This window comes from Leopardus geoffroyi, chromosome A1, assembly GCF_018350155.1.
Source record: "Leopardus geoffroyi isolate Oge1 chromosome A1, O.geoffroyi_Oge1_pat1.0, whole genome shotgun sequence".
Taxonomy (NCBI): Eukaryota; Metazoa; Chordata; class Mammalia; order Carnivora; family Felidae; genus Leopardus; species Leopardus geoffroyi.
Genome location: NC_059326.1, coordinates 112468486 through 112577388, shown reverse-complemented (window position 1 = coordinate 112577388; position 108903 = coordinate 112468486). Strand labels below are relative to the sequence as shown.

General features: G+C 43.2%; 2 protein-coding genes, 2 long non-coding RNA genes and 1 pseudogene across 5 annotated transcripts; 3 read left to right on the top strand and 2 right to left on the bottom strand.

The window, feature by feature from the left end:
• The first annotated feature begins 1156 nt into the window (after positions 1-1156).
• SMIM32 (small integral membrane protein 32) lies at positions 1157-3197 on the top strand. The gene has a single exon (XM_045483933.1). It carries the CDS (start codon positions 2139-2141, stop codon positions 2448-2450), a length of 312 nt encoding a protein of 103 aa, XP_045339889.1. The 5' UTR covers positions 1157-2138; the 3' UTR covers positions 2451-3197.
• A 9135-nt stretch (positions 3198-12332) lies between these two features.
• Positions 12333-63398, bottom strand: SMAD5 (SMAD family member 5). Of its 2 annotated transcripts, none has more exons than XM_045489757.1 (7): positions 63135-63398; positions 41601-42172; positions 36402-36653; positions 30668-30787; positions 20809-21030; positions 18634-18890; positions 12333-17237 (listed from the first exon to the last, which is right to left on the bottom strand). In XM_045489757.1, exons 2-7 carry the CDS (start codon positions 42001-42003, stop codon positions 17094-17096), a joined length of 1398 nt encoding a protein of 465 aa, XP_045345713.1. In that variant the 5' UTR covers positions 42004-42172; positions 63135-63398; the 3' UTR covers positions 12333-17093. The 2 variants fall into 2 exon arrangements, with proteins under 2 accessions (XP_045345713.1, XP_045345724.1); XM_045489768.1 differs by lacking the exon at positions 63135-63398 and adding an exon at positions 62084-62701.
• LOC123604093 lies at positions 24861-27603 on the bottom strand. The gene is made up of 3 exons (XR_006715217.1): positions 26690-27603; positions 25641-25644; positions 24861-24873 (listed from the first exon to the last, which is right to left on the bottom strand). It is a non-coding gene; the product is annotated as an uncharacterized LOC123604093 (long non-coding RNA).
• Positions 28820-29561, top strand: LOC123580065 (annotated as a pseudogene).
• A 152-nt stretch (positions 63399-63550) lies between the features above and the next one.
• LOC123604087 lies at positions 63551-67171 on the top strand. Its single transcript, XR_006715216.1, has 2 exons — positions 63551-63852; positions 66705-67171. It is a non-coding gene; the product is annotated as an uncharacterized LOC123604087 (long non-coding RNA).
• The last annotated feature ends 41732 nt before the right edge of the window (positions 67172-108903 follow it).

Genomic DNA, 108903 nt, shown 5'->3' with positions numbered 1-108903 from the left:
CTACTGCCTCACTTTCTTGTGGTGGCCGTCCTGTGCTGACGTGGGTAAACCCCGCTCCCCTCAGAACCAACTTTCCCATCTGGAGAATGAGGGTTTGACCCAAGAAGCATCAGTCGGGCATCAGGGCTCAGCGTCTACACCCTAGGAGGACACTGGGCAGCTCCTCAGAACACTGGGCAGATGAGGCGGTGCTGCATCCTTCCAGGTCCTGCTGTCCCCTCCATCCCACACACATCCACCTCCTGGCCCTGGGGGGCCCCCAGGCGACTAAGAGGGAAGCACTCGGAGCCGGAGGCCTCGCTCAGCAAGCAGTTAAACACCGTGTAGAGTCGGGACTTGGGACCACAGTTTCGATGTCAGACAAAGAGGTTGCGGAGGTGTTTCTCCGGGGCTGAGACGGGATTTATGGGAATGAGCTCTGGCCAAGATTGGCCTGGCACACCCTGGTTTCTCGTATTGTGGCTGCGGCCAGGTGGGAGGGGCGGTGAGGGCGAGGGGGACTAACGCACTCATCTTTCCCCCTGTTCACTCAGCCAGTGCTCACCAAACTCCCCCATGCACTGCACCCCTTGATGGGATGAGAGACATAGCTATGAACTTGGCTGAGCCTGTGGGAACCTCGGGAGAGTGACCAGGCAACAGAGCTGAGACTACGGCGAGGGGTGAGGTCTCTAGGGTGCAGAACTTCACAGCTTCATGCCCCAGCCCTCTCACCCGCCTCCCGGTAATTCTGGTCCTGTCGGACGATGACAGTCCAGGCTGACCAGTGCTTCTAGAGAAGTGCAGGGGCTACCGTAGCCAGGGCAACACCTCCCATTCTAGTCTGGGGTGGGGGTGGGGGGCGGGGGCTTGAACAGTTTCTCAAAGGAAGAGAGGAATTTGGACCAGGAGAACCCCTCAGTCCCCCTGACTGCTCACTTCTGTTCTGGCCACCAAGCCTTTGCCTGGAATGGCAAGGGCAGGTGGGCCATCGCCACTATCACAGCCTCCTCTGCCCCCCTGTGCCAGAGCAGAGCTGGCTCACAGTTCCGGAGGGGGGGGGGGCACATGTGCGCCCAGGGCACAGCTAGAGAGGCGCCTGGGCCCATGCAATCAGTCCCAACTAGTCTCGGAGTGCCTCTGCCACCGCCCGGGGCCTCCCCCAGAGGCAGTGTGCCCTGCCTGCGCTACCCAGCAGCCAGTGGGGCTCCGCGCCCACCCGGCCTCACCGGGAGGGAGGATATCGAGGAGAACGAAAGCAGGTGTCCACGTCCAGCCGCGCCCTGCCTCTGAGTCGGTCTGCTGTCCACAAGTCTGTTTTGCGCGTGTCTCTGTTCACAGGTCTGTAACCGTTTCTTTGCCCGTCAGTCTTTCTGTGACCCTGTTTTTCCTCCCTCCCTCTCTCTGTGTGTCCCTCTGGCCGTAAGTGATGTGAGGCCGGGCCGGGGCAGTCGCAGCGTGTCCCCTCTCGCCCTCATTGGTTGGCAGCCGCTCCCCGGGGGCAGCCGCTGTCAGTCCCGCCCCCCCCCCCTCCCGTCCCCCGCCCGGGACCTGAGCGCGCTCAGAGCCGCCTCGGAGCGCAGTCTCCTGCTGAAGACAGGAGCGAAGCAGCCAAAGCGAGTGGGGACAGACTCGCCGCACACCGGGCATCTGAACAGGGACTCGCGGCTGCAGGACCGCCTGCTCCGAGACTCAGCAGCCGCGGCGGCGCCGGAGGACTCCCCGCCACCCGCCCTCGGTGCACCTGGCGTCCCGGCTCCAAGCAGGCACCCGAGCTGTGGCCGCACTCCCCGGGCGCCTCCCGCCGCCGCTGCAGCCTGGGGGAGCCCAGAGCCCGGAGCTCAGCAGAGCTGGGGGCCGGAGCCGAGAGCGCGGCTGCAAAACCTCAAGCCGGGTGACTGGGCACCGCGGGTGGCGACGTCAGGACACAGGGAAAGCCTGAGGGTCGCGCACTTGGGGCCGCCCGGCTGCGACCCGCAGGGACGGCAGCTGAGCGCGGAGGCGAGGGAGCGGCGCGGCCCCGGCTGACCCGAAGGCACCGGCTCCCGGTCAGGTGCGCGCAGCAGGGCGGGAGGGGCGCGCTATGGAGGCGCCCGGAGGCGCTGGTCCGCGCGACACCAAGTGAGGCGGCCCGGCCGGGGTCGGCGGCCTCGCGGGTCATGTACGGCGACGTGTTCAACGCCACGGCCGGCCCGGAGGCGGCTGGAGGCGGCGCGCTGGCCCTGGCGGCCACGGTCAAGGCAGAGGGCGCTTTGCCGCTGGAGCTGGCCACGGCGCGCGGCATGCGGGACGGCGCGGCCACAAAGCCCGACCTGCCCACCTACCTGCTGCTCTTCTTCTTGCTGCTGCTGTCTGTGGCGCTCGTCGTCCTCTTCATAGGCTGCCAGCTGCGCCACTCGGCCTTCGCCGCGCTGCCCCACGACCGTTCGCTGCGCGACGCCCGCGCGCCCTGGAAGTCGCGGCCGGTGTAGCTGCGGGGTGAGCCAGAGCCGGCCGGCGCAGTGTCCCAGTCTCACCCCCGGCCGCTGGTAGGAGCGGGGCAGGGCGAGCCCGACGCCGGGGGTCGCTGGCCCCTGGGCACGCCGCGCCCTGATCCAAAGACCCTTTACGACCTCGAGCGGCAAGGCGGGCGTAAAGGGAGTCGGAGGCTTCGCGGGCTGCGTAGGGTCCCGATCCCAGCAGCCGCGGGCTTCCAAGGTTCTGATCCCCTGGAGGAGTCTCTTCCCCCTCCCCGGACAGCGGGTCTAGCCGGGGTGCCTTCCTGGAAGACGGCGCGCCAGCCCAGACGCAGGAGCCTTCCCCACCGCCTGCTGACTCCCTTACTTTGCACAACGGAGGGGCAGGCATGGCTCGGCAAGAGCGTAACTAGCCAGGGGGGCTGCCTAATCCAGACTCCCTGGCCGGGTGGCTGTCTTCCCGCGGCTGCTACCGCCTCTTCCACCCCTCGCCACCGAGGACCCCAGTCCCCCGAGAATCCGAGAGTGAACCGAGCCGGACTTGCAAATGATGGCCTTTGGGGGCTGCGTCCCCTCGGGGAAGTGAGGGGATGCTGACTTTAAGTAGGTCTCGCTCAGGGCCAAGGCTTGTTTTCTTTGTGGGCACGGGAGGGGAAGCTAGTCTAGAGGCACAGGGTCGCACCTGCAGCACCCTGTGGTCAGAGATCCGCGTCCCGCATCTCTAGGGACCACATTTGTACAATAAAACCTCACCGAATTGGACCCAGTGCTGAGTACGCTCTGGTCATTGGTCGCACCACTTTGGAAAGGGGGTAAGGGCAGAGCTAGCGGGCAACACTCAAGCTCAATCTGCCTCCTACTTCGCGGTGAGCCAGATCAGTTTAAATGATACTTTCTCCTCTCTAGCTTTTACTCAGCGTCAATCAGGTAGTTGTTCTGCGAAGTGTTTTCTCAGAGCCCCTCTCAAAAAAAAAAAAAAAAAAAAAGGAATTGCTGCCTTATCTGCAGAAAAAATTCCCTGTAAAGGCTCCATGGAGACCTTCTCCACAGGGCAGTTGCTTCCACCTGGCCCTCTCTTTTGCTCTCAGAGGCTTTTGGACCTGAACCCTTCTAAGAGCCAGTTGTAGACCAGCACCATGTGGTGATGGAAGGGCCTGAGGGTCCAGCAATGGAATCAGCTGCTCACGGCTTCTTCCCACAGTAGGCAGGGGCCTGCGCTGGAGAACATGGGGTTGGGGGGGGGGGGGGGCAGTGCGAGGAGCAGTGGATGAATAGAGCCAGCTGTGAGGAGCTGATTAGAAAGACCCTGAGAGGGAACAGAAAGATTTGTGATAACCTTGGCCATTTTCAAAGTTAACCTAATTCTAGGGAGTCTACTTTATGGGGGTTTAAAATAGTTTCAGGAGTTACCTGGCTCAGTAGGGGCACTAGAGCTTAGACAATGTTTCACTAAAAATAGATTTGGTAGGTTATCTGATTCAGTAGGGCTAAACCATTGGGCGGGGGGGTCACTCGGGTTTTGAGAACCTGAAGAACGCTAGGATGTTGCATCAGGCAAAATGCAGACAGGCACACAATTCTGCACACCGTTTGTGGCTGATGTCTAAGGACACAAGCTGGGGGGGATGAGGGGGTAGGGGAGATTTGCGAGGGCCAGAGTCCTAGGCCAGTGAGCGCCCAAGATTCCCTCCTGGCCCCTATCCAGGAAGCAGGACACACGAGCTGTAGACAGGGTCTCACCTGGATTAACCACGTCTTGGAATGCTAACCCCAACCACCCCCTGATGGTGCTAATTCTGTGAAAACCTCACAGAACATTTTAGTGAGGTCTTTGGAAATGTAGCCAAACCTCTCCAGCCTACAGTAATGGTAACCCAGCTAATCTGCATGACCCTTGGTTGCAGAGAAGATTAAATGGAATAAATGTAAGGAAATATGAGGGCCCCTGACTGGCATTCTGAAGTGGTGCCCAGCTGATAAGAGGAACCCCTTTTTTAGCTGTGATGTGGGGGACTGGGAGGGGGAGGAGACTGTAAAGAGACAGAGTACTCCTTCTCCACATCTCCCAATGGGTACATCGAAAGGCAGTATGCAAAGTAGTCAGGGCACAAGCTCTGGAGTCTGAGCGTCTTGAAATCCCAGCTCCTCTGTTCGCTGGCCGTGGGACTCCACGCACATCATTTAATCTATTTCGGCCTGTTTCCTCATGTGTGAAATGGGTGCTCTTTCACCTAGCTCTGCAGGGTTGAAAATGAAATGTGCTAACAAACGTGAACACGCCAGCTAGCATCCAGACGTTAGCTCGTCCTCTGAGCCTCAGGCTTGAGGCGGCAGTGCCGAAAAATGAAGCTGAACCCAAAACAGGATGTGCTCTCACTAGGGCTCACTGTCTACTGTGACCACACCAGTGCAAAGGCTGGTCCCTGCAAGGGAAAATAGGAGTGGATGACTGGCTTAGAGGCTGCCTCAGCTTCCTGGGCCAGCATCGGCTACAGCCAGAGAGATCCCACGAGGCGCTTGGGATCCCTTGATACAATACAGGCCCAAGGCCTCCAGAGGTTAAAGCTGAGAAGTGCTAATGAAGACGGAGACAGCTGGCGAAGTATCTCTGTCTGCTGCCTTGCACTGGGTTCGCCACCTAAATCAATGGCCTGGCCACTTCAACTACACAGGCATTTTTTTTTTTAACGTTTATTTATTTTTGAGAGAGAGAGAGAGAGAGAGAGCGAGCACAATTAGGGGAGGGGCAGAGAGACAGGGAGACTCAGAACCTGAGACAGGCTCCAGGCTCTGAGCTGTCAGCAGAGGCCCACGCGGGGCTCAAACCCACAGATTGAGCCCCACAGAGTTCACGACCCGAGTCAAAGTCAGGCACTTGATGGACTGAGCCACCCCGGCGCCCCTACAAAGATACTTTTGAAATAAACTCTTAGGTAACTGGGCCTACGTAGAGATCGAATCTAGAAACCAGGCAGGGTTGGTGAGAGGGACTGGACTGGGGCTCTGCTTTTGCCAGCACTGTGACCCTGAATAATTTCATTCGCTTCTCTAGGCTAGAGATAGACTGGTTGAGCAGTAATGGGCCTAGCCCCACATTCTCCCCTGGAAAGCAGGGATGTGGCTGAGTTCATGTCTGCCCTCTATTGATACGCAGGGTAAGTGCACTACAATGCGGCAATTGGACATTTAGATGGATAGCAGGGCGGTAAGTCTGTACGCACACATCCTTCTGCCCTTTGCTCTTCCATCAGTCCCGTGAAGTCTTGGAGCCACCTCTGGAGAGCTGGACCTGGCAGGCTAGAAATATGAACGGGACCCATGGCATAGGCATTTGGGCCGCTCTGCCCATAACCAGCCACTGGGAGCAGACAAGAGGGCTGAGCACAGGTTTCTGATGGGGGCTTAGGGGGAGGTAGGGTGGAAATTAGGGAAGGTGCCTGCAGATGCCAGGGACCAGGGAGAAGCAGCATAGGGCAGTGACTAAGAGCTTTAGCCCTGGCACTAGGTAACCTGACTGTGGCCATCCATGCTACGCCTGGATCGTGCTTCTGGATTTCCGGGAGCCTCGCTTTCCTCACCTGTAAGATGGAGATAATAACAGGACCTGCTGCACAGGATTTTCAACATCGCGTGAGACATCCCGAGCTCGTGTTTGACATGCAGGAAGTGCTCTGAAGGCGAGCTGTTCTGATCATTAACCAGGATGACCATTTCAGAAGTGTTCGCAGCAGCACTAACAGCAACTGCTCTTCCTCGGTGACTTGAAGTTCTTCAAATGGGACATGCTATTGCCAACTGGTAAAGGAGCCTGCCCCTTTCCGGCAGGTGTGCCCAGAGCCGGAAGGCAGCTGTCCCTGGTCTTTTCTCTCTCTGCACATTCTCACTAAACTAGCTCCTCCACTCTGATGGCTTCAGGTGCTTTTCAAATGACTCGCTCCAGACCTGTCCCTGAGCCCATTCGATTATCTTCATTTGGACAGCTCACAGGGAACCTCAAGCTCTGAAACTCGCCATCTTTCTATAAACATTAGATCTTCCTTCAGTCTTCTCCATCTCAGTAAATTGCACCAGCACCTGGTTGCCCAAAGCGAAAGCCACAGTGGTCCTTCTTGACCCCAAACTCTTCATCTTCCCACATGCAGTCTACCACCTTCCACAAACCAGCCCACTCCATCTATCCCCTCCATCTCCACCATCGCCACCCAAATTTGAAGCCCAACATTCATTTTTTTCCCCTCTCCGATCAGAGCAACATCTGAGCCCAATGTCTGCCTCGGGCCCCAGCTTATACTCCAGTGGCTTCTCTTTGCCTTCAGGATTTGCCACAAAGCCCTAATCTTGGCCTACAAGACCCAGCACCATCTGCCCTTCCCCCCACCCCCCCTGCCCAACCACTGCAGCCTCATTTCCTCATACTCTTTTGTACTTTTAACCCCTAGGGTCTCCCTGCCTGAGCTATTTGTCTCCCCTCCCTCATCTGGAGAATGCCTTCTTATCCTCCAGGAGTAACTTAAACATCTCTCCTTCAAAAGGACTTGCCTGAGTTCTCAGAGAAGATCAGTTCCCTTCATTCATAGGCCCCAGTCAGCTCCCTCATCAGTCAGCTCCCTTATCATAGCTATTAAATAACTGTGTAATTTGGAGCCTAATGCCTCTCTCCCTGCTACCAAGTAAGTTGTATGAGGTCGGGGACAACATCCACCGTGTTCACTGCTGCCTTCCCAATGCCCAGCATAGTGTTAAACACAAAATGGACCATGAGTCTTTGTTGAATGAATTACAGTGGAAAGACAGAGCTAGCAGGTAAATTTGCCTGTGGGCTCTTCACCTGAACCCTTTGCCTTTCATTTTCAGCCTTAAACTAAACTTGTACTAGATACAATATTGAGTTGAACTCTCCTTATTGATTGGCCCTTCAAGTGGCCAGTTTCCTGGAGGTGGTAATCCACAAAATTGTGAGCAACTGACATCTCCTGTCTCCATCTATGGAACACCACAGTTATTACTGGGTCTCCCGCAGAGACTAAAGAACATGCAATTTAAGTTTGTACCCTTAGCTATTTCTGCTTGAATCACTCCTTTGCCTGCAGGGAAGTGGAGAGCTACTTTGTAGGATCATTCATGCTTTCTGGATTGTCTTGACTAAGAATCAATTAAATCGCTGCTTCACACATTGAGTTCCTCACCTCTTTGTGAACTTTATCAAAGATTTCCTTCTCAATGAGACCATCCCCGGATCCTTGATCTGAAACCTGAGCTACCTTGCCCAACCCTAGATGTTTCAAAGCTCCCTTTCCTCCATTTTCTCCTTAGAACTTCCCACTGCTCTATATATTTCATTGTTCTTGTTTTATGTCTCCATCGGCCAGAATGAAGATCCTTGAAGGAAAGAACTTTGGTTTTATTCAGTTTACCCTACACCTGACATCTAATGTTACTCAAATGAATGAGCAAGCCACCTGGTTAAATGCTCAAAACCAGAACAAAAATAGAGACATTAAAAAAAAAAAGGAGCAGTCTTTTTCGTAAAGTCTCCTTCATTCTTCGTTTCTGCTTCTTCTCCACCTTCCAAACTGATCCGATAACCCTAACCAGATAGGGGTCAAAAACACTCAACTATGTTATAGCTTTGCCTCCCATGCGACAGCGGACTCTCTTGCCACAGCTCTACCGCACTGCCTGGCGTAAAGCTCGACTTGTAGTAAGCACTCGGGGAGGATCTGGTGAGAGTAAGTGAATGAGCAAGCAGTATGTACCGTCTGAACTGTCATTAACAAAGGACAATCCCCACCCCTAAGTTTTTCACGTAACTTTCCAGGAGAACAATTGTGTCATCCTCACCCCTTGGCTTCAGTGTCCATCTCAAGGTGGCTTCTCTAGCTCCTGCCACCATATCTGCATCCTAGCCATTGGGAACAGGAAAGGGCCAAGGAGAACATTCCCCTTGGGAGCACGGCACTGAATGGCACCTATTTCTGCACCTATCCTTAGTCACGTGACCATCAGCTAGCTGAAAGGGAGGCTGGGAAGTGTGGTTTGCAGTTGGACACAGTGCTCCATAATTGAGGATGGGGAGGATGGGTATTGGTTAACTTCCGGCAGTTTATTAAACAGACAATAAAAGGAAAATACCTTTGTTTTCGTATGAAGATCTTTGCAGTCTGCAGATCTTTACGTATACCATTTATACGTAACTACCTGGTTTGTATTCACCATCTTCCCCCTCACTGCTCTACTTTGGCTGAAGCCAACTCTGTAAAATTTAAAGAATTTTATGTGAAGAAAATGCAATTGGGGAGTGTTTATCATTAATCTTACTAACGGATGCTGGGACAGCCCTTTGAACTCCTCTGTGCTTTTTTACCGCCTACAATCCCACATACACTCTTCAGCAAAATTAATCTTGTATTCGGAAGTACAAATATGGTCACTATTTGTGTTCTATCTCTCAAACACTATTGTGTTCTGTCTCTCAAAGGTGTTACTTGTGGTACCCGACCCAAATGCAGTTAAAGGCCTGTCCCTCATGCACAACAACTGGGGGTGCTATTATGAGATCTAAACGAGGGTGCTAAAATCAAGCTACAGGGTTCGTAACACTGCCACCCTCACAAGCCACGAAACATAAAAGCACTTCTTGGTTATTTCTCTGGTCAAACACATCCAGTAAACTGTGCCCTTCGACTTTCTGTGGGAAATATTAAGTGCCGACAGGGTAAAGCTCCAATTAACAGTGTTAGTTTTGTAGTTTCTCTAACCAACGATTCTGGGAACCTGATAACTTTGGGACAAAGATCTCAAAGTTCAAGGAGAAAGAAGAGATATTGGTCTTAAAATTTCTGAGTCTCCAATGAGGCCTGCAAATAAGAGATCTGATATTTAGAGGCACCTGGGTGGCTCGGTTAATAGTTTGACTTAAGCTCAGGTCATGATCTCCCAGTTTTTGAGTCTGAGCCCCCATGAGGCTCTCTGCTGTCAGCACAGAGCCCATTTCAGATCCTCTGTCCCCTTCTCACTGCCCCTCCCCCACTTGGGCGTTCTCTCTCCCTGCCCTCAAAAATAAAACACTTAAAAATGTTTAATTACAATTAAAATACTTAGTGCTGAGCTATAAACCATTCAACTGAGATCACATTACATAACTGAAAAGATGAATTCTACTATGAGAAATCATAGCTTACTCTGTATTCTCATTCATTCCACAAATACTGGAGGCTTAGAATTTGTCAAGAACTGCCCTAATGGTGGGGACACAGGCCTGGCCTCAGACAGCTTCTATTTCCATGAGATGAGACAGTCTCTAAACAGGGTAAAGAGATGAAATCGGCAGTATGTTAGATGGTGACAAATGCAATGAATGAAAAACTTGTTCTTTCTCCCAAACTCCCAAGGTCTTATCTTTCTTCTTTCTGACAGGCTGTTTCGAATCCCAATTGGCTTGGTCACTTCAGCAATCTCATTAAAATACCTGGATAGCTAGGCTTGATGTTGTACATTTTGCAAAAAGTCTGCCATTCAACAAAAGAAGACAGTTAAGAGAGGACAATATTCTCTCGGGCATATCAAATCCAAGAAACGCTCTCGAACCAACTTCTGAGAATTCTTTCAAAAAAGGAAGTACAGCTCTGTTCACAATCAGTTCAATTTTTGCCAAAGAAAGGAGAAGACGAAATGGAGGGTGTCTACCCCAACAGGTTAGAAGGGTACACGTGCTACAACACGTATTTGTGTACCAATTAGCTACTGGTTTGTGGTTTTTTTAGTTTATCCTTTTCTGTACTGTTAAAACCCTCGGCATGGAGCACAGACAAAAATAGTATTTAAAATGAAGTAACATTTGAGGCGCCTGGGTGGCTCAGTTGGTTAGGCGTCCGACTTCAGCTCAGGTCATTATCTCACGGTCAGGGAGTTCAAGGCCTGCATTGGATTCCGTGCTGACAGCTCAGAGCCTGGAGCCTGCTTCGGATTCTGTGTCTTCCTCTCTCTCTGCCTCTCCACCCCGCTCACACCCTCTCTCTCTCAAAAATAAACATTAAAAATTTTTTAAAAATGAAATGAAATAAAATAAAATAAAATGAAGAAACATTAGGTGAGATTTTTATTGGATAGGGAAAGGGGTAAGAGATAAAAACAAAAGTATGAGGAGCTTTCAAAATAGATCCCCGAATATCCAAAAACTGGCTCAGGAACTGCCTCTCACAGAAATTTTACACACATCCAGGTGACACCATACAGATAATGAGCCTTGGCCACCAACCTGCATGCCCCCTCCACCTCCTGTCCCACATACCCTAATACGGAGATGGTTACAAAAGCGACCAACGACTCTCCCTTTTGATACCTTCCCTGTAGTCCCACCCTCCTTTCTTTAAACTACAACCACAGAGTGACTTAGATCAAGGGAACACACAACCTTTTAAAAAAATCAAATCTTTATTAATAGGCTTACCAATTCAACAAATATACAGCAGTAGTTAACATGTTAAATTGAGGAACTTTAAAAAAAAATGCTTCCTTCTTTGAACCATATATACTCCAGAGCTCTAAGTACTTTCTTATAAGCTTGCCCTAGCCTACTGACAGCCTCCTTATAAATATGTATAAAATCGGAACTGCATCGCAACTGCTGTAAATGTGGAACAGCATTAGCTATTGAGTGTCATATCTGAAAGAAAAATGAAGCAGTTGTCACAGCTGATCCCCTCATCACCTGAACTGTTTGGGCTGCAGCAATTTGAAAACTAATTATCTTAAATCAGAGAGAAGCCAACACCTCTCACTGTTCAGTGAAAGAGTATGCCAGAACAAATGCTTTTGAAAATGCTTTAAAAAAATGTTTCCAACACAGCCACTGAAGTCACTACTAAATACCTTATACTTAAAGTAAAAGGGCATAGGGAAATGATTTGCAGAAATGGATTTTGATGAAGGCTTTTCTCCAAAAAGAAAAATAAGAGCTTTTGGATTTATTCTTTTGGGTTGAAATATTTAGTGTGAGTTTTTCTCCTGTTCTAGTGGGGAGCACAAAGATTTACACCATCCTCTTCTAATTAGAATGAGGTTGCACTTCTCCTATATACAACACAGTGGTGGTAAAAGTATGTACTCGGTGGGGCTAATAAAACCTGTGATTTAAAAAAAAAATGTTTTAAAGGAGAAAATAATAACAAAGTCACCTGGCAAGGTGGCTAATCAAGGGTTGATCTACTGAAGTCAAGCAGCATCAGAAATAATTCCTGTCAATTAAAGAAGAAGAAATACAAGAGATAATAAGAATCAAAATATGAGTTCTTATGTGCCAGGCACTGCTCTAAGTACTTTATTTGTATTTTCTTTAATCTTTCCCAAAATACTATAGACTTTCACTTTACAGATCAGGAAACTGAGGTACAGAGTGGTTAATCAACTTGCCTAAAGGCACAAAGCGAACAGAACTATGAGGCCCAGGACTCCCACGGAGGCAGGCAGAACCCATAGCTACTACTCTACCTCCCAATCATGCAGTCAAGACCGCTCATTTACAGATAGATCTACAGAAGGGAAATTGGCGGTTAAATGAAAATACCCCAGACTCTAGATCTAAATACTTTTTCAAAATCCAACTAAGCTACACTAAGCTAAACAAAGAAAAACACATCAACTCTCTTACAAACAGAATGAAGAAACACTACATTCTGAGCCAATCTCCCACCAAGGAAGGAGGCATGGTATATCCATTTCCTATTGTTAGCGCACACAAACAGATAACACAGCCAGTCACAGCGACTGGTCAACTCACCCTTTTTACAAGTCCATTCAGTCAAAGACGTTAGGTCAAAAGAAAGTACCGAAAGAAACCCCCTTCCCCCCCAACACACACACACACACACACATAAAAAGACCCAACAGACACATAAGCAGGTTTTGAGATTTATTAAAATAAAGTATTAGCAAACAATATGCAAAAACAAAGTTCTTAAGAGTTATGGCTTTGAAAAAGCACAGTATAGTAAAACCTAATACATTTTTATAAGTATCAAAAAGGTAACAGAATTGAAGCATATTGCTAGAATTTCATTTTCTACCACATAAACAGAAGCAGAACAAGAAGCGGACCTATACTGCAGCCACTGGTTTGGTCTTTATCATCTGCATATGAGTATCTTTTTAAGAGAAGATGGGCAGGTACACACATACATCCAGTTCTCATGATTACAATCCGATCCAATTTTAAAATAAGTGATCCTTAAAATGCAATTTTAACCAAACAGATTAAGAAGACAATAGCTTGCCCAACTATTATCTTCAAGAGTCCCTACATATAAAATACTTCGTGAATAAATCAAAGCAACATTATCTCCAATGATATTAGAAAGGAATATCTGACTCTAAAAATGTCTTCTTTATAAGGAAAGTGGGATTGTTTGGCCTCACTGTACTTTTATTATAGTTAATACCAGCTAGTATCAAGAAGGCACTACTTATTAATGGGGGGCAAGAATCTACCTGTACACAAAATTCTGAACTTTTTAATAACAGTATCTTCAAATAAATCCTTAGAGGACAATGGTTTATAATGATTGCTAACAATTTCAAGAATTGAATTATTTGGATGAAAACCATGCACACCTTTTTCACTCTGCCATGAATGACAGAAGAAACCTACTCTATGGCTGGATGTTTTCACCCAAACATCCCATCATTTGTTTAACAGCAATTGCTACCAGCAAATATTGTATCACACGCTCTTACTTTAAAAAAAAAAATTGCTATGTAAAATACCTCTCACTGGTTTTTACAAACCATCCAATTTTAGGGTAACACTTCAGTTGTAACACAGTTGTATTTTAGAAGTTAAGTTTCTATTGTGAATAATCCAATAAAACAAAGGCTTGATAAACACTGTTACCTCTCATAATTAGGAAATGCTGAACTATAACCCAGTGAATTCTAAAGAACTGTCCAAGCTTCTGTCCAGCAGGCAAAAGTCTTTATGCAGAAGAAATGCCTTGAATTCTCACTTTCCATACATGCATCTTCTGTGCGAAGAAAACCTCTCCCAAATCCCATCTCTATCAAAGAGGAAAATGCTGCTGCTCTGGAGGAAATGGGTCTCAAATAAGAGCCTGCCCCCCAGAAAGCTGCCCTAGTTAGTATCTCAAGAGACCACCCACAAACCAATGTATAGGAAAACTACCTCCCAGAAAAATCACCAAACATGCCTGAAACCACCATGCTAACTACTATCTTAGAAGATCCTTGCTTATCTAGCTGATGGGTATGAAGAGAACACATATTTATATTCCTACCTGAGAGAGTGAACAAGGATTTAAGTAATACAACAAAGAAGGGCTCTGATCCTCTTAAAGGTTAACAGATCCAAAACTGAAGTCATCATCGGAAGCTCAATTATCAAGAGTCTTCCTTCTTCAGTAAGTATAAAAGACATTAACACATTTTAAGTGGGGAAGTGATAACGATTCAAAGGAACACTGAGCAAACAACCATAAAGAGAATAAAGAAATGGATCCAAGCTGGCATATCAGATGTTTTCTAGAACAGAAATAGAGTACTTAAACAGATACCATCAGACTTTCTGGAGGTTCTCTGCTACTGGCAGGAGTTCATATTCTCTACAAATCTTCTTCAACAGAACACTGTGACAGAACTGTTTCCCACAGGTTCCCTGTGAGCTCCAGTTCTCATCTTGACAAGAGATTTCAGATGGGACCACGTCTTGATCATTTTACATCTTAAAAGGATATCTTACTCTCAAATGTTATGAAAAGTATCAAGTAGCTACATCCTCTTTCTATACTATTAGGTATAGCTCACTGAACTACCTAGGAATCTTACTGTGGATTTCAACTAAGAAACCCAGCCAATTCTATTACCATAGGTTCCTTACATAATAATAAAATGTGAAAAATGATTTATATTCTGATGTATATACTTGACATTTTGATTGATGTCTTAATCTCTAAAGAAAAAGTGTTAGCTTCAGAAGATCAATAACATGCCTAATAGTTTACATTCTAAAATATAAGCCAGGCAATACCAAACAGACCATAATACTTCATTATACAAACACGCTGGTCCAAATGCAACTCTTAAATTGTTTTTCCAAATATTTTTTTCTTGGGTTAATTCATTACTCAGATGAATTTTCATTCTATTTCTCTTTTTGCATTTACCAACCTGGTTGTAATTTTATTATTCCCAGGCTCTACTCTTTTCAGCTTGCAAATATTAATATGAAATGTCTGATTGTTCTAGTGGTGATGTTTTCATAAATTTGACCATGAAACATTCCAAAGTCTAAATAAAAATTTAAAACTGTAATTTTCTGAAATGGTTTCTTTCAGAAGTGTCTTCATTGGTCAGAATTTTAGTTTTTAAGATCTCACTGGCAATTTTTACTTCCCATCCATAGATTTTGGACACACCCTGGAATTACAGAAGCAACGGTCAATAGCTTCAGTAATGACCTTCATGAGACACAACTCCTTAAGGAAAAGACAGAAAAGACCAATCGCATAAAATCTCAACAACTCTAAAGACCATAACATGAATAAAAACAATTTTTAATTAAATCAATTGAAAACATCAATAAAACAATTCAACAGTTTCCACCAGTTCAAGTCCATGGAAGTTGATTACACGTATCCGTCATTCAACCTGGGTGGTTTCTTCCTACACATTTGTTCCAAAGATAATGCCATAAGCCTGGTAAGTAAAAGAACGACATAAATAGCTAGGTTCTAACACTAGGCAAATAATTCTCTTTCATGTGGCTGACACAAATGTGGAAGATTAAGAATGCAGGTCACATAAAACTTACTTATGTTGAAGGCTCAGGTGACTGTCAGAAAGTATCCTTTGACCCAGCAAAGGACTGTGAGCTGAAACATATATGGCACTTCATCTGACAGAACTAAAGCCATCCACTGGCTGCACTTTGTAAAAGCAATAAATAATGTCACAGAAAAAAAGAACTGTATTCTCCTTTCCTCAAAAAATGCAGAAAGGGCAAAGGAGAGAAAGTCAAACCAAACTAGCACTTTAAATAGAAGACTGACATGGCTCCATATACTTTCAAAAGGCACCAGAAAATAGCTTTCTCTGAGAGGTAAATTAGGTCACTTTTTTTCAAAATAACATCTTTGTTCTCATGCCATAACCAAGTGTCCATTTGGCTGCTCTCTAGAAAGAGAGGTTAAAAGTCCTTCCTTCAAGCATGACTGAACGAACAGGTATTTTAGAGTTTTCGTGTCTTTCCTCTCGGAGGACTAGTGTTCTGGGACATTAGCATCCATGGAAGTGCTAATAAATGGGAAAAAACAGAGCATACGTGGGAACTGAGAGAATAGTCTGCATTCTCTGATACGTGACTATTTCAAAATCAACTATCTCAACAACCACTGCTTACTCGTTTAAGTACCAGACCAGCAGCCCCAACCCAGGGTCAGACCGAAGAGGTTCTTACGGCTACCGCACACAGGTCCTTTCCTTACTAGGGGCAACTGACGCCAGTAAGAGCAATGGGAGGAGTGTGTGACTTTCCAACACGAGTGACACCCAGAGAGTGGTAGGCAATTAGAAAGGCACCTTACATTGGAGCTACAGAATAACAGTCTTATAAACTAGGTCGAAAATACAAAAAAGGTAGAAAAAGTCTAACTTCCTACAACTGTAATCTATAAACCGCAGTGTTTGTTAATACAAAAGGGGTACCAAGTGAGTAAGGATGAGCATCGAAGTCCAAGTCACTTGAGTGTGTTACACAAAAGGTTACACTAAAAACTGTCACCCATCAAAGTGCAAAACAGAAGATTAATGCATGTCAAAGTTAGAGTTCTTGCAACAGTGGCCAAAAGTAGCCAAGCTGAACAAGGCCGTGCATGCACTAGCTATAAAGTAGTACTCGGGACAGACTCGGAGTAAATGACATATACTGGAGATCTGGTGTTTACAATAATTTTTCTTAAAAAAAGGAAATGTTTTACAAAAGATATACTGAATGAAGCCACAACAGACTGACAAACACTTAGCTGTAGTAAATGTACATTTTTATGACATCATCTAGAAAACTATCACTTTGCTTTTACTGAACACTACTTGTGAGAGCAGTGCATAGTGTTCCTTCAAATAGAAGATTTTTTTTTTTATAGTTTCTTTTCAGCTCCTACCACATGCTTTCAGAAAACAACGAACTACACTTTCTTAACACTGGTAGGACAAAGAAACTGGAAAAAGTACATTTCCCGTAGGGTTAAAAGTAGAAGGGAAGAATTTTCACCACATACTTTCTTTTTCTATTATAATTTTTCATCATGTGACGCATTATAATTTTCCAAGAAACTGAACAAGTAACAGGTTGTTGGGACAATAAGGCAAAATTATGTTCCAGTTTAAGATCAACGCCAAACCTGTGAATTTGGGGTACAATACTTCTACTTTACATTTTTCACAACACTTTTGAGAGTTAATCACATGAACACGAATAACAAACAAATGTAGATTCGTCACAAAATACAAATGTATTGGTCACAATTATGTAGAAAAAAAAAAAAGCTGTAATATCTGTTTTCCATGTAAGCTCACAGTATCTGTACTGAAAAGTTTCCCTAAAATTAAAATGAGTCCACGAATAATATAATTGAAAAGACTACTTCTGCACTATGAGACGGAAGATATGGGGTTCAGAGGGGAACCCATCTGAGTAAGGACTTTATCCAGCCACTGAAGAGGCCCATGAAGATGAATCTCAATCCAACACGGGGTGCTGGTAACATCCTGCCGGTGATATTCTGCTCCCCAGCCCTAAGAAAATGAAAAGATATCACAGCAAAGCCTTCTTTAAACTGTAAACCAGTCTAAACCAATTTTAACATACTAACAAAAAGATACTTTAACAATAGAGATCACCAAACCAATCTTAGGATTCACCATGGAATTCAAAGCAACAGAGTTGCAGAACTTTTGGAAAGAGATAGGAGTCCCTTAATAGAAATCCTTGGAACAAGATAGGTTTTAGAATTCTTTTTTTTTTTAAGTTTAGAAAGTTAATACAGTACAGTATCTCATAATTAAAACATAAGTATTTCTGCAGTGAGATACATTCTCACTTAATGAGATAAACAAAACTTACAGTCTCATGTACATTCACATCAGATTTTGTTAGGAAAAAGCTTTTAGTTTTTAGGTTTGGGGTTTTTTTTTTTTGTTTTGTTTTGTTTTTTAACTATCAGTTAAGGAAGGCACTGTAGATCTCATCAATGCATGCAAATGTAATTAATGTAGCTGGGATGAAAGAAGCTGGAATATTTTAACCTAAAACTCTAGATAAAGATTAAAATATATTTTTTCACTTTTATTTGCCTGGATTTACCAAATCCTCTGCTTTACTGCTTAAAGTAGTGCTGGCATGGATAAATTAGGCTTAGGGGTGGTGGAGTAGAAATTAAATACACAAAAGTTAGGTTTCTATGGAGAGGGGCATGCCTTCGGGGCTGCTGATAAAGTGATGCATAAAACAGACCTATAGCAAAACAGTAAGGAAACACTGGACTATTCTTCTGAATGTCAAAAAAAAAAGTCCACATGCAGCATTTCACAGATGCTCTTCTTTGGCTAAATCCGTAAGGATCAAGTGGATGTAGTACAGGATGTTTAAATGTATCAACTAAAACTCTTCCCTAATTTTACTCATGAACCATCATCTTTGGAATGCCAATGAAATCAGGCCAAGAGCAAATGATAAATTTGAAACATTCAACTTTGCAAATCCTTAATAACAGAGGTTAAATACCTGGAAGATAATATTAGTATTCTGAAGAATTTTTTAAGTCACTCCAGTGGGATCTAATAACAATTGAAATTGCAGAGGTTAAAGAACTTGAAAAGCAATTTTAATGTGAAATGCTTTCTAGCAATTTAGTCTTTAATTGAAATTCTTTATAAATTCAGCCCCTATTCATATCAAAATCATTGTCAGTACTATGCATTTTATAATGTCTGGATTATAAAATTACTACTTAGACCTATTGAGTGGTTAAAGCCTTAAATTCAACAACATCATTTAAAAACCTATTAAGTCAAGTCAAAAGTAAATCCCACCTGGCATTTTAAGAATTACTTTTTAGAATCATAACCTATAGAAATATGAACTACATATTTACAGTGACTCAAATTAAGCTACAGCTTACAACCCACTCACCTTGACAAAACTCATTCGAATGGTACACATTTTGGTGAGCTCATACACCGCCTCAAACCCATGGTTGACAGACTGAGCCAGAAGCTGAGCGAACTCTTGATTGTTAAAAATTTTGAGGCTGCAACTGCTGGGAATCTTACAGACAGTGGTAGGATGAAAGCCGTGATGAAAGTTGCAGTTCCTACTCTGTACAAATATGCTGCTGTCACTGAGGCACTCCGCGTACACCTCGCCACCAACGTAGTACAGATGAACACCTTAAAAAGACGAGCATTCCGAGACTCACCTTAATAAATCAGTATAATGAAATCAAAGAGGCTGTCTGCGGTGCAACCAAGAACACCCACTAATCCACAGCAACCGCGCAAAGTCTGGAGGTAGAAGCTACCACTAGAGGGCCTATGGTGCCGAAGATAAGGAAGAGGTTAATGTCTGCCTAAATTCTACAGTGGTCCTCAAGTAACCAAGACTTAACCCTCAGGCTGGCAGATTATTACGTTTATCAGTTCTTAGGTTGTCTTCTCTTTGCCAACAATCACTTGTTAGCTCTATGAGAGAAAGCGAAGGCAAAAAGACAAAAAAGGCACCTATGATGAGTCCTTTCAAAGGAAAGCTGGCGCTCTTAACTATCATAGAGTCAGTTGGCAGAGTGTTTTGCACTCTTTTTACTAATGGAGGGTACAGCAGCATTCAAAGACCCTAAATCCTCTCTGCTGTCAGCACAGAACCCCCCTGGGATCCTCTGTCCCCCCTCGGGATCCTCTGTCCCCCTTCTCTCTTGGCCCCGCCCTTGTTCGTTCTCTCCCTTTCAAAATAAATATATAAACTTAAAAAAAAAAAAAAAAAAAAAAGAGACCCTAAACCACATATGTAATTTCAGTTCACAGGAAGGGGTTCTAAACAGATTTATTTCACTTGCCCTAAAAAGAATGTTTTTTCTATTTAAAAAATATATATGTAAATAATATATAAATGTAATTTCAATATTAAAACTTCAAATTATGTAGTTAAAGTTTAGGTTATTTCCAACTTTTCACTACCCAAACAGTGCTAATAAGACCATCTTTATAACACATACCCCATACACATGTGAGTCACAGACTTGTATCAGGCTGTGATATGAAAAGCTGTGTTTTGTTTCTGAGCAAATAAAAATGGCACACAGAAGAAGGGATCCTAGAACTGGGTACTAGAAAAAAAGGGAAAACAGATTCCAGAACTAAGAATTCACCAAGTAGATTTCTCTTAAATTACCCTACTGTAGTGCGAAAATCAATGCATAGAAGTGAGGCATTTCACCTATAAAATTGCACCAAGATGGCAAGAGTCAAAAAAGAATGGAAACTTTCTTTTCAACTTATTTTTGGCCATAGTATTTTGCTGAATCTCTTCTACAAGAAATCACTTTACAACGATAATTATGTACATCTTCTCCTAACTTGGACTAAGACTTTCTCAAATCAAAGAAGCCAAAAACAGCAAGTGGTAAAAACTACACTTCTTAGGAGACAGGTAATACACTCCACCTGGGATAGGTTTCCTTCCTGGCCACTTGATGCATGGGACTCTGCCCTTTCACTGAGGTGTGGAAAGTTCCTTGTTTGTTGTGGCAACTGTCTTGCAGGATGAAATATAAACAAAACCTTGTTACCTGAATTTAAAAGGCAGGAGGAATAGTGGTGAAGCCACTGGAAACTTGTATAATTCAAATTGGATTCCCTACCTGTAACCCGGCTCCTCCAACATAAGAGAAATTCTTACAAGGCACTTCAACTCAAAATACTCCACAAATACCTCAATTAATAAATTCTACTCTTCCACCAGCACTCCTATATTTCACAAATATTTGCTGTGTATTTACTATGAGCCAGGCACTGCTGAAAATACTGTTATGGACAATGCGTATTTCTGTAAAGCTTACATTCCAATCAGGAAGATACTCAAAAAATAAACACAGAAATAATATAATTTCAGATCCTAAGTACTAAGAAGAAAAACTAAGCAGGATAAGGAAAAGAGGACTGATTAGGTCTTAATACATTCACCAGCAGAACTGGAGAGCAGCACCCATGCTCTAGGCTCATCTTCTGCACCAGCACCTTCCATGATACATGGTAAATGGCAAGTACAGCAAAGGACTCATTTCAACTGAACGCAGGGAAATGACAAAATTACCTTTTCCAATATGTCGTCTAGTGTTTTCAATTGTTGAATTACGATTAACGTTTGACAACAGCCCCAAGCAGAATCTACTTTTGTTATTTGAAGGGTCTGTGAATCCATCCACTAACACGCTAGTAGAAGATGCATGAAAAGCCTCCCCAACACGATTGTTTAATTCATAGTAGACAATTGAACACCAATGTTTGGGCTCCTCATAGGCAACAGGCTGAACATCTGTAAACAAACCAGACAAAAATACAAAAAACAAAACATTTAATGAGTGAATTAGAAACCCCAGATTCTTTGTTTCCCTTTAACCAAACCCAAGCACTCTATGAAAAATACTTTCAGATATTCCACTTAAATCTCATTGTTCCTCCCTGGCTTTGAGTCTGTATCAAAAAAAAAAAAATGCCTTGAATATGATGATTTGAAAAATTATCAAATACAAATACAAGGATAGGCAACATCACATTAATTTTTTTTTCTTTAAAATTTTTATTACTGATGTATAGTTGACATACAATATCACTTTAGTTCCAGGCATACAACGCAGTGATTAGATAATCCCTATACATCACTCACCGCTCACCACAATACGAGCAGTTACCACCAGTCACCACACCACATTATACAACACATGTGTAAAATCATATGGTATTTGTCTTTGTGACAAATTTGTATTTGTGACTTATGTCACTTAGCAGAGTAGCCAGCCTCTAGATCCATCTATGTTGATGCAAAATGGCAAGATCTCATTTTTATGGCTGAGTAATATTCCACTGTGTATAAATCTCCTTTATCCACTTATGTACCAATGGACACTTAGGTTGCTCCCGTATCTTGGCTATTGTAAATAATGCTGCAACAAACACAGAGGTGCAGATATCTTTTCAAATTAGTGTTTTCAAAAAAAAAAAAAAATAGTGTTTTCACTTTCTTTGGATAAATAACCAGAAGTGGGATTACTAGAAAATACAGTGTTTCTATTTTTAAATTTTTGAGGAATCTGAGTATTGTTTTCCACAGTGGCTGCCCCAATCTACACTCCCACAAATAGTGTACCAGGTTCTCTTTTCTCCACATCCTCGTCAATCCTTATTTCTTGTCTTTTTGATACTAGCTGCTCAGCCTGGTGTGGGGTGTGTCTCACTGTGATTTGATTTGCATTTCCCTGATGATTAATGACACTGAGCATCTTTTCGTATGTCTGTTGCCATCTTTATGCCTTCTTTGGAAAAATGTCTATTCAGATCCTCTGTCCATACATGCAGAAGACATATCTGGTACAGGACTATTATCCAAAATATACAAAGAACTCTTAAAATCCAACAAGAAAATAAATAACCGAATTAAACAAAATGGATTAAATACATAAACAGCCACCTCATTCAAAGAAGATAGACACATAACAAATAAGCATATGAAAAGAGGCCCCACATTGTATGCCATCAGTAAATGCAAATTAAAATAGCAGTAAAATACCACTATAGATGGCAGTGACATTATAGGGACATATAGGGACATTAGAATGGCCAAAATCCACAAGAGGGCCAACACCAAATGCTGGTGAGTATGTGGAGCCGTAAGAATTCTGATTCACTGCTAGTGGGAATGTAAAATGGTACAGCCACTTTGGAAGACAGTTTGGCAGTTTCTTACAAAACTTAACATACTCTTACCATATAACCATATACCAGCAAACACGCTCAGTATTTACCCAAAGGAGCTAAAAATTTATTCCACATAAAAACCTACACATAGATGTGTACAGCAGCCTTATTCATATTTGCCAAAACTTAAAAGCAAGCAAGATGTCCTTCGGTAGGTGAGTGGATAACAAACTCTGGTACACCCAGATGACAGAATATTATTCAGCTCAACAGAGACATGAGCTATCAAACCATGAAAAGAGATGAAACTTAAATGCATGTTACTCTGTGAAAGAAACCAATGTGACGAGGCTGCATACTAGATGATTCTAATTAGATGACATTTTGGAAAAGGCAAAACTATGGAGACAGAAAAATTACCAGGAGTCAGAGGGAATGAAGGATGAATGAGGGATGAGCAGGCAAAGCATAGAGGATTTTTAGGGCTGTGAAACTATTCTGTATACCATAGGTATACTTCCATATACTTCGCTACTATTCATTTGTTACAATCCACAAAACACACACCAAAAACGGCCTCTAATGTAAATTATCAATTTGGGATGATAATGATGGTAAAGACAGGTTCATCAATTGTAAGAAATGGACCACTCCAGTGTAGGGTTTTGGTAGCTGGCCAGGCTGTGCATGTGTGGAGGCGGGGGTGGGGGTGGGAGGTGAGAATGACCTGTACTTTTATACTCTTATTTGCTGTGAACCTAAAACTCATATAAAAAATAAAGTCTGTTGAAAACACACACACACACGCTCACACACACACAACTAAGTGAGCATTAACTTTGGTAAAAGGTGGTATACATACTAATGTTAAAGGCCAGAACTGCCTACGGAAAAAGATTTATACATCAACTATCGGCCAAAATCTTATTGTTGTGAAAGTCAACAATTCCTAATGGATGCAATGGACGGGAGGGACACATGAAACTCTTCTTCCAATGCTCACAGGGTTTCTTTCTTGAGGCTGAAATGAGGAAGATAAGTGATGAACCCTCAAGTTTTCTTTCAAAAAAGACAGACATAAAAAAATGTCCAAAAACCCTTAAGAGTGGCTATGTGGCCGAGGCAGGCCATGCAAAAGAATTGGTTAACTTTTATAAACTCAGCACTGGTTATTCAACTGCAAAGAATTCAGATAAGCAGGACCAGAGAAAAATAAACCAATGTGGACCCATAAAGAGAAGTCCTAAGAGGTCAGAATTTAAAGAAGTTTATACAAAAGATGGAACAGGGAGGGGCCCATAACCAGACACAGACAAATGAGTTTCAGGCAGTTTTAAGAATAGTATCAGGAAAGCCAGAGCCAAGCAGAAGCTTGCAGAGAAAAAATGCTAAGCACAACTAAAAAGACAATTTTGGTTTGGAAAAAAAGAAGAGAATGAAGAGCTTTGTCTCTGCTCAAGGCAAGGGACACACTGTCAACTGGCAATTCAAGGTGCTACAGTTTAACTCTGAGTTCCCTTCTGTCACCTATCTGTCAAAGAAAACAGAGAGAAAAAACACAAAATAGGACTGAAATGACAGGAAACTTCGGTGAAAAAAGACATCTAAGGAGGGCAAGAAGACTTGAGTGCCAAGTTCCTCTAAAGGGACTAAGCTGTTAGGCCGAGACAAACAGTACAGCAAGGAGTGTCTCACACACAACAGCAGGAAACTGCACTCTGCCCTCTGCACAGTCAGGAGAAAGAGGAAAAGGAAAATGACAGGTGAAGTAAATCCTCTCCGTATTTTCAAGGAGGATGAGAACACCATTCACTGGGTATTTCCTGACGCGGTATGCCATGGTCATTACACAGAGCATCTAATCCAATCAACAACTAACAATTCCTGTGCAGACATTCTCTCTGTTTAATTTACAAATGGAGAAAGGGAAGCTGAGAGATTTAAAAAGCCATCTTAGGCTGCAAAGCGAATAAGTGGAGGTGCAAGAATTCACATCCAGAAATTCATGCCTGAGACATTTTGATCCAAATGAAGGGAGATTCTATGAATTACAAGAAAATTAGTATGACAAAATTCCTAGATAAATTCTAGACTTGAAAAAGCAAAGATATTATTCACACATTAACAAAACTACTAGGGAGGCCTGAAATTTAACTATTTTGAGAAATGCGGGGGTCCTGGGAAAACACATGTGACATACACTCATATGGTATCATCACAAACACACGCAAAGTACACATAAACACCATCCTTTTAAGAAATGTGTAAAATGGCAGTACCTTACTTCTTCTAACTGGTCATATACTAAGGAGTTTAAGGTCTCAAAACACAGTGACTTTAGACAGACAATGAGATACCACTTCACACCCATTAGGATAGCCATTACATAAAAAAACAAAAATGAAACAAAACAAGAAACATGGAAAATAACAAGAGTTGGCAAGAATGTAGAGAAATGAGAACTCTAATGCCCTGCTAGGGGAAATGTAAATGGTACAGCCGCTGTGGAAAAAAAGTTTGGCAGTTCCTCAAAAAGTTAAACAGAATCACCACAAAATCCAGTCATTCTACTCCCAGGAATAGGATCCAAATGAATTAAAAGCAGAGAGTCGAATAAATACCTAGACAACAATATTCATAGTGGCATTATTCACTATTCTACCAAAAGGTAGAAACAACCCAAATGTCCATCAACCGATAAATGGATTAACAAAATGTGGCACAGAAGTGCATATAATAACGTGCATACGAGAGAACACATTCAGTCTTTAAAGACATGAGATTCTGACACATGCTATAACATGGATAAACCTTGAAAAGATTAGGCTAAGTGAAAGAAGTCAGCCACAAAAAGACAAATATTGTATGATTCCACTTAGATAGGCAAATTCAGAGACAGAAAGTAGAATGGCAGCTACCAAGGAGCTAAGTGGAGGGGGGATGGGCAGTTACTGTTTAATGGGAAGAGTTCTGTTTGAGACAATGGAAAGTTCTGGAAATGGATAGTAGTGATGGTTGCACAACACTGTGCATATACTTAAGGATACCAAATTGCTCACTTTACCAACAGAGCCCTCAAAGTATATGAAGCAAAAACCAACAGGAATGGAAGTAGAAATAAAGGATTCAACAGCAATAGTTGGAGATGCCCCAACCTGCAATCTCACACTCTCAATCACTGATAGAACAATTAGAAAGAAAATAAGCAAGGATACAGAGGACCTGAACAACACTACTAACTTGATGTAACTAAAATCCACAGATCTTAAGACATCCTATGGTATCAAAATAAACAGTTTTTTTCCCACAAACACATGGAATTAGTCTCTAAAATAGACCACTGCTCTGCCAGAAGCTGGCAAACCTTCTCTGCCCGCTAAATCCAGCAAGACACAAGAAGGATTAAATTCCATGACCAAGTGAGATGCAAATATTTTAGATTTTGAAAGCTACAGACTATCTTTGTCACGTATTCATCTTTAACAACTTTTTTTTTCATTTTTTTTAATGTTTATTTATTTTTGAGAGAGAGACAGAGTACAAGCTAGGTAGGGGCAGAGAGAGAGGGAGACACAGAATCTGAAGCAGGCTCCAGGCTCTGAGCTGTCAGCACAGAGCCCGACGCAGGGCTTGAACTCACGAACCGTGAGATCATGACCTGAGCAGAAATCGGACGCTTAACCAACTGAGCCACCCAGGCACCTCAACGACTCTTTAATAATCTAAAAACCATTCTTAGGTCACAGGCTGTACAAAAACATGCATAAAACAATTCTCAGTAAGTTTTAAAAAGAACGAAACTCATACAATTTAGGTTCAATGCTTTATATTCCCACAACGGAATTAAATTAGGAACCAACAGAAAATACTGGGGAAATCCTGAAATATATGGAAACTGATGAACATGTTGCTAAATAAACAAAGGGTCAAAGTAAGAAATCACAAGGGAAATTTAAAAATATTGTGAACTGAATAAATCTGAAAACAAAACGTATCAGAAGTTAAGGGTTTGAACTCCTATGCTAAAAAAGAAACAACTCAAACCAATAACCTAAGATTTCACCTTAAGAAACTATAGAAAGAGAAGCAAACTAAGGCTAGAGTAAGCAGAATAAAGAAAATAAGACAGACTGGACTGGAAATCCGTGAAAAAGAGAAAAGCTGGTTCTTTCAAAAGATCAACAAAATTAACAACCCTTTAACTAAAAACCAACCAAGAAAAAAAGAGCAAGACACAAATTACCAAAATCAGAAATGAAGACATCACCACTAACCCCCACAGAAGTACCACAAAAAACTTTATGTCAACAATTAGACAATCTAGACAAAGTGAACAAACTCCTAGCAAGATACAAATTACCAAAACTGACTCAAACAAACAAACAAACAAAAAACCCAGAGACTCTGAATAGAATGACAGAATCAAGGAAATTGAACAGGAATTAAATTTCCCCACAAAGAAAAGTCCAAGCCCAAATATCTTCACTGGTAAATTCTATCAAATATTTAAAGAAGAAATAATACAAACAAACTCTTCCAAAAATAGGAGGGAACAGTTACCAACTCATTCCATGATGTCATTATTACCCTGATATCAATGCTGAATAAAGACAACCGAACAAAACTGCATACCACTATCCCTTCCTCATGAATACACAAGTAAAAACACTCAACAAAATTATCAGTAAATCTAATCTAGAAACATGTAAAAAAAAAGATTATACACCATACGGAAATATCCCAGGAATAAAAGATTGGTTTCAAGTTCATGTAATACACCTTACTGTTAGAAAAAAGAACAAAACCTCATCTGATCATCTCGACAGATGCGGAAAAAGCTTCTAACAAAATCCACCATCCATTCATGGTAAAAATTCTCAGAAAACTAGGAATAGAAGAGACCTAGTAGTTTACGGCCAGAACAGTGGTAAGTACAAGTGGTGAGAGCAGGCATCCTTGTCTTTTTTTTTCTTTTTTAATTTTAGTTAGATAACATGCAGTGCAATATTGATTTCAGAAGTAGAATTCAGTGACTCACCACTTACATACAACACCCAGGGCTCATCACAAGTGCCGTTCTTAATACCTGTCACCCACCCAGACCATCTCCCACCCACCTCCCTCCATCAACCCTGTTTGTTCTCTATCGTTGAGTCTCTTGTGCTTTGTTTTCCTTTTTTCTCCTCCCCCCCACCTTCCCATATGTTCATCTGTTTTGTTTCTTAAATTCCACATGAGTGACCTCATATGATACTCGTCTCTGCTTATTTCGCTTAGCATAATACATTCTAGTTTCATACACGTTATTGGAAACGGCAAATTTTCATTCTTTTTGATGGCTGAGTAATATATTCATAAACATAAATGTGTGTGTGTGTGTGTGTGTGTGTGCGCGTGCGCGCGTGCCACACACACACCCCACATCTTCAATTGTATGGGGAAAGTAATCTAGTGTTTTACCATTAAAGATGGTGACAGCTGTAGGTTTTCATATATGCCCTCTAATAATACTAATGAGAGAGAGAGAGAGGTTAAAAGGCATCCACACTGGATAGGATAAGTATAATGCTGTTTTTTATTTACCTGTTCCTGTATTCATAAGACCCTAAGGAATTTGCATACACACACAAAAAAACCCTACTAGAATAAATGAGGTCAGCAAGGTTGCAGGTTAGGGGATTAATATACGAAAATCAATTGTATTTCAATGTATTTAATTAAGAAGAAACCAAATATGAAGTTCTAAAGAAATTCTATTCCCTCAGGAATGCATCTATAAAGAAAAGCAAAAGTAAAACAATACTGAAAACTGGAAGATGTAAATAAATGGGAAGACATATCACATCTGTGCACTGGAAGACGATGGCAAACCTCTCAAACTGATTCAGAGATCCAACATGATCTCTATCAAAATCCAAGGAAGGAATTTTTGGGAGGCAGAAATTTACACACTGATACCAAAATGATACAGAAATGCAAAGAATGCAGAAGTGCTAAACGATTTTGAAAAAGAAAACATTCTTCTCGCTTTCAAATTTCAAAAAAACACTTCTCGCTTTCAAAATTTACTATGAAGCTTTAGTAAGTATCCTAGACTATGAGGTATAGATACACAAATCAATGAATGAGTTGAGAGTCCTGTAACAAACTCTTACATATATGGTCAATTGGTTTCTGAAAAACATGCCAAGGCAATTTGTTGGAGAAATCGTAGATACCTTTCAACAAAATAGTGCTAGACCCAACTGGATATCTACATGCACAGAGAGGAATTTAGATCTTTACCATACAAAAAGTTTACCTCAAAATGAATCACAGACCTAAATGTAAAAGTTAAGGCTATAAAATTTCTAGAAAAAGACGAAACAGAAACTATTTTCACAACTTTGGGATAGACAAAGATTTTCTAAATGCAGCACCACAAGCATGATCAAGAAAGAAAGAACTGGGGCGCCTGGGTGGCGCAGTCGGTTAAGCGTCCAACTTCAGCCAGGTCACGATCTCGCGGTCCGTGAGTTCGAGCCCCGCGTCGGGCTCTGGGCTGATGGCTCAGAGCCTGGAGCCTCTTTCCGATTCTGTGTCTCCCTCTCTCTCTGCCCCTCCCCCGTTCATGCTCTGTCTCTCTCTGTCCCCCAAAAAATAAATAAACGTTGAAAAAAAAATTAAAAAAAAAAAAAAAAAAAAGAAAGAAAGAACTGACCAACTGGACTGCGTCAAAATTAAAAACTTGCAGCTCCTTCTGCCATCTTGCAGCCTGTGGAGGCCTGGTGGGAGCAGGACTCCTAAAATGACAAATATGTCTGAAGGCTGTGGTCCAAGGCCATTTGTGCTGGCTCTAAGCGGGGTCTCCAGGACCAGAGGGAGCACAAAGCTCTTCTTAAAACTGAAAGTGTTTATGCTCGAGATGAAACTGAACTCTACCCTGGAGAGAGATGTGTTGATGTGTACAAGGCATAGAACACAGTGACTCCTGGTGGCAAACTGAACAAAACCAGAGTAATCTGGGGAAAAGTAACTCATGCTCATGGAAACAACGGCATGGTTTGCGCCAAATTCCAAAGCAACCTTCCTGCTAAAGCCACTGGTCACAGAATCCATGTGATACTGTACCCCTCAAGGATTCAAACTTACTGAAAAGTAAATAAATAAAGGTATAGAAAAAAAATAAAAAATGTTCATGCCTCAAAAGAAAATCCAAAAACAAGCATTAAGAAAATGCAAAAATAACCCACAGACTGACAGAAAATGCCTCCAAATCATACATCTAACAAAGGAATTCTATCCAGAATATATAAAGAACTCTTACAAGTGAACAGTAAAACAAACAACCCAAATAAAAAATGGGCAAAAGATTTAAGTATTTCATGAAAAAAGATGTATGAATGGCTAATAAGGACATAAAGAATGTTCAATAATCATTACTCATTATGGAAATGCAAATTAAAACGAGACACCACTTCACGTGCACTAAAATCGATAGAGTGGTGATAAAAAGATAGAAAGACTGACAATAACAAGTATCAAGAGCATGTGGAGAAACTGGAACCTCCTATGTTACTGGTAGGAATATGAAACAATACTGCCACTTTGGAGAAATTGGCAGTTTTCTTAAATAGTTAAATTTATCATATTGAGTCAGAAATTCCATTCTTAGGCATTTATCCAAGAAAACTAAAAACAAAGCCCATACAAAGACTTACATGCAAACGTTCCAAAAAGTATTGTTCATATGAGCCAAAAACTAGAAATAATTCAAATGTCCATCAACTGATGAATGGATAAAAAAAATGTGGTGCATCCGTACCATGGAATATCATTCAGCAATAAAAAGGAACAAACTACTGATACGTGGTTCAACGTGAAAGAACCTTGAAAACATTATGCTAAATCAAAGAAGCCAAGATGCACAAGACTACACATTATGTGATTCAACATACACGAAATGTTCAGAAAAGGTAAATCTATATAGACAGAAAACAGTCTAGAGGGTCTCTGGAGCTGACGAAAGGAACAGGGATAGACTGCAAATAGGCACAGGGGATCTTCTAAAAAGCTTATGAATACGTTCTACAAGCAGATTGTGATGATGGTGCCAAACTTTATGCATATTACTAAAAATCACTGCATCGTACACTTCTAATGGATAAATGTTAGGGTATATAAATTATGCTTCAATAAAGTTGGTTTCTTAAAAGTGGCTAAAAAATTAAAAACAAACAAAATAGCAACAACAATAAAACATGGTATTTTTCTCTTACCTCTGCTGGAGATACTGGGCATAATCTGAGGAATCATGTTATTGCTTGTATCCATGGGCTGGGAATTATCTTGACCCATTTGATCATCTGGTGGCATATAGGCAGGAGGAGGAGTATCAGCTAAGAAGAAGAAAATGAGCCAAGTTAAAATCCCAAAAGAATAGTTAAAACCTTCATCCTGCTTACATGTATTCTTCAAGCATTGGGAAGTTCCTAAGATCACCAGCAGAATTTTTAGTGAACATTACAGACAAACAAAAATGTAGGACTCTATCTTAGGGCATGAGAAAATGAGAAAAGACAATACACCCATTAGCTACTGAAAACTTACAAGTTCACATGTATTTGGTCCAATCCAAGAGAGTAAGATCAGTGCTAAAATTCCCTAAAATAGAATTCAAGATCAAGAATTTTGTCCTTAGCAGTGCTATTGCGGGGTCACAGGGTAGGTCTATTTTTAATTTTCTGAGGAACCTCCACACTGCTTTCCAGAGCGGCTGCACCAATTTGCATTCCCACCAACAGTGCAAGAGGGTTCCCGTTTCTCCACATCCTCTCTAGCATCTATAGTCTCCTGATTTGTTCATTTTGGCCACTCTGACTGGCGTGAGGTGATACCTGAGTGTGGTTTTGATTTGTATTTCCCTGATAAGGAGCGACGTTGAACATCTTTTCATGTGCCTATTGGCCATCCGGATGTCTTCTTTAGAGAAGTGTCTTTTCATGTTTTCTGCCCATTTCTTCACTGGGTTATTTGTTTTTCGGGTGTGGAGTTTGGTGATGCATAGGGGCACTTGTACCCCAATGTTTATAGCAGCACTCTCAACAATAGCCAAATTGTGGAAAGAGCCTAAATGTCCATCAACTGATGAATGGATAAAGAAATTGTGGCTTATGTACACAATGGAATACTACGTGGCAATGAGAAAGAATGAAGTATGGCCTTTTGTAGCAACGTGGATGGAACTGGAGAGTGTGATGCTAAGTGAAATAAGCCATACAGAGAAAGACAGATACCATATGGTTTCACTCTTATGTGGATCCTAAGAAACTTAACAGAAACCCATGGGGGAAGGGAAGGAAAAAAAAAAAAAAAAGAGGCTAGAATGGGAGAGAGCCAAAACATAAAAGACTGTTAAAAACTGAGAACAAACTGAGGGTTGATGGGGGGTGGGAGGGAGGGGGGGGTGGGAGATGGGTATTGAGGAGGGCACCTTTTGGGATGAGCATTGGGTATTGTATGGAAACCAATTGGACAATAAATTTCATATATTTAAAAAAAAAAAAAAAGAATTTTGTCCTTATGTGCTCAGAATTGTATGCTTGGAGAAACTACAACTATTACAAACCAATCTGAAGGATGCAGATTATCCTAGTTTGAGTACATACCCACAGAGACACTTTTATTTTTTATTTTTCTTAAAATGTTTATTTATTTTGAGAGTGTAAGAGAGAGTGTGTGCGAGCAGGGAAGGGCCGGGAGGGAGGGGAAGAGAGAAAGAGAGAGACAGAGACAGAGAGAGAGAGAGAGAGGGAGAGAGAGAGAGAGAGAGAGAGAGAGAGAGAGAGAGGCAGAGAGAGAGAGAGAGAGAGAGAGAGAGAGAGAGAGAGAGAGAGAATCCCAAGCAGGATCCACGTTCAGCATAGAGCCTGACACGGGGCTCCATCTCACAATTGTGACATCATGACCTGAGCCTGAATCAAGAGTCAGACACTTACCCAACTCAGCCACCCAAGCACCCCTAGAGAGACACTTTTAAATTATCAAGATCATCACAAACTGTGTATTGTTAATGAACACTGGAAAATACAGTGGTCATACAAAATGTACCAACACGAACAGCAGCAAAACACCTAATTCTTTTGCAACATCCTAGAATGGCTGTCATGTCTTACTAAATGACTAGGTAATTCTCTTAGGAAACTGAATGTTAACTAGAAAATCTTTTGAGTTCCAGCACTCACAGTTGACAATCATTGCAAAAACTAGTTATATCTTTGTCTCGGTAGCTATAAATACTGAACATAATTTGTCTCTCACCTGAAGGTTTGTACAAAATATATTTTGTACAAAATATATTTTGAGCAAGAACTGCAATCAGACTGAATTTAGGACAAAGTACGAAAATTAGTTTTTAAACAAATACCTAAAGGCAAGTTAAACAGCTGACACTTAATTCCTTTTAGAAAGACAAAAAATAAATAACTGCATCAACTGATATTTCACTGCAGTAGAGAAACCAGAAATAATATACTTCCCTATGGCTCCATCTGCAAGAGTAGGCATTCAAAGTGAGAAAACAATGCGTCCATATGGGACACGCCGTTAACAAAATTTGGGAACTTTATAAAATCTACTTATGATCTTTCTCCAGGCAAACCAGTTCATCAGACCTAATTAAAGATAACTGGAGTGCATTTTAACCTTCCAAAGTCTATGATGACGTGACAATCAATAAAGTTAAAAAAGCAAAGACTTCAGAGTCAGAGAAACCTAGGTCTTAAACCTTAGGCAAGGTCCTTAAACTCTTAGAGCGAATATCAACTTCTTTCTCCACCTATAATAACAGGAACACTATCTCACATTGTTGTTCTGAATTAAATGTAATACACTATCTTTCATCATAGTACCAGTTACACAAAAGGCACTCAATAAATGGCACTTCATATCATAAATTACATGAAAATATTTAAGTCAAATATGGCTACTTCCATATTTTGGTAGAACTTTTATTATTTTTTAATGTTTCTTTCAGACAGACAGACAGAGAGAGAGAGAGAGAGAGAGAGAGAGAGAGAGAACAAGCATGCACACACAGGGGAAAGGCAGAGAGAGAGGGAGACACAGAACTCGAAGCAGGATCCAGGCTCTGAGCTGTCAGCACAGAGCCCAATCTGGGGCTCGAACTCATGAACCGCAAGATCACGACCTGAGCCAAAGCAAAGCTGGCCACTTAACCACCTGAGCCACCCAGGTGCCCCTAGAACTTCTATTTTTAATTCCTGGTAATACAGAATTTAGTTGTTTGGTCCAATAAATGATCCAGTGATAATTAAACAACATTTCTATTTTTCCAGATTACCTACTTTACTTCACAGTCATCGAACACAGTCTTTGTCTGTCTTCAGAACATTGATAACCTATTAGAATACTCTGCCTTTTGGGGCGCCTGGGTGGCGCAGTCGGTTAAGCGTCCGACTTCAGCCAGGTCACGATCTCGCGGTCTGTGAGTTCGAGCCCCGCGTCGGGCTCTGGGCTGATGGCTCAGAGCCTGGAGCCTGTTTCTGATTCTGTGTCTCCCTCTCTCTCTGCCCCTCCCTCGTTCATGCTCTGTCTCTGTCCCAAAAATAAATAAACGTTGAAAAAAAAAATTAAAAAAATAAAATAAAATAAAAAAATAAAAAAAAGAATACTCTGCCTTTAACGTGTATAGGACCCCCTATGAAACCTTTCAACTTAGCAGCATTTGGCTTCACTCTGAAGTCACAGTGGCAGCCACTCAGTGTAGTTAGTTGTACATATATATTTCTATAATCTCATCCATTCATTTAATAAATATTTACTGAGGGTCTATCATATACCAGGCTCTGATGCAGGCTCTGGGGATGAAGCAGTAAACAAAAGAGGCTAATTACCCCCTTTTCATGGAGTTTGTAGTCAAGATAGGGAGAGGAGGGAAGGGCAGAATATAAGATCATCTATATTATGTTGGACTATGATACATACTATATACAAAAATCAAGCAGTGAGAGACAGAATGTAGGATGAAAAGAGAAAGTGATTTTTGTTTCATTATTCTTTTTTTTTTTTAATTTTTTTTTTAATGTTTTATTCATTTTTGAGACAGAGAGAGACAGAGCATGAGCAGGGGAGGGGCAGAGAGAGAGGGAGACACAGAATCTGAAGCAATTCCAGGCTCCGAGCTGTCAGCACAGAGCCAGACGCGGGGCTCAAACTCAAGAACCGTGAGATCATGACCCGAGCCGAAGCCGGACGCTTAACCGACTGAGCCACCCAGGTGCCCCTTGTTTCATTATTCTTAAAGGATCATCTCCCCAAAACTGTGTTTGCTTTTTTAAAAACATTCAATTTATTCAAACTAAAAAAAACAAAACCAGTTCATCCATTTCTCCTACCCCTTGTCTCTGGCAACTACCAACCTGTTCTTAGTATCTATGATCTTGGTGTTTTGTTATTGTTGTTGTTTTTCAGATTGCACATGTAAGAAAAATCTTATGATATTTGTCTTTCCCTAACTTACTTTACTTAGCGTAATAGCCTCAAAGTCCAGCCATGTTGTCATAAATGACAAGATTTCATTCTTTTATGGCTGAATACACCACCATTTCTTTATCCACTCATCCCTCAGTGGACACGCAGGTTGCTTTCATGTCTCGACTATCATAAATAATGCTACAATGAACACAGGGGTGCGTGTTTTCAAGCTGGTGCTTTTGTTTCCTGCAGGTAAGTACTGAGAAATGGAATTAACAGATTATCTGGCACTTCTGTTTTTAATTTTTTGAGGAAACTCCATACTGTTTCTCACAGTGACTGCACCAATCTGCACCAACAGTGCATGAGGATTCCCTTTCCTCCACATCCTCGCCAACACTTGTTATTTCTAGTCTTTTTGATAGTAGCCACTCTAACAGGTATAAGGTGATAGATGACACATTTTGGTTTTGTATTTCCCTGAAGATTAATGATGTAGAGCATATGTGGTGGTGGTCACGTACATGTCTTCTCGGGAAGAATGTCTATTCAGGTCCACTGCCCATTTACTAATTGGAATGTTTGTTTCTGTGCTATTGATTTCTAGGAATTCTTTATATATTTTGGAGATTAGTTCCTCATCAGACAGATGATTTGCAAATATTTTCTCTCACTCGGTTGGCTGCCTTTTCATTTTACTAATGGTTTGCTTTGCTGTGCAGAAGCTTTTTTGTTTGATGTCATCCCACTGTTTCTTTTTGCTTTTATTGCCTTTGCTTTTGGTGTCAATCCAAAAGCCAGCACTAACCACTGTCAAGGAGCTTCCTGCCTATGTTTTCTTCTAGGAGTTTTATGGCTTAAGGTCTTAGGTTCAAGTCTTTAGTCCATTTTGAGTTAGTTTTGTGTATGGTATCAGTTAGTGGTTCAGCTTCATTCTTGCGCATGTGGCTGTCCAGTTTTCCCAACATCATTAGTTGAAGAGACTGTCTTTTCCCCACTGTACATTCTTAGCTTCTTTGTCGTAAACTAACCCTCCACCTAAATGTGGGTTTATGTCCAGGCTCTCTTTCCTGCTCCAGTAATCTATGTGTCTGTTTTTATACCAACACCACACTGCTTTAATTATGATATCTTTAAAACTGTATGTTAATTATACTTCAATTTTTCCAAAATTGTTTAAAATATTACTGTAGCTCTTTGAAATCAGGGAGTGTGATGCCTCCAACTTTAGTCTTTCTCAAGATTGCATTGGTTATTCTAGGGTCTTTTATGGTTCTATACCAATTCTAAATTTGTTCTATTACTATGAAAAATACAGCAACTCTCCTTTTTAAAAAACATATGGTCCATGGCAAAATAAAATCTAAAACTCTTCTGGATATCAAACAATTACCAAAGGATATAGTCAAAAATAGCTACCTCTTAGCATGTAACAGTTCACCCAGAGGGCCAGTAGTATAAAAACAACTGCTGATTCTCGAGGAGTAATTTTTTTGTATTAATAAAATAAATTCTTACCTGGGAGCTGAAATGGACTTCCTGGTCCAGAACTTGCTGGGGAATTGGGATATGTGCTGCTAGCGGGGGAAGGCGGATAAGGGCTATTTGGAGATAAGGGGAAAGGAGTGTTGTTGGGCTGGTGGAAAGAATCTGGAAACGTTGCATTTTGTGGCATGTGCGGCTCGTTGTGGCTCAGGTTTCTAAACTGAACCAAAAGGCTGTGTTGTGGATTGAATTCATTGTGACGAGGCACTAATACTGGAGGTAAGACTGAAAGACAAAAATCAAAAGTCATCTGTCAGCAATAACTAAAGCAAACATCCCATACACATTAAAGGGTAGATAGAAAGGATTCAGTACAATTATAAGCCTATTAAAACAATTCACTTTCAGGAAGGGCTGCTCTGTAGAACCTTGAATGTGTATTTACATAATAACTAAACCAAAAACTCTTTAAGGATTTAGGCCTGTATAAAGAACTCTGGAAAACAGAAAATACAGAGAAGACACCACTCCTGTTCAATAGGAGAGAAGGCATGTTTAAAAACAATAATAATACAGAGAATTTAATGCAGTGAGAATTCAAAGAGGTGAGCACTTCCAGCTAGCAAGGGATCAAACAACACACTATGGGAAAGACAATACCTGATGGGACCTTACAGAATGAGGGGTGTCAGGGGCAGAGATAGTAGAGGAGGAGATGGGGAGACTCCAAGAGGGAGACAGGAAGGCACAGACAGGTGCGCCAAACACTGAACTAGGAGCTGAGATTAGAGAAAGACGTTGAGGTCAACTATGAAGATGCCTTGAAAGGCTCTATGTTTTCAATTTTGAACATTTCATTTTTCTTAGTTTGAGAGATAACACATTTTAGGTTCTTCAGTAAAGTTTTCCCTAGTGAAAACAGTAACATTTCCTAGGCAGAAATCTTCCATTCAAAGTCAGTTTTCTAAACATGATCATAATGAAAATACATCCAACAAAGCCTAAGTATTTTAAGAGACGTATTTTTAAAGAGATGAATTTTATTCAAACATTCACTTTCTTTAGAGACCCAAATGACCAATCACAGAGAAATGTCTACCTTTCCCTATAGGAAATCAAAACAAACCTCATTTCTTTAAACTCCTACTGGAAGTACCAGTTTATCTCTTTTACAACTTTCCCGTATTTGTCAGTGCAATTTTACTTCCAACAATCTCACTTTGACTCTGACATTATTCAGCAGCAATAAAATCAATCTGTTTTTAAGTTAACTAGGTCATAGTAGGGATGTACCTGAGGAATCAGAGGCGATATAAGTCAGCATTTGTACTGTTTTTTTTGTCTCTTTTCTTTGTACTGAATCAGTGTTGTAATTACATAGTTAACATCTGATTACAACTGTTTTGCTCCACAGTGTATTACCAACTGCTGTTCCCTCACAGAATGATGGGACAGCTGCCATGGGAGAGCAGGGCATTAGACAGTAAGAATTTCTATGTTTAGCTGGCTAGCAGTCTGAAAGATTTAGTGAAATAACTATTTAAGAATTCAATCTAGTAAGGATTCCTTTCCTTCTTTTTTTTAGAGGCAGAGCTAAAATCAGTGACTTCTCTCTTTATATTATTTTTACACACTACTTATTTAGAAATTATTTTATTTTCATGCAAAATACATGGATAGTTTAAAAAGAAGCTACAAGAGATAAACACAGCAATTTCTAAGCCTTCTATACTGCTTTCAGAGACAACAAATTTAAACTCTTACCCATTTCTTCTAACATTTACTTTGTGTATTGCTAAATAGTATGCTTATATTGCTCTTATTAATTTGTGAAGACACTGCAGATTTGCTCTTGTGGCAAAGGAAGTAGCTTTCTTGTATCATTCTACCCCACTCCCATTCCCCTTCCCCACAATAAAGTTCCAAAAAAACTTTTGGTTAAATATACAAATATTCAATCCTGAACCAGATATGTACTATGATTGTATGTTTTCTTGAACAGTGCTTTTAATAAAGCTGATTATTGACCTGTTCCTTCATTTGTTTAATCTTAAGTACGTACCACTGATATTTCCAGGGTCTAAGAGTTTTGTCAAATTCCAGTCAATACTATTTTCCAGATGCTACAAATAAACAATCTACTAACTCATTTCTTTCCCTGGACCCTTCGCCCTTCATTCTTCTACAATCTACACTGGTTGCTGTGTTAAGTCTCCTAGAGCTCCCAAGTCCTTAGATGCCCCTTCTCTTTTCCCTTGCTGGATCCCATTTCCTAGATCTCATCCTCTATTAGTTTCCTAAAGAAGGGTAAAAGGAAGGTGAATTTTCAGTCCTTGCATACATGAAAATATCTTGTCTTTTGTTCATCGGCTGACAGATTCCAGAATAAACAACTTTTTCTCTCTTAATTTTGGGGGCACTGCTTCACTGCCTTCCAGAATCCAGAAGTGCTTTGAGAAACCTAACAGTCTCACTTCCAGTCCTTTGTATATGTCCTTTCTTTTCTCTGTGGGAGCTTTTAGAATCTTCTTTTTTAACCATGATATACCAGAATTTCACGTGTGGGTCTTTTTTTTTTTTTTTTTTTTTTTTTTTTTACCATTCTGGGCTTATATTATCTCCATGTGAAATCCAGACAGCCTCTAAGGTGGCCACCGTGGTTCCCAACTCTCAGTATTCACCCCTGCAGAATCCTCTCCCTTTGAGTGTGAGTATTGTTATCTGTGACTTGCCACTAATAGAATGTGGCAAAGGTGACAGGATGTAGGTGATGACACAGTGTAAGAATGTAATGCCCTTCCATCAAGAAGACCCTCTCTGTCTTCTTGTCTCTGAAGTGGGCTGCCATGAATGTGAGCCACCTATGAAAAAGTGGCAAGCACATGAAGGCAGCCTCTAGTCAACAACCAGCAAGAAGAGCCCAAGAGCCCACAAGGAACTAAACCCTGCCAATAATCACACGAGCTAGGAAGCAGGTCCTTCCCCAGCTGAGCCTCACATGAAACCCACGCCCTGACAAAAACACTTTAAATACAGTCTTGCAAAGGACCCAAATTAAGCCATGCCTGGACTCCTGGCTCATAGAAACCGAGACAGTAAACGTGTAGTAAGCCCCTTAGCTTGTGTTAATTTGTTATACAGCAAAAGATAACAAATGTACCAAACTAGTATCTCAATTTATACAATTCATTCATTAAAACAAAACAAAACACAAAACTTACTGTGCATCATCTACTGAGTGTAAGGTAATACTACTATTCTAAGCACTGCTGATGCAGTATAGAATGAGACAGAGGAAGTTCCTGCTTACATCAGTCAATAAATAAAAGAAAAAGCTAATTCGGCATCAAGTAGTGATGGGGGTATTTGAGCAAGGGCTGAATGAAGTAAGAAAATGTTGGGGCGCCTGGGTGGCGCAGTCGGTTGAGAATCCGATTTCGGCCAGGTCACGATCTCGCGGTTCGTGAGTTCGAGCCCCGCGTCAGGCTCTGGGCTGATGGCTCAGAGCCTGGAGCCTGTTTCCGATTCTGTGTCTCCCTCTCTCTCTGCCCCTCCCCCGTTCATGCTCTGTCTCTCTCTGTCCCAAAAATAAATAAACGTTGAAAAAAAAAAATTTAAAAAAAAAAAAAAAAAAAAAAAAAGAAAATGTGCCATGAAAAGATGGTAGGGGAGAAGAAGTAGAAGAAATAGGAAAAAAAAAAAAAAAAAAAAGTCTAGCTGCAGGGGTAGGGCAAGTCCATGGAAGAGAGGAAGTCTGAAGAGAGGTTATGCAGAAATCTGTTCTAAGTGTGATAAAAGTCTCTTAAGTGTTTTGAGCAGGCACTGACATGATTTGGCATCCTCTAAAGATCACTCTGGCTGCTGTGCAGAAAACAGAATGGGTTGGAGGGAAAGAAAAGAGGCAGAGAGACCTATCAGGCACTACTTAAGATGAAAGACGAATGTGGTCTATACTAGAAGAGTGGTATGAGAGATGGTAAGAAGGGACATTATCAAGATATATTCTGAAGGCAGGCAAAGAGCATTTGCTCATGGCTCAAATTCAGGACTTCGGAGAGGTAAGTAAAAGAAGACGTCAGTAGTGATTACATGAATGCTTGGTGCCATTTGCTTCAGTAGGGAAAAATGGAGGAAGAAAGCACTTGGTGAGGGAAAAAATCAAAAGTCCTACTGAGATATAGTAAATAGGATATGTTTATGAGAGGGATCAAGTGGAGGTGTCAAGTGGGCAACTGGATACAAAAGTCTAGAACTCAAAGGAGAAGTTCACTCTGGAGTTCAAAATGTAAGCACGAGCTTTCAGACAGCTTTATGACAAGTGAGAGCTAACAGAGCCCATAGAGGAAAAATATGGATGTAGAAAATGTCTAGGAACTGAGTCATGTGAAAACAGGAAAATGAGCCAATGAAGAGACTAAACAAAATCAGCCAGTGAGGTAGGAGAATGAGAAAAGGGTAGGGTTCCAGAAGCCAAGAAAGAAACAGTTGTGAGCGGGAAGGAAGGAGATCAACCATCAAATGATGTTGAGAAGGAAAGGAAGAGGAGGACTGGGAATGAGCCCTCTATCCAGAAGAAGGCATCACAAGCGATCTTCACAAGTCAAATGGTAGGGAAGAGAGACCAACTAGGGAGGGGTGTCCAGAAAGAAGGGGAGGGCTAAAGTCCTGTGGAGGTAATAAAAATAGAGACTCCTATAAGAGGACTAGGGGAAAGAGTGCAGGAGACTGGGGGTGAGGCGATGTAAATGAGGTCAAGACCAGCATTCTTTCTGAACTTTTATTTTAGGATGGGCAGTATCAGGACATGCTTGTGTGCTGACAGAAATAGTCTAGTAGGGAGGGGAAATATAATGCTGGGGAGAGGGGGGTACCTGGAGGAACAAAGTTCTTGAATACACAAAAAGGAGTGGAATGCAGTACACACACGGAGCTCAGGTTTTAGATAAAATAGAAACATGTCACCCACAGGAAAGGCAGAGCACATATACAACTACCTCTGCCTGATTCACACACACATGACTGACTGCTTAAGGTGGACATGAATTAGAATTAGCCACTTGGGAGCTATATTATCTATATATAAAAAGCTAAATTCAAAAGCCACTATTCCTTCCGAGATTCAAATCTTTAAGAAGGAAACACAAGGCTAATATAGTCTTTTAACTACTAAATCACTGAAATGTAAATCAGCAAGAGACACGTTTGTTTAATTCTTCTTAGAGTAAAACCTACCTGGACTCTCCACTCTTTTATAGTGGTATGGGTTGATACAAACTTCCTTTTGCTTAGATCCAAAAGGAAATTCACAAATATCCAACGGCTTTAGCTCGTGATGACTCTGCAAATCAGGCCAGCGCCAAACACGACAATATATAACATGGGGTAAGCCTTTTCTGTGAGAAACCTGCAGGCGTCCATCTAAAGATCTGGGAATAGTGACACATTTGCTTGGCTGTCCTGGACTGCTCAAGGCTTTCTCCAGTTCTTCCATGGCACCCTTTTTCTTTTTTAGCTTTTTCACCAAAGCATCGACTGCCTTTTCTGCCCATTTCTCCTCTTCATCACCTTGCTTCCAGCCCAACAATCGCTTTACTGCTGGACTAGTAAAGGAGAACAAGCTGGCCATTGACGTCATTTGATATAAATCTTCAGAGACCTTCCTGCAACTCAAAGTCAGTGGCTACTCAAAGAACAGCTCACAGATGAAAAGTCATATACAGGTTCTAAGCAGAAGTTCCCATTAAAAAGGGAGGAGTGACATTTATCTTCATAAGTGCCATAAGATTCTTTCATTGGTTCAAGTCCTGAAAGAGAGAGAGGAAAAAGGGTAAGATCCCTAACTTAAATGAACACAATTAACACACATCTAAATCGATATAAGCGAAAGGTATATTGTTTTTAAATGAGAACAGAAAACCATTACAAAGCAAACAAACAAACAAACAAACAAACAAAAACCTAAGTCTAGAGAAAGAAATTTTCTCTAAAGTCCTGTGACCACTCACTTCCTTTCTTCATACGTGAACAAATAATTCACTGGCAATGCCAAACGATAACCAAAAGCAAAAACAGACTGCTTGCTCTACTTCCTATGTATTATCCAAAAAATAGCCTCTAAACGTTTCCTTTCCTCAGGCCAGTAAGCCCCCAAATGCCCTTCAAAACTTTTGATTCTGAAGTACTTCTCTTCACTGAAAGTCATGTCACGTTATGTCAATTTTGAACATGACATGTCCTAATCTGAACAAAAGTCTTCACATAAATCTAGCTTTTCCCTAAGGTCATTATTGTCCATAAAATGTCTCACAGACTTTTAAGGTTTGGGCAAAAGCCATAGTACTACTTAAGTCCCATTATTAGAAACAAATTTTATCAAATTCTAGCTTAGTTTTTTTCTTAAGAGATAACAAGTCCTCAAACAAATCATAACACACATAATTGCCAGAAAAGTGGGAAGTATCTATTTTTAAAGCTAAGAATGCTGAGCAGATTTAAAGGGAATAAATGCAAAGTTTAACCCAGAAAAGGGCAGTTTATAATTTTATAATGCCCATTGCCTTCTGTGATTATTTTCAGCATATTAAGTTAAAGAACCTGCGCTAGGCAGACCACCCCTCTGCACCCTTAAGAAGCTCTTGGCAATGATGACAAGAGGAAGTGATGTGCAGTGATAAGAAGAATGGGTATAATTCCCTGTGGTCAATACACAGCCAAGTGCAGACAATGAGTAGCTGGTGAAACAGCACGAGTAATGTTTGGAAAAAGGAAAAAGGATGTCAGTAACCAAAGATGCTTCCTTTCTTGTGCCCAACATTGCAAATAATGCCGCAGCTCTGCCTTTGACAAATTCTAGTCAACCCTACTGTCGAGACCATCCTGGATCGTGATACATCTTCCCAGAAAAGAATATGTGCGTTCAGTTAAAACCCAGGTAAATATAAATTAAAACGGAGTTAAATTCAACAAATAATTACTGACTGCTTGTTACGTGCCATGTACGGTGAACTGCCATGATGGTGCTTAAAGAAGTCACTTCAAGTATGGCTTCATCTTAAGAGCCAACATGTACTTACTGAGAACCTACTAAGTGCCAAGCATTGTTCTGGATGCTGATCAACCAGCAGTGGCTATCCAGACTCCTATGAACCAAGGTTAGGACCTGGAACCATGCGGGGAAAGGTGTACAGAAGTAGAGGGAAACTCCTGTGTGGATGAACTTCCCCAGCCCAACACAGGATCATTTTAGCCAGGTTAGCAAAACTGGCTATATTAAACTAAAGAAATAAAACGAGAGACTGAAAGTGTATTTGTCGGTAACAGTTCACAGACTATAAAGTGTTATGTGCTAAACATAAAGAAGGGCTGAGCTCAGGTGTAGCTACCTCAAGGAAATAGGATAAAAGCCATTTGGGCCAGAGAGTAAACGTAAGAAAGTAAACCAAAATATGGTTTGCTTGTCAAGACAAGAGAAATTTCAAAGGCATAGGGGACACAAACAACAAACAAAAATACGTGGGCAGACAAGAATAGAGCATTTCCTAAAATAGAGTAGACAGGTCTGGCTGGATTGAGATCTTTATTGAGTAACAGTGGAACATAATGATGAAGGCTAGACAGGGTAGTGCATGCGTGTAGAAGACAGAATAGATGAGCAATGGAGAGGTTAAGCTGAGAAGGGGAAGACAAATGGAGAGAAACTTAAAGACCAGATACCAGATTAGTAGTGAACCACCAGAAAATGCCTAATAAATTTTAACTACTCATCTAATAGCACTATCATCATCATCATCATCAAGTACTAACCATATTGCATATTTTAAAAAAGAAAAGTTATTTATGCATGTAAACACAGAACAAAGTCTACAAGGCCACATAATTAATCACTGCATGGAATGAAGGAAAGGAAATAGAAAGGGGTCCAGTGTGATTTATTTTATATACTTCTGCATTGTTTTAACCTTTTAACAAAGGGAATCTATTGACGCATTACTTGCATGATATTAAAATAAAAACAGTAAACTAAAATTATGGTGAACAGAACTGAGTTACGAGTGCTGGCACTACAAGGAGGTAAAACTAATGCATGCTGTGCTACAAGTCAGGAAAGGACGGTGGTTTCCCTTTCAAAGGAAGGATATTAATTAGAAGGGAATCAGAGTTTCTGCCATCCTGGTGAAGTTTTACTTCTCACTATGGGTGATTATATGGGAGAGCTCAGTTTGTGAAAATACAGCTGGTGAGATACTTAAGATGTGTACTGTGCACTCTTCTGTATGATTTAAAAATATTTTCTGAACAGACAAAAAGGATTGAGTGCTTAGTTTCCTTCCCATTTTTCTTCCCATCATCAATCAATTTCCCTTCTCAGAGATCATCCTTTTATTTTGTCCTTCATGGCCTTCCAGAGAAAATTAACACAAACACACACACACACACACACACACACACACACACACACACACCTTCATTGACATGAACTGTGGTATTCTAAAAAGAAAAAAGGTACAGAAAAACATATGAACGATATATCCTCCAGATCTTCCCAGAGCAATACAGAAAGAGCTCCCACATTCTTTCTTTTGTCAGTAACAGTTCACAGACTATAAAGTGTCTACAGAATTCTACACAGAATTCTAATATAAAAGTAACCTTCAAAGTATGTCAAACTCTGTCATACCTCTGCTCAAAAATTATTCTGTGGCTTCCCATCACACTTGGTATCCAAATTCCTTAACATCTCTTTAAAAGGCCTACATGAGCTAGCTTTTGGCTTCTCCTCCAAATTCATTTCTTTTTTTTTGTTGTTGTTGTTATTTTTAATTTTTTTTATTTTACACCCAAATTAGTTAGCATATACTGTAACAATGATTTCAGGAGTCGATTCCTTAGTAACCTTTACCTATTTAGCCCATCCCCCCTCCCACAACCCCGCCAGTTGCAGATTCATTTCTTACCATTGTTCTAGCTAACTTAATCACCCTTGACTTCTTTCCATTTCTCAAGTGTTCCAAGATCATTTCTACCTCAGGGCCTTTGCACTTGATATTTTCTCCCCTGGAATTCTCTCTGATCTTATTTAACACGCTTACTCTTTCAATTAATTCAGCTACTCAAATGTCATCTCGTGAAAAAGGACTTCCCTGGCCACTTTATCTAAAATAGTATACATCACACTCCCACATCATTCCCTAGTCCCTGATTCTGCTAAATTTTCATGGTATTTATTATAACCTGACCAAGATATCAATTTTATTACTTTTTAGATATTTTCCCCACTGAAATGTTACTAGGCAGGTAGCTTTATCTTCCTTATCCACCATCATAGTCCCCTGGACCTAGAACAGTACCTGTTTATTCAGTGAGTGAGCAAGCAAGTAGTGAGTGAGTGAACTAAAGAAAAGCAACTTGGAAAAAAATACATTCCTTTATAAGAGCAACTATATAAAAGTTAAAACATGGTATTTATGGATATGCACACATATGATAAGAGAATATAAGTATGAATAAAAATGATACATAACCAATCTCAGGACACTGAGTACTGGGTACCACCGGTGAAAGAAGGATGAAGAATGGAAAAGCTTCAGCTGTGTTCTTTTAAAATCAGATTTAAAAAAACCTGGCAAGTAACCAGATATGTTATTTTCTCTCCTGTTTTCTATGTTTAAATATGTCATAACTCAAAACATGATTTTTTTTTTTTTCAACGTTTATTTTTGGGACAGAGAGAGACAGAGCATGAACGGGGGAGGGGCAGAGAGAGAGGGAGACACAGAATCGGAAACAGGCTCCAGGCTCTGAGCCATCAGCCCAGAGCCTGACGCGGGGCTCGAACTCACGGACCGCGAGATCGTGACCTGGCTGAAGCCGGACGCTCAACCGACTGCGCCACCCAGGCGCCCCTATTTTTAATTTTTAAAAAGTAGTATGATGAAAACAGAAAATGACCAGATTCAATCCTTTATAAGACAGAAGACCATGAGCAAGTATCATTCTTTCCAAGTCTACTAACTTATCTGTACAAAAAGGTAGATGGTTCCTAAGTCACTGAAATGTTTAAGTAAAAAAATATGTGTGCACATATGTGTACACAACAGCACACATACAATAAATGCTTTATAAACTCCAAAGTGCTATTTAAACATGAATTATGGTCATTAGTATTCAAAGGAAGAGTCAAGACTTAAAAAAACCTAATGTACCCACCACTGTACCACTATACACACTTTCTGATCCAGCACAAATTCCTGTACTTTTGCCCATCAGTGTCCAAGAGAAATCTCTGTCATCCTTAGTGATAAGCTCAAGTCCGCCCCCCTTTGTGAAGAATTCCTTCACCACCCTATTCTAAAAAGGCTATGGTCATTGATTATTTATCATAAAAACTAATTAATAAGACAGTGACAAGGGGGCTCCTGGGTGGCTGAGTCGGGTGAGCGTGTTGATCTCAAGTTTCTTGAGTTTGAGCCCCGTGTCAGGCTCTGAGCTGAAGGTGAGGACCCTGCCTACTTGGGATTCTCTCTCTCCCTCTCTATCTGCCTCTCTCCAACTTGCACCCACCCTCTCAAGATCAGTAAGTTAAAAAAAAAAAAAAAGTGACAAGAACTATCTTAACTTCCCAAATGGAGTACAAAATCCTTCCAGGAGGAAGTCTTCAGGACCTGGCACCATTCTGTGCATCGTATCACATACTAAGGGAGTATTTAATGAATGATCATTGATTTTTCTATCAACTATACCTTGAAATCAAAGATAACTTCAAATTTTGAACCAAGTGACTAAGATAATGATAACCCCATTAGCAGAATCAAGGACACTCAGAAGGTAGTTTAGTCAGTAGAGAAGAACGCGAACTCTATCAGAAAAAAGTCGTAACTGGACATATAGGTTGAGCAAGGAAAAGATGAGAAAGAGATTTAAGATTTTCTACAAAGAACTGAAACAGTAATATAAAATAGGTTTTCGACAGAGTGAAAAGAGCAACACATTAACACGGGCATATTAGGGAACATTCACTGGTAGGGAAGAGGAAAAAGTTACCGATGAAGTATTGTTAAAAGGAGGAGATTAAAATTACATACAACAGTACTGCAGAATATCAAACACAAGGCAAAGTTTAAAGAGAATGTGAACAAAGAAAAGGCCAATGATTGGTGAACGAGGATATCATTAGTTCAACTTCAAGAGACTGATTTCAGGAAAAAAAAAAAAAGGGTGTCAGATTCCAAAAACTTAAGACTCAGTGTTTTCTTAAAACGAGAAATGGGAAAGGAGTAGGGACAAATCATGTATTCAACTCTAAAAATGGAATGACTAAAAATTTCAGAAACCTTTCGTGCTATTCTTTCTAAAAATATTTTGTAACTTTGCAACCTGCAGAAGTGATATGTGCAACTAATTCAAGTACTCATTATCTAAGTCTCACCTTACAAAGTCATCATAAGAATTTACTGGTGTTTAAACAAAAGAACTGATCAGGCATTTCACATGATACCACAATGGCCATTAGATGGTAAAATGGACTCAACATTGTTATCAGAAACAAATTTTTTTTAAAGAAAACAGTGAAATATCACTCCACATTACACATAAATCCCGATGACCCAGCAATTCCATCCCTAGGTATATATAACTAACAGAAACAAGTGCTAGCGCCACCAAAAGGCAAATACATGTTCACAACAACTTTATCTGTAATAGTCCCAAATTGGAAATAACCCAAATATCCATCAACAGTGGACTGGGTCAATAAACCATAGTAACAAATTCATAAAACAGAATACTTTACAGCAACGACAAAGAGCTAACACATGAAAAACATGGATAAGTCACTCAGATAAAATATTGAAGAAGTCAGATACAAGAGATTACACATTTTATCATTCCTTCTCAGAAAAAGGCAAAACTAACCTACGTCACCAGAGGCAAGAAGGGTTAACTAAGTGGGGACAAGACAGTCTTCTGGGGAGACAGAAATATTCTACATCTTGATGTGGGTGATGATGACACAGATGTACACATATGTAAATGTTCAGTAAGTTACATACCTGAGATTTATAAAATAATCTTTAAAAAAATTTGTTTGTGAACTGATCACTTACAAAATTAGTTCCCATTCACTAACATTTCCCTCACCATAATGGCTTACAAGCCACCAGTGAAAGTACAAAGTTTGCAAAATACTCTAAAATTTTACAAAGTTTATTAAAATGACGGCCAACAATGTAGGGTCGGGGATTTAATTTTACCCTACCATTCCCCACCCCCAAGCAAGTAAGTCAGTCTGTTAACTCTTTCACGGATGCTGACGAAGGACATGGGACTCCAGATTCAGAGACAAATGACTTTAACACTCATGGACAGACAGCAAGCAGCGTAAGCATCGTATCTGCAGTTCCCTTCGCCTCCAAGAGACCCGCAGGAGTGATGTGATATTGCCAAGATGGATGGTACTTCTGCAGTGGGTTTACACTGATAGGGAACAATGAGCTGAAAGAATTCACCATGTTTACACTTACAGTAAGCAAGCCTATCTTAGTGGAGAGAGAACAGCTTCACTGACAAAGGATTAAGAGTGATCCTTAGTAAAATCAGTATGTATTTTTTATGGATATTTTCACAAAAAACACAAAAAAGCTCTTCATGTTAGTAGCACGCATGACAAACATAAGGGATGCCCTATCATGCTAAATTATCTTGTGAGAAAAATTAGGCCTATCCATCAAACTTGATCCATTCTTTGTTCATCATAAGAATACATGTTTACAACTGTAACTTAATGTTTTTCCCAAGTTTTAATTTTTGAAGATGAAGTCCCAATCAGACCTTTTATTCACGATTTAGTATAAAATACAGATCGAATTTTAAATGGTTTCATTTTAAATGGGTTTCTTTAGAGCCAATTATCGTTAGTTCAGGAAGACCTAAATGTAGCATGAGCTTTTCTTAATGACTTAGTTATCCTTACGAAGCTCTCCGTTGCTGTGCTGTGCTGGAAATTCTCTGTACAAAGCATGGAACATGGGCTGCAATGTTAATGACTGAAGAGACAACAGGGCATGAATGATCTTAAGAAGTTACCTACAGAGGTAGACTTTTGCGGGACATTCGGCTTTCTTAAAAAGAATATAGCTATTTCAAGGAATCCAACAGCTTCCTTTCTACAAAATCAATTGCTAAAGCAAAAACATTAATATTCCTTTGATGATGATGATGATGATGATGATAATAAAAAACCATTAACATTTATCGAACACTATGTTAACACTGTAAAGGACCTTACTCTGAGAGACAAAAAAATCATTAAAATCTCGCAACAGCCATATCCGGTAAATTCCACTATTCTCGTTTTACAGATGAGAGAACAAGGAGAGAGAAATTAAAAGTAACTTGCTTATTTATATAGATTAGAAATAGAGCCAAGAATTGAAACTTGGAAGGCTGGCTCCAGAACTCACACTCCTAAACACTGTACACACGGTACCCTAAAAAGAAAAGTCTCCCACCAAAGAATATTCTTTCCTTAAAGACCTTCTCTACTGTTCTCCCTATCTCTGACTTCTCCAAAATACTCAAAGTGTTGTTATCACAACATTATATAGTTTCAGAGACCAAGGATAATCCTGTTCAATATGCTCACTTTCAAAGTGATTCTTTATACCACTTAACATACTTCATTAACCTCTTTATCTACTTCAACCCATTCTTCTCTCAATTGAACAAAATGACTCAATATGTATGAAAGACTAGTGTTTATTACTATTATACTAAAATTATAAAAATAAAATTTATATTTTATTAAAATTTAATTAAAAATTTATATTCATTATGGTAGCCTTACTCCAAAGCCTTTTTATTTCATTAGGACATTTTTGCCACACTAATCACTAGAACACACAATTTTAACAGCCTAAATCTCACTCATTCACTTCATTAATATTTAACATTTAGGTTTCTAAATGAAATTGTTTTACTGGGATCAAAATTGCTGTACTGTACCCGTATGATAAATTTTCTCCTGTAAACTATTCTGTAAAATCTATCAGATTCGAGACAATACCTTGATCCACACAAATAAAACTATCACAGTGCTTTGGATACAGCAATAGATTTATTTTACTATCTAAAGTCCTTGGTCATGAAAAGAATTTCTCACTACATACACAAAAAACAAAATAAGATATTATACTTTTTTCTAGTACGCATATATTAGCATCTGTAATATGAACCCCAAGTAAACATTCAATCCTTTGAAAATCAGGGTATGACTAGGTTTTCTAGTAATCAAAATGTAGAATTTTGAATCTGTTCATGAAAAGTTGGTTCAATATTTCACACCTCTTTTGCTTTTCACTAAGTGAAATGAATTCACAAACACTGAGAACACCAATTTTCAGCTCAGTCAGCTGTGTGAATAACCATCCATAATAACCTTCCTATAGTATCTCTAAACTTACCCTAGTAATAGAGGAAAGTCCCCAAAGCTATACTGAATAACTTCAGTCTTCAGAGGTTACATATTGCTGGGCAATTAATCTGGTTCTCTGTGCTCCCATTCTACAATGCCTTCAGAGTCTACTGAGGCACAAACAGACATAACCAGTGCTAATCTTAATCTCAGACTCACAGTCTTATTTATACAACACACATTCACTGAGAGCACCTAAAAAGGGCAAACCACTAAGCAAGAAACTAAAAGGCTAAAAAAGATAAATCAAGTCCAGACTAAAACTTTAAAGAATTACAAATTGATAAGCTATGAAAATATGCCCATACCTCTCTGCAATACACAATGGAGAATGGCAGATGCCCTAAGGGTGTAGAAGGTGCTACAATAAATTAAGGGGATGGCCCTTTGGGGGCGGGGGAAGGGAGACAAGAACCACCAAGTAGCTTTATCAGAGGCATAAAAATAATTGTGAGTAAAGACACAAAATCTGAGTTTTCATCCACCAGGATGAGAAAATAATTCAGTCTGCTAGAACTGAGGTGGTAGAACTAAAGAACTGGCTAGAAATATACAATAATATAAGGCTAATCTACACACGGATAACGATATATGCATTTTAACACATAAAAACACCAGATCTAAAAAGTCTAATAAACTTGGGTTCAAATTCTGGATTTAACATTTATACCTAAACCTCTATTTTTTCCTATTTTGTATAATAAATATCAGTTCTGAGAATTAAATGAGATACCCACTTAACTCAGTGCCTGGCATGGCACATTCTCAGTAAAGGAGAAGTGCAGTTACTACTGTTGCAATAATCATGAACATTTCTGAGATCAGGCTGAGGATTTTAAATATATAGCTGAGCTACTTTATTTCAATGAATATACAAAGCCATCTACTTAAGATGTACCATTATTTTATTAACCTTGAAGGAAGAACAGGTTGCAAATTAAACTATCACACAGTGCTTTCTTATCACTTAAAATTTTTTTTCACAGTATCAATCTCTGCCCTCAGACTGCAGGTCTGAAGAGTGTTCCCGTATTACCCCAGTATTGTCATTCAAGCCATGGACATACCTCCTGCAAGTTCTGATACTTGCCTGATCTTCCCAAAGGGTGTAAATGAAAGAAATGACAGCAACATAAACAGAAAGGCAGAGTTTCTGCACCTGCAAGGACAACTGCAACACAAATGTCACCTAGCTAAAACCAATACTCAAATGCCATTGATTATAAGACACCTCCCAATTTCGGAGATGTTACAAGGTGAAAAAAATGTAAGTACACCTTATAAGAAATGAGGAAATAATGCAGCTTTTTCTTTTTTCCTCCCTCAAAGTCCCTTCTCCTGCTACCCACCCCCCCCCATCACTTCCCACCAGTATCTGCTGTTCTCCTTTCTTTTGTTCTCATCCCTTTGACTCTTCTTTCCTGCCTACTCTTTATTCATTCCTCATAGCGTCTCTCTCCCACATTCCTCCTTGCTTACCTCTGTGCTCTCCTCTAAGTAAAAAGGAAAATGCATTTCACAGCCCAGATATAGGAGACAGTGTTCTACACGAAAACCTGGCTTCTAAGCAGATTCTATTTGTGCCCCTGCCATCTTCATCCTGGGCCAGTGATCACATTAAAGCTATCCTAATGTACACCAGTGGGAATAATACATATTTGCTACTATTTTTTAAAGGTGATATAATTAATTTCTAGGAAAACAAGGAGACTTCAAGGAACTGAAATCATGGAATTATTTTCTTTTGCAATAAACATTCATAAGAAGCTATTTCAAATTTGTAACATTTAATGTCTAACATCTTTTACATTTTAACATTTATAAATATCAAAGCCTTATTTCAATAGCCTAATCAGGGAGAGAAGACAAATTCTGTTTTCTCTTTTTTGCTCTGAGGTTGTACTATACCAAACTTTTACAATTTTAAGTGTCAAAATGAGCCTTTTCCTTAGAAGTCAAGTCTTATGACAGTAATGCATAGTGGGCTAACCAAGTAAAACAAACCAAAAAATACAAATTAAACTGAACAGTACCCAAAATATTCCTTTCAGGGATTTTCTATTTCTAGCTTTAAAGCCAGAGAATGTCCCCAAATCTAAAATCCTGTTAGGTGGGGCACCTGGGTGGCGCAGTCGGTTAAGCGTCCGACTTCAGCCAGGTCACGATCTCGCGGTCCGTGGGTTCGAGCCCCGCGTCAGGCTCTGGGCTGATGTCAGAGCCTGGAGCCTGTTTCCGATTCTGTGTCTCCCTCTCTTTCTGCCCCTCCCCCGTTCATGCTCTGTCTCTCTCTGTCCCAAAAATAAATAAACGTTGAAAAAAAAAAAAATTTAAAATCCTGTTAGGAAATACCTGTGACAACCTGTGTAAGTTGAGCCGGTTAATTCCCATCAATATTGCGGTTTGAGTAAATGTAACTAAATCTGGTGATCAAACACTGTGAAACTTAGATCTATTTAGGGGGATCATAAATAAAACAGAAAGAAAGAGGAATTATTCCAACATAACTGGAAAACAGGAGAGAAAGAAAGTAAAAAGATATATTTGTAAATAAGAATGCTGAAGAAAAAATTAACTAGGCTGCAAATGGCTAGTGACAAAAAGTGGAAGGCTTCGCCAGTATATAAAACATCTTAGCTCTGCCTAGCTCTGGGTCCTTCCCCCACCACATACATTGCAGGGAAGTGGATAAAAGTCTTAAGGATGAGGTGAGGATAACAGCACATCATTTCTGCACATATTTTGGGAATGCTTATCACAAGCTCAAAAGAGGAAGATGACAGTCTATAAATCACAATACAGTTGTTAATAAAGAACAAGAATAAGAAAAACCAAGTATTATTAAGCCAAATGAGGCAGGAAGAGGACAATTAGTTTGTGAAGCAAAAGAGAAAGGCCCCAGAATGAATGCCAAACAGGGAAAGAATGAATACAGGGCTACAGCCCGGCTGCTAGAAGGAACCCTATGTGCAGTGTAGAGTTCTAAGCAGAAAGACACGTCCAAAGAGGAATTTCGAGAAGTCAAAAATGGCAACAGCACATGACTAAGTAAGAGACTTAATTCAGGAGGCAGACGGTAGATGGAATATATAGTAGAAATCCAACTATGACAGGAAGACACTCCAGCACAGTGGTACACAGACCAGGACAGGGATGGCAGTAGAGACAAAAATGAAGTGATGTGATGGGCATTACAAATAAAACATCAACAGGATTTGGTAACTACCCAGAAGAGACCAAGGCCAAACAAGAAAGGTAACGGTTTAAAAGCTGAAAAATAAAGACATCACTTACCTAAAAAGGACAATTCTAGGTCTAGCCAAGAGGAGGCTGTGGAGGGCTGGGAGGAAGTAAGCACAGATGCACGTCCCGGCAATAGTGAAACTAAAGCTCAAGACAAGAGGGATGTGTAGATTTGGAGGACCATAGCAACAGAAGGGAGAGCTGACTCTGAGAGGGCAGGTTTCCTTTACTCAAAACCGGCTGAGTATCTAATAAGCCAAAAAGTCAGGCTGAAAAGACACTATCTGTAGTATCAAAGATCTTAAAAAGTAATGGAAAGAAGAGAAGGTGTTGTGAACAGCTTCATATACTGGTTAGTAGACTGCTTCATTTTCTTCTAGATTTACTTTCGTATGATAACCAAGAAAGATGAGCCATTAAAGTAAAGTTAAAAATATGTACAGCAAGCAGAGAAGGCCAGTAACTGAGCAGGCAGGAATGTGTGCTACTTCTTATATCAGAACTTGGTGGGACTTGAGAAAATAACTATGACCTATTACCTGCCATACCTTGGAAGTTTATCGTCTACCTCTGTTTATGAAGACCTGACTGGATGACTTTTTCATTACAGTGGGTTTTTTTTTCTTTCTTAGAGAAATGACTGCTCCCCAGAGCTAAAGAACAAAAACAAAAACAAACAGGTAACAGTAAGATTGAGAAATCCTTGTGTGTTAAGTTCCCTGAAATTCTTCTGCAAACTTTCAATTAATAATGCAGAGTACCTTGGAAATACAAAGAAAAAGCAGTGGTACCTCAGAGATATACTGAGAACATTATACACATTATAAAATTAAGAAATATCATGCATTACAGAAGAATCTAGCATATTGCAAAACACACACACACACACACACACACATATTAATTCTATTTCAGCTCAAGCATCCCTTCTTCAGGAAGCCTTCCCAGATGGCGATGCACAGACAAAACCCCCCTCTTAAACACTCTTACTGCATCACATAACTCTACTTTGTAGCACTTAACACACTATATTTTTACATTTATCTGTCCAACTCCATAAGAGTACAAATTCTGCATGAATGTATATTAGAGGAACCATACCTATTTTCACTCATCACTGTAAGCCTGGTGATACACATGCTCAAGAAATATTTGTTTAATAAATGAAAGAGAATGAGCACAAAAAGCTTTTGAAAGGGCCTTAGCTGAAGAGGTAGGGTACTTCTCACTTTCTGCTTCATACAATTCTTTACTTCTTAAAACAAACATACTTCCAATATAGTCAGGGGAAAAAACAAATTTTAAAACCAAAGTGCAGCTATACCTCAGCCATATTAAAATCCTTACTAAAGAGAGGACTTGTATGTCAAAAGACATTCATATTTCAAAAAAATTATCTCCAACAGATCTATCTAGGACTATTCAAATTTGGAAGCTGAAATTTAAGAAACACCAATGAGAAACTAGGGGCAAACACTTTCTGCTCTCAAAAAATATTAGTAAGAATTCATCTTTCAAAGGAATTTATCTTCCTATACTGGAATGTCTTTTGTACCTCCGAGATTTTACAAAAGCCATTCTCTGCCCAAACCACTCTCCTCAAGCCCCAACCACTAATTTCCAAGCTCTCTTGGCATTCAGACTTCAGCTTCAGTGTCATCCCAGAGACCTTCCCTGATTACCTCATAATCCTATATAAAGTAGGTTTTCCCCAATCCCTCATCTAATACCATGTTCATTTCCTTCAGTGTATAAATCAATTTGTAAGTGTTTGCTGACTTACATGATTTTTATCTCTCTCACCAGAGAATAATCTTTAAGAAACAATACTAAGCATATTCAGAGCACCTTTGAAATTTATTCAAGTAATTCATTCAGAAGGATATGTTCTGAGGTAGCATTCCAGGAGCTGGGAATATACACATGAATAAAGAGACCCAAAACGCTTGTCCTCGGTAGATTACACTCCAGAGGACAGAGACAGACAAAGGCAATAAATAAGCAATACTGTAGTTTGTTCGGGGAAAAGTGCTAGGGAGAAAAACAGAGCAGAGGAAGGTGAATGGGAAGTGTGGTGGGAGAGGTGTGATTTTAAATAGGGCAGCTGAGGTGGGCCTCACTTAAGCAGACACCAAGGGAATCAAAACATGAAGGAAACAGGAGCAAGACAGGCAGACATCTGGGGGAAATCATGGCAGGCAAATGCAACAGGCACTGCAAAGATCTCAAGGAGGGAGCACGTCCGGCACATTCTGAGAACTGCCAAGACCAAGGTAGCATGAGAATAAAGTGAATGAGGAAGGGAAAATAATGAATGGGGTTCAGTAGGTGAGAGACCCAGATTGGACATCCTGCATATAAGGGCAATGGCTTTTACTGTAACTCAAATGAGGACCCATTTGAGAGCTCTGAGTGGAGACAGGACATTTTCTGACAAACATTAAAGAACTAACTACTCTGGCTGTGTTGAGAATAAACAGCAAGGGTAAAAGTGGGAGACCAGTTCAGAGTTGCAGTAAGCTAGGTGAGAGATGATAATGGCCTAGATCAGAGTGATGGCAGTTCAGTGGGGAGTAGACAACTTCACATGCATTTTAGGGAATAGTAAGTTTCCTGATAGAAGAGATACGGGGAATGTGAGAACACAGGCGTCAACAATGATTCCAAGGTGTCAGCCCTGACAACTGGAAGAACAGGATTTGTCATCAACTGATTTGGGGGAAAACTGATAACAAAGCTAAAGGAAGATCGAGTTACATTTTACATACATTAAATGTATAAATAAAATGTTATTAAGCTTCACCAGGCTTCCATTTCAAATGAAATCATATTAATACGAAAACCCAAAGATCCTGTTCTTACCTCAAGATACCTAAGTAGGACCTCCTGACCAACTCCCAGAAGATATACACAAACCACCCTCCAAACTCATCCCTAGACACACACACACACACACACACACACACACACACGCACGGTTCGTGCCCAGACTTGACAAAACAATTCACAGAAACAGCTCCTTCACTTTCTGCTCCAACACCTCTCCAACTGCTTCAATCCAAAGTAAAAGGCAAGCAACCAATCCAAAAATTTCATCCAACACTGTTAGCCAAAACAAAATCTGAGCACATCAACCCATGCAAATAAATGCCCATACAGTTGGGTCACAACCCACCATGATCTCAGCCAAACCTGTACAAAAGAATTACAGATGGGGGTCCTAAGGAAACGCATTTCTCATAACCATCCCACAAAATTCAAATTCGTTTGAGATTAGAACCCTACCTCCCACCATTTCAACAAGAGTCTTAGGGTTTACAGCAGGTCTGAGAAACAAGGTCCTTAGAAACATGTAAAGAAGTCACTTGCAAAGGTAACTGTTTCTGTGGCTGGTGGGGGTAAAGCTCTAAAAATATCTTACCCTTATGGCTCTAACATCAATAGTAGTCACCATGTATCAGCACCACCAGTGTCAAACCAATCCTAGATCCAGACATACAATTACTAAAACACGTAAGCCACATCCCTGGCTGCAGGCAGAGAAGAGAAACAAACCAGGACCAAGTGTGCCCACAAGCTTGCTTTCTTTCTTTCTTTTTAAAAATTTTTTTTAATGTTTATTTATTTTTGAGAGAGAGAGAGGGAGACAGAGCATGAGCGGGGGAGGAGCAGAGAGAGAGGGAGACACAGAATCCGAAGCAGACTCCAGGCTCCCAGCTGTCAGCACAGAGACTGACGTGGGGCTCAAACTCACGGACCGTGAGATCATGACCCAAGCCAAAGTTGGACGCTTAAACGACTGAGCCACCCAGGCACCCCTCCCACAAGCTTTCTTGATTCAGAAATCCTACTATTCTTTATGGGAACATCTATGAGGAAGAGGGGATACAACCACATGGGCACCAAAATAACTTTCCTAGAGAAACATTTAAATCACTACTTTTCCAAATCGTGGCTCTCAAATTCCAAAGATATCAAAAATTCTCACAGTGGATTTCAAAGCCAGTCAGGAGCTGAACTCATGTTCCCTGACACTTCTCACAGATTATCTTGCATAGTCTCTCTTTGTGCCCACACAAGTCTCTACGTTTTTATCTCCCACATCCAGACTTTTGTTTCCCAGTTTTTAATCACTCTTTAAACTTCACCTGCTCCTCTAAGTCCTCTAATTAAGCAGAGCCTAATCTAGATGTATACTCACCCCCACAGAGCCTGCAAGATTTCCTCTATTACTACCAGATGTGTTTGAGTATACTTGTACAGGCCTGTAGGCACAGGAATAGACACAGAGCTGGTCAATCATTATGGCGCTTTCCTTTAAATTATAAAATCGTCAAGGGATACCAAATCATTACATTACCAAATGTGTCTCTGGAGCACCAAGCACTAATCTGAATACACAACGCTTTAGGAAGATGGTCTCCACATACCTCATGTGCACCCCAGAGTTCAAGTCACCTACTCAGAAGAAAAGGGAGCAAATATGGCTCTGGATACCTTTTCAGCTGTTGTCATCATTCGTTTAATGTACACTCAGCTCCAAAGAGTGGAAATGGAAATGGTCAGTGAGTTAAGTAGGTACTCACTTAAGTGGGCAGAAAGAGGTGAGTAAGGGGGAAAAAAACAAAAGACTAGCTTTGAAATATTTCCACAGTACCCCCTTTTCCTGGGAACACAGAAACCAGAATAACTAGATCTCAAGTTATACAGCCCACCAGATAGGATGCAAGGCAGATGCTGACACATCATGAAAACAAAACTGAACAAAACAAAACTTGCCTTGAAAGCACCAGCCATATTCTGAGATCATAGTTAAATGGGCAAAGCGTAAGGCACTTCTCAGGACTCCAGGTGCTAAGCTCAGAGAAAAGTGCGATGGTGACACTAGCTTCTTTTCTTACTGTTATTTTCAGCAGTAACAAAGTAACACACATAGGGAAATCAAAAGGGGAAATCCAGTTCAAATCAGACAACAGATCAAACCATTGTCAGATTTTCAGAGTATACTCCTCTGTAAATTGGATGAACATTACAGAGACTAGTACACCAGAGAATTCAAAAGCAAAATCTGTTCACAACATGTACTTTAACAACTAGCTTCCAAAAGTGAATTTCAATTTTAGTCTTGCCCATACAGAACTGTCTGATAAGTAATTCTTTCTTCTAAAATACTGTCACAACCAAGTCAGGAATATCACAGTAAAAGCAGGAAGAAAAGGCACTGAAACCACCTCCCTCCTAAGATGGGGCCAAAAATGTCTCCAGCTAGCTGCCCAAGACAAACACAAACAAACAAACAAACAAACAAAAAACATTGAAGAGCTGGAAACTAGGTGATTATTTATGAAAAACCTACTAACTCTGTAATTACCCCCTCATGATGTACGAAAATGGGACATTAGCTGGTCCTAACAACAATCAATTCTTCAAAACGAACTGTGTATCTTAACCTTCCAACTAGTACACATACTTCTCGGATTCAGAGTTCTAGATAACGACAATAAACTAGATAATCTAACACTAAAAATTTCAATTACTGTTATTCTATTAGGTTTGGAAGTGGAAAAACAAGGCGTGAAAAGACATGGATAGGCTTCCTGGGGTCGTGCACCACCTTCTTTGGTGGGAAAGCACCCTATCCCCCTGCAGCCTTCCTGGGTCGTAGCCTTCCAGATAACTCTCCTCTCCAGAATAATCAGACTGGTGGAGTTACAAATCATCTCTCGGGCTGCAACTGTCCTTTATAAAAGGAAATCTTCAATGTCTTTGACCTTGAGTCAAGTGGCACACCCATCAGATATAAGGCACTGGTAACATGTGAAGAAATAAACTATTTTGGCTTCTTCTTTGTGATTAGTATGGAACATACACACACAAAGAGAGAGACACGTGGGGCGCCTGGGTGGCTCAGAAGCTTAGGCATCCGACTTGGGCTCAGGTTATGATCTCGTGCTTTGCGGGTTTGAGCCCCATGTCGGGCTCTGTGCTGACAGCTCAGAGCCTGGAGTCCACTTCGGATTCTGTGTCTCCCTCTCTCTCTGCCCCTCCCCAACTCACTCTCTTCTCTCTCTAAATAAACATTAAAAAAAAAAAAAAGAAAAATTTAAAAAAAGAGAAATGAACACAGACCCTCCAGAAGTAAAGAGAACAGGGAAAAATGATAAACCAAAGGAATAAAGGCGGCTATATCCTAAAGTACACTCAAGCAGACTCTGAAATTTATCCAAATGTGTGGCTCACTGCCTAAACCAACATATACATCTGGTAATAATAAACAGTGATAAGTCATAAACAAAAAGGGCTTTCTTAATTCACACACTCTACAAACTACTGGTAACATTAAAATTTACATAAAGCACTATCAAACAATATGTGTAAAATAGATTTTTTAAGATAGCATTAGTATTTCAATTTACATTACTAATAAGTGAAAAACTGGTATTTTACTGTTTGGTCTTCAAAAACAGAGAATCCAGTATCTTTGATTTGACCAAGTTACAAATCTGTTTTCAGTAGACACAGAAAACATATTGCCTCTGTTTAACGCAAAGGACAAAAAAGATCATCACTGCAAATCATAATGTTTGGGTTCATGATGAAAACAGGAAACAGACAGGCTGCCCAGGTATAATTATGGTTATAGTGTAATGTGCCTTCAGGTTCAGCCAAGAATTAAAGCTCAGTGAAGAGTAAGCAGAATTTACTTGCCTCTACCTTGCTACAGAAGGCAACTTTTAATAATACTTCCAGCAACATGTTACATAACTAACAGTAAACAACATCTGATTCAAACCTCATTAGTAACAACATTCTGCCACTGTCTCTCACTGAAATTAAGAGCTGACTTTGCCAGAGGGGAAAGAAATGCAGCACATATCAATCTACCCATTTCTGTGGCGCCTACCGAGGTGAACCAGACGAGTAGATAATACCAGCAAATCTGCACGTATTCTACAAAAATATTTTATTCTTTTTTCAGTCCACTGCTGACTTTCCTTTTTACCACACTGTATCATATGGATGCATTTAAAATCTAAAAGAAAAGTCAGTTGAGAATGTTCACCTAACTTTTGTTGCCGATCTCAGCTATTTCAAACCTGAAAGGAATGGAAGGATAAATAATGAATGAAATTTTATAACAAAGATACAGGGTAACAGTCATGCGATAAAAACACCCATGTGAAAAAGAAAGGCACACTGACCAAGGGATCTGCAATAGAGAGGGAATATAGATCTACAAACAAACAAAACAAAAATTACAATTTAAAACTCTAAAACGTATTATGCACCACTTTTGTGAAGGTTATATTTTGGTAAATTGTCTCTTATGACGTGTGCATTCTTGTCATTTTGGGGTTCCCCACAGAGGGAAAAAATAGTTACCAAAGAAGGAGTAAAAGAAAAAAAAGAAAGTTGTACAAATCTGTAAAATAATCCCTTACTTACTGACTCTGGAACACACTAATTTCACAACAGTATCCTGATCAATACCAAACTGTCGCACTGTGTCTAAGAACTGTTTTGCCTACAACGGCCACTTCCATATTGACACCTTGCAGAAATCTTAGAACTCCTTTCAATTAAAATTGAAAACTAACTCGCTCCGGGCAATTCGAGTCCTCTTAAGGAAATTCAAGCGCTCTATTTAAAAAGAACTTAAATAATTTTTAAAACAACAACCCAAGCATCCTTTACTCTCAACTTCTGTGAGGCCAAGCCACGACCTCCACCTACCCAGCCTGTTGCTAGATAAGAGCACTTTAGGCAGTGCTAGGCAACAGGCATGATGTGACAAACCCAACCAGACTTCAAAACTTTTTCCACAGAAAGATAAGGTAAACAAGATATACTTAGCACCACACCCATTTAAACGCACAAGCAGCCAGGAATGTTCCCCCCCCCCTCGCCCCCCCACCACCCCAACAACTCTAGACCTCCAGCTGGTCAGGAAACAATGTCTCTGCAATCAAGATAGCGATCTGGCCCAGGGTGTTCAGGCATTCCTCACCTCCAGGCTGGCCTACAGCTCCATTCTCCAATGCCATCAAAACCAGAATTGGAACATTTTGTTAGGAATCGGGCAAACGTCCAAATACCCGGACTATCCTCGCCCCAGTTCTTTTTTGCAACCAAAATCTGTTTTGGCTACTGAGCATGCTCCGACTTAAGACAGGCGCCACATGGGAGTTTTCAAAGCTTAGGCTCCAAACTCCACGTAATAACAGCAGCTGAAAGGGGAAGAGAGGAAAACGGGCGGGGGAGGGGGAGAGCCCGGAATATGAATTTGAGTACTGATATTAAAGTGAAAGACCGGGCAGAGGCTGAATGTGCAAACAGGCACGGCTTGGCGTTCTCCTTGCAGCAATGCAGAAGTTAACACGAAGGTGAAGGAATCTTTGCAATGGTGAAAACTGGCACAGCAACGGGCAGAAACCAAGTCTAACCACCAGCTGAGTGCAGTAGCAGGACACAAGTGCCCAGAGTGTAATTCCCACCGATAAGCGTGGATCCTTATCTTTGAAACACAAAGCGACGGCGGCACGGATTCATCAAGCCATTGGACAGCTTTGCAGTGTAGCAAGCAGACCGGACGGCTCGACCGAGCACGGCGATCCTACCAGGGGTGTGACTGAGGGTGGTGCTTAGATGAGGTAGAACAAACCGCTCCTCTGGACACAAGCAGCGCCGGGATTTCCCCCCCCCGCCCCCCCCCCGCTCCTCCTCCGCCTCGAGGGCGTCCCGAGCGCCTCCCTCCACAGTCCGGGCGGCTACGGCGGCGCAGGAACAAGGCCAGCCACGGGACGCCCCCGGCCGCTGCACGGCCTCCGCAGCGGGGCGGGCCGCCCCATCCCCGGCCGCCCGAACCTCTGCAGGCCGGGAGTCGGCCTACCTCTCCCGCCCCGCAGGCCCGGACGGTTTCCGTTCCGCCCGCGGCCCAGCGCCCCCACCTCGGCCGGAGTCCAGCCACTCGGGCCTGAGGGCGAGCTGCGTCGCGGAAGAAGCTGCAGCCCCCGGTCCGGCTCGCCCGCTCGCCCGCCCTGGGCCCCACACTCACTCACCCGCCGGCTGGACGCACTCCCCCGGCGCCGTCGCTGCGCTTTCCCTCAGTGCAACTTTATTAGCAGCTCGGCCGCGAGACACGCGCACGGCGCCCGCTCGCCCAGGACCCGGATGAGGGAGGGAAGGAGCCGGGGAGGACGCCGCTGGGGTCTGCGCATGCGCGTCAGGGGTCGAATGACCGCTGCGGTGCCCGAGGGAAGGAAGCCTCCGCGCCTGGCTCCGCTCGGCCAACTCCAGCTTCCGATCCGCCGGAGGCTCTTGCGGCAATGGCCAGCCCCCGAGTGGGAGTCGGTCAGCTCCCACCGCCACAACGGCCACTAGTAGTCTCCACTCACCAAAGCAGCCCAGAAGATAACAAAATAAAACTATTGCCCTCGATAGGGACAATTGCGGATTTTCTCAACTGCAAAAACTGTTAAAAAAAAAAAAATCTTCCGACACAAGTTTGCTGCTTTCATTGATTTTTAAAGTAACTATATAAATCTAGGTGAAGAGAGTCCTCTTGACTTAGATCTTTCTATGAAAACTAGCTTCAAAACAAACTTGAGAACAGTTTCTTACTCAAGGCAGCCCTGAATCACCTCCCATTTGGAAATCTTGGAGCCTCTACTTTCCCAACCCCTTTTGAGTGGCTGAACTTGGAGTTCCCCGAAGTAGGACCGTCCATGTTGGGAGATCAACCCCAGTAGTTCGGGATACACACGCCCTTCTGGACAGGTGAGGCCAGTGAGGTGCACAGAAGTCACCAGTAGGCTGGCATCTCTCCAATCCGCCTCCTGGGACAAGAATCTAAGTCTCTTTCTTAGTCATTGGGGCTCTTCTCATTGTTCTTTCCCTCAAAATTCCCCAAAGCGGCAGCATTTACCAGACTATGATGATGGCACTACCTAGGGCACCCATGTGGAAGAGTACTAGTGAAGAAAGACTTTTAAATGTTCTTATTTTAAGAGGTCAATACTGGTTTTCCAATACTCCACCATAGGTTACTTTTTAAAGAATTAATCTAAGTAAAAATCAAAATTGGAGTCCTTTCCAAATCCTCTCCCTCATAGCCTAATCCAATCCATCATGAAATCTTATTGACTCTACCTTCAAAATATATGCCAAATCTGACCATTTCTCACTGCCTCTATTATCACCTCTGTGGCCTGAGCCAGCGTCATCTCACACAAATGAGCAGCTGCTATTTTGCTCAGGGCCCAGCAGTTTGTTTCCACGGTGAGAAGACAAAGTAAATGTTGCCGAAGTCTCTGCATGAGGGGTGGCCAATCTCGAATGGGACAGAGGCCTGGTGAGGAAGTGTAGTGGGCCAGGGTGGGGACCCAGAGAGTGCCTGTTCTGATCAAAGGGACAGCTGCTGTTCCACTCCAGCCGACCACCACTGTAGGGAAACAGAATAAGGGCCAGTGTTGGCAGATCGTCGGATTTTTCAAAAACAGTTGGAAATCTGGATTTTAATGCAAAAAAAAAAAATCTCTGTTATCTAAAAGCTTAGCCACTTCTCTCATTCTTTCTCACTTCTTCTCCCTTTCTTAGACACGCTGGAGGCCAATTCTCTCCAAGCCAAGCAAAACAAATCCATGGTCCTGATTTAGTCCTATTGACCATTGGTTTGCAGTCTCGGGTCTACATCTTAAACCTCTTTACTACACCATAAATTTTGTGAAAGTAACGTCTGTGTACTTTAACTCTTTGTCACACTCACTGATTATTTGTTGGCAATTCAGAAGTTTCCAGCCCTTGGAAGGCACATATTTCTGGAGCCTGCATGGGTTTACAACTCCCAGAAGTGCCTATAACCCTGCCTTGGAGGGTGCCTTTTTTTTCCCTCAGAACTGATGTTTGCAGAGTGTTTTGTTGAACATTGTAAGACATAACAATTTGGTTTAAACATTTTGTACACTAGAGCCATTCCTCACTTCAAACAGCTAGTAAAATCTTCCCCCAAACTGTTGGCCATCTTACAGTCACTGCACATTATATAAGGAACAATTTGTGATTGCAGGATTCCTATTAATGCTCACATTTGTAACCTTAAAGCCAACAGTTGTGTTTCCTGAACCATGTACACACCTACTGATCACAGCAACCAGACTCCAACGTCTCCAAGTTGCTATGTGAGCCCAGCTTAGGTCTGAAGTGGAAAGAGATGATACCATAGAAGAAGGAATGGATGGGGCGCCTGGGTGGCTCAGTCGGCTAAGTGTCCGACTTCAGCTCAGGTCACGATCTCGCGGTCTGCGAGTTCGAGCCCCACGTCAGGCTCTGGGCTGATGGCTCAGAGCCTGGAGCCTGCTTCCGATTCTGTGCCTCCCTCTCTCTCTCCCCGTCCCCCGTTCATGCTCTGTCTCTCTCTGTCTCAAAAATAAATAAATGTTAAAAAAAATTAAAAAAAAAAAAAGAAGGAATGGAAACTTGAACGGCACAAAAATGCCTCCCAAAGGACTGAGAAATTACCTAGGCTCAAAGGGTATAGAAAATCAGACAGATCGCTAAATATCTAGATAGTTGAAAAGATTATCAAACGGGGAATGAACAGGCACACCAGAGCCATAGGAATGGAATAAGGAAGTTCCTGTTTTTAACTATCAAATGGATTCTAAAAACAAATGTAGAATGGGATGATCTGAACAAATAGACGTAGTCTCAATGGGGCATCACAATAGATAAACTGATTTAGCATTCCCCCATGAGAGCAGATAAAAGCAGCTTCAAACTTCAATCTTACTATACTTGCAGAGAAAGCTATTTGTGGATAATTTAGACCAGTGCTTCTCAACCAGAGGCGACTGTCCCATCCCAGGGGAATATTTGACAATATTTGAAAACAACCATGACTGTCACCTACAGGAGGGTGGTGCTAATGGCATCTACAGGGTAGAGGCCAGGGAAGCTGCTAATTTCTCTGCGATATACAGGACAGCCTCCTTCTACCAAGAGTTATCCCTCCAAAATGTCACTACATACAAAAAGGTTTTGTGTGTTATTTTTTTTAATGTTTTAAAGTTTATTTATTTATTTACTTTGAGAGAGAAAGAGAGAGCACACGAGTTAGGTAGGGTCAGAGAGAGAGACAGAGGGAGAGAGAATTCCAAGCAGTCTCCACTCTATCAGCACAGAGCCTAACAGGGGCTTCAACTCACAAACCGTGAGACGATGACCTAAGCCAAGAGTCTGATGCATAACCGACTGAGCTACCCAGGCGCGGCTATATGTATTGTTTTAAGCCCCAGATAGGTTTTCTTTAATTGGGGTTGATGTTTAGGGAGAAAATGGGCCCTTTGCTTGAATTTTTCTAATAAATAAATAAAAATAATTGCTTTAATTATTCATTAGGTGAAAACAATCAGCCAGAATGTTTAGTTCATGACCTATTCCCACCTTGAATTTTCCAGAACCAAAAGGGAAGTAATGTTCAGGAAATAGGGGACCACATATGGAACATGAAGAACTGGAATCATTAATTCAGTGTTTCCCTATTTTTAATTTTTAACTGAAGGGTAATTGAGGCCAACTGATTTTGGTGCCAATATCCTTAATAAATATGTCATTTCCATGCTTTGCTACAGCTCAGAAGATTCTCCCTAAATGCCCAACGCACACCCACTAGAATTGGAAGAACGTGATAGTGTTTCGAGGAGTCACCCGGCATAAAAGGATCAGTGAATGACCACAGAGATGCAAAGGGTCCCACCTCATAGCCACCTCCGAGACACTCACTTCCTCCGACAGTCATGGCAAGTGGACCTCAGAGGAAGAAATGCCTGAGTTTCAGTGACTCCTCTGGACAGTGTCCTGGAAATGATAAAGCTTCCTCTCCAAGTTCTGTATGTTCTTCAACGGACAGACTAGCCCCACCCCCAAGCCTTCATACTGGAAACGGTGCAGGAGGCAGAGCTAAGTGGAGAAAAGTGCCGAGAAGCATGAGATCTCGAAGAAACAGTGTGCAAAATTCCGAGAGAGAAGAAAAAAATCATCACACAAAGTTTCCCAAATAAACTTCATGTTACAGAGCTAAGGTTCTGTGTGAACCAGAGAATACACTAAAGTGATTTTATTCAACATTTGAAAGGATTTTTTCCAGGGGTGCCAGGGTGGCTCAGTCAGTTAAGCAACTAGCTCTTGATTTCGGCTCAGGTCATGATCCACAGTCTTGAGATCAAGCCCCACATCTGTCTCTGTGTTGAGAAGGGATCCTGCTTGAAATTCTCTCTCTCTCTCTCTCTCTCTCTCTGTGTGTGTGTCCCTCCCCTGTTTGTGCTCGTGCTCTTTCTCTCGCTCTCAAAATAAACCAATATTTTTTAAAAAGGACTTTTTTCCAGTAAAATTTGAGTGTTGTGTGGTGAAATGATCCCTTAATAGTCCACAGACCCTTCATTTTCACAACTCAGATGTTGAGAGTCTTCATATACTGAAAAAAAGAAAAGTAAAATTAAAAAAAAAAAAATGACAACTGCCTCACGGAAAGCCCAGGAATCTCCAGGTCATAGACCCCTTGAAGCTTCAGGGACCGGATGTGAGAAACTCTGTGACTCCCCCAGCCCCTGGAATGAATATGCACATTTTTGTGTATATACCTACCTACACATTTTCTGCAGAAAAAGTCCATAGTTTTCATCAGCTTCTCAGAAGCTTGCCTGATCCCCAAATGCTTGCAGATGCTTAAAGCACCGGTGACTTTATGTGCGGTGCAAATTTAATGTGTCCATTTTAAGTTCTCTTCTCTTCTTTTTTTCAGAGCAACATAATTGGGAGATTCCTCTCTAGGGAAGACCGCTTGATGCAGAGTGTAGGAACCTGGCTTGCCTGTCTCCAGCCATCTGCTACATTAAAGAAGGCCTCCTATGGCTGGAATCCAAAACACAAAATTAAAAGGGTTGCTTGCACCCAGCGTCGTAAAACAAAGAGGCTTTCTAAAGCAGGGCTTGGAGGGAACACTCATTTCTTCCTGACTTAAACAGCATCTGTTCCTCCTGACGGCAAACGCCCTCCAAGTTAACCCGATGGAACGCCACAGTTCTACGTTCTCAATTTTCATCCTCAGAGACATAGTCTCAGATGAGCTAAACCACACGTGCATTCTGCCACAAATGCAAAGCAGCAGGTGAAAATCTGGGAATGCTATGAAATTGCAGGGACGGAAAGGAGACAGAAATTCACATTCCCTCCGATGCCTTTTAACTGCATAAAATCTTAGGAGAACTCTGAAGCCACACTTCCGGGTTTGAACACCAGCTGTCTCCCTTACTCCCTATGTGACTCTGCACAGGTTCCTGAACCAATCTGTGCCTTAGTCTCCTCGTCTGTAATTCCCTAATGGGAATTGCAGTAGTATCAAGTTAATAGAATTATTATGAAGATTCAATAAATAGAAACTCCATAGGCACTTAGAACAGTAGTGCAATGGAAGGCATGTATTTTCACAGATACACCAGCAACCTCTAAAACAGTCCTAAATTCATTTGTTACATAAAATGTGCCTTCATCTTACCCAACAGTAGACCCTCTTCTCTTCTCACCATAGTAGGTGATCTCATTCACCCTCAAGCCTACGGTACTCTCTTTTGCAGACTATTCCCAAATTTCTGTTTCCATCTTGGACTTGGCTAATGAACTCCAGACCCTTGAACTCCCTTCTAATGTCTCTACTGCACTGCAGTAATTGTGGATTTTGTCTGCCCGCCATACTTCCCAAACCCCTTTCTCCTGCTTCCTTTGTGATACCATTCCTCTTCGATATTAAGCATGGTCCCAAACTCCCCACCCCAGAGATGGGCATATGACCTAGGAGGGTTATCCTAGTTTCCCACTAGCCAGTCCATCATGAATGGTTCATAGGTGGACATATGACCCAAGCAAAGCAACACGTATTAGCTCTCAGACTGATGTATGGATGTTGGGAGAGAGAAATCTTCCTTACTGTTGCTGCTAAGCTAAGGCTGAGTCTGAGGCTGCCAGAGGCCATCTAACCACCAAGTAGAGGGAATTCGCTTGGCGATGAATCCCAAAGAGTGAAGCACAGCTGAAATACAGAGGAGAAGCCATGACAAAAATCCCTTGATCTGGCTATGCCTGAAGCTCTAAAGATCTTTCTTTGACTTCCCATTACATTAGCCTATATATTCTGCTTTTGTTTAGCTGGGTAGGCTTGTACTGCTTGTAACTTCTGCCCTTGGTAGTCTCACTGGATTTATCAGGTACACATTTGAACTCCTGATATTTGTCATCCTTCCTTCCCAGTCTGGTCCTGCTCCTATCTCCCCCACATCAATAAATGGCAACTCCATTTACACAGTTGCTAATATCAGGCAGCCTTCTGTAGTAGATTTGATTATTGTCCTAAATCTTCACCCCTTCCCTGTTGTGGAATTATATATCCTCACCTTTTCCCACAGAACTTTGCACTAACTTTCTCTAGAGAAGGTGGAGTATACTTCTTTGTGCCTTTGATGTTGACTTTGGCCAGTAGAGATGACATGAACATAATCTTTAGATGTGCTTGACAGTTTGACTTGGCATTCGGCACTTTTTCCATCTACCATCGGAAAAATAGGCCCCAGGTAGCCATTGGTCCAAGGATGATGAAAATACAGATAAACAAGAGCTGATCCCAAACCGTAGCCCAGAGCCTACCTCACCAGACCTGCATCCTGATACACAGCCATCCATGATGATTCAGGGACCCAAGAGTGAAAAGTTAGCGTTTGCTCTTGATCACCACTGAGATTCTGGGGTTGTTTCTTATGCAGCAATAGCCAGCTAAAACATTCTTCACTTACCCCTACTTCTCATCCTCATTTATTTGTTCATTTATTACCTCTCTCATTCAACGATATGACAAATATTTATGGACCACGTAGTACATATCAAGTGTATTTTGGGCACCAGGGAAAAGACATTAAACAACATAGACAAAAATCCCAGCCTTAATAGAATAAACAGGTAATTTTTTTAAAAATGAAAAGTACAATTTAGCATGTCATCTGGTAAAAAGTACCTGATAGAAAATTAAAATCATAAATGGGGGACAGAGTGGGTACCTGGATGAGGAAGGACAATGGCTGCTGTGTTGATGAAATAGTCAGGGTTAAATAGGATTGCCTCCCACTTCCAATCCAGTATAAAGTCGTATCATTCCTACCTTCAAACCAGATCCAAAACCTCTCCATGTCTCTCTGTGTCTACTATCTACAGACAGTCAGGTCCAGTCGCTACCATTTCTCCCTGGACTCTCTTCTGCTCCCACCCAGCCTTGCTCCAGTCCCTTGACCAACAGCTATTACATGGTGAAAATGTAAATCAGATTATGATCCCTGTGGAATTAAAGCTCTTCAAGGTCTTCAAAGTCTTCCCATTGCAACTAGGATAAAATTCAAGCTCTCTACCCTTCCCTGATCAATATGGTCCCCGCCATCGCCAATATTCTTGCACATGCCTTGCACACACTGGCCTCATTTGTGTTCCTCACATGCCACAAGCTGTTCCCCAACTTAGGGCTTTGTATATATGGCTCCTTCTGCAAGCAGGAAGCCATTGCTCTTCACCTTGGAAAGTTCAGAAATGCTTTGCCAACCACGCCTCATCTGTCTCACTCCTTCTCATCAACCTTGGGTCTCAGCCTAAAGGTCAATTTCTTTTTTTTTTTTTTAAATGTTTTATTTATTTTTGAGACAGAGAGAGACAGAGCATGAATGGGGGAGGGTCAGAGAGAGAGGGAGACACAGAATCTGAAGCAGGCTCCAGGCTCTGAGCTGTCAGCACAGAGCCCGATGCGGGGCTCGAACCCATGGACCGTGAGATCATGACCTGAGCCGAAGTCGGATGCTTAACCAACTGAGCCACCCAGGCACCCCCTAAAGGTTAATTTCTTATCAAAGCCTTCCCTGCCACCTCTGCCCCACTCAACCCCTCTACCCTGTCAAGATTGGTTCCCCCCATTACGTACTTTCAGACCATCCAGATCAAAGTCTATATTCCCCGCTGGAGTTAAGCTCCTCTTCACAACAAAATCCTCAATACTTAGATCAGTGCCTGGACTGCTATAGGCCCTCCATACAGAGCCATTGAATTTTCTGCTTCACTTTTGGTTTTAGTAAAAATCACTTTTATTTCCATTTAATTTTTTAAAGTTCTTAATCAAATTTCAATATGGAATAGGGTGTGACCCCCCCTTGTCTCCCAAGCAGAAATTCAGCCCTTAGATGTAACATTTGTTCATTCTCTTATTCATTCAACTTAGATATTTGCGTGATACCTACCACGTGCCTGCCAGTGTGCCAAGTACTGGGCTACCAAGGTGACTTCACTGTTGAAGCTCACAGTCTCCTGGGGGATGTTCACGTGTTTTCTGTCTTCAAGATCCTTGAACACTTGATAAAAGAGTCAGAAACTAGAAAATCAAAATCGTCATTTCAAAGGTGTCAGCCAAAATATACTCAGGAGACGGGACTCTTTATATCTTTGAGGAGCCCTTTGTTTTATAAAAAGCTCTCACAGGTAAGAGACCATTTGATTATGCAAATGTGAAACACCTTTTCTGAAAAGGTGTGTTTAGCACTAAAGGGTTAAACTATGCAGTACATTCATTGGAAAGGTTGGTACAGGAAGAGCTACATCCCTTGAGACTGTATTTCCTGAGATGTTTCATTCCTAAATATGAATTTTTTAAAAAATAGCCTTACAATTTTATAAAAATAATGCAGGTTTATTGGAAAAACTCAAATTACAGAGAAAAAGCAAAAAACAGAGTAAAAGTTACTTGAAATCACACAAAGAGAGATAGCCGTGATAAATAAGTTGATAAGACATCTTGCCAGACACCTTTCCATGTGTATAATAAAGCTACTATTGATCAAGTGTGTACTTTGTCCTAAGTACAGAGCAATGTGCTTTACATTTTTTCATTAAATGTCACAGTAACCTCACAATGGAGGTGCCATATAAAACAAATGATCTTTTTTTAAATGGAGAAACTAAGACACAAGCTTTTAAGGATCTGGATGCTGTGAATGCATGTATTTCTACAGCCTGCTTGGGCTGTAGAACACCCAGAAATGTTTCTAACCTTGGAGGGTGTCTTTTTTTTAAGAACTGGTGTTTGCAACTGTTTCGCTAATCATGGAAGGCTATCACAGAATTTGATTGAAATATTCTGTGCACTAGGTCCATTCCTCACTTTGCGCATCCTGTAAAATCTCACATTCTCTGTTTTCTATCCCCAGTCTCTTCCATCTTCTCACACCACCCCCGATACGGCCCTCCTTTCCCCTGTCATTGAACTGGCCTCTTCGCTGTTCCTTTCTGCTCCCAACCCGCCATCACACTCCATCAATACACCTTTGCTCTTGCAGAACGTCCGTAGGAATGTCCCCTTGTGCAGCCTGTCCCATCTTTCCTGATCCAGCCTGCCTGGACCTCAAGGATCTTTCTTGGATGCATGGCACCATGGGAGGAGCACCAGAAGGACAAGAGATACGCTAGGCAGAGATGGTGAGGGGTGAGGGGTTTCAAGGGCATTTGACAGATAAGGAAGTGGAGACTCCAGAGAAGTGAAATAGGCTCCTGAGTGTATACAAACAGTGGGTGATAGAACTAGAATTCAAATCCAGTAAGTCTGATCTGATGCCCAACCTCCTGCTCTAACCAACTATGCACACTGCCTTCTCTCTTGACTCACTCTTACTGAGATATTCTAAATGTCTGCACCCCAACAAAATGGTTCCTTTGAATCCTATGATAACAGTCGGGGAACCACAATACTAGGCAAACTGAGCTGGAAAAACAGTAGTTAGTAAGAGAACAAATGAGTGAACGAATGTTTCAGCGCGTACGGTTGCCATTTCTGAACTGAACTGAATGCGTGTGATTTGGTGATGGTGAAGTCACACAGAACAAGCAGGCCATAAAACTTTATATTTATTCTAACAGTCAGGTAAGGACCCTGAGCAAGCTCAAAAGGCCCTGGATGAATGGAGTTACTGTTCCAACATGTTGATCTTGAAGTGCAGTGAAACCTATTAATTCTATTTGTGTAATGACTAATACCTCTGTGGATGTATCGTTTACAATATGATGGCATTATTAAGGTGCCACATTAAAGGTGATTTGAACTGATGAATCAAATCAGGTAAGTTCCTCTAAGTCGATCCTGGCTGCTCGAGTCATGTGGTGTACCGTTCCCCCAGCAGAGACCCACCAGGGGTGCTGTTCTTATCTGTGTTGCTTCCACAAACCTGTTCCTGAAACAGCACTATCACACTATACAGTAGAAACCAGAGTTCAAACATTTCAAAAACGAAGAAGTCAACAAAGTCGCCCGCGTCAAATGTGTCACAGACGGAGTGGGAGGAACCTCCAGCCAGACCATGCTGTCAGAAATGAGAATTTATATGAGGTCTGACCTCCAGTGGGCTTCTGGCTGAGATGTCCCTGAGGTGGTAGCAAAAGCCATCTGGGGACTCCCACTGGTTTTCAGGACCACGGGAAAGAACCTTATATAGGTTAAAATATTTGTTTGGCTGTCTTATGATGGCTGGGTGAGTCTCTACTGTCAGCCCTGCACAAGAATGATAAGGAGACATTATTTATTTATTATCCTATTTATCCGTTCACACTTTACATTCCTCCATTCATTCACGAAGATCAGGGCTAAAGAGACACATGTCAGTGGAAAAGAACACCCACCTCTTTCCTTGAAACTCTGCCCCCATCTGTTTCTTCAGTCAGATCTCTATTCCAATCTCTGGCTTTGTGACTGGAATCGGATTCATTTATTCACTCAACACACATTTATCGAGTGCTTGCTCTGTGTCAGGCCTTGGGCTAGACACTGGGAATGCCTTACAACGCAAACCAGGCAGGGCCTCTGCTCACGTGGAAGGTAGTCAAGTCAGGAAGACAGACGTAAATCCTCTATCTCGAGTCTGCATAATTAAGATGATCCCCAAACATCCCCTTTCTTCTTTTGATCAGCACTGGCTGAGGTCAACTTTTTTTCTAACTTGTTTTATTTTTTATTTTTTAAAATTTACATCCAAATTAGTTGGCATACAGTGCAACAATGATTTCAAGAGTAGATTCCTTAGTGCCCCTTACCCATTTAGCCCATCCCCCCTCCCACACCCCCTCCACTAACCCTCAGTTTGTTCTCCATATTTATGAATCTCTTCTGTTTTGTCCCCCTCCCTGTTTTTATATTATTTCTGTTTCCCTTCCCTTATGTTCATCTGTTTTGTCTCTTAAAGTCCTCATATGAGAGAAGTCATATGATCTTTGTCTTTCTCTGACTAATTTCACTTAGTATAATACCCTCCAGTTCCATCCATGTAGTTGCAAATGGCAAGATGTCATTCTTTTTTTTTTTTTTTATTTAAAAAAAAATTTTTTTTAACATTTATTTATTTTTGAGACTGAGAGAGAGAGAGCATGAACAGGGGAGGGTCAGAAGAAGAGGGAGGCATAGAATCTGAAACAGGCTCCAGGCTCTGAGCTGTCAGCACAGAGCCCAACATGGGACTCGAACCCACAGACCGCGAGATCATGACCTGAGCCGAAGCCAGATGCTTAACTGACTGAGCCACCCAGGTGCCCCAAGATGTCATTCTTTTTGATTGCCGAGTAATACTCCATTGTATAGATATACCACATCTTCTTTATCCATTCACCCATCGATGGACATTTGGGCTCCTTCCATACTTTGGCTATTGTGGATAGTGCTGCTATAAACATGGGGGTGCATGTGTCCCTTCAAAATAGCACACCTGTATCCCGTGGATAAATGCCTAGTAGTGCAATTGCTGGGTCATAGGGTAGTTCTATTTTTAGTTTTTTGAGGAACCTCCATACTGTTTTCCAGAGTGGCTGCACCAGCTTGCATTCCCACCAACAACGCAAAAGAGATCCTCTTTCGGCTGAAGTCAACTTTTTAAACTGCACAGCTTTTTTCCTTTCTCCATTCACCTCATCAGCACATGACGGGAAATTATTTTGGAGGTGTATAAGCAACCTCATGGAAAGAGATCTACTCAGGCCTGGCTCGTCTTTGTTTGCAACGTGGACAGAGCCAAAACCGAACTGGAGTAAATAAAGGCACGCAGACAGCCAAGCAGCCATGCCTGCATTGGTTCGTAAAGGAGTTAGCGCCTGGGGCTCCAAGTGACTACCGATTCACCAACAGGCTAGGTCTTCACCTGGAACTGCTAGGAGGCCAGAGACAACTAAAGTCCCACAGCCACATGGGGCATTTGTGTGTGTGTGTGCCGAGTGGTTTCTAGCAGCTACCTTTAGGGACTCAGCAGCCTTAAGGAGGAACCAAAAAGGTCTCTTTTTTTTTTTTTTTTTTTTTAGCACAATACACAATGAGAACAAAAACACAGTGACAAACCCATTCCTCATTCTCACGCTTGGGCTCTTCTTCCTCTCTGAAATTGGAAGAAACAGATGAACATGAGCTACCTAATGGCAGAGGATGCCTATTGCAAGGATATCTGGCAAGGTGGGGTGGTAAAAACATGCTTTTGTTGGCTGGGAAGTCATTCTGTTCCCAGGGCTACCAAGAAGGAGTTGTCCAGCAGGCTTCTAGAACAATACTCGGGGCGTGATTGGGGACTCAGCCAACCCTAGGGTGACCCTCCTCCTCTTTTCTCACTTGCCCGGAATTCCTGGTAGTTCAACTTCTCAAGAGAGACTTCCAAGTTTGCCACCACCTGAAATGAATTCTATTGGACAGATTTCATACCGAGCCTCCTCACAACGTATTGGCTTCTCTCATGGCAGCTCATTTGCAATTTGGCAGGGACGTCAGTAATCATCTTGGGGACTGTGAGTCCAGAGCTGTAGGGGCTGCTTCTTTTCAAACCACACGGCACAAGTCAAACCCATTTCTCCAGGAATGACGTGGCTCAGGTCACTTTCCTGACAAGTTTGCTGTGGGCATGGCAGACCCCCTGTGCTTTCTGGGCTCTGCCGCTCCCAGCCCAGCATACAAAGTGAGGGCCAGGAGATCTGCTCAGTACAGTAGCATCCCCCACGCAAGGCATTCATTGATTCGTTTATCCATCCAAGCATTTGTCATACTTCTACTAATGGTCTGCTCTGTGCAGGCTCCGTGACAGATGCCAGACACAAGGCTGAGCAGAAACAGACCTAGTCCCTGCCCATGCCACTGAGAGAACCTAGTAGGAGGGACAAGTGACCGCACTGTAGAAAAAGGAGGACGGGCCAGTAAGCGTACAGACCCAGGGGGCAGGGATCGCTGCCCTGACAGAGGTGCTTAAGCTTCTATCTGAGGATGAGCAGGAGTCAGCTGAGCAAAGGTGAAGTTTGGGTGGGGCTGAGGGTGGGGAAAGCCTTCAAGGCAGTGGAGGAAATAGCAAGTGTGAAGGCCCCAGGGCGGGAAGACCAGTGCTGGACAGAGAAAGTAAACACAGATGGGCCTGGAGAGGTGGACAGGACAACCCAGGGCTTGGTAGGCCATGACTAGTGTTTGGCATTATCCTAACAGCATCATGTGTCAGAGCCGGGCCTCAAGCAGTTGCCTCCCTAGTGAGGAGGAAGGCTGGTGGTGGCAGGGAAGACGAAGGGGTGCAGAGGAAGAGGGGGTTACTCAAAGGACAAGCTCTCTGCCAGCATTTCAGCAGCACTATCACGGTGTCACCTGTGACCTTCATCCAGGGCCGGCCCAGGACCTTGGCCGCCTCAGTCCCGTCCCAGCTGGCTTTCCCGTTGCGCTGTGGCCCTGTGCCTGGAGGGACCAGGGTCACCCAGCTGCCTAACTGCTGCCGGAAAGGGAAGGGCAGGAGTGAGCTGGAAAGTCAGAGGAGCTGGGAAGGCGTGTCTGGGGCAAACAGGCTCCACGGAAGACTGAGTCCACATGCTATCCCCACCCTTGCAGGATGTGGGAAATGACGCTTCCTCCTGGGGAAGGGGGGGATCGGGGCGGGGGGGATACTTCCATGAGTCCTAGGTGACACAATATCCTGTATGGAGTATCTGTGGGAAGACTCATCCCCCCAGGATTTATCTCTGTGATGTAGGGAAGTGGTAGGGACACATCTATCAAGTTCTTTGCTGTGGTGGATGGTACATAGTGCTACATGGTAGGCCCACATTAAAATGTTTGCTGACTGAATTCTAGAGCAAAACATATGTAATGTAATTTTATTTTTCCCTGATTACCTTAAGGGAGAAATCTGGGACACCCCAAATTAAGAGGGAAAACAGTCCCATTTCTTATTCTCTTGAGTTGGACGGGCTCATTAGAAATGTTTTAAATGGGTAGAGAAGTCTTAGGCTAAACCAGGGCTCCTGCAGACTTTGCTCTCATCATCTTATAAGCCAGTGATTGTGTTCATTTGTTTAATTGTGGAGACTTTATTTTTTCCCAGGCCAGTGTTCCAGCTAAGGTTGGAGCCCAGATAAGTCTTCACTCTAGAGACAGGTCTCCTGGCCTGTGTGTGCACGTGTGTGTGTGTATGTGTGTGTGTGTGTCTGTGTAGGCGTCCTCTCTTCTCCTGGCCTGTGTGTGTGTGTGTGTGTGTGTGTGTGTGTGTGCATGTGTGTAGGGGTCCTCTCCTCTGCAGTGACCTAGGAAGAAAGGCCCTGCATCTGGCTAGCCAGCCAGGAGGCAGCAGATTATCTCAAGACCACAGGGTGAATTCAGTAGACATTACCCTGATGAAAGCACTGGGCATAGCATTTTGCTCACCTCGGGATCTGGAAAATTCTTGCTCAGGAGCCCTACTTTCCTTGACAGTAGAGAGGAGGGACCCTATGTAACAGGGATATCCCAAAAAGAGCAAAATGAGGTGTTCATTCACTTGCTCTTTCCGCGCAGCCAGGTCCTAGGAACTGGACCTAGGATGAGGCCCATGGGTTGTGCCCTCTGGCACACTGGAGGGGGGCTTGGGTGCCCTGCCTGTGGACTGGGTGCTAGTTCACTGAAGCCCAGGCTCTCTCCAGGACCTTTGCAGGGTGGAGCCCTGGGGCTGTTTACAGAGCTTCGGGCACTTTTCATGTGTAAATTTTTCTGGGGAGAGGCCCTTTTGCTTATTCTAAGGGTTTGGGATCTCTAAGAAGCTTAGAACCTCTTGTCTGGATAAAGACAATTCTTTACACTTTACCTCATCTTCCAGAAATCCAGATGACCGTGGCCTCACTCCTGCCTGATCATCTCAGAACCCTTCCAAGGAGAGGTGGCACACAGTGGCTCACTGAATCCATGAATGAATGTGACAGAGTAGGAAACTTCCTGCGGGGTTGGAAGGTGGATCTCCGTGGGAGATACTTGCTCCTTTGAAGCGGAACTCCCAAGTGAGGTGCTTTCTACCCTGCGGGACAGGACTTCTGCCCTGTGCTTCTCCTCAAGCCAAAGAGTTCGACGATTCTAGTTCCAAGAGGGCATTTTCAGATCCTCACAGCACCCCTGCTTGCCCCAGGGGGCCCTTCAGACCTCAGTTCTGATGGGAGCTTGGTAACAGAGGAAGAGGGGAAGAGAAAGGGGGAACAGTGTGGGTGGGTAGTGGAGAGTCCAGGATCTTGAGACAGTCCTTCCCTTTGGCCTCCATTTACTCCCAGCTTCCAACCTCGGGAGTCTGGTCAGAAGGGCCTTTGAGTTTGATCTGGGACAGAGAAAATAAAACAGAGTGAAGCATCAGGCCAGGAAGGAGGGTGAGGGGAGAGGAGGTTGGGATTCATGAGATGGGTGTGAGGAGGACTGTGTGTGGCACAGAGGCAGCTGGAGGTCGGGAGGGAGTGTCGTCGGCCACTTCCCTGGCATGGACAGAAGTCTCCATGCTTTGGGTTGGGAGCTCTTTGGGTTCAAGAAGGAAGTGGCCCAGGAGTCTGAGCCTGCGGGCAACGGCCTAGGTTTCCTGAGGAAGGAAGAAGGTCTAGGAGTCCGGACAAGGAGGGCATGGCATTGAACCAGATGGTCTGACATTTTAGATTCCTGCCCAGTTAAAAAAAAAAAAAAGACAATTGAAATTAGACAGTCAAGTGTATACTTTTATCCTGCTCGTTTTAGATCCTCTCTGTCTTCATTTCATTATTCCTTAATTAACAGTCCTTGACTCAAATCAGTTCTTCCTTTCTCAGCAGAGGAATGGACAGTTAGTAAACAGAGGGATCCAGTCCTGGGAGGAATCCTTTGGTCTTGGCAAGCTCAGCCTCCATCTGTTTCCAAGCAAGCTATTCCGAGGCCGTGTGTGTGTGTGTGTGTGTGTGTGTGCATGTAGGGGGGAGTTGTGGTGGTAGTCATGTCTATGTCCATAAAAACCATCACTCCTTTTCTCTTCCTCACTGCCCCCTTTTCATCCCTGTCCACTTCTCTCCATCTTCCCTGCTGCCCCCCCTCCCCCAACTCTCGGCTCTCCTCTGTGTGGAGGGTCTACCAGAGTGTCCTCTCCCCATCCCCTCCACTCCTGTCCACACCTCACTTCTCAGATCTCAGTATTTTTTCCCTTAAGACAGCCTTCCCTGAGCCCAGCCTAGACTGGTTCCTTTCTAGGTTTTCTTGGAACCTGTTGGATCTTTCAGAGTGCCATGTCCCTTTGCTATCATGTACTAGGATGGTGATTATCTGATTGAAGCTCCTCTCCCTCACTAGACTGTGAGCTCCATGAAGTTAGACATGCCTGTTCATGTCCCCCCGTGTATTCCCGGAGGCTCGCATTGGTCCACAGCAGGTGTCCCCTCCTTCTCTTCCTCTGTAACTCTCTCCCATTACTGATAGAGTAAATGCTCTGGAAATCCACAGAAGGGGTCAGATGTATTTTTCCATTGGGGGATTTTGTAAATATTCAATGGTAGTTCACATGACCCCCTGTAAACCTTCTCAAGGTCAAAAAGGCTCAAATGAGGGTTCTGGCCTTTCTGCAGGAATAACACTAAAATGGCGGAAGCTCTCAGTTGAGGCAAAAAAGGGGACCAAAGACTTCCCATCCTACATCAGCTTTTCAATGGGTCCTGCTGATTTTACAGAGTCAGTAGAGGCACGTGTTCTGTTGCTCCCACCCAGGAAGCTGTGGTTCTAGAGTGGGTGGTGGTGTCTTGCTGGGGGAACGGGCCCCTCACTGATTAGAATAAGCAGATCCTGTGAAATTACACGTACAGGCTGCCCAGCTGTCTGCCGCCCATAACTGATAGTCCCCTGTGCCCGGCCAGATTTTTCTTGCCCAGCTCACGTGGAATGAAAATTTTAAGACTTAGAGGGTCATACAGGGAAACAGGAAAGTTTTTCTGGGCCTCCCGGAGGAAGGGAAGAAAGGAAGTCCTGTGTGGAGTTCCCAGGCCTGCGAGATGGACAGAGGCCCTGAGGAAGCCCCTTCTCCCCGAGCTGGCTCAGAACTGGGTCTGCTCCCGGGTTGGGGGGGGGGGGGGGAGGCGGCTCCAGCCATAGTCCCTCTGCGCCCCAGCTCGACAGGAGCATCTGGGCAGCCAGGTCAACTTCCTCTGCTCTGAAGCTGGTCGACGTTTGCCGCTGTCAGTAGGGGAACACATCCTTGAGCGGACCTGTGCTCCAAGTCCAGCAAAACTTGACCGCTGCCTCCCAAAGAGCCCACAAAAGAGCCCACATCAAACCATCTCTCTGGATCCTTGAAAGTGAGCTCCAACCTAGCTGAATGCCCTGAAGGCCAAGCTTGTAGCTCAGCCCCTTCGGTTCCCTCAGTTTTGTTTATGAGCATTTTCTTAATCATCTTTACTGTTTATTTTTTTTACATTCAAACTTGATACATCTTCATCCTGAAGAAGCCAAATGTTACAGAAATACATAATACAGAAAGTGCAAGTATCCTGTTCTCTCTCTCACCCCCGTCAAGGTAACAACTAGGTCAGCAGTTTGGTCTAATCATCTGGATCTTGTTTCTGTACACATACTAACAAGGCCCTCACTACATTTAATATTTTGCAATCTACCTTTTCTACTTAAATATTTGGAACCTTTCCATGTCACTGGAGTCTATGTACTAAACACTTCAATGTTTTCAACACCTCCTATAAACAGATTTTTCATGGTCGTTCTTCTTTTCCCTGTGATTACAAGCCTGGTGTAGTGAGCATCTTTGCATCTTTGCACATTTGGATGGCCACCTGTGTTGCTTCTGGTCCTTTCTATTACTGGCATGCTGCAGTAAACAGGTTTGTGCCTTTGCTTCTGTGTATGTGTGTGCACGTTTCTGTGGGACAGAATTCTCGAAGCTGCGTTCAAAGGTAGGTGCATCTTTTGTTTTGAGAAATACTGCTAAAATGTGCTCTAAAAAGGTTGTGCCAATTTTCACTCTTAGTGGCAATGTGTGAATCACTTGGTTGTGCCTTAAGGCTGTCCTTGGCTTTAATGAGGAGCATGTCAAGATACAGCTACATGGATTGTGTTCCTGCACTTGCTGTGGGATTCAGGCTCAACATAGAACGGGCAATACCACTCAGCACCTGCCATAAAGTCCCACTCAAGGTTGCACATGAGTAATAAGGTGGTCCAAACTTCTGGGAAGGTCTGAGAGCCAGCCAGAGGCAGAATGGAGGTGGACAGATACCTGGGGAGACGCCTGTGTCTTCGTTCTTATCTAAGGAACACAATCATTTTTTCTTACAGGATTTTCTGCAGCTCCCCCCACCCAATGTCATGCCACAGACACACACAATCATGTTTCGTAGTTTCCTGTACCCTGGACTCCATCAGTTGTCTAGATAAATGGTCCAAGGCTCACTGAAGATTCCATTACATCCCTGCTTGGGCCTGCAGGTGGACGGGCATGCAGTGAGCTCACGGTGCAATGTGAATGTCAGGTTCTGGGAAGAAATGGCATTTCAATCAGTTAGATCTCAGGTGTGTTGTGAATCATTTTGTCTTTCAAATTTCCCATTGCTCTGTCTAATCAGCCTGCCCCTCCTTGTTAGATACAGGACTGCTGTGGGAGGAATGGATGTTTGATCTATGTGACTAGAGATGGTTGAAAAAAAAAAGCAAAGTAGAACCCTCCGTAGGACTCCTGGCCAAAGCTTGGATTAGTCACTATAAGACAAGGCCACCCTGAAGATAATAACTCACCAGAAGTAAGAGTTAACATTTATTCAGTGCTTACCATATATCAGCTCCCACTCCAAATACTATCTAGCATTATATATAATAAACATTTAATTCTTTCATCAATCTTAGGAGGTATGAATTCTTATTATCTGAGCCTCACTCGAGTTAACTAGGTAATCTGACCCCTCAGCTTGATGTAAGCTTTCCTCCTCAGATGTCTTCTTTTATAGAGCATTCCAGACACATCTCATTTGATGCTCAAACAAAATAGTGCTGAGAGGCTGTGGGGAAATGTATTAATGTACTCATTTGACAGGTGGGAAAACTGAGGCCCAGATATATGCTTTGTGTGAGACCCCATCTCCTTGCTGGAATGCGAACCAAGTCCCTTGACGGTGATTTTTCACATGATACCCCAGCTGAGCGTCTGTCCTTGGGTCTCAGGTATTTCTTCAAAGCACAGGGTGTTCTCAGGGCTTGAAGCACTGGGCATGGAGCCAGCACAGGTGGCTCCCAGCCAGGTGACAGGATCTATAGACAAACTCTGTCCCCGCCCGTAGCCCGGCATGCCTTGGGCAATTATTTTCAGAAGCCATTGACATCTCGGTTGGCTAGAAAGCCTGGCTCTCACCCGCTGCCCAGGAATTGAACTGCTCATTGGCCCATGGGTTTATGAGTGTCAGCTGCTTTTTCTCATTACCACTTTCAATTAACTCATTGTTCTGAGTCCAAGCTAACGGCCCCCCTTGGGATTCATTTACATTAATGTTGGGGCCCTGGTTTCTTTCTTTCTTTCTTTTTTTTTTTTTTAGAAGAAAAATTCAGGTTTTGTGAAGTGAACAATTAGAAACATCAGGGGTAGAGGCCCTGGTTGTGGGTCCAGGACAGAAGGGGCACACATTTCCCACAGTGGCTCTGCCAGGACTAGGTGCCATGGCCACTTAGACAAATTGAACACATCCTTCAAGGCCCAGACCAATCCTTTTTCTTGGAGGCAGCCGGGACTGCAGGACAAAGACGCTGGTGGGTGAGGAAGCAATGTGCTGTGGAGCTTCAAGAAGGCACCTTCCTATCCTGCTGGGACCCACTGCCTAAGGGAAGTGTTCACAGGCTTCCACCAGAGAAGGAAGAAAATTGGAAGAGAACAAATGTTTATTATAACCACCTACTGCATGCAAAGTGCCATAGCTTTCACTTCACATAATCGCCAAATAAGAACTAATATCCCCCTTTTATAGGTGAGGAAACTAAGGCACAGAGAGGGACAGTGACTGGACCAAAGTCACACATCCAGCAATGGTGGCATGGGGATTTGTACCAGCAGACACGGGTGAATGTGGGGAAAGTGAGTGTGAGGGACAGGAGGAGTGCAACTGAGAATTCCTTACAATCCGTTTTTAAAAGTTTCTTGTGACAACGCGCCCATTTTCATGCATTTCTTTGGGAATCTCTTGTTCCTTATTGCCTTATAGATAAGCCAAGAGCGCTGGTTTGAAAACGTTTCCTCTTATTTAAAAAAAAAAAAAAAGGTTTCTGCCTCTTCTCCCCTTTCATGTGATTGTTGGTCCAGCTGCTGCTGCTGCTGCATGGCTGGGACTTGCGGATCAGAGTGAACCGTAAGGAGACCCAGCTGACCGTTTGGAGAACGGAAAGACAGGAGGCAGAGACAGCAGGGCAGGCAAAGCCCAGACCTGGGACTGCCACCTTGCTTTTCCAGAGATGTCTCAGGGGAGGTATAACGACACCCAAGAGTGGGCCCTTGTGCTGGGAAGCCCCCTGTGCCATCAATCAAGGGACCTGGGGTAAGTCCCTCCCCCCTGGGCAGAGCCTCGGTTTCTCTGCCTGGAAAGGGAAGGAACGGCAAGAGCGGCCGTCTGAGGACTCTCCCAGTTCCAAAGTCCTCTGCCGTGGGTCGGAGAAGATCTGGGTCTCATTATTCCAGAAGCTGAGAAAGCTGCCTTACCTATTATTTTTTTCACACCCACTCTGATGGTAACAGATTTTGCATTTCTTTCCCTTTGGGTGTCGTTTTAAGTTGTGAGTTTGTTGATCTCTGTCTCTGACTGAGGACACCTAGTCTGAATGTATTGGATCTGAATCTAACCAGACAGCAAATGAACCCAGGGGCTGAACTGCTACCCTCCCCACCCCCACCTGCCGCGGCATCCCCCGACCCTCCACCAACTGAACGGAGTGTATGAAATCCTCAACACGGCTGCGGCAGTTTGCATGCTACCTTTTGTTTCTCCTCTGGAGGGTGTTCACGTGTATGAGCTAAAGGAGATGGAGCGTGAAGAAGCTGAGAGATCTAACGGAGAGGAAAGGCCGGAAGTTTACAGGGAAGATGGCTAATCCTTGCCAAGGGGGTGAAAAAGTCAGACATCTGGTTGCTGGTTATGTTTCCTGCTGAAATTCAGGGCAAAAGGTCCCCTCCAAGTTTGGATCTGGGTGGGAGGAGAAGAAAAGGAGTAGGAGGATAGATGTGAGACAGAAACCGTGCAGCCGGGGGAGATGGAAAGGGCAGGCGAAAACAACTGTTTCTGTATTCCTGCGGCTCAAATCTTCTTCCAAGAGTGGGAAGGAGATTTGGCAAAATATTCAAAGCAATCCTGCTTCCGGGGAGTGAGCACTATCTCAGGGGCCCTTACAAGTTTGCCCTCGGTTCAACTACGTTTCCAGGAGGAGCCGCCCGGCTCGGAGCCAAAGTCCTGCCAGAGGACCGAAGCCGGGAGGTAACCGGGAATTCTTCATTAACAGCGCAAATTAGCGAGAAGGAAAATAAACAGATCCCCGGTTGCTTTGTGTGTGCTGCCGCCTGCCATAACCCCTTACGTTTAAACGGCACTTTGTGCTTTGTATTTCCTACATCTGATTCCCATCATCCCATCTCAGTGAGCAATGAGGAGGTCAGGCCTGGCATATTAATCCCCATTTCACAGAAGAAGCTGGGTGGGAAAGGAGAACCAATTCGACCTGCACCACAGAGCCTCGTGTGGTCTCGATTAGACCCTCCAGGCCCAGATGTGTTCCATCCCCCCAACACCCAGTGTCACCAGGAACTGAGAGGAAGCCTTAATTCTGTGTGTGGGTACCTGCAGCTTTCTGTCCAAGGTACTGCCTCTGGGCCACCTTGTGTAGAACCAGTGCTTTGTAACTGAGAACTCCCAAAGCACTTGGCAGTGAGCGCTGGTCCAATGCCTAGTGTGCCGCAACCAGCCGACCCAACTTTAAATTCAGTCTTCCTGAACATGAACTTCAATTGGTAGCTCTTAATTTAACAACCTTCGTTGAAGCCATACTACACAATTCTTTCCACTGCCTGTATGCCTTAACGTTTTCGTAATATAACGTCAGGGAAAACAGTTTTAATTTTATCTTTGACCCTTCAAAGACAAGTGATCCGTCAGCCTGCCTGCCTTCCCTCCTTCCACTCGCTTTTCCACAATTATTAATAAGCACCGTGCCCGGGGCTGAGAACACAGCAGTGAACTGAACAGGCATAGACGTCGACTTCATGAGGGGAGGATTAACAATATACCAAATCACGTGTTCGAAAGTATGTAGATCTCTCTTCATACATGCCTGGAAGGAAAGGAAGTGCTACGGTAGAGAAAAATGAGCAGGAAAATCTGTATTTAAGATGGGGAAGGAGGCAGAAGACCAGGAGGGAGAGCAGGATGGACTAAGAGAGGGCAATAGCAAAGACCCCTAGATGGATGGGCAGAGTGCGAAGGGCCTAGAAGCCCGAGAAGAAACCCAGTATGGCCTGAGCTCCTGGGGGAATCCGAAGGCAGCCGCTAAGCCAAGAAATACCTTCAGCGACACACTGGGGAGGATGTTTTCACCATGGACCTCAGTTTTCTCATCCGTACAGTATGAGATACCAGCCTCACTGGATGTTTGAGGCAATAATGAAAATCCTAATGATGGACATCCTAAGCCGAGGTATACAAATGTGTCTTTATCACATTACCAGATTTGCTTCATCGTCACGTCTCACGGGGCTTCCTTGGTGGCGGTTCGAGCACTTTGAGTCTCTCCTACCATTAAAATATTCTGTGATCTGTAAGCAAACATTTAGAGTTTGGGGTTGCCAAAGGACACTGCATAGCTTTGGTCTAGCACCGCTTCACCCCCCCCAATCTATCGTTCCAGTGCTAATGGCAGGGTCTAGCCTAAGTAATAAGCAAGGATTGCCTTTGTATGTAGAAAAAAAATCTTCCCATCCTCTTATCCCTGCCACTTATTTGGGAGACTTTGAAAACTTAGGGAAAATATTGAAATAAATACAGACAACTGTTTTATTTACTGGAAAGCAGCGTTTCTCCACCTTTGGCCCTCCGGATGTCCTCTCTCCTTTGAGACACCTTTTCTTTGAGAATCACAGAATCTTGGGTGGTTGGTATTACAAATATATGGGTACTTTGTTGTTTTCTGAGAATTATATTTCATATCACGTAGTATCGTTTACGAAACCCTTTGATGCAACTCATTTGAAGCCCCAGCAACCCTGGGAGACAGGCGACCTGTCAGGTTTAACCATATCACCCCACCTGATTGTCTTCGGGGCACCTGCTGGTAGCACTGATATCCAATGGTGGGTATTAACTGGTGAGTGTATTTTGCTTATCACCTCTTTCCCTACTTCTGTAATGTAAATTTGAGGATATCTTTCTTGCTTACTGCTATGTTCAAAGCACCTAGAAATATGTCTGGTGCGCAGGAAGCACTCAGTAACTAAGAGTTTGATGAATTAATTAATGAATCTCATTTTATAGATGGGGCAACTGAGGCTTAGCAAGGTTCAGTGACTTTTCCGGGTCCATGCAGGTATTAAATGGTAGGGCCAGGACCAGGAATCAGGTCTTTGGATTTCTCTCTGAGATGCTACCCCTTTTTCTATGCTATAACCATAAGTTCAGAAATAAATGAAATATATTATCATGGATCTTAAATATCTGAGATAACAGTCCTAATAGCCCACTCTTATAATCAACTTGGTGTTTTGTTTCCTCAACAAAGGAGATTAGAAACCCCTAACTAACGTGGGAAGGAGCAGGAGGGAAGGCCACCATCTGACATCAAGGGAGAGGTAGAAAGACTAAGGAGGAGGCCTGGGGCTCCTAGAGGTTGGCTGGCTGGGGCCATTTAGTGTAAGGGTAGAATGCTCCCTACATTGTCATAGCTCTAGATGAGAGCATCTCAGCATCACACCATTTGATGCAATGTTCAGGAAAATTCCAAGTTGCGAAGGGCACAGACTATAAGAGTGAATTGCAGCAGACTGGGCAGACTTCCAGTTTCGACTTTATAGACTCCTACATTATTTATGTGTATATACTGAGGTATATCAAGTATAACAAAAGCAAAGGCATTCGCTGTATTTAGTATATTCTATTTAATAAGCCTGGAGAATATGTACTTCATTGTAGAAGGTTTCCATAAAACCATTTAAAGTCTAAAGAAAAATAATTAAGATATAAAGGAAAAGGTCATTTTGACTGATAGGTCGAGACGCAGCTATGAAATAATGCTTAACATATATTGAATGCCTGTAACATGCCAGGCTCTATGCTAAGCATTTTGTGTATTTATCTCATGTAACTCTGATTACAACTCTTTCATGACCCCAAATTTACGGGAGAGTTGGGCTCATAAGATTAAGAAATTTGCACACAGGCAAGCTATAGAACTCAGACTCACACGCAGACCCTTCTAACACCAAAGCTCAGGTTCTTAACCCAGTGCCCTGAGCTGCTTTGTTTCTTGTGCGAATCCCGTATTAAGGGGGCTGTGGCAGATTAGAGGTTGAAAGAAATGTCTCCATTCTACAAAACAGCATGCCTTCAACAATTCTTTCCCTGCTCCCTGCTGGTCACAGATGGTAATTAGCAAACCCTCTCTCTCTTCCAGCTGCCCCCCCCCCCAATCTCTGTCCCCCAAACCTGCAGGCTCTAGCACCAGATAACCCCATGCCAGACCTCATGGCTGTCTCCTTGCAAACAAAGGGCAATAACCCCCCATCCACTTGACGTAATAACTCATACATGTCCTGTATCCTCATAAAACGTTGTTTATCCTGCTATCTATTTGACATTTACAAAGGAGCATATGGAAGTGAAAAGATATTTTCATTTGGATCCAAGAAAGGATTTGGACACTTGAATCATGAATTCCTCAAGGGTCCTGGGTTTGCTTTGTATCTTTATGGTGGAATGTGATGTTCTGAAATGTGGAGCTGTTTGTCATGGATAAAGTTTTGCGTACTGAAACAAAAAAAAAAAAAAAAGAAAGAAAGAAAAAGGAAGGTGAATTTTTAGTATTTTGTAATAAAGCCACTTTATATCTTTGAAATGTAATTTTGATCTGCTGGAGTAGCCTCAGAAAGGGGTGCTGTGGTGCTGCCTAAGGGCCAGAAAATGAAAGACCTAGTCCTTTCCTAGAGGGAGAGAGCTTGGCTTCCGGATGATCCATCTGGATAGAAAGGAAGCATGCAACTCTCAGACCAGAAGCAGTAGTTAGCCAGTGGAGGCAGGTAGCAGCCCCACCACGCAAGACAAGGCATTAAACCTCTGTCAACGTCATCAGCTTTCTCCTCCATAAAACAAGTACGAAAAGAATCTATATTGTAAGGTTATTGGGAGGATTAAATGAAGTAAGACACATGAAAGCACTCAACTATTTCATAGCACAATATAAATTCTCAATATAAACTTCAGTTACCGCTACAGTCTCAGTGAGGTCCCAAATACTGAATACACAAATCACACACAAATAGTCACACTATGGTTGAGATAAAGGTCACAAAATGTAAGGTGCAATGGAGACTAATGAAAGGTCACAACCTAGCTTGAGTGGTCAGAGAGAACTGGGAGGAAGGGAAGGTCAAAGTGAAAGCTGAAGGATAGGAAGAGTCCTTCAAGTGGGAGAAGGCCAGTACAATTCCAATTGTGTTTTCAAAAACCAACTAGTGTGTGTATGATAACCTTCAAAGACTCTGCAAACGTGAAAGGCATCTATATGTTAACACTGCTCTGTATTTGCATATCTTTGGTGATTAATGAGGTTATGTTTTCAAATATTTATCAGTCATTTGAGTCTTTATTATAATCTTTGCCTAAGTTGGTTATTGAAGGGGAAACTGTGTTTTCCTTATTTGTTTTTAAAGACTCTTTATATATTAAGTATATTAACCTTGTCATATTTATTATAGATAATTTTCCAAATTTCTAATTTCCTCCATTTTGTGATGCTCTTTAAACTTAAAAAGTACATGGGTGTCTGGGTGGCTCAGTTGGCTAAGTGTCCAACTCTTGATTTTGACTCCAGTCATGATCTCACAGTTCGTAAGATTGAGCCCCACATCCAGGGGCACTGCCAACACGGACCCTGCTTCGGATTTGCTCTCTCCCTCTTTCTCTCTGCCCCTCCCCTACTTGTATGCACTCTGTTTCAAAATAAACATCTTTTTAAAAAGTACATATGCAGGTACATTAATATTCTGATAAATACATTTGCTATCATTGATGTTCTTTGTTAAGGGTTCTTGCTCCTAACATCAGATAAATACCTAGATTTCCTTCCTTTCTGATGGTTTTGTTTTTGATTTACATCCTCACAAGATTTTTTAAAATCCCTGCGATGTTTCAGTTATATTTGTTCTACATGTACTGACGATGATTCTTACTTGTTGGAATCAGTCTCTATTATTTATCCTCCACGTAGATAATTTCCTTTCTCATAATCTTGACCGCCTTTCCTGTTTCCTTTGCATTTTATAAAGATTGCTGAACTTTCTCCTCCATGTTAGTGATTTAATTTTCTGGGCATTTAGTTCTTTATTGCCTCCAATCCCGATGATTTTAATCTTACCATTAATATAGTAGTTTCCCTGACTTCTTAATACCCCTTTTCATCTTGTCTTTTTTCTTCATGATTTTCTACCTCTATTACTGGAAGCTATGTTTATCGGATATGCCAAACAGTTTTCAAAACTGTTCTTCTGGGTTCTGCTATCCATCATTTCCGCTATCACATTCTTCCTGTGTATTTCTTCAGATGTTATTTCTGTTCTGCCTTCTTCATGAGGGTTTTAGTTGTCCCTTGTCAGGTTCCTCCTTCTCGACTTGGTTCTGCCCGAAGGGGGAGCTACCTACAGGGCAGCTGTGTAGGTGTGCTGCCCAACTCCACTTCTGTGAATTCAGCACTAGAGCAGGTGGCTGTGACAGCTCATGACCCAATTCCCAATGTCCAGTAGGAGTGACTACCATGCTTTTCAGCAGAAACTTTTTTCGGGAAAAAAATCTTACATTGAACTCCAACATAAAACCCTCTAAAATCATAAAAAGCTTGATTGAAGCGAAGGATAAAGGCCCAGACTGTCACTCTGTCACATGCCTCTCTTGTCCTAAGACGGCTTTTCTCCTCCTTCCCAACTCCTGGCTTTGATGCATTGAATTGCTGGAATAAGTGGGACAGGCACACCTGTGTCAGGGGCTATTATAAAGATTTCTTCTCTCTTCCTTATTGTCAAAGCAGTGACCTTGGGTCCTCGGCACTTCGAAATGCTCTGTATCATCTCTTTCCCTCTTGCCCACCCTCAAACTCCCGGCTCTCCTCTGTTCTGTGATTTGCAGTCTCTGGATGCACTTAAGACAAACATGTGGTTCTTGGGGTGGGTGGGAAATGACAGTCCCAAGAGGCAGGCTCCTGTTCTGAAATGCTCCCTGATTTTAAGGCTGCTGCAGAAAATGGAGTTTGCTGGGGATTCTTTCTGCCTTCTTTCTAGGAAAGAGGGATACTCTATTCCATGGTGACGCAGGATTATCACCATTTGTTTTCCTCTCTCCTACTCAATTAGCCCTGTATTTGGTGGAAATTCTTCCCAGATTCACTTTATAAGCTCTCCTTCAGGCATTATGAGCCTTGAGCATCTTCTGTACCTTCTAGGAGACAACTTTCAGTTTTGGTGGGAAATTGGGGATAGGGGTTGGTATTAGGCTGTTTGTTTTTTATTTGATTTTTATTTATTTTTTTAAAGTTTATTTATTCCTGGGAGAGAAAGAGAGACAGAGCATGAGCAGGGGAGTGGAAGAGAGGGGGACATAAAATACGAACCAGGCTCCAGGCTCTGAGCTGTCAGAACAGAGCCCGATGCAGGGCTGAAACTCACAAACTGAGATCATGACTTGAGCTGAAGTCAGTGGTTGGTGGCCAACCAACTGAGCCACCTAGGTGCCCGCAGGCTGCTTGTTTTTAAAGCTACAAGTTCCAAGGATCATTTCATCATTCAGCTGGGGACCATGGGGACCAGAGATCTGTTCCTATCTCATCTATAAAAGTGGTCTTATAATTAAATTTATTTTATTTTTTAATTTCATCTTTAAAATGTTGGGGTTTTTTTTTTTTTTTAGTTTATAAGATATTCAACATATCATTATAATGTATATTGGGAGTATATGCTCAGACATTTTTACCCAAAGAGGCAGTTGTGATTAAATCAGCAAGGGGGACGGGGGGAATTGCAGGGAGACTGCTGGTCTATACAATATTCTGGCACCTCTGGCCCAAGAGGTTTAAGTGCCACCCTCTGGCCCTCCCATCATTCCCTCTGGGCCCAGACCCCAGGAGAGGGGGAGGAGGCCACCTGAGCAACGCACCTCCTGCCCCAGGCACCCCCGCCTGGCTCCTTCCCCACCCAGGGCTCAGACACAGGTGCGAGGGTCCCCTTTCTTTCCAGTTTGCTACGGCTATGAACTTGCTTTAGGATATTTTGCTCTGTTCCAGAGCCCAACAAAGTCAGCATTTAGCTAACGAGCCCCATATTACTGAGAATGTAAAAGACCCCATTGTTTCGCCCTCCCCTTTATAGAGGGACGTGGCTTCCTGAGGTAAATTAATTTGCGGCAGGAGTCAGAATAACCAATTGCTCTACAATGAGCAATGCTGTAAGCCACTCACATACCGGGTGGGGCTTGGGAAAAGGATCACACAGTATATTTTTCTTCAATTTAAGTCTTCTATGAAAAAAAAAAAAAAACTTCTTAAAGCTCTTATTAAGGTATTTGGGCCATGAACTCTGAATGGTTCCCCAACACACCCCTGCATTCTTCCTCATCTTCTTTGACTACCTTTACAAGAGATTCACGTGTTAGGTCACCGGAAGGAAGGAAACAGTCACAACACGATGGTTAAATATGGCTCCTACCCTAGTAGGAAAGGTAGTTCAGAGGGGATCACAGAAGCACCTGGCAGTGACAGGGGGCAAACCTTCCAAAGAGTAGAAAGTCACTAATGTGAGAGGCTTGTCAGGGAGAAAAGCCTTGTATGTGCGTCGTGCATGTGTGTGTGTGTGTGTGTGAAATTTTTAATAAACTAGTACATTTAAAAAAATTTTTTAAGCGTATTTATTTTGAGAGAGAGAGAGAAAAGGAACAGGGGAGAGGGAGAGAGAGAGAGAGGGAGAGAGAGAGAATCCCAAGCAGGCTCCGCACTCTCAGCACGGGTATGACACGGGAATAGAACTCAGGAACTGTGAGATCATGACCAGAGCTAAAACCAAGACTTGGACGCTTAGCTGGCGGAACCACTCATGCGCCCCTGAACTAGTACTTTTTTATGTTATTTAAGTAATTCACCTTCAAGGGGAAAATTCATACAGTACAAAAGAGAACATGTGATCCTGGTTTTATGACTGTCGGAAAACCAGATATATATGTGCAAATGTTCACGTGTGACATTTTTCTTCCAATGAGGTCTTTTATAAATATAAACGGGGCAGAGGAGGGAGGGAAATGTTTCCCTAAGTTATTCAAACTATTAACTCTAAGCAGTTTTCAAAAGCCACCCCGGATCCTACTTGTCTCGTCTTCTTTGAGAACTTTTGGAAGAGAAGCCATTTTTCAAGTAAAAGACAATTGAGGAAATAGAACAGATGAAATTTTTAACAACAGGGCAATGGAAAAGCCTGGTCAGTAGTACCCACTCATTAAATATTTATTGAAATATCAGTTTGTGAACTACAACTCTAACACCCTTTTGCAATTTCATGTTTTCTCTGAGTACATGTTGGGCACCTTCCAGAGGGGTCTGCGGAAATGGCTGGCGTTACTCCTAGGTACTGGGTTGTGTTGCATCATACACAGTCACTTGACCAAACCGGTGGACATGTCAGTGTTGCCACTTTGTAAGCTGTCACAATCAAAGCTGCAAGGTACATCTTTTTGTGTTATCTTTGCGCATGGCTGTGAGTTCCTCTGTAAGACAACAAAACAAAACAAAACAAAACAAAAAAAACAACCAGGCCATGGGTCAAAGGGCAAAGACAGGAGAGAGTTCTCAGGAGAGAACTCAAGTCCAAGGACTCAAGAAATGGGTCAGGACTCCTCAGCCCTGTCCCTTCACTCCAAATACACTTGGAGAATTTTTACGTGGTTAACCCCGAAACCGCAGACAAGCAGATGCTGGGGATTCTAGCATCAGTGTTCAATGTTAGAAAAGATGAGAAGGAGCAAAATGAGGTTTAAATAGAGGAGCATTAGCCAGAGTTTCATTTGGGACATCACTGATTAGAGGAAGAGAGGACATTTTTACATTTCTTGGGAAAAAATTAAAAGTTAATAGTATTGAAGTTGAATTCTACCAAATGACTACCCTAAAAAACCAACCAAACAAAGCCTATAAAAAATGTAGATGTCTGTGTGCACGTAAGTGGGTGGGTATGATTAACAGGTTATGCAGTAAACGCTAGCAATACATTGACAGCTTTATGGGTGACTTTTTAACAAAATTTATAAAAATAACGGAACAAAACAATTCGACATGCGGAGGCAGGACAAGTTTCGCACCCCTTAGGTACAAGGGATGTGTTCTGGTCTGTCAGCAGCCCTCTGGGGAATGACCCCTCCTGAACTCCATACTCTCCTGTCTGATCCACGCGGCCCGGTGCCACTGAAACCGGGCAATTAGACGGCTCGTCCTGGCAATCGGCTCAGAGATAGGTAGGTGATGCAAGGTGAGACTCAGACTGTAGGCGACAATCTAGCTCTTTCATCTGAAATAGCATGGCGTCATCTTTGCCTGTCCCAGAACGAAGCCACATGGTGGTAAATCGGTAAGAAGAAGCAAAGACAGAGCGGGAAAGACCAAAAGAGAGAGATAAGAGATGACAAGTTTGAACACCTCTACTTCGCCAGCTGACTCCTCAGACTCCCCAGTGGTTTGCATCCATACATGTCCCTTCCTCACCTAAGCTAATCTGAGGTAGTTTCTGTCAGTGGTAACTAGAAGAATCCTAAGGCATCATCCCAGCCCCTGCAAGTCTGGGCCACATTCACAGACGTGAGCTGTCGGGTCTTACTTTAATCAAGAATGCTTTCCCCTGCCAGTATGATGTGATTTTTGCCCGAGATAAATTTTTCTGTGAAAGCAAATGCCATTCACAAAGCAACTGCCTCACGAGTAAGGAGAGCTTTGGGGACCTCTTCTTGCTATTGTCCATCGGTCTGTCCTAGCAAAGGGTATGGTTTTGGGGGTGATTCCACCACCCTCCTTAGGCCTTAAACCCTCATCTGCACTTGCTCTATAGAGACCCTCATTCCCAGAAAATGTGGCCCACTCCCACCATCCAGGCTTATCACCTCTCAGTCTGTCCCATGCAGTTAAACGCCAGATGTTTTTCCTTTCAAGACCTCAAAACTGCCCAAGTGTCACCTGACCCCAGGCCTGCACCCACACAGCCCCCCCCCCACCTGCAACTTTATTCTGAGACCCTCTCCTTCCTTCGTGTGACTGCCTGCCTCTTCATGTGTCAGCTTGAATAGTACTTGCAATATTCCTTCTTCTCACATCTTTGATAATCGAATTGAAGATCTTTTACTTTAGTCTTTGCTTTTCTTTCACGGCATTTATCACAAGACATAATTATACAGTTAGCTGTGTTTCTGCAGTCAGGTGTCAAGTATCTCTTTCTTTCTCTAGAGGACAAGCCCCACGCGGGCAGGGGCAGGGTCTGTTTTATCCGTGACTCTCTGCTCAGTATCTAGAAGAGTGCCTGATCCATGGTGGGTCCTCCCTAGAGAGTTACTGAACGGGTGAGTGCATGTTCATGACCAGTCTTGGATACACTAGATAGTTCCTGGAACACAGAAAGTGGCCTGGTTTCAGAAACAGGGCAGCTCTTAAGAGCCTTGCCAATAAGACATCAGCGGCCTTTGCATGACTTCACAATAAATAATCAGGAAGGAGGGTTTCCAGGAAAGCTCTGGAGACTGGGGAGCAAATGGATGGCATGGAGCCTCCACACTTCCATTTGTTTCTTACAGACATCAGTCAGGACTCCTGCACCCTCTTTAACGGAGTATTTTGCGCCACTGTTCAGCCAGATTAACTAGGATGCCCCTGGCACAATCACCCTTACTTTCACAGCAGGAGAACGACAGCCATCGAATGCAGATGGTGTATTAGAAACACTCAAGCAGCAAAGTTGAAGAAATTTGCCTGATAAAGGTGTTGGACACTCAGTACAGAATAGAAATGGCTTTCATAAAAGGATGCTTTTAAATTTTAGGAGCATTTTTTATTGTTTTCGATTACTTCTTATCGTACAGAATAATGCCAGAGCAAAGATCCTGGAGTCAGCAAGACCTGGGTTTTAACTGGGCCCTGCTACTTACTAGCTGTGTGACCCAAAGCAAGTTGCTTAATCTCTCTGGGACTTGGAGGTTTTTTTCCTTCTGAAAATGGAAGATACTATCAGAACCTACCACATAGGGTTATAATGATGGATGGGCATTAAAATGGCATAATCAATGCAAAGTACTTAGCACCATCCCTGGCATCTAATGAACTACTGTTGTTAGCTACTGTTGTCTTATGGCTATTGCTACTGTTGTAGATACAAGGAAAGCATCTAGAATGGAGGGGGGTGACTGACACACAGCAAAGAGTAATGGACGAGCGCTACTCTTTTGGGTCCAGCATAGGTGATATTCATATATTTAACAGCCCTGGCACGAGGCAACCACCGCAAAGCTGGGCATTGACCTTTGGGCAGCTGGACTTGCTAGGTGAGGAGTGGGTACCATGGGACATAGGGATGAGGGATGACATCATGATGGCTGTGATGGTTAAGAGTCATTATGGGGGAGTCTGGGCAGGGGCTAGTTACCAGCCAGTGCAAAAGTAGCTCTGCAGTGAACCCCCAGCACGGCCACACTGGTGCAAAGCAGCTCACATCAGCCCTGGAGCAGGTACTGAGTTGGAACCTGCGGAGGATCCGAACTCAAGGGCATGGCTGGTTCTCACCCAGTTAGAAAATGGCCTCTCAATGCTCACATACACTGCCAGGACGTTAGCAGGCCTCTGCCTCCTTTTCTGCACCCTTCTTCTTCAGCGGCTTCCTGCACAGGAACCATGAACTCTGTCCATGCCCAGAGACTTCAGCCTCAACACCTCCTTAGCTGCAATTTGTAAGGACTGGCCTCTGCCCACTTTCCCCGTTCCCCTCTCTCCCCACCCCCGCACCAGGCAGAGTTGGGAGCCACCCCTCCCCACCGGCAATCAATATAGCAGCCAACTCACTGTCCTCTCTGTCACCACCACCCCCATTCCACCCGCCCCTCCCCGCAGCGTGAGAGCCTCAGGGACCCTGAATTTTGCCCCCGCTTCCCACTTTCCAGCAGGGGTGCAAGACGCTCCAATGGTCAGAAGCTGTAGGGCTGGGGCTGCCTTCCCACCCCCAGCTGAGTCCCACTCAGGAAGTGGCCAGTCTCTATTTTGAGCGGAGAAACGTGTCACACCTCCCTGGGCCAGGACACCTCCTCCCTTGTTAAGAAACCACACTCCAACTGTGCTTAGCCAATGACATTTCAGCCGCCGTCTGCAAAAGCCCTGAGGACCTTGCAAGTTGCCTCAATCCTCTGAGCCTCCAAAAAGTAAATCTTATTTTCTCTTTCTTCCCCAAAGTCAGCTATATATAGCTCTATGCACAATAGCTAACCTTGGAGGACTGGACTCTTGGACGGAGTTGGCCTATTGTTTCAACACCAGCCCAACTGGCAGCTGTCTGCAGGGAGGGGTCCACAGAGCAGGGGCGGGGGGGGGGGGGGAGGGGAACAAGTGCAGCCATCTCAGGCCCCTCACATCCCGGCCCTGCCACTCCTTCTCTGTGCACTTTTGCAAAGCTGACGTGATGCCTCTGAGACTCATTTTCGAAACTGTCACACTACTCTAAATTTATCGGGAGGGTCAAAAGGATTATTGTATGCATTTGTCAAGAATCTGACTCAAGGAGGGAGTCAAGTTGGTTGGTAAATAAATACTTGCTGTTAATTATATTACACGGTGACTTTTTGAAGCCTCTGGTTCTTTGGGCACGTGAGAAAAATGTCTTCTGTTTTTGTGTCTCACAAACAGCACGCTCACACATACTCAGAGAAGTCTATTTGCTTTTTCTTAATGTTTAACTCTTATTAATGGCCCATCACGGAACTTGTTCCTGACATTTGTGGAACAAAAAGCAGAGTAACAGGGAGATCAACATACTAGGAGCCTCTATACTCAACAGCTTTATCGAGGTGCAATTAACACACAATAAACTGTATGCAATAGGTTGAACACACGTATACGCCCATGAAACCATCACTGCAATCAGATTGTGAACACATCTAACGTTCCCCAAAGACCCCTCCCCCTGTATAATTCCACCCTGCCATACCTCCCACCCCACCCCTACCATCCCCGGGCAACCACTATTCAGCTTTCTGTCAAAAGGGATTAATTGGCATGTTTTAGAGTTTTAGGTAAATGATCCATATTATATGTGCTCCTTTCATTTGGCTTCTCCATCTTAGCATCATTATTTTTTTTAAGTTTATTAATTTTGAGAACTAGTGAGCGGGGGAAGGGCACAGAGAATCCCAAGCAGGCTCCGTGCCGTCAGCGCATGTCAAGCCCAACGTGGGGCTTGAACCCACAAATCCTGACATCATGATCTGAGCCAAAATCAAGAGTCAGATGCTTAACTGACCAGGCAGCCCTCAGCATGGTTCTTTTGAGATTCATCCATGTTGATGAAACTACCAATATTTCATTCCCCTTTATTTCCGGGTAGTATTCAACTGCATAGATATGACACAGACTGTTGATCCATCGACTAGTTTTTGACTATTTGTTTCCTGTTTGGGGCTATTATGAATAAAGCTGATAGGAATACTGATGTACAAGATTTGGTTTCTACACATGCTCTCCTTTCTCCTGAGGAAACACCTAGGAAGGAAGAAGCTGGTATGTTATGAGCATGTTGACTTTTTAAGAAACTGTCCAACTTTGCCTTACACAGGTTTGCCTCATCATTCATACCGGCAGTGCATAAGAAAATTCCAGCTTCTTCCCACCCTAGGCTGTGACTGCCACTTGGACTGGTCTCTCCCAGTCTAGCCATTCTGACAAATGTGTAGTGGAATAATCCTACTGTGACTTTAGTTTGCATTTCCCTCAACAAGAATGATGCTGAGAATTTCTTATCATGTGCTTTTGTGTCATCCCTGTATCTGCTCTGGTGACATGTCTGTTCAAACCTTTGGCCCTTTTTTGAAAAATGAGCTGTTTATTTTCTTGACGTGGAGTGTTTGAGAGCTTTTCTATTCTGTGTCTTTCAGGTCTGTGATTTGCAAAGATTCGCCTCTCAGTCCTTGGCTTGTCTGTTTATTCTCTTAACAGCATCTTTCCAAGAGCAAAGTTAATTCAAATGATCATTTTTTTTTTCTTTTATCAATCAGGCTTTTTGCTCTTGTATCTAAAACATTTCTGCCTAGCTCAAGGTCAAAAAGATGTTCTCCTGGAAGCTTTATGGGTTTTGGGTTTCTCATTTAGGTCTATGATCTGTAAGTTTTTTAAGAAAAAAATTGTTATGATTTCTTTTTATATATGGTGGGAAATATGGCTTAAACTTATTTTTTATATGGATAACCAATTATTTCAGCCCCATTAGTGGAAAAGGCCACGCCTTCTTCACCGAATTGCCTTTGCAAATTGGTTAAGAATCAGTTGTCTATTTTTGGAGTCTCCGTTCTGTTCCACTGATCTATTTGTCCATCTCTGCCATTATCATCATCTGATTTTTACTTTTCCAATCAGGTAAGGTGAGCCCTCCCATTGTACCCTTTTTCCAAGTTGTTTTGGCTAATACAGGTCTATTACTTTTTATACGAATTTCAACATAAACTCATCAATTTTTAATTTAAAAGAAAGCCACATGGGACTCCGATTGGGAGTATATTACATCTATAGAACACTGTGGTGAGACGTGAGAGCAATACTGAGTCTTCTGATCCATGAACAAACTAAATGTTTTTTCCATTTATTTTGATTTTTAAAATTTGTCTCAGCCAAGTTTAGTTTTTAGTCCATGGGTCTTGCACATCATTTGCCATGTTCATCCCTAAGGATTTTATAACTTCTGGTACTATTGTAAATAGTATTATCTTAAATTTCATTTTCGGTTGTTTGTTCCTGTGAAAGGAAGTAGAATCATAGGCCGATCTTGTGTCCTGCCACCTTGCTAAACTTGTTCATCAGTGCTGGTAGCTTTTCTTTGATCCCGTCAGATTTTCTACATAGATGATTGTGTCATTGGCTCCTAAAAACAGTTTTACTTCTGCCTTTCTGATTTGGGTAACTCATTACTTTTTCTTGACTTACTGCACTGATTAGAACCCTCAGTATAATGTCAAATCCAAGTGCTAAAAGCAGACATCCCTGTTAACTACTTGATCTTAGTAGGGAAAGTCTGTTAGTCTCTTCCACTTATGCAGGTTGTTAGATGGGCTCCTCTTGTAGGTGCTAGTTATCAAGTTGAGGAAATTCCCCACCGTTCCTGGGGTGCTGAGAGTTGTTTTGTTTTGTTTTGTTTTGTTTGTTTGTTTTATTAATCAGGAATGGACGTTGGACTTTCAAATGTCTTTTCTGCATCTATTGCTATGATGTGTTCTCTGGGCTTTAGTTTATTAATATAGTGAACTATGCTGATTTTCAAATGTTAAACCAACCTTCCATTTCTGTGGTAAAGCCTATGTGGTCATGATACATTGCATTTTTGTAGATTGTTGGCTTCTATATGCTAAAATTTTATTTAGAATTTTCACATCTATGTTTATGAGGGATATCGGTTTGTTTCCTTGCAATGGATTTTCCTGGTGTGGAATCAGACTAACGCTAACCTCAAAAAATGAGTTGGCTTCCCCTTGGGAATGGACTGTTCTAGGGAGGATGTGAGGAGGGAAAGGTTCACAAAGACTCCAAGAGACACTCGGGGCCATTCTGGAGGTGACTTGAGTATTCCAGTCACCTGGAGTATGGTCTAAAAGGGGCCCCTGATGCCCAGGACTAAGGCACACCACCTCCATGAAGCCTTCTGGAATTCTGACTAGCTGTCATCTGGAGTCTTTGCTTAATATAGAGCTAAACTCTCTCCCTCCATGAAGCCTTGCTGTGTGAGTCATCCTGGTGAAAACACTCTCTAGTGAGTTTTCAACTTCCCTTGGCTACTATTACTGCCTTCCCTACAGCATTCAGACATGTTCAAGGCTCTCATCTTTTTTTTTTTTCTTAATGTTTATTTTTGAGAGAGACAGAGACAGAGCATGAATGAGGGCGGGGGGGGGGGTGGGCAGAGGGAGAGAGGGAGACACAGAATCCAAAGCAGGTTCCAGGCTCTGGGCTGTCAGCACAGAGCCTGACACAGGGCTCGAACTCGGGGATGGCGAGATCATGACTTGAGCCAAAGTTGGACGCCTAACCGACTGAGCCACCCAGGGGCCCCTCGAGATCATGACTTGAGCCAAAGTTGGACGCCTAACCGACTGAGCCACCCAGGGGCCCCTCAAGGTTCTCATCTTAAAGGCCGCTAAAAAATGAAGCTCTCCCCAGTCCCGAAGACCCAGGCCACTACTTGCTCCCTCTCTGTCACAGCCAATTTCCAGCAAGAGCTGAATACCTTCCCTCTGTCCCTACATCCCATCCATCCCTATAAAAAGGGGAATGTGATCCTCACCACTCCTGCCAAGGTCACCAACCAACTCCTTGTTGCCACTTGGGAGCCCCTCTCTGCTTCCCCAGGCACACCCTTGGGCACTGCTAGCTGCACCTCCGCCTGGGTTCATCTTCTGCTGGCTTCTGCAACACCCGGTTCTCCTCCTCTATCTCTGCCTTTTGCACCTTCCACAGACCCCTACACACTGGTGCTCCCCTGAGGTCTATCTTCTCTTCTCTTCTTACTCCTCAGACAGATGCCCTAATTCCAGGCGACATACCCCATCCTCACCAGCAGCCACATGTTTGCTCAGGTTGTGCGTGGCCTGACTACGGACAGCACTGTTCACACTGTGGTCATTCCTCAGGGCAGAGCCCGGATTTGAGTTATGCACAACCTGGCCATACGTGACTGCTCTGCTTCTACACACTCCCAACACGCCCCCTGACATCTTCCACAGCAACGGTCTCTAGACCGTAAAGCTTTTAAATGCCGAATTTACCCCTTAATCATCTTTGACAGGCCTGGTGCACCGTAGATGATCTCTAACGGTGTGCTGTCTGGGGGAAGTCCACAACCCTGTCGCAGCCACTATAGATTCCCCCACTGAGAAAGGCCACCATGTCCCAAGTGGGGGAATGTCCTCCTTTCAGACTCTGTTCTTTTGGACCAGAAGAAGGGATTGAGCCTGACTCTAGGGGTGTCTCTTCGTCTGCCTCTTCGGGCCTGAGTTTGTTCAGCGAGCACATAATACGGTCAATCTTACAGACCGTGGGGAGGGAGGGTGACTGAGGCAAACGTCCCCTGCCTTCTGTCCCCCTGCCTCATCCCCAGGGCAATACCTCTAACAAAAACCTACCCCAGGAAAAAACATCTTCTTATCCCATGGAGACAACAAGAGCCCAGACCCCAGAAGGTATGTCCTGCTTGACCCCTGCTAGCTCTCGAGGTCAGTTCTACTCCTGCATGTAATGGCGTCATGTATGTATTCACTCGGCCATTCTTCTAACAAGTGCCCAGAGCATGCCATCGCCCAAGGGCCAGGCCGGGTACTGGGAGCCAGGGAGCACAGCTACGACAGATACGACCCCCGTCCTCAGGACACTGCACTCCTCCACACTTGGACATGTCTGAGCTGATCTAGGTGTGGACTTGCTCACGGAGGAAAAACACTAGCTGCCGTGACAAAGACGAAGGTGGGTGCTAACACCCATTGGGCAGTGTTCATGGAAGGGCCCTCTGAGGAGGTAAGTGTTCAAGAATGAGACTGAAGGGCGGGGAGGTTTTTTGAGACACAGCACAGCAGCTAGAAAAGGCATGCTTGAGGAACCAGAGAGGGCAGTGTGGCGGCGACGCGACAAGGCAACAAGAGAGGGGCACCAGGTATCATCGGAAAAGGAGCCAGGTACCGGATCACCCGGTGAACAGAGTCTGGGCTGGGTTGTAAGAATGGGAGGCCTTCGCTGAGGGTTCGGAGCAGGCGTGGACGGGACGGGGTTAGGTTTTCCAGGTGGATTTCCTTACTGTCAAGGGACATCTGCCCACCAGGGGGAGCACCCGCAACGTACCCGCTGAGTCCTCCCCTTCCTGCTGCCCAGTTCTTATTCCTCAACCCAGACCCCAGGCTCCAAAGCCTGAGCCACCTCAGACCAGCAGCTGGATTGCAGAGACGTGATTGGCGGCAGGTGAACTGAGTTCACAGCTGACAGAATCCCATGCACCTGGCCTGAAAGAGGCACATTGTGTCGGCACAAATTCCCAGGCCTCTATCCCACGCGATATTCTTAATACCCTAATTTTGGATGGCAATTTGGTGATTACAGTTTTGAATGTGTAAATGGCTGCCCAGCAAGTCCGCTGCTGAGAATTCACCCTCAAGCAACAGTGTCTAATCCTACCAGGGGAATGGCAAAATACATCGTGGTTCATGTCCTGGCACTCTGGGGGAGCTATTATAAATAAGGAGAGATCTCCAGACACTGTTGTGGGATCGTTTCCCAGTCACAATTGAGTTTCCCACAAAGCCGGGTCACTGGAGTCCCATCCTATCCAACAAAACAGAGACATAAGCAAAATGAAGCTATTTTTATTTAAATTTTACCTTCCTATGTAAATTTATAGAAAGACGACTAGGAAGGAGGCACAGCCAACTCACTAAAAAAAAAAGCTGTAATTGGGGTGCCTGGGTGGATCAGTCAGTTAAGCATCCGACCCTTCATTTTGGCTCAGGTCACGATCTCCGTGGGCCCATGGAGCCTGCTTGAGATCCTGTCTCTCCCTCGTCTCTGCTCCTCCCTCCCTCACCATGTCACGCACACACTTTTCTGTCTAATAATTAAAAAAAAAAAAAAAAATAGGGAAGGATCAGGATGAATACCTAAAATTAGGTTAAGGGTGGCTTTTATTACCTGTACTGGCTTTAACTGCTCGTGCGGTTTTTGTTCCACACAACATTTTTTTAAAAAACCAATTAATCAAACATTTGAGCTTCGAGTTTCTAGGCCAGTTTCTAGAACAAAGCTGTCCAACTCTTCCTGTTGCTCACTCACTCGTGTTTATAGATTATCTACTGTGGCCCCCACACTGTGCCAGGCACAGGGAAATAGGAAAGAGTAAAATGGTTTATCTGTCTGGTGGAGCTTACCAGATGTTGGAAACATTTTAAAGTAAGACCGGCAGACAGACCCTTACAGATAACTCTTCCCCTTTCCTTAGAGTTCACACTGTGGTTCTGTCACTGAGTAGTTGTGCCACTTTTCCATTTCTTACTGTTTTAGTTTCTTAAACTCTGAGTCTGTTTGTCTACAAAATGGGGCAACATTACCAATTAGGGTATAAATGAGACAGCTTAACCCGGAGCTTTTCATGGTGCTGTACGCTCTAAACGGGTATGTTATTATGCTTGAGGTTTGAGTCCCTTTTTTAACAATTGTATATGTCAGGTCTCTATCCAGCTCCTGAGTCCTCCAATAGGAAAGAAGTGGAGACCAGCCACGGGATGGGAAAAAGGACACTTAGCCCTACTTTATCCTTGAGAGAGGACTTTCTTATGAGCTATGAGGCTTTCAATTTTTTTTTTAAATTTTTTATTGTTCATTCATTTTTGAGAGAGACAGAGTACGAGCAGGGGAGGGGCAGAGAGAGAGGAAGACACAGAATCCGAAGCAGGCTCCAGGCTCTGAGCTGTCAGCACAGAGCCCGACGTGGGGCTCGAGACTCACAGACCGTGAGATCATGACCTGAGCAGAAGTTGGCTGCCCAACGGACCAAACGACCCAGGTGCCCTGAGGCTTTCAAGTTTTGAGCCTCCGAGCTCAATTCTGGGCTGAACCTTGGGGTCCAGAAGCCAGATAATCCTTCATTAGTTCACTCACGCCCCATCCCAAAAGCATTTGCACATCACGAACTCCGTCACTAGGGGCCAGCTCAAGGGCCTGGCATAGAGATGAAATGAACTTGTCTCTTAGCCCTAGGCAAGATCACAGGCGGTAGGGGGAGATTTTACTGAGACTTGGGCTCCCCGGGCCTGCTCAAGGACACCTTGACAAGTTTCTAGCTGGGGAGGACTTCTCCAAGTGCTGGCTGCTTCTCATAGCCCTTGATCTGCAAACCCATCCCCTCCCTCCTGATTCTCATCCCCTCCCTCAGCTCTGCGGGAAGGGGAGGGCCAAGAGAACGGGACAAGCTCCCGACAAGGGGAGAACAGGCAGGACTGGGCGAGGCCAGCAGCTCTGGGGGCGTGGAGAAATGCAGCCCTGCCCCTAGACGTCACTCCACACCACTGCAGTTGAGAGGTTGAAATTGCAGCCAGGCACTCGGGTCGGCTTTAGCTCAAGCGGTTACTTCGCATGTGGTTACTAAACCTCCCAACCCTCTCGTTAGGGTTCGAGACCCGCGGGTGCTTTCTGACCCTTTTGTCCTCAAATTCTCTGTATTAATTCCTTCTTTTTGAGAATTTTAGATTATGTTCTTTCAGTCTTCATTTTGCCCCATTACTTGTCTGTTGATAATATATATCGGTGTAGCTTTGATAGCCTGAAGGAGATTATGAAAAGGGTCACTTCTGGGCCCAGAGTCAGACTAGTTCTGTATGACAGGCTGACCAGTCAGATACCTGCAACGGGGCGAGGCGGGGGAGGGGGGGGGGGTCGGTAAATGCCAGACAAGAGAGTCAAGGGGCAAGATCAAAACTGTGTAGTATGGATCATGGATTTCATTTCAAGTTTTAGAGAGCCTCCGGAACTTTAATAACAATTACTGCCATTTATTGTTATTTTGCCCTTCCAGACTATTTTGTTTGCATATACCAAGCTCCCCAAGGACCTGCTGGCTCAACCACAGCTGAGACCTCCCCCTCCTATCTTACCCCAGATTTTTCTTTTAAGTCCTAGAATCCTCCTGTGGCAGCCTGTTGGCGTCTTGCTCACATGGGCCGTCCCTACGCATGCCTCCCTCCCAATCAAAAGGCAATCTCTCCTTTTATCTACACCCGCCCCCCCCCCCCCCGCCCCTTACTGGTTTCCTCATAACACTTGCCCAAATCCTAGACATTTTATGGGATTTTGTTTAATGTGAGGGGTCTTTCTAGAATATAAACTGCATGAGGAGGGCAGCATCTTTGACCCCTGCTGTACCCAGGGCATCCAGCCCTTTCAAGGTTAGATCAAGTTAAGGCACATTTGAGGGCGTTAGATACTCGCAGCCCAAATTCCCTGTGGAGAGGTCCAGTTGGGGTGGGGGTGACCTTTGGTTCCCCCCAAAATCCCTACAAGCCCCAGGAGGCTGAGACTGTGCGTGGGGCAGGGGATCCTGACATGATTGTGCTCTTGGGCTACAGTTCTGAGCCCTGGTCTCAACACTGCAGCCCTTCCGGGACAGGCGACCAGCGGTCCTGCCTGCTATCCAGCCCCCTTGACTCTGGACAGGCTACATGCATTGTGCAAACCACACTTCTAAGTCTTTGCCTGTTTCCGAGTCTTTGCAGGCGCCCTGTTCTGCCTTCTGGCTGCACGGGCTCAGCCCTGTTGCCTCTGCACCCCGCCTCCAAGGGCTTACCTCCCCTTCCTCCGACACTGTAGTGGGGGGCGGGGAGGCAGAGGTCCCGGGCGCACCCCCTCTGCTCCCTACCGGATAGGCACGAGATCCTGAAAGGGGACTGGGAGCAGGGAGCAGCGAGCGGCAAGCAGCCCCAGCCCACGAGCAAGCACCAGCATCTGGGAGGAACCTTCCCAGCGCAGAAAAAGGAGCATGGGTCCATCACAATCGACCCAGATTCCCCTAACCTCCTCCCATATCACCGACCTCTCCCCCTCTACTGGGTTCTTCCTATGGTCCTACAAACTGGCCCTAGCATGGTCCAACCCTCCAAAAACAAAACTAAGACCACACCAACAAAGAGGTTCCTTCTAACCCATGTCCTCTCCTGACAACACCCCCCACTTCCTCGCCCCTCCCCCTCGCCCCTTCTTGGCAAAGCACCTCTGTCTCCATTTTCTTAGTCTTCAATTCTTTTCTCCTCTCACTGGGTTAAGAGCTTTTCTCTCCAGCTGAGGTACCCTCAGGCTAAGTGCAAATGTCAATTCCCTTTCCCAACCTTATTCTGTCCCACCAACTTCAGCCACACTTGCTGCTCTAAGCCTCCTGACACCATTTGTCCCCTTTTCCCACCTGCCTTCCTGGCCTGTCTTTCCTGGTCTCCTCTGCGGACTCTTGTTCTCTGGACTCCCAAGGGTTGAAGGCCCCATGGCTCTCCCATCTTTTCTGCGACTCTCCAGCCCTCTTCCCTCCCTCTGTAACCTTACTCAACCCTCAGGCATTAAATTCCCAGGCTGCAGATGATTTCCAAACGCAGATCTCAAGCCCAGGTTTTTTTTGACCTTCACATTTTAATATCCAATTGCTTACCTGATATATCTCTGACATTTCAAACTTGATTAACCCAAACTCTTGATTCCCTCCCTCTACCCACCCAAACATGTTCCTTGCTCCTTCCCATCAGGAAATGGCAGCACTACCCACTTGGATGCTATCTTTTGGTCTTCGTCATCCCCCCCCCCCACCCCCATTCAAGCCGTTAATGAACAAGTCCTAATGATTTTACTTTGTAAAATAAATCTTTAATTCCATCACTTATCATTGCCACTGCAACCTGGTCCCCAAACATCCTGACTCCATCACCTTTCACCTAGACTCCATGACAGCAGCCAGCTGGGCTCCCTGCTTGGTCTTAGCACCCTCCAGTTCACCCTCCACATGGCAGGGTCACCTGCTAATGGTCTATGAAAAAAGCAAGGAAATGCTCAAAGCTGTTGGGGTCTTATTAGAAGGATACAGAAGCTGGATGTTCCAGAGGGGCAGAGAGATGTGCCAGGAGCTCCCTGGGATCCCTGAACCTGAATCTGGGGAGGATGGCTGGAGACACCCAGATCCTTAATCCAACAGCTGGGGCAGGGATGGCGGGGTGGAGGGGGGGGAACCACACTGCAGGGTCAAACATCCACGTATTTATCTATTTGGCAGAGGGTGAAGTGGAGACCGCGTGCTCCTCTGCTCTGCCCTCCACGGCTGGCTGGCCCTTGAGGCTCACTGCTGCAGACTTGTCACAGCATCCCTAAAACACAGCTTCTCCTGTGAGGAGCTCTCGGCCCTTAGCTATCAAGAGACCTACAGGTGGTGTCCTGCTATGTAAAAAACCTCTGTGCGGGGCCAGGCAGAACAGGTGAACTTTGAAGAGGGTCTCACGTGACTGCCCGGCTCAGGGAATAGGGAGCTGGAGGGCTGGACTTGTTCTCCTGGACAGAAGAGGCCACTGGGCCCCCATTGGTCCCAGGCTCTTGTACTTCCTGCTCCTTTGCCTTCAGCCCTGAGCCCTTCTCTCTTCAGGACGCAAGGTTCCAGCTCAGAGAGGCATACCTATTATTTCATGCTCTACTTTAAAAAAAAGGGGGGGAACCCATCAGAATGCCCCCTAAGGCACCTGTTTAAAAGCTAGATGTTGGGGCGCCTGGGTAGCGCAGTCGGTTAGGCGTCCGACTTCAGCCATGTCACGATCTCGCGGTCCGTGAGTTTGAGCCCCGCGTCGGGCTCTGGGCTGATGGCTCAGAGCCTGGAGCCTGTTTCGGATTCTGTGTCTCCCTCTCTCTGCCCCTCCCCCGTTCATGCTCTGTCTCTCTCTGTCCCAAAAATGAATAAACGTTGAAAAAAAAAAAAAAAAAGAAAAAGAAAAAGCTAGATGTTCCCAGAATGTAGGAATGTGTCCCTATAAAGGGTACCTGGTGACCTGTAGGGGAGAGGATCCTGGCACCTGCCTCTGGGGTAGGCAGGGGGTTGGTGGGATGGGGTACACAATAAATGTTTCTGCCATTTCTCACCCTGCTTCCTAGCAGAGGGCTTGGTATACACCAGGCATTCAATATGTACTTACTCAAAGAAAGACTGAATCAATGTTCAAAGTGAGAAATAATCCCACCCTCTCCTTTCACAGAAGAGCTCGCTTTATTTCCTCAAGCCAGGGAAATCCCACTGCTTTCCAGAAAAGGGTATTTAGGCTCCAGAAACTGATGCACTGAGAAAAAACTCGACCTAACTGGGCTGCATCCTTCAAGAATGTTCAGTTTTCCCTATTTGCCTCGCAATATCTACCTGGCTGCCCCAGACCTTGTCAGGAAACTAGGGAATTTTTGCTGGTTCCAGGGTGGCTGCTGGAAGCCTTGCC

What these genes read in the sequence shown, in the direction of transcription:
- SMIM32 (XM_045483933.1), top strand. Translation starts at nt 2,139, where the DNA reads ATGTACGGCGACGTGTTCAACGCCACGGCCGGCCCGGAGGCGGCTGGA.
- SMAD5 (XM_045489757.1), bottom strand. Translation starts at nt 42,003, where the DNA reads ATGACGTCAATGGCCAGCTTGTTCTCCTTTACTAGTCCAGCAGTAAAG. An exon ending in TAAAAGAGTGGAGAGTCCAG is followed by an intron (nt 36,654 to 41,600) that starts GTAGGTTTTACT and finishes TTTGTCTTTCAG; the next exon opens with TCTTACCTCCAGTATTAGTG. An exon ending in AAGTCCATTTCAGCTCCCAG is followed by an intron (nt 30,788 to 36,401) that starts GTAAGAATTTAT and finishes TCTTCTTCTTAG; the next exon opens with CTGATACTCCTCCTCCTGCC.